The sequence below is a fragment of the Arachis hypogaea genome, chromosome 12 (assembly GCF_003086295.3).
Source record: "Arachis hypogaea cultivar Tifrunner chromosome 12, arahy.Tifrunner.gnm2.J5K5, whole genome shotgun sequence".
Lineage (NCBI taxonomy): Eukaryota > Viridiplantae > Streptophyta > Magnoliopsida > Fabales > Fabaceae > Arachis > Arachis hypogaea.
In genome coordinates this window covers 100,414,079-100,540,996 of record NC_092047.1, presented here as the reverse complement: position 1 = coordinate 100,540,996, position 126,918 = coordinate 100,414,079, and the positions used below count along the sequence as shown (strand labels likewise).

Here is a 126,918-nt window from a genome sequence, read left to right as displayed (position 1 = left end):
ATTATTTTACGCAATTGTATAAGTCCGAATTTGTACATTCTAAATTTTTTTAATTATTTAAACATAAACCAGAGAGTTCGATTTTTGTATAAAAAAATTAGACGATCCGATTTTTGTTCCTGACATCACAGTTGCATAAAATATCCATACATTTTATAATTGCGTCCTCAACATTTTTCTCTCCGTATCTATAAAAAAATGTGGACTCGAGTTACAATTATTTGATTTTCCTTATCATAAAAGAAATGTAAGATATTTTCTTTTGGAAAAAGAAGGGCCCAAGGGACAGAGAAGAGGGCTATTATAGACACTGTACCAATAATTATATATATATACACTTATATGCCTACATATATTTATATTTAATTTAATAATTTTCTATAATTTATGATGATAAATTTTGTTATTCTATATAGCATTTAAAATGCTTAAACTCAAAATTAAAGAAATTAAAAATTTGAAAGTTGATACTAATATTGACTTAATTTATTAATTCTATATATAATAAATTAAAAAATAATTATCCAAATTATATTTTAGTTTAAAAAAAAATTAGTACGCAAAAATATTTTTAAGATTTTACTCTAGCAGACAAATTAATTTTCAGTTTATTTTTTAGTCGAGTAATTGTCCAAATCAATCCCAAAGATTTTAAAAGCAGATATTTTAGTCCCAAAAAAATTAATATACAAATCAATCCCCAACATTTTTTTCCGTCAGACATAACAATTCCCTATCCATTTTTCCTCGTGACTCACTAAATTCTTTAAATATTTATTAGAAAAAGAATATTAGTAGATATTATAACCAAATTAACTTTTAAGTTTAAGTTAAACCTATTTGATTTTCAATATGGTGTTTTTTCAAAAAAAAAAAATTATTAAATCATTCTCACTACATACACAATTCTAAATCAAACAAAAAGAGATATGATAAATCTTATATTCTCTTAAATTAAAAGTATATTATTGTGGTTTGTTTAATTTTATATCTTGTTGTTTGTACATTTCACTTTGTTATGTTGAGTATTCTCTAACTCTAAACGAGATATACCTTTTATTAAGAAGTGGTCCAAACATTAATTATATACATGAGTATAGATTATAGGTAGATATACTCATACAATCATCATCATCGAACATGCTTTCAGTGATATTCATTAGTATCAATTACACCACATAATAAAATAATAATAATAATAATAATAATAATAATAATAATAATAATAATAATAATAATAATAATTATTATTATTATTATTATTATTATTATTATTATTATTATTATTATTATTATTATTATTATTATTATTATTCAATAAAGTTATTAGATTATTTTATAAGAAATTTAAGGTTGAAATCATTTGATCTTTTTGTATTTAATATAATTAAACTTGGTGTGATAGCTAGAAATTAAGTATCAAAGTTATTCTTCTATTTTCATTTAAATCTCAATTTAATCACCAAATTATCAATTAACTCAAAACGCTAATTGAATTTCTACTTCATAGTTAGACTAACTTAACATACACATCTATGTGATACATACATATTTTTTTATTTATTTATAATGTGTGCAAACACTGTTAGAAAAAAAAATGTGTCAAATTTGTAACTTAACTGCCACTTATGCGCGAGTTTGCGTGCCAACTCTACATTTTTTGTTAGTGAGTCACGCTAAAAAATAGATGAGAGACTATTATGTCTAACAAAAAAAATATTGGGATTGATATGTGATTTGGATAATTATCCTGTCGGATAATAAATTGCAATTGATTTGTCTCGAAGTAAAATTTTTAAGATATTTTTGTATATTAATTTTTTTTTAAGACTAAAATATCCACTTTTAAAATTTTTGAGAACTGATTTAGATAATTACTCTGAATTAAATATTTTTTTTCATCGCATGATACACACTAAAAATCTAATACCATGCAAATAAGAAATAGCAACAAGTCTTATCGAACTAAATGAAATCTAATAAACGGCTAAAAGGGATGTACAAATTATAAAAAGTATGAACAATAATGAGGAGAAAGGTATGCACAAATTCATTTAATTTTCTCGGTCTTATATTCACTCTTTCTCGGAATTAAATTGTAAGAGGGGATTACCTTTTAAGCTTGATGTGTTCTACCTAGTTCTAATAACACGTTTTAGATTTGGGAACAATTGCCCACTTCCACAAACAAGAAAGATGCACCTTATTTTTATATATGAAATCAAATCATACAGTACAAATTGAATAATGTATGTACAGATATGACTCAATAAAAAACTGATTTTCATCATATCCAAAACCATATATATTTGAGTTATTGAGTACAAGAAAGAATTACCGTACTGAAAAGATATAGAGCAGCATTATTATTACTTCAACTTCGTCTGAGATTAATCTTATGAACAAAAAGACAGTCGCATGCAAAAACTAACTAAACCTTAATTAATGTCATTCATTAATAATTAAGAACAATTTCAAGCGTGAGGACAATGCCATTGAGTTTCTTATCGATTACGTAATTCAAATAAATAATTGCACCCACTGATTGAGTCTACTTAACCAAATATATAAATATAAATATAAATATAATGTCAATCATATACCTAAAGTAATTAAAATCTGCTTGCATTTGCGTATGCTCGTCTTTTCAGCCTTCGTTATTTTTGGTATTTCCCTTTAACTTATCCAATCTTATATTGTTTATATTATCCCTATATATACTATAGTACCATTTAATTGACATAAATATAATATATACTATTAGCTAGGTCCTTAATATTTGTAATTATTGTACATACGTATTACATAAATGGAAAATTGGTTAGGCTATAATTCCTAGAACTTAAGTAAAAAAGAAGGATGCTTGCTAAGTAATAGGTATTTCATAAAAGAAGAAATCAACTCTACTATATATGAGGAATGAAAGAAATCTTTGTCTCCTTGTTATAATATATATGGCTGAAGAAATAATGAAAGTAAAACAAAAACATAAATAATAGTTCAGCTGAAATTGACTTTACACTGGACAATCTATTGTATTAGATAATCTATGTATATTAATAATCTGCACTAATGCTAATTTGAAAAGTTACATTAATAAAGTTCAATTTTATTTTTGAGTTTTTGCCCGATAGTCAACTTGATAATTTTAAACATATTCAATATTTGGTTTATAATTTTATAATCATGAATAGAACCAATTAATCTTTTTATCATAAACTATCCAGTTAATACATACTTATATGTCTAATTAATTTGTACGGATATCTAATAATATATAGGGATAAGTACTGTTTTACTCCCTAAAATTTAGGGTCAAAATCAAATTCATCCTCAACGTTATTTTGGATTTAAAATTGTCCCCAACGATTTTATTTGGTATTAAAATTGTTCTTTTAACTTTTTACGGACAAAAATACCCTTTACCACCACCACTTTTACCACCACCACCACTTCCTTTACTCTCACCAAATACCAATAATCAGATTCAAAAACACAATATTCAACACCAACAATAACACATTCAAATTCAAAAACCACAACTTCAAATCAACAATAAAATCAACACAGAAATACGATCAGAATCAAAAGCACAACAACAATGAAATCAGAAAAATAACAAATCAAAATCAGAAGTAGACGCAAAAGCAGAAGCAAAAACAAACGCAGAAGCAGAAGCAGAAGCAGAAGCAGAAGCAGAATCGAAAACGACGAGGTGCAGCGGCAAGGAGCAGTGGCGAGGATGCGAAGTAGCGGCGAGATCAGTAATAGCAGCGGCAGTGGCGGAGCGCGACGGCGACGAGGCACCCCTCTTCCTCTCCCTAGCCATGCGTTTTCTCTCTCTCTTCACGAGCTCCTCGACAGTGGCAAGGCGTGGCGACAAGGCGTGGCGACAAGGCTCGCGTCTCTTCTCTTCCCGGCTCGCGTCTCCTTTCTCCCTCGCAAGCTCTCTCTCTCTGGTTCTAATTCTCGACGGCGACGACGGCTCCAAGCTTCGTCGTCCTCCCTTCTCCCTCAACTTCCCTTCCCCCCTTCCTCCTCTTCTTTTTCCCTCTTCCTCCCTCCTGCGCGTTCTTTTCTTTTTTTTTAATTTTATAATTTTTTATTAGAGATAATTTAGTAATAAAAATAAAAATTTTATTAAAAATAATAATTTTAATACCAAATGAAATATTGAGGATGATTTTAACTCTAAAAAAATATTAGGACAAATTTAATTTTGATTCTAAACTTTAAAAACCAAAACACTACTTATCCCTAATATATATATATATATATAAAACTTGGTGGTTTAGCACCACTCTACTAATTGAGTGGGTAATTATCTCACTCTAATATTGAAGTCGTCAACCGAATTTTACTCAAAATAAGTAAATTAATCAAATTAGTTTACACAAGTCGAAAAAACATTACAATCACTAACTTAAAAATATGTATATAATTGACATTGATTATATCTTATGACCAATAACTTAAAGAAAACTTCTGAATATAAATCATATCGTTTTCACAAAGTCCTTTTCTTTGTCATCAAATGTTGACATAATTTACGAACTAATTTGACCACCATGACATGACATCATTGAAAAGGATTATTGGAAAGCGCACAGAATTGTTCAATATTTGGTCTTGCAATAGTTAGAAAGATACAGGACAACTAGTAGTGCAGTTAATTGTAATTAATTACAAAAAAAAAAAAATTAACTTTAAAATAAAAAAATTTAAATTTAAAACAGCATCTAAAAAAATTATTTTAATTTTATTTTTTCTTCCACTTAATCCTAATTTCACTTATATTCGCACTCATGACTCAGTTAAAAAAATGGTTTAATTATTCTATTGATCCTTATAATTTTGTAAAATTTGTAATTAGGTCTTTATACTTTTTTTCCTTTTAATTTGGTCTATGCACCAAAATTTTTTTTAATTAGGTCCCTTTTGACAGTAATTAATTTAATTGTATAGGGACTCAATTAAAAAAAATTGGTACAGGAACACAAATAAAAGGAAAAAAAGTATAACCCAATTAAAAAAAAAATTAGTACAAGAACTCAATTTAAAAAAAAAAAGTATAGGGACCTAATTAAAAATTTCACAAAACTATAGGACCAACGCAGTAATTAAAACAAAAAAAAATCTCACATACCTTTGTCACTCTCTTTCACTCCATAGCTGCGGTCGTCAAGCCACCGACCATCGAGACTCTCCTACCCGCCAAGCCGCAACGCGCACCGCAAAAGAAGGGAGCGAACACGCCACCCTAATGCTGCCGTTGCCCATCATGCACCCCGACGACACCGTTCTCTGTGCCGCCAACCGCCATAGATCACCCACGTGAAGACGCGACGTCGACGTTGCAATCAGTGGAAAGTGGAACAAAGTTGCGCACCACGCTATGGAGACGCCATCTTATACAAGCATCCAAAACTGCCACACGGTCGCCACAATAACGCTGTGTTGTTGCCCCACCGAGGGTCATGATAAAACGGTTAGCAGCAAAAAAGGACGCCATGTTTTGGCCGCGTTACTCTTCTTTTTCTTCCGGGTTTTGAATGTTAGGAAATTATAATTTCTTAATCTATTTATGGACAATACATATAATTGGTCTTAATCACATTAGCGGCTATTTCATATTATATGACTTATATAGGTGATCTCATTTATAATGCTAATGGAATAAGTTATTATTATTTTTTATTTAGAATTAAATGAGAATAAAATCAGAAATATTATTTTATTTGAGCTTTAAACACTTAAATATAAATAGTGAAGTCAGGATTTTGGTCCTCAACATGTCAAAGTTGCCTCCACAGTCCTTTCCCATCAGAGAAAGAAAAAAAAACTCTTCCTAATTATGATCATAAATTTAGGTACGCTTTTGTATTATTCAAGTATCTTTTTCTTAATGGTTTAATATGAATGGTCTTCATATTAAGAAATTCTAAAAAAATTTTAACAAATGATATCAGAACCATCTATAATTAAATCATTGAGAGATATTCGATTTATCTTAATTAATATTTGATGTTGTGAATTTTGGATTTACAAACCATTCATTCTCATTATCTTTCAGATAAAATTTATTAGTGTAAATTAATTATAATAATATATTGAGAATGACGGATAATTTCATGGGAATAAAAGATATATCAGATTATCAATAATATGTATATTTTTATATTATCTTGTGCAATATTGATAGATTTTGGCAGTATTATAAAGAATGACATTAATTTTTTTTAAACATCATGACCTAAAGGAGAATTAAAGGAGGTAGGAATGTGATTTTACTGAAAGAGGCAGACATATGAGAAGGTATTAACATTTGTTTTAATAGTCTTTATGGCAGACTCTTTACTTTCAAAATCTTCTCAGTTGGAATCATGGGGAATGCTTTAAAGGCTATATGGGGAAACTCGGAAGGATTTAACGTGAGTGACAAAGGAGATAATTCCTTCCAATTCTTTTTTAATAAAGAAGTGAATGTCTTGCGTGTTAAACGTGGTTCTTCATGGCTATTCAAAGATTATGTGCTCCATGTCAAGAGATGGAAGGAAGATCAGAACTATGATGAAGAGATTATTTCCAATTTTTCAGTTTGGGTTCAATTTTGGGGTTTGCCAGAATCGTTTAAAACCTTTGAAGTTGGACGTAAATTTGGGAGAAAAATTGGGCACAGTGTTGGAGGTAGGTAAATTTCAGATGCGAGGCAGAGAAACTAAGATTGTGAAGGTCAAAATCAATATTGATGCTGCCAGGAAAGTGAGAGATCAGTTAATAGTGGCAGGACCTAATAAAAAGGAGGTAGAAGTGGCACTGCGCTATGAGAGACTTTGAAAATTCTATACCTATTGCGCAAAATTGAGGCACGAGGTGAAAAACTGCCATGATCTGCTGAAGGACACAAAGAGTGATATGGTAAAAGAGGATGACATTGGCGAATGGGTTAAAACCAGCCAAGTGGGAACGCAAATCTACTCTGAAGGAGAAAGAACATTCAACAACTCAACCCAAAATCAGAATATGGCCACTCAACGTAAGAAAAACCGGTCTTAAACTGCTTATTGGAAGAATTTGCAACAAAGTTTGAAACCACAAGACACTGGTAACAGGGCAACACCTGAGTCACCTCAATCAGCCAATTTTTGAACAGAATGCATGGAGGTTATCATAGATGGTCAGTCCAATACCAAGGAGGATGAATGGCAGCTTATGCAATTCGCTATTGGGTAGTGTCTCACCACAGAGAAAGGTAGGAAGTGGAAAAGGTTAGCAAGACAAGGTGCTGCAGAGTCAGATACTAAAAGTGAACTCAAAAGAAGGTTGATGAGTGGTATAGCTGAAGGATCTATAAAGAAAGCAAGAACAGAGGATGAAAATGCAGCTGAACAGATGGTGGAGGGTGCCAACCTACAAATGGAACCCAAGGCGCCATGAGAACTATAGTTTGGAATTGTCGGAGTTTGGGGAGACCTCTGACAATTCACACCTTAAAAGGGATCTGTAAATCCCACTCCCTCGAGATTGTGTTTATAAGTGAAACAAAGAACCAATCTCGACAGGTGGAAGCAAAACTTCGGGTATGCGGCTATGAAAACTGGCATATTGTTAACCCGGCAGGAGTGATAGGAGGACTTGTGCTAGCTTGGAAGGATAACATCAGTGTTCAAATTATTAGCAGTGGAGAATTCTTTGTGGCAGCCGAATTAAGGAAGTCGGAAGCAATGAGGTATGTGCATTCATTGGTGTCCATTTGAGTTGTTCGGAACAAATTCGATCCTTACAGTTTGAGGAGCTTACAACAATGAGCCAACACCTGAAAGGAAAAGTGGTAATAGCAGGCGATTTTAATGCTATAACAAGCCAAGTGGAAAAGGAGGGTGGAGGCAAAAAATCAGCAACCACCATTGCAACATTCACTAATTTTATTGACAGTAACGAATTAGTGGATATTAGAATGGTGAGGACCCTTTCACGTGGACAAATCGAAGACAAGGAGAGGATTTGGTGAAGGAGAGGCTTGACCACTATTTAGTTGGGATGGAATGGAAGTTGAAGTTTCCGAATGCAGTGGTGCACAGGCTCACAGAGTCAGCCTCGGATCATGCTCCAATTTTGATGGAAACAGAACCTCAATTCTGGCATAGTAAAAGGCGATTTAAATACCAGGAACGTTGGTGTAAAGAAGAGGATGTCAAGGGAATTATCAGTGAAGTGTGAAGAATGAAAGTTGTAGGCTCGACTATGTTCTCCTTGACCCAAAAGTTGAAAGTTTGTAGACATAGACTAGTTCAATGGCAGAAAACTCACAAAGCAAACTCTCAGAAAGAAATTGAGGACCTTCAAGCTAAACTAGAGGAGTTGCGGATGGCTGGAATCAATGGGGGAGAGGAGGTTACCAGTTTGGAGGAGAAGTTGGAGCTGGTGTATTTGAAAGAAGAGAGCTATTGGCGAGAAAAATCTAGAGTCAAGTGGCTAAAAGAAGGAGATCAAAACACTAGATTCTTTCACCAGAAATTTTAATCAAGGATGCGAAGGAACAGAATTTGGAGATTAGTGGGGAGGGACAATGAGATTGTATCGAAACCGGAGGATATTGCAAAGGTAGCTGAAGACTACTTTTGCGATATTTTTACTTCTTCTTGTTCGGCTAATCCGAATCCATACTTAGAGGATTTGGAGCCTAAGGTTACAACATCCATGAACCGTAGGCTCTAAAGGCCAGTAACTATGGACGAGGTCAAAAGAGCTACATTTAGTGTTCATGCTCAGAGTGCTCCTGGTGATGACGGGTTTACAGCTAAGTTTTTTCACTTTTTCTGGGATATAGTTGGAAGTGACGTTTTTAAGGCAGTGAGAAGTTTTTTTCACAGTGGCAGAATTCTAAAAAGCTTCTATCATACTCAAATTTGTTTGATTCCAAAGGTGCCAGATGCCAGTGACATGACTCAGGTACGACCAATCAGTTTGTCTTCAGTTATGTATAAAATTATTTCTAAAGTTATGGTGCACCGATTACAAGGTATTCTGAATAAAATTATAAGCCCAAATCAGAGTGCATTTCTCAAAGGTAGACTCATTTCAGATAATATTCTAATTGCCCACGAATTTATGCACTATTTGAAAAATAAGAGAAGTGGGGCAGATCATGAGATGGCTATTAAACTAGACATGAGCAAGGCTTATGATAGGGTTGAATGGCATTTCTTATGGTATATTATGGATAAACTGGGCTTTGATGCTAAATGGATTAACTGGACTAAGGAATTTGTAACGACTGTTTCTTACTCTGTCGTTGTGAAAGGTCAACCTTTTAGCTATTTTAGGCCAAATAGGGGCATCCGACAGGGTGACTCCCTATCTCCATATCTCATTCTTTTTTGTGCAGAAGGGCTTTCCTTCTTGCTACACAAGGCAGAGTAAAAGAGATTAATTCAAGGAGTTCAAGTTAATCGGAGATGCCAAACAGTTAATCACGTTTTGTTTGCTGATGATTCAATCCTTTTTTGCAAGAGTGCACCTAATACAAGCCAAAGTATTCTAGAATTGTTAGAGATCTATAAGGGTTTCAGTGGGCAAAAAGTCAATTTGAATAAGTCGGCTATCTTTTTCAGTCACAACACACCTCAGAATACAAGACTAACAGTTGCTCAGACACTAAATATTGAACATATCGGAGCACAAGACAAATACCTAGGACTGCCCTCTATATAGTTCAAAAATCAAAGAAAGTAACCTTTGGAGCTATCAATGATAAAGTTCAGAAGAGGATTATGGGTTGGAAAAGAAGTCTATTACCATCAGGTGGAAGGCATACGCTATTGAAAGCGGTGGGGGAGGCGATTCCTATTTATACACTCTCTTATTTCAAGCTCCCGGACACGCTGTTGACTGAGATTCATAGCATGCTCTCGCAATTTTGGTGGGGTCAAAAAGGCACAGAACGAAGAATGGTTTGGATTAAATGGGACACAATGACAAGACCGAAGAAAGATGGAGGGATGAGGATCAAGGACCTAAGGGCGCAAAATTTGGCTTTATTGGGCAAGCAATGTTGGCGTCTAATGAAATACCCTAATTCTACTCTATCAAGAATGCTCAAAGCTAAATATTTCAGATATACAGATTTCCTACATGTAGAGATAGGAAGCGTACCGTCGTGGGACTGGAGAAGTGTTTTTGAAGGGCGCAAGGTGATCGAGAAAGGTTTGTTATGAAAATAGGCTCTGGTACTAATGTTCGCATCTTCCATGACCCCTGGCTCCCACCACCAGTGCCCCTTAATGTCCCGTTAGTGCGTTACTAAATCCTGATAGAAGTTGGACTAGAAATCTGATTGAGTCAATTTTTTCAGTTGATATATGCAATAAAATTTTTTCAATCAAACCAATAGAGGAGAAGGATGAAGTTAATTGGTGCTGGACAAAATCTGGTATATATGAAGTTGGGTTAGGATACAAAATTGCTTATGGATTCTTTCATTCTCTTACTTCATTGAGGCCCCAGAACATACATAACAACAGAGTCTGGAATAGCATTTGGGAATTGAAATTACCTCATAAAATTAAGGTTTTTCTATGAAAAAGTCTTCATGAAAAGTTTCTGGTGTTGCAACAAATTCACATCCGGTTCGCATCCACTCCTACCACTTGTCCAAGATGCATGTTGAAGGCTGAATCAATTTCTCATGCTTTGTTCCAATACCCCCTGTCTTCAATAATATGGAGTCTAAGCTTAATAACCCTGACTATGGATGAGAGAAGAAGAGACATTTTTCAATTGGTGGCAACGAGTCTTATCCTGGGCAGCGGCTCAATTCGACGGTAGACAAAAGACCCTCCTCATAGCGGCGTTGTGTTGGAGCAGTTGGAAAGCGAGGGATCGGTGTGTTTTTGAGAAGGTAATAAGCCCGGCACCAGAGATAGTGAAAGAAGCCATTAATTTAGTGCGTGAACTCGTGAGCTATACCTAATAGATGCTGCTAATTTTCTTTACTCTTACTTTACTCTTTTCTAAACTCTTAGTCTTTCAGTCACAGTTGGTGATAAAAGGGAATACCCAATTCTTTTGTACTTTCTTATGGAAACACTTTTATTTTATATTAATAAAATAACATTTATCTTTAAAAAATAAATAAATAAATATATTTACTATAGCCATAATAGCATAAATATTATTAGTTCATGATTATTTTTTTATTATATAAGAGAGTTGTTGTGATTTTTTTGTTATTTGAATATTTTTGTTGTGGATTCAATTTTTTATTTTAAGCACAAAAATTAACAATTGATTAATAATAAGGATTCATAATATTATGTGATGGTTATATATTGTGGCTTATTATTTTATTTTTTGTGCTGTGTAAATATTTTAGTTTTGTTACATAAAGAAATTAGTAACAATTTGAATCATATTATACTTATATATTTTATAAGGTTTAATTTTAAAATAAATTAATTGAAAAGTATGTAATCAAAATAGTCTCTTTTGTAAAATTGATTTATTTTAGAGCATTAGAAATATAATAATATATAATTTATGTGAATATTGGTCAGTCCAAAAAAAAAATTTTTATTTGACAGAATTACATATGTATATTAATGGTAAATAATATATACTTCGGTAACTAGTTAAGAATTAATCAGTACTTATTATTTAGGCTTATTGTTTGAAAGAATTTTGTTAAGAATATTTAGTAAATCGCACTAAATGAATTTATGTGTACGTAGTTTATGCGAGTACAGATCGGTCCAAAAAAATTTTTATACTTAGCCGAATACGTAAAAATATAATTTACTATCATAATAATACTCAATAAAATAAACTAAGAAAAAATAGATAATTTTTATATTTTATCGAATCCAAAATAAAAAAAAATTATGAAAACTAAGATAATTTTCTTTATATAACAAGCACTTATTTTTTTAATAAAAAATATTAATAATTATATATATTAATGAATATATAATATTATATTTAATTATATAATATTTTAATTTTCAACCCCTCCTCTACCAAATTCTTAGATCCGTCCTTAACTTTAGGATTTTGGTCCCCAACATATCAAAGTCACTTTCGCAGTCCTTTCCTCATCAAAGGAGTTATGATTCAGCCTTATTTGGGATACAAAAGGGTTTGGTTGAGAATGATCAAAGGGTTTGGTTGTGAATGATCAAAGAACTAACTTCTAATCATGCACATGAATTCAAATACACTTTTGCAATCAAATATTTTTTTCTTAATGAATTTACATGGATGATATTGGGGATAAAAAATTCTAAAAATTTTTAGCATTAGATAATTTTTTTACTAGTTTTAGACGCTTTTTCTCTTAAATTTTTGGATTTTTTTCTTATGTTTTAGATGTTTCTCCCTTAGTTTTTAGGTTGTTTTTTTTTTTTTTTTTTTTTTGGATACTTTGTTTGGTTAGGTTTAAGAATTTTTAAAATGATTTTGGATTTCTCAATTTTGTTAGATTTTGGATTTTTTTGTTACATTTTAGTTATTTCTTTTTATTTTAAATTTTTTTAAAATGATTTTATAAAATTTAAAATAATTTTGGATGCTTGTTATTATTAGGTGTTGAATATTTTTCATGATAATTTGAATTGACATTCTCTTCAAAAGGATTTTAAACCAATTTTGAATATCTCATTTTTAGTAGGTTTGGATATTTCTTTTTATTACGTTTTTGAATGTTTTTTTAGTAGAAAATTTTAAAATAATTTTAAAATTTTTAAAATAATTTTAGAATTTTCAAAATAAATTTTAAATAAATTTATTTAAAATAATTTTGGATGTTTGTTATTATTTGATTTTAAATATTTTAAAAATTTGAATATTTTTTTATTAAGTTTTTGAATAATTTTTATGATAATTTGAATTAATATTTTTTTAAAAATTAAAAAAATTACTAATTGACTACAGTTAATTGCACCGTACCGCTTGTTAGCGGGATTGCAATTATAAAGTTGGTTTCTTATGAAATTGATTATATATATAATGGTAATTTTTTGTCAAAAAAAAATTATTATTAGAGTAAAATAATCTAGAAAAAGTAAAAAAAAAAAAGTGTATTCTTCGTAAATTGGTTCTTATTCGATAATCAATTTTGAGTATGGTCAAGAAACTACACAAAATGCAAAATAATGCAAAGAGAATTGACCTTTTTGAAATTTTAAATTATTAATTATTATACATTTTACTTTATTCAATAATTAATATTTAAAGAGAATTGAGCAGGATTGTGCAAAGATGTTTTATTGTCTTTCTGGAAAATTGATTTCGCTCCTAATCCCAGTTTTTGAAGCGATAACTTATTGCTTCTTGATTGGGGACTCAACATTCAAGCTTCATATAACTTATATTACCATTTTGTCATTGAAACATTAATTTTTTCCCTCCCTTTTTTGTTTATACTATATTTTATATATGATCTTTTTGTAATTACACTTTTCAAAAGGATTTTAACTAGTATTATATAAAGATAGTTTCTATTCTATTATAATTATTTTTGTTATAACAAATTTCTATTATTATTCTTTTGGATAAATAATAATGATATAAATTCCTAATAATTATTCACCTAAATTCGACGCAGTCGTTTTAATATGTATTTTATATAAATAAAGGAATTAATGACTGATTTTTTATAAACATGAAGTATAATTGATTTTTTTTTTTTTTTTTTTTGTTTTTGGGCTTCTATTCTAATTAGAGGTGATATTTTAAGTATTTTTAAATTAAATATAAAATTGACTCACTTAAAAATTGTCCCTAAATGTGATAAAAAAAAAAAAAAAGAAATTCATCCTTTTCATTTGAATTATTCAAAAATCATGAAATATGTTAGATTACATTTTTTCTTTTATTCCATACATAATTTCTCTAATTTATTTTTTTATAAAATTATTAGGAAGTTACATTTAATAGATATCATGCATAATAAATTTAATAAAAGATATATTTCTTATTTCACAACAAATATTTAATATTTGGCATAAGTTTAATAAAAAAAATCAAATAAATTAATAATATATTTGAACAATCATGTAATATTATTACTACTATAGTCATATAGATACAAGTTAACTTAAAATTTTGATTGAAATTAATTTTATAAAATCAGGTCAATTGAAATCCCTTTTTACAAACATTAATCCAAACAAGCTAAGGACTAAGCATCTCAAAGTCTTTTTCTGGCTAACTTTGTAACTTTTCCCAAAATAAAAATAAAATAAAATAAAATAAACTTTACAACTTTTCCTCTTATTTAGTAGAAAGAAACGTTGTACACATCATCTTTCAATTCCCTCTAATTAACAGCCACTCATGCAGGATTACTTTGTTTATTTCCTTTCTTTCTTTCCAATGGGCTACTAAAAAGTGATTAGAAGACCCATATATGTATATGATATATCTCTAAAATTGAGAAAAAGAAAACGCCAACAAGAAAATGCACCCAATGAAAAAGAAAAGAAAAAGGAAGAAAATCCATCGCCTACAGGTTAACAACAATTAGACCCAATTATAGTTTATCTTTCAAGTCATCCCACAGTATGAAAGTAAATTTAATTAATTCGGTTTGACTATTAAGCCCCTTTAGTCCTTTACACACATTTATCAAACTTGTTAAGAAGAAATTAAAGTTGTAACGAAAATTATACGCTGTGAATCCATCCCTTCCAACCTTATTAAAATTGGACAAATATCGGCATGTTTTTTCTTTTCTTTTCTTTTTTCTTTTTTTTTTTGTCTTGTGGAATATATTTAATATGTATATGTATTTTGAAATTAAAACTATTTATGGTTATTTTTTATATACATTTTTTTTGTTATCTACAGTATCTTTCAGTCAGGTAGGTTAAAGACTAATTTGTTATGAATCGAAATTTTATTTAAAAGTTTAACCTATACTATACCAATAACCTCAGCTACAGAATCATTGACCGAGCACTGGGCACAACTGAATAGGCCTCCTCAGAATATTCAAGAGCCGAGATTCCCGCACCATTAAACAACGTAACCGAAGATATGGAAAACTAACCTAAGAATCCCGAACATTATCTTCTCAGACTGTTACAAAGCTCAGCCCTCTCAGGTCTATATAAACAACTACAACCTCAAACGAAAATAAGACAATTCTACTGAGACTGAGCTATAACAAAATCCACATACTGATTTTATTTTCAAAGCTCCTTATATTCTTAAGAAACTTACTGACTTGAGCGTTGGAGTCTCTTTTGCAGGTTCCACGCCGAGGTCGTCGGAGTTCCGAGGAACACCTCCTGAGTAAGAAGTAATCAGCCGAGAAGACGCACGTTCGAGCTATAACTCGGAGGAAGTATCCTTGAACGGAACATTTGGCGCCCACCGTGGGGCTTGGAGTTCAAAGCAACTAACCCCACTTTTCTCTACCCTACTCTTGTTCTGTTTTGCAGGGTTTCAAATTTTCGCTTAATGGCAAACAACAGGATACCACAACCCTCACAAGCAGAGCTACTAGCCATGATCACGGACCTTCAGACTGAAGTCCAAAAAGTAGCCGAGCAGTCGTCTAAAACCCCAGCTGGAAATACTTCTCATGCTCGGGAAGCCGAGCCTTTGGAGATCACCCCCCCCCCCGGAAGGAGAAACTCACACTTGACAACCCCTTCTCGGAGGAGGTCATGAGCGTTCAGATGCCAAAAATTTCGTACTTCCCACCGGGCTAAAACCTTATGAAGGATTCGGCGATCCACGGGTGCACATAAAAAAGTTTCAATCCATGATGTTCTTTAACGGTGCCTCTGATCCTGTACTTTGTCGTTCTTTCCCAACTTATTTAGACGGTGCTACTTTACTTTGGTTTTCAAAGATTCCTGCAGGTTCCATCTCTAGCTTCAAGGATTTGGTGAGGTCCTTTATTGACTATTCTGCAACTTCGAGGATATATGTCCACGGGTCAGATTACCTCAACACCATTAAACAAGGACAGCATGAAAGTTTAAAAGACTATATGACCAGATTTGCCAAGGCAACCGTGGAAATACCTGACCTCGACCCCAAGGTACACCTCCACGCACTGAAGAGCGGCCTGAGACCAGGCAAATTTCAGGAAACAATAGCTGTAACCAAACCGAAGACCTTGGAGGAGTTCTGCGAAAAAGCGGCGGGACAAATGGAAATTGAAGAGCTTAGGGAAGCTCGGCGAGCAGAAAAACAACAACCCGGCGAGAAGAGGAGAAACACCCCAAGACGCCAAATCATAAAGACAATAGGAAACCTTTCAAAATAACACCAAAATATGGCGCCTACACCCAATTCAACACCAGAAGAGAAGACATCATCAAGGAAATACTGAATGCCAAGATCATCAAGCCACCCAGCCGAGCAGGCTTGTATCAAGACCAAAGATACGTCGAAAAATCGAAACACTGCACCTTTCACCAAAAATTCAGCCACACAACCGATGAGTGCGTAATCGCCAAGGACCTCCTCAAGAGGTTAGCCAGACAAGGTCACCTGGACAAGTACATAGGCGGCTGAATAAAACAAACTCAAACAAACACCGATCCTCAACCAGAGCGGAATCAGCACACTACAGAAAAAAAGGCCACAACCACCACCAACAAGGGGAGTTATAAACTGCATTTCGGGAGGATTCACAGGAGGCGGAAATACAAACTCCGCAAGAAAATGAAGTTACAGAGCCATGTTAGTAGTCCAGAGGGCAGAAGAGACAACCACGAGGTCACCGGCCATACCCACAATAACATTCGGGCAAGATGATCACAAACTAACAACTACCAACCTTGACGATCCTGTAGTGATATCAATCCAAGCAGGAGATCTTGTAAGAAAAGTACTGCTCGATCCTGGCAGCAGCGCAGATGTCCTCTTTTACTCAATCTTCCAAAAGATGAAACTCATCGCAAATGTAATGCAGTCCTCTTCAGGAGAATTGGTCGGCTTCTCAGGAGAACGAGTTTCCATCCTGGGAAGCGTGTGGTTGAAAGTAACAATAGGAAACCACCCCCTATGCAGAACAAAAGATGTCCTGTTCCTAGTCATCGACTGCCCAAGCCCATATAATATAATCCTGGGCAGCCGTCTTTAAACTCCTTTTGCGCTATCGTATCCACTGTCCATCTTTGTGTTAAATTTCAGGCAAATGACGACCAAACAGCAACTGTGTACTCCGACCAAATCCAAGCTCGGCAATGCTACCACGAGAGTTTGAAAATCAAAACAGAAAGAAATCCAGAGACCGAGCTCCAGAGGGAAACCCTCCATGTGTCAAACATATCAGAAGCGGCTGACCTCGATCCTCGCAAGGACCTACACAATAGGCTATCTCCAACAGATGACCTCGAGAAGGTAATCCTAAACTCCAATGATAATCATGTCACTTACATAAGCAGTTCACTTCCTGCAAGTATCAAACGACATATAACGGACATATTGCAAATAAATGCTGACCTCTTCGCATGGACCCCGGCAGACATGTCAGGAATTGATCCAAACTTCATTTGCCACAAACTACAGATCGATCCAAAGATCCGACCTATAGCACAAAAGAAACGTATCATGGGCAACGAAAAAAGGTCAGCCTACCTAGAAGAAACCAAGAAACTCTTAGAGGCCGGCTTCATAAAAGAGCTACGCTTCACAACCTGGCTTTCCAACGTAGTAATGGTAAGAAAAGCTTCAAGTAAATGGCGCATGTGCGTAGACTTTACGAATCTAAAAAAAGCATGCCCCAAAGATGCATATTCCCTCCCCTGCATTGACAAACTAGTAGATAATGCATCAGGATATAATGTTTTAAGTTTCTTAGATGCATATTCAGGGTACAATCAAATCCTAATGCACCCCAAAGATCAGGATAAAATAGAATTTATCATTGAAATGGGGAACTATTGTTATAAGGTCATGCCTTTTGGACATAAAAATGCGGGTGCCACCTACCAATGACTCATGGACAAAGTCTTCACCAAACAAATAGGAAGAAATCTCGAAGTATATGTCGATGACATGGTGGTAAAAACAAAACAGCCTGAAAACTACGGACCCGATATTGAAGAATTTTCACACAACTGAGGAAACATAACATGAGACTTAATCCCGAGAAATGTGCATTTGGAGTAAAAGGAGGAAAATTCCTCGGCTTCATGTTGACATCCAGAGATCGAAGCAAACCCAGAAAAATTTGAAACAATAATAAAGATGAGAAGCCCTCAAACAGTGAAGGAAGTTTAACAACTAAATGGTAGACTGGCCGCTTTATCCTGATTTCTCCTAGCAATTTCTGCACACTCACAACACTTCTTCAATATACTAAGGAAGCAGCGAAAATTTGAATGGGACGCCGAATGTGAAGCAGCCTTCCGAAAACTCAAACTAATACTTTCATCCCTACCAATTCTGCAAAAACCAAGCCTAGGTAGGCCTTTACTAATTTATTTATCCATTTCTACTAACGCCATAAGCTCGGTCTTGGTTACAAAAACAGGAGGGCAACAACATCCAGTATACTTCGTTAGCAAGATGTTAGAACACGCCGAGCTACTATACCCACCACTGGAAAAGTTGGTGTACACACTGGTAGTCACAGCAAGACGTTTACGACTCTACTTTCAAAGTAACACAATCGTGGTTAAAACCAGCCAACTCCTACGCCAAATCCTAACAAGTCCTGAGGTCTCCGAAAGGCTGACAAAATGGTCGATCGAGCTATCAGAATTTGATATCACCTACGAACCAAGGACAGCAATAAAAGCAAAATTCTTGGCGGACTTTATAGCTAAATTGGACGAGCAGTCAGAACAACATTACACATGGAAACTATACGTTGATGGAGCCTCAAATGCAGAAGGATCAGGAGCAGGTGTTCTACTCACCAACAAATACGACTTACATACCGAGCAGTCAATTCCGTTTACTTTTCAAGAAAGCAACAATCAAGCCGAGTACGAAGAATTGCTCGCAGGGTTAAGACTGGCGCAGTCACTGAACATCACCCACCTTCAAGTATACTGTGACTCACAACTAGTGGTACAACAGGTAACATGACACTTTCGGGTAAAGGACCAGCTACTAGAAAAGTATCACTCAATGGTAAAAGATCTTATTTCTCAATTTCAATCAGTACAAGTCACACATAGCTCGGGAACAGAATACCCGAGTGGACGCACTATCAAAACTAGCAACAACTAGGAAAGCTACGCAAGAATCTATTATATCTCAACTAACAATCGCTGAGCCGAGCTTCAGTAGCAAATCTATTTTTTCCATATCACAGGAACACGACTAGAGAACACCATACAAACAATACTTGCAGACAGGGAACATTCTTGAAGGACTGACAGACTCAAAAACATTCAAAAAAATAGCAGCATCTTACACCTTATTAGGTCACAACCTATACAAGAGGGGTTTCTCTCAACCTCTGCTATGCCGTGTGGACAAGGAAGAAGCTAACATCATCATGGACGAGGTCCACGAAGGAGTGTGCGGCAACCACATAGGGGGAATGAGCTTAGCATCCAAAATAACCAGGGCCAGATACTACTGGCCAACAATGAAACAAGACTGCATCAGCAAAGTAAAGAGATGCAACAGTTGTCAAAAGCACTCCACAGTAATACACAATCCATCCGAGCTGTTACACACCTCGGAGGTAAGCTGGCCTTTTCACAAATGGGTGCTCGATATCCTCGGCCCATTCCCAAAAGCCCTCGGCTAGGTAAAATATTTACTCGTAGCAATAGATTATTTTTCAAAATGGATCGAAGCCTTACCTTTAGCAAAAATAAGCATTGATAAAGTCAGATTGTTCATATGGAAAAACATTATCTGCCGCTTTGGAATACCACATGAAATCATCACTGACAATGGTCGGCAATCCACCAACCAGAACTTGTCAAGATTTTTGCAGGGTTTCAAAATCAAACACCACTTTTCCTCGGTAGAGCACCCACAAACAAACAAACTCGCAGAGGCCGCAAAAAAAAGTCATCCTCCAGGCACTAAAGAAAAAGCTCGGCAACCCCAAGGGAGCATGGGCCGAGCTAATCCCTGAACTCCTATGGGGATACAACACAACAAAACAAACAACTACACAGAAAACCCCCTTTAGATTAGTCTACGGCTACGATGCCATAATACCAGTCAAAATTGCCGTAGTCTCAATAAGAACCAAGCATACAACGTCCGACAACAACAACATAAGGGAGACAGAGCTCGATACAATAGATGAAGTAAGAGAAAACGCGAGACTACGACAAAAAGCAATGCAAGAAATAATCAAAAGAAAATACAATAAAAAAGTGCAACCAAGAACGTTCCCCGAGCAAGACCTCGTCCTTCGATGAATAGAAGAAGCCAGGAAACCACCAACATATGGGAAGCTCGCCGCAACATGGGATAGACCATACCGAGTACACAAAGTGCTTGGGAAAGGAGCATATTCCCTACAAACACTGCAAGGGGACGACATCCCCGGTATCTGGAACGTTTCATCTCTAAGAAGTTACTTTGTCTAACGTGATGAGGACACGGAGAGACACTCTTTTTCCTACTAACGAGGTTTTCCCACCATGAATTTTTTCTCGGAGAGGTTTTAATGAGGTCCCCCACCCCGCATCACTTCATGTACCAAGTTTGTCGAAAGTCAAATAAAAGTGTATACTAAACCATTTTTCTTTCCTCATTACAAATTAACAAAAACAAACCCTAGCGGGAATAAACATTGTGCATGACAAGTCAGCACTCCAAATATATGTTTCGCAAAACAAACAACAGTCAAACCGAGCTGTTCACACAGCGAGCTATCAAAATACAAAATAAAGTCAAATCCTGCACAAAAGGAAACACTAATCAGCCTTTTCTACTGACACACTTTCATCCTGATTTTTGCCCAACGTTCCATCATCAACCAATTGACCATTACTGACAATCTTCGTAACATCCAGCTTGCTAACATCAACACCAGGCGCTACAACACCAATCTGGTTAACAGCTCGGTCAAAGCCCATGGTAAAAGCAGCCAGGATCTCCTCGTCAAGCTCGGAAATTCTCACATTCAACTTCTCATTCTCAGCAGCACTTAAAGTTAGATCCTCCTTCACCTTGTTAAGCTCAGTACCCGACTCTTTCAACTTCTCCTTCAAGTTCTTCAGCTAAGTTCTTAACTTAACCATCTTCTCATCTTTTTCTTGCAAAGAAACCTTCAACTTCTTCAAAGCAGCCAAATTATCAACCTCAAGGATAGCATCCAGCTCAGAAGTCCGATCAATGGACATCAATCGAGCCCCAATAACCTAAAACAAGAAAAATAAACTCAACAACCACACAGAGGGAACGTAACAAAAAATTTCACATATACTCACCTGAAGATACCGAGCCACCCCAGTCTCCCCAGCTTTGTGAATTATCTTCACATCAGACTCAACCTGCGCAAACTCATCGGAAACAGCCATGAGGGGATACCCAGCAGACCACAAAGAGCAGCTCCGGACCATCCTTGTAGCCATGAAGAACAACCTGGCTCTCATGCGCCGAGTTGATTTCTTCAATAGTAAATGTCCCAACATTCTCATTAACGCCAGTAAGATCAAGGACCTTGACGACCCATCACCCCTCTTCCTTTTCAGACTATCATCAGCAACTGAACGACCCACAACAATTTCGCTCTCCTTCACATTAGTTGAGGAACCCTCCTTTTCTTTTTTCTTAGCCTTCGACACAAATGCTTTCAAATTAGCAGTGGTAAGAGTAGAAGTCTTTTCACCTAGAACAAAAGAAAACACACCAGCACCAACAAAAACTCAATACAAAAGAAAAAAAACACCAGAAACCAGAATACCACACTAGATTACCTAGATACTCCTCAATAGCCTCTTTTCAAAATACTAGATATCGACAACAACTCAGACAAAGACATCGCAGAAATCAGAAAATCCAACACATAATCTTCACTCTTTACCCTATCCTCGCAATCCAGAATCTGCTTTGGTTCGGAAGACCAATATACAGGGAACCTTTCAACCATTAAAGAGTCTAAAAATAAAGGATAAAACTCCTCCTCAATCTGCACCTTAACGAACATCTCTTTAAAATCTTTGAAAGACTGCTTATACAAACTAAATATACTTTGACCAGGGTGACTGCTCAAATTCACCCAACCTCCCCTCCACACCCCCTTGGCCTGGAACAAGGAAAAAAAAATAAACCTAACGAAGGGTAACACTCAAGATACTCCAAGAAACACTCAAAAAATCCTGGACGAAAGCCCAGGAGTTTGGATGCAACTGTGTAGGAGCACAGTTCAATTGCGACAACACACCACACTCAAAATCAGAAAATGGAAACCTCACGCCTAGCTCGGTCAACATGCAAGTATAAACATAGAAGTACGACCAGTCAGACCTACGTTCACAAACCCTATCATCCTCACCACAAGGCAGAATCCTTATCCCTAATCGTTCTCCATTCCTGACCCACCTACAGTTGTTTAACTGAGAAACAGGTTCAACCATATTAAAAATCGACGCACGACTCTTCACATCACTGGCTACCCAACCGTATGGATCATCCTTATCCACCACAATCTTGTCCTTTCTAGCCATACCACGACAAGAAAAAAGTAAAGAGACAGTATAGCAGTGAAAGTGAAAGAACAATGTACTAACCTTTTTTACTCATCGTTATTACTTGAATAGAAGACAAACGGATAGGGTGAAAGGGAACAAAGAAGTTACTAAGACACTTTTTCAACTCCGAACACCCGCACGTTCTCCCACAACCAGCGGAAACGAGACAACAAAAATTGAAACCAAACGCCAGCCAATAACACAAGCCAAAAAAAAAAACAAGTTGAACTTAGGGCCCATGCAGATAATACGTCTTCATACGCAAAATTCTGCAGTCGAGAAAAAAGAAGCTCAACCTGTTTTTTACAGGATAAGCTTGGGGGCTGTGTACTATACCAATAACCTCGGCTACAGAATCATTGACTGAGCATTGGGCACAACCGAATAGAACTCCTCAGAATATTCAAGAGCCGAGATTTCCGCACCATTAAACAACATAACCGAAGATATGGAAAACTAACCTAAGAATCCCGAACATTATCTTCTCAGACCGTTACAAAGCTCAGCCCTCTCAGGTCTATATAAACAACTACAACCTCAAATGAAAATAAGACAATTCCACTGAGACTGAGCTATAGCAAAATCCACATACCGATTTTATTTTCAAAACTCCTTATATTCTTAAAAAACTTATTGACTTGAGCGTCAGAGTCTCTTTTGCAAATTCCACGTCAAGGTCGTCGGAGTTCCGAAGAACACCTCTTGAGTAAGAAGTAATCAGCCGAGAAGACGCACGTTCGAGCTATAACTCAGAGAAAGTATCCTTGAACGGAACATACCAATGAATTGTTGTTTATATAAGACAACATTTAAATTTGTTTCAATACTTACTTAAACAGACTAATAAAATAATTATTGTACTGATCTAAATTGGTTAGTTTATATATATATATATATATATATATATATAGTATTATAAAATAAAATATATAAATATAAATGGTCTTGAATAATTTATTATATATAGTTTAGAACCAAGAAAGTTTCTTCTATGATAGGGGAAACAGAATCGGGAGTCATATATATAATCTCGATCGATTTTCATACTATTTTAATTATTTATTCCAGCTTTCTTAAATCAATGGACGACAGAAATGACTTCTTTTTGTATGGAAATTAAATAAATGAAATCTAAATAGTAAATGAACATACATTTGAAAATAATTAGTTGATAATTATATTAGATTAAATATATACTAAAATCAACTATTAATATAAAATATATATTAAAATATATATAAACTACATACTAAAATTAAACTAAATTATATATAATTATATATACACAAATATACAATAATTAACTTAATTTTAATATTTAAATAACATTTTTGATTAAATAATCTTGACTGCGACATCATAATAAATTTATCATTATTTAAAAAATAATATATAATATCTCATATAATACAATATTAATTAACAATAATTATTTTTCACCAAATCATGAATAATGTAATTATAAAAAACTAGCAACTCAATAGGTACGATCAGTTATTTTCTTATTATTTTTTAAAAAATTAATTTTATTTTTTTGTTAATATTGTTTATCCTTTAAATTTGTTAGATAAATATTTTTTTCTATTATTTCAAATTTAACATAATCTTATTTATATGATATTTTATTAAAATTAAAATTATTATAAAAAATACTTAAAATGATAAATTATAAAAGTACACAATAAAGATATGTATATGTTATCGAAAAAAAGATATAGTTCATAAAATAACGACAAAAATATTATCTTAATTTAAAAAGAGTATATATAAATTAAAATGCATGTTAGTTATTTTTAAAAGATTAATTTTGCTTAAATATTATGGATATTTATGTTTGTCTTCATCTTTTTTAAATGATAGGCCAAAATATGAATCTAAATATGAAGAGACATTTATTTTCCTACAAATAATCAAAGGTCAAAAGAAATAAATTTTTTTTATTTTTTTGTTTTTAAATATCAAACTATAAGATAATTAATAAAAAAATAGAAAAATATAAAAATTGTGTATCTAAAAAAATCTTTCGTAATTCATCATACATCTCTTTATCAATAATTTTTTGCGTCTTGAAAAATTATCAGATTTTTTTAATCATAAAAATAACTATATAAACGCTTTAGGTTTATTTAATTAAATTGATTCTTTATTATAAAGAAGAATTCAATTAAAACTTGTACAATTAAGATATCTTATTTTGTATTGAATTTTTTAAAAGGACAAAAAAAAAATAACATTAATTCGTGAGTTGTTATTAACAAAATGCATATTAAGAAAAGAAAAGAAAAATAATTATGATTTCAAAACAATATTCGGATAGTGAATTAAAATTATATTGTTACCAATTAGAAGAAAAGAAAAATAATTATGATTTCAAAACAATATTAAGATGAAAATATTAAAAAATAATTTCAAAGAAGAAAATAAATACAGAAAATAGTTTTTTAAAAAAATCTCAGTTTAGTTTTATTGAGTGACAGATGATTTTTTTTTATAAAATAGAGATGAAATTTAAACGCTAGACTTTATTTGAAAAATGTTTCTTTTATATATATATATATATATATATATATATATATATATATATATATATATATATATATATATATATATATATATATATATAGAATAATTTTTTATTAATATTTTTAATATCAAAAATAAAAGAATGTACATAATGGCAATTATTGGAGTCAAAATGAAATGAATGAGATTATCCAAATAAGGGGAAGAATATAAGTAAATAGTAGAAAATAGAAATAAGGGAAGGAAAAGGAGGGCAAAAGAGTCAATTAAAGTGGATTGTCACATGAAGGCGAACATGGGGAAAATCAAAGCAAAGCATAAACACTATATATATGAAATGAAACCATGAGAATATAGAAAACGCAGAAATTTAGCACAACACAAATTCACATTCTCCCACTTCCCCCTCAGATTTCGGAAACCCTCTCTCTCTTTCTCTCTATCTTTCTTTCTTTCTCTCATTTCAACAAAAACGCTTTCTCCATCATTGTTTGCAAAAACCGCAAACCGGAAACAATAAACATACACATTTAGTTAACTTCTTATATTTATTTATTTTTTAAAAATTAATTATTATTTGTTTTTTTATTGTGTTTGCTTCGGCATCGGTCACCGAAACAAAAGCCACGATGTCGTCCGGCGGCGCCGCCGCGAGCTCATCAAGCACAAGCCCAAGGGTCGCACCGGGCCCCACCACCACTCGCCGTCGCGTCGCCGACTCCACCACCATCAACAACAACAACCTCGTCCTCGTCGACGGCGACCCCAACCCCCAAAACCAACCGCAACAGCAACAACACTCTTCAAGCTTCTCCGATTTCTCCGACAACCGCGACGACGACGACGACAATCCTTCATCGTCGTCGTCGTTTCCGCACCACCACCACCACCACCACGCGCTGCACCCAATCACGCGGTACCTGGTCCACCGCACGCGCCACCTGCCGGTGGAGTCGCTTCTGGTGCGGTTCGAACACGCGTTCCTGTGGATGCTGGTGACGATCCAATCCATGAGGAGCGGGAGGAAGATAGGGAGGAAGATCTTGGTGGCGATGATGGTGATGGTGGTGGTGTCGCTTTTCGTGAAGGTTTCGATGATCGGAGGGATGGTTGAGATGAACGGAAAGAGCATCGAGAACGGGCAGTTGATATTGCAGAGGTTCAAACACGATTGGATATCGGCGCAGAAGGTTGTTACGGAAACCGACACCACGGAGACTCAAACTTCAATGCCCAAAAGGGTTCTTGAGAGGATCGAAGTAAGTCTTTGTTTTATTCTATTCTAATTCTTCTTCAATCTTCACCCTCTTAGTCACGTTTCTGGAAAACTGTTTTATTCCAACACTTAATGTTTGTGTTAATACTTAATAGATAACTAACTAATTCAATTTAAAAAAAAAATAGAGGTTTTGTGTTGTAAAATGATTTTAAGGTGAATTTAAGATTAATTCTTTTCTCGTGTGCGTCTAAAAGGGAATATACTTTAAGCTTGTTTTCTCATTTTCCTTGTCTGGGTTGCTCAAACCCTTTTTGTTTTGTGTTTTTTTTTTTTCAATTTGGTGGGAAAAAAAGCTGAGGTAGAAAGATTATAATAGTGGTGATTTTGGCATTTTTTTTTTTCAAGCTTTGGTGATTCGGTGCATTTTATATTTTTAACAGAGTTACAAATGAATGTATCGTTAAAGCAGATAAGATTCATCTCTCTAGATTTTTTATTTATTACAATATTTCGTTGATATCGTTGGTTTTATTTTTAACATTTTTGCAATATCCTTGAGAGGTTAGCCGTTACTGATTTTTTGTCCCTTTCCCTCTCAATCACGTTTCTACCAATAAAGCTATTTGTCTTTTACCCTCTTTTGGGGAGTCACAGCTTTTTTTCCTTTCCCCCTATTTTATTACTTTTCTTTTATGGAGACAAAGTTTAGTGGTTAAATAAATAAAAAAGGTTAAAAATTAAAAAAAAAAAGTGCTAATTTGGTTGTTAACCATTATTCATCATATTGAGTCTCGGTTTAGTTTGGTGTCAAAAAGTAATTACTTAACTAGGAATGAATCTAACGATTGTGTGCTAAAAAGTCGTTTTTATTTTGGAGTTGTGATTTTCTTGGTGTTGAAGTTTTGATTTTGTGATTAAGTTGAATTGTCTCGTAGTAATATTTGGAAGTTTCTTAGGCCATTTTTTCTTTTCAAAATTTTGACTCGTTATTAGAACGTGTCAGTTTGTATAGTGGGCGCCTACTGGCAACACGGATACTGAAAATTGAATGGGTAGTGTTCTAAGTGTGGTGGCTCTGACCAATAAATTTAATTTATTTATTTTTATTTTTTTTTTTGGTTCAATTTTTTAATAGATTCCAGAAATATGGAGGAAACCAAATAGTGACAACTATTACAAATGCATTTCCAGACCCAAGAATCGACCCAGTATGTATATTATATATTTGTCTTTATATGTTTATCTATACTTATTGCGTTTGATTCACTTGTCTCACATGTAATTGCACATTTTAATAATTTCAGAATCAAAAAAGACCAATGGCTATCTTCTTGTTCATGCCAATGGTGGATTGAATCAAATGAGAACTGGGGTAAGATTTAAGAAGACTCTTAATTTTGCTTTAGTTATATGATTATATGTAAATGTAATATCACCTAAGCACACCACAGGAAAGGTTAATATAATTTATCCTGTAATTTGATACAAAAGTGAGTCATTTTTTCTTTTGCCAAAATGAATATTGATATTTATGTTAATATGCTAATCCTATGAAGCTTGATTAAAATGCAGATATGTGATATGGTTGCAGTGGCAAAAGTAATGAATGCCACACTTGTTCTTCCTTCCCTTGATCATGATTCATTCTGGACTGATCCAAGGTAAATTCCCAATTCCAGTTTTTTATGTATAAAGTGTGACATTGATGATTTTAAATCCTCATGTTATCAATTTTCCAAAAATATAACGTCCCTAATATATTTCAGTGACTTTAAAGATATTTTTGATTGGAGGCACTTCATGAAAGTTTTGAAAGACGACATTGACATAGTTGAGTATTTGCCGGTTAAGTATGCATCTGTCAAGCCACTTCTCAAGGCCCCAGTTTCTTGGTCAAAGGTGTGTTTGGGAAACAATTCTATTCTGCAATGATTCGGCTCTTCTAAAGTGAAAGCTATGTTTTAGGGAGTAAAGTGCAACAGACTCGTTAGAAAATAAATAAAAAGTTGTTGTTTTTAGATCATGCATATGGTTTGTATCTTATTAAGTTTCACATTGTTGATTTTTTCATCATCGATTCGGATGTTGTAGACTCTTAGATTCCAAATCGAGTTTATGAGTCGAGTTTTATGAACAAAGTTTAGCTAAGCTCAGCTTAGGTGGTCTCTTGAGTTTGATTACCTTGAAACAATTCTTGCTTTTCTTAGTGGGCGCAATGGTGGCTTAGATGCTTCTTCATTTTGCAGGCTAGTTACTACAGAGGAGAGATTCTACCACTGTTGAAGCGACACAAGGTCATACAGTTTACTCACACGGATTCTAGACTTGCCAACAATGGCATTGCTTCCTCAATTCAGAGGCTTCGATGCCGTGCCAATTACGAAGCTCTCAGGTACACAACAGAGATTGAAGAGCTAGGAAGGACACTGGTGAACAGGCTAAGAACCAATAATGAACGATATATTGCCCTTCATTTAAGGTGTTTTCTTGTTCTTCACTTAATTCTCTTTGCTTATTTTTGTTGTCTTGTTGGTCTCACCAAGTTCAGTAGATACACAAGATAGAAATAGGACAGTAAGATCGTGTCACTATCTTTGTTTCTATTTCACCAGTTTTTGGATCAACTAAAAAAATGGACAAATTTGTATCACAACAGAAACATTTTCTGCATTATATCAACTAAAAAAATGGACAAATTGTTACCGATCGAGGCATGAAAGTTTTCTTGACTCTAGTTATAGAGTGAAGCTCTGCTTTTTCTTTTTTGTTAATTTATTTACAAGACTTTAATCAACAATCAAACTAAGGCTTCCTACTTTGTTTTTGCTTACTTTGTAGATATGAGAAAGACATGCTAGCTTTCACTGGCTGCAGCCACAATCTAACAGCAGAGGAAGCAGAGGAACTAAGGGTTATGAGATATGAAGTGAAGCATTGGAAGGAAAAAGAGATTGATAGTGTGGAGAAAAGATTGCTTGGTGGATGCCCTATGTCACCAAGAGAGGCAGCCGTTTTCTTGAAGGCAATGGGGTACCCTTCATCGACGACAATCTACATTGTCGCCGGGCCTATATATGGTAGCAATAGCATGGCGGCATTTAGGGCAGAGTACCCTAATGTCTTCACTCACTCTACTCTTGCAACTGAGGAGGAGCTGGAGCCTTTCAAGCCATACCAGAACCGGCTCGCTGCCTTGGATTATATCGTGGCATTGGAGAGTGATGTGTTTGTTTATACTTATGATGGAAACATGGCAAAGGCTGTGCAGGGCCATAGGAGGTTTGAAGGATTCAGGAAAACTATCAATCCTGACAGGTCAGTTCACAAAGTTCTTTTAGAAATGGTACCTTAGAAATGTTGCAACAAATGGGACCTTAGAAATTTTTACATGGAAATGGTATTTGTCACTGACATATAATCTTTTTCATTTCTTTTTCAGATTGAATTTTGTGAGACTGATTGATCAATTGGATGAAGGTTCCATGGAATGGGAAGCATTTTCTTCTGAGGTGATGAACTTGCATTCTAATAGGCTAGGTGCTCCTTATCTTAGACAGGTAGGCGAGTCGCCAAGAATCGAGGAGAATTTCTTCGCGAATCCCTTCCCCGGTTGTGTATGTAACAAGTCTCAGGAGATGATCACAGCACTGAAACTTGATCATCGAATCGGCCTCGACTCGCAAAGATAGTACACTGGATTTTTTGATACGTAGTTAAAATTGGTTGGGGTTCTTCACAATGTGTATTATGTTAAAAATGGCACTGTATTTAAGAAAAGGTTAAAAAAAGGAAAAAGCTCATTCATGTTGTTATGGTGGGAATGTTGCTTCTTCCTTTGTTTCAAGCCAAGTTTGATGTGGCTGCTGAAGAATCTAAAGGGACATTTGTGTTAGGGTTCTTCTCATTTCACTAAAAGGTATGAGTTTCCGTTTTAGGGAAGGAACAGATAGAAGGTTTTTTGTGTATAATCAATACAAGGCATAGATTAAGATTATAGTGGGAGATTGGCATTTATGACGAAATTACCCTCGTGGAAGTGGAGGGGATTATAATGTATTCATTGATTTTTTTTGAGAAAAACAATCTCCAAATGGAGCATATAGTTACAATTCTTCAAGGATGTAACATTTGAAACATAGAAAATTTTTTTCCCATTGAAGTGTTTTGTGTATTATTTATATTGTTTTGCAACAATCTGCCTTTGGGTGCAGTAAAGAATGTACAAATACTTGTAATTACATTGATTTATTATTCTTTCTGATATTCATTGCAGCTATCCATAGCTTATACCTAACAACAAATCTTGGTAAGACAATTATATACATTAAAAATTAGTTATTAAATTAAACAACACTTATATCGACAAATTAAACAACTCTGTCAGTTTTTATAGTTTCGCAAAATTTTTAATTAGGTCTCCATATTTTTTTTTCTTTTAATTGAGTTCTTGCACCAAATTTTATTTTTAGTTACATCTCTATACTTTTTTTTTCTTTTTATTTGGGTCTCTATACCAATTTTTTTTCTTAATTGGGCCCCTATATAATTAAATCAATTACTGTTAAAAGGGACCTAATTGAAAAAATAATTTGGTGTAAGGACTCAATTAAAAAGAAAAAAAAAGTATAGGAACCTAATTGAAAATTTTACAAAACTATAAGGATCAACAAAGTAATTAAACATTTTTTATATATACCTTTAAAATAGTTATTTAAATATTCACACAAATTCAAATCAAATGTAAAAATTGTTTTATAAATACAAAAAATCTTTTAAATCTTCATCGTATCTATAATTTAAAATTATTTTTGTTAGCGATATATACTTTCAAATACCATTTTGGTATCTAATTATTATTATTATTATTCTTGTTTTCGCTTTACAACGTGTTTTCTTGTAGTTGGATTGAGGGAACAATTTGGATACTTACGTAAAGGGAAAATTGATAATTGAACCATACATCATATTATTCATTCTTTCTTTCATAACAGAAGCAATTCTTTTTGTGTGTAAGATTCGTTTAGTTGACTTAATTTGATGCCATTCGAAGCGTACGTAGTAGCCATAACGGAAGATACGGAATCGCAATGCAAATTTTAGAATTCTTAAATGGTTGTAAAATAAATCGGAAAGAGGTAATAAAATAAAATATAAATAAAAAAACATACTATTAGTATTTATTAATATTATTATACTACTATAATAATAATATATTAATATTATATTAGTAGTATATGAAGAGAAAAAATAAAGAAATGCTTTGTAGTGTAAGAAAGAGAGAGAAAGAGTATTTTTTAATTATTGCTGTATATCGTACGTTAGGCTATAAAGCCTTATTTATAGCTATACAAGATTAGCTTTTTCAAGTTTTGGAAAGGATGACATTGTCTACATTAAAGGTTTGTATTATCCAAGCATCTTTTAATTGGATAAAGGATTGGTGGTCATCCATACTGTAACACTCCCCCTTGGATGACCATTATGAATATGCCTCGTTAAAACCTTACTAAAGAAAACTCAATGGGAAAAATTTTAGTGAAGGAAAAAGAGTACAATATTCTTTGTGATGGAGACTGCCTCATTAAAAACATTGTCAAGAAAAACCCAATGGAAGAAAATCTGACCAAGGAAAAAAGAGTACAGTCTCCCCCTCTTGCCAACATCATTTAATATCTCGAAATCGGCGCATCCCAATCTCATGCACCAATCTTTCAAAGGAGGATTTTGGGAGTGACTTTGTGAATAAATCTGCCAGATTATCACTTGAGCGGATCTGTTGGATATCAATTGTCCCTTGATTTTGAAGATCATGAGTGAAGAAGAATTTGGGAGAAATATGCTTTGTCCTATTACCTTTGATGTATCCACCCTTAAGTTGAGCAATGCATGCTGTATTATCTTCAAACAGGACAGTTGGAGCTATCTTATGATCAATCAGTCCACATGACGACAGAATATATTGGATCAAACTCTTGAGCCAAAAACACTCGCGACTAGCTTCATGTATCGCGAGTATTTCAGCATGATTAGAGGAGGTTGCTGCTATCGTCTGTTTTGTAGACCTCCATGATATAGCTGTACCACCATATGTGAACAGATATCCTATTTGAGATCTCCATTTATGTGGATCAGACAAGTAGCCAGCATCTGCATAGCCAACTAGTTGTGTCTTGGATCCATAGGGATAAAACAATCCCATATCAACCGTTCCATGAAGATATCGAAAGATTTGCTTGATTCCGCTCCAATGTCTTCTGGTTGGAGAGGAACTATACCTTGCTAGTAAGTTTACAGCAAATGATATATCGGGTCGTGTATTATTGGCAAGATACATTAGCGCTCCAATGGCACTAAGATATGGTACTTCAAGACCAAGGATATCTTCATTTTCTTCCTTAGGACGGAATTGATCCTTCTCCACATCCAAAGATCTTACGATCATTGGGGTACTCAAGGGAAGTGACTTATCCATATAAAATCTCTTCAAGATCTTTTCTGTGTATGTTGTTTAATGAATAAAGATCCCTTTTTTATATGCTCGATCTGCAGGCCGAGACAAAATTTAGTCTTTCCAAGATCTTTCATCTCAAACTCTTCTTTTAGAGTTTTTATAATTGTTGGAATCTCTTCAAGAGTTCCAATGATATTTAAATCATCAACGTACACAGCAATAATAATGAATCCAGATGCAGTTTTCTTTATGAAAATAGAGGGGCAGATATCATCATTCATGAATCCGTTTTTGGCCAGATACTCAGTAAGACGATTATACCACATTCGTCCAGATTGCTTTAGACCATATAAAGATCTTTGCAATTTAACTGAGTATAACCCTTGCGAATATTCACTGGATGGTTTAGATATCTTTAGTCCTTCAGGGACTTTCATATAGATATTTCGATCTAATGAGCCGTATAAATAGGCTGTTACCACATCCATTAAATGCATATGCAATTTATGATATGCAGATAAACTGACCAAATAACGCAACGTTATCGCATCCACTACAGGGGAATACGTTTCTTCATAATCTATACTGGGTCTTTGTGAAAAACCTTGTGCCACAAGTCGGGCTTTGTAGCGCACAACTTCATTTTTCTCATTTTGTTTTCTCACAAATACCCGTCGGTATCCAACAGGTTTTACATCTTCAGGTGTATGGACTACAGGTCCAAAGACTTCACGTTTTGTAAGTGAGTCTAATTCAGCCTTCATGGCTGCTTTTCATTTTGGCCAATCATTCCTTTGTGGATATTCTTCGACTGATCTTGGCTCAAGATCCTTACTTTCATGCATGATATTTAATGCCACATTATATGCAAATATTTCATTGACAATTGTCTTATTTCGGTCCTATTTCTCTCCTGTAAAGACATAATTTATCGAGATCTCATCATTTTCACAATTTTCAGGTACCTGAACGTCTTCTAGCGTTAAAATTATATCAGAATTTTGGATAATTGCAGGTGTCTTTACTATGTCTTTTTCAACAGGAATAGTATTTACCTCTTTTCTCTTTTGAGAATTTTTATCTTTGGAACCGACAGGCCTGCCACGCTTCTGGCGTGTATTTGTTTAAGTGGCTATTTGTCCTACTGGGACATCAATTCGAATTGGGGCATTTTCCGCCCTGCCACGCTTCTGGCATGAATTTGCTTCAGTGGCTGCTTGTCCTACTGGGACATCAATTCGAATTGGGACATTTTTCGCTGGTATATAAGATTTGGTTATCCTCTTTGTATCGGAAAATGCATCAAGCAATTCATTTGCTATTCTTTGCAAATGTATAATCTTTTGAACTTCTAGTTCATATTGCCCTGATCGAGGATCTAAATGCATCAACGATGTTGCATTCCAATTAAGTTCCTTTTCAGGAAGCTTATTCTCTCCCCCTAATGTTGGAAATTTTGTTTCATCAAAATGACAATCCGCAAACCGGGCTTTAAATACATCTCCCGTTTGTATCTCAAGATACCTCACTATAGAGGGAGAATCATATCCAACATATATCCCCAATTTTATTTGGGGTCCCATTTTGGTACGATTAGGTGGTGTAATGGGAACATATATCGCACATCCAAATATTCTTAAATGAAAAACATTTGGCTGCTAGCCAAAAGCTAATTGCATAGGAGAGAACTGATGGTAATTCGTTGGCCTCAAACGAATAAGTGCTGCGACATGTAAAACAGCATGCCCCCAAACCGAGGTTGGGAGATTTGTTCTCATAAGCAAGGGTCTAACAATTAATTGGAGGCATTTAATAAGTGATTCTGCTAACCCATTTTGTGTGTGAACATAAGCTACTGGATGTTCAACACTTATTCCATTAGCCATACAATAAGCATCAAAAGCTTGGGAAGTAAATTCACCAGCATTATCAAGACAAATTGCTTTGATTGGATTTTCTGAAAATTGTACTTTTAATCGAATAATTTGAGCCAGTAATCTCGCAAACGCCAGGTTGCAAGAAGATAATAAGCACACATGTGACCATCTCGAAGATGCGTCTATTAGGACCATAAAATATCTAAAAGATCCATATGGTGGATGAATAGGTCCACATATATCACCTTGAATCCTTTCTAGGAATTCAGAGGACTCAAATCCAATCTTTACTGGTGATGGCCTTAAAATTGACTTCTCTTAAGAACATGCAGCACAACAAAATTCACTAGTTTTAAGAATCTTCTGGTTCTTTAGTGAATGTCCATGGGAGTTTTCAATAATTCTCCGCATCATGGTTGTTCCCGGATGACACAATCGGTCGTGCCAAGTTATGAATTCATTTTGGCTAGTAAACTTCTGGTTTACAATGGCATGTGATTCAATTGCACTAATCTTGGTATAATACAACCCATATGAAAGTGAGGACAACTTTTCTAATATAACTTTCTTATTTGAATAATGAGTTATGATACATAAGTACTCGTGATTTCCCTCATTCATAGTCTCAATATGATATCCATTTCGGCGAATATCTTTAAAACTTAACAAGTTCCTCAGAGACTTGGTAGACAATAGTGCATTATTTATTATGAATTTTGTTCCTCCAGGAAACAAAATTATAGCTCTTCCGGAGCCTTCTATCACATTGTCCGAGCCAATAATAGTATTAACATATTCTTCTTTTGGCACAAGATGGGTAAAATATATAGTACTTTTAAGAATAGTGTGCGAACTTGCACTATTCGCAAGGCAAATATCTTCAGAATATGTCCTTGCCATTTTTCTTCAAAAACAAATAATGATAATAATAAAATGAGTAAAAGTACATGCACAGTAAAAAATTATTCACATGAATACTTAACAAACACACATATTAAACTATTCCATTATTAATCAAATGGCCAATATTTCCTTCAAAATCCTCAAAGAAATTAGATACATCATGATGAGTGGTGGAATTTTCATAATTTGAAACAAAATTTGTTTCCTTTTCTTTGTCATCCTTTTTCAATGATGCTTGATAAAGATCAACTAGGTGCCTTGGGGTACGACAGGTACGTGACCAATGGCCCTTTCTACCACAACGGAAGCATATATCCTCAATTGATATACTTTGCCCATTGTTTCTTTCTTTATCCCACTTCTGGTGAGATCTTTTCTTGTGAACATAATTTCTTTTCCTTCCATAATTTTTCTTGTTATCAAAATCTTGCCATTTATCTCTTCTGGGGTTATAATTTGCCGCATTTGCTTCAGGAAATGGGGCGGCGCCAGCTGGACGCGCTTCATGATTTCTTAAGAGCAACTCTTTGTTGCGTTCAACAACAAGAAAGTAAGAAATTAGCTCAGAATATTTTTTAAATTCTTTTTTTTTATTGCTACTGCAGGAGCACATTCGAGACATGGAAGGTCGAGAAAGTTTTCTCTAACATATCGGGCTTAAGGAAGTATTTGATGATTGTACCTTTCTTCAAGGTCTTTCCACAGATTTGCAGGATCTTTTAATGTGGGATATTCATTTTTCAATCATACTTCAAGATGATGACGAAGGAAAATCATGGATTTGGCTTTATCCTTTTGGGATGTATTATTTTCAACCTTAATGGTATCTTCAAGATCCATTAAATCAAAATGGATTTTAGCATCTAGTATCCATGATAAATAATTATTTTCAGATATATCAAAAGCATTATATTCAAGATGAAAGAGTTTCAACATAATGAAAATTTGTTACCTTGAGTCTTCCTAAAATTTCGTTAGAGTTTCGTGCTAATAACGTATTGTAAAATAAATAGGAAAGGGGTAATAAAATAAAGTATAAATAAAAAAACACTACTATTAGTATTTACCAATATTATTATACTACTATAATAACAATATATTAATATTATATTAGTAGTATATGGCCAAGGCCACCGCCAAGGACTTACAGGTTTACAGGAATCGAAGCAATGCCTTTAGGTCTCTCCGAAATTGCCTGTGTTGGGAACCACCGGTAGGCAATAGTTTTAAAGTTAATTGTGATGCAAGCTTGCATATGGATTCAAATTTAGCAGGATTTGGGTGTATTATTAGAGATTCTAAGGGAGATTGGATCTCGGGCTGCTCTGGAAGTATTCCCCCTTGGTTTATAATCAGATGTGAATTATTTGCTGCTTGAAGGGGGCTGGTTTTAGCTTGGGATTGCGGTTTGAGAGATATTATATGTGAAACGGATTGCCTTGACATTCTGCCCATCATGCATGAGCTTACAAGTGGGTATTCATCTGAAGTAACAGATTTGGTTCACAAGATTCAGGAGCTTTTATCTCGTCCTTGGCTTGTTCACGTTGAATGGGTGTCCCGAGAAGCAAATAGAGCTGCGGATTGGATGGCTAAATATGGTGCCAAGAGTAACTCTAATCATGTTATTTGGTCTGAGCCTGGTGTTGATCTCCAACGAATCATCCGCTCGGATTTAGGATAGTTTTTGCTTTGTTTCTTTCCTTGTTTAGACACAAAAAAAAAATATTAGTAGTATATGAAGAGAGAAAGTAAAAAAATGTTTTGTAGTGTAAGAAAGAGAGAGACAGTATTTTCTTTATTATTGCTGTATATCATACGTTAGGCTATAAAACTTTATTTATAGCTATACAAGATTAGCTTTTTCAAGCTTTAGAAAAGATGACACCGTTTACATTAAAATTTTGTATTATCCAAACACCTTTTAATTGAATAAAGAATTAGTGGTCATTCATACTGTAACATAAATCAAATTTTCAACCCTTATTATTATTCATTTTATCACCAAAAATTAATTCTTGTCATTGTTTATTTGGCTACCCAAATTAATAATGCTGGTTCGTTAGAGTAAATTTTATATTGCATTTGTGCAGTATTTTTATCCTAATAGTTCACATTAAGAAAAGAAAACGAAGTTATATATACTTGAAATGAAAACCTTATCTCACAGTTTACCTTTTACTAATTATTACTTATTACTAATTTTTTTTATGTAAAGTATCGTTTTTATCTTTAACATTTGAGATAAGTTTTAAAATTATCTTTAACATTTAAATCGTCCTATTTAATTTCTCAACATTTCAATATTACTTTCATTCTAAATATATTTATTTTTTTATAATTTTATTCTTAAAGACTTTTACTTATCATGAAATATTTGTAGAATGACTAGTACATAAACTTACGCAAAAAGAAAAAAACGAGCATGATACATATACAATAAAGTATAAATTGTACCTTTTGTCTCTGATATATCAAAATTTTTTAATGTTTAATTTAGTTAAATTTTATTTTTAATTTTAAAATAAATTTTAATTTTATCCTTCAATAATATCAATTTTTACGATAGATAATTATTCAATTATTTTTTTAATTTTACTCTTAATCACATTAATTTTTTAAGTGAATTTATTTTTGATTAAGAATAAAATTTAAAAATAAATGAAGTAATTATTTGTCATAAAAAATAAAATTATTAAAGAAAAGATTAAAATTTATTAAAAAATTAAAAATAAAATTTAATTAAATTAAACATTAACCAAGTTTGCTATATTAGAGATAAAAAGATATAATTTATACTTTATTATATATATACATTTTTTTTTCAAGATAAAATTGATTTAATTGAATGAAATGGGTGGTCCAAAAACGGACAGCACAACAAAGGTAAATGTGGATGGTCCAACTTAAGTCATAATAGCCTAATTTAATAGCAAGAAAGAAAACCAAAAAGTAAAGTAACTAGTAGGTGAAGGGACTCTTCAGGAATAGATAGTCAAGGAAGGTGACGGTCTTCTTCCATGGCGTGGCGAGCAGCATCAACAATTTGAAGAGGATGGCGCCTTTGGTTTTCGAATAGAGTCTCGTTCTGGGCCTTCCAAATCTGCCATAGTACGTTTGCTGCAAGCTCCTTCTTCTTTGTCGAATTACTTCCAAACTTCAGATTTTTGTCAAGCTCACTCCACCAAATCCATGGTTATTCAATTAAAGTTGGAACAGGTAGATTAGTGATTTGCCAAGCCTCAGTAGCGTATGTGCACATCCAGAGGCAATGAGCAATAGTTTTAGGAGACCGGTTGCATCGCTGACATAATGGACTCACAGATGGAAGTTTTTCACTTAGCCGTTGTTGGACAGGTAGGCCTTTGTGCATAATTTTTTAGAGAAAATTTTTAATCTTGGGTTGGCATTTGATGCTCCAAATATCAGCCCATAGTTACTTATTTCGACACTGTTCTGGCAGGAACTCTACTGGGGAGTGGAAGACTTGGAATGCTAGCTAGTACCCAAACACTACTGGATAGCATCCATTTTCCTCCTTCAGTCAGGTAACCTCATCATCACTTTGTTGGATTTCAGTGTTTATGATAGCTTCTATAATTTCTGGTCTGAATAGTTCTTGTATTAGTATCTAATTCCATGTTTTGTTTGGTAAAATTAGGTCTGAAACCCATGTAGGATTAAGCTCTGAATTAGTCTTTGTATTAGGAGTAATAGACAGATAATCACGAACCCATGAATCTTCTCTTATTCTGATATCTGAATCGTTGCCCACCTTTCATAGGATACCTTTTTCTAGAATTTTTCTGCCCTCTACTACACTCTTCCATCCCCAAGATGGGTTGTTGCCAACTTCAGCGCTGAAAAAATTGGAGTCTTTGAAATATTTACTTTGATACACCCTAAAGATTAGAGAGTTTGTTCTTGTAAGCAGTCTCCAGCCTTGCTTGACTAGCATTGCAAGGTTGAAAGTTTTAAGATTTTTGAAATTAAGACCCCCTTGACTCTTGGGCCTACAAGTAATCTGCCACCCAATCCATTGCATTCTCCTTTCCGATCCTTTTTTACCCCACCAAAACTGCAAGATGGCTCTTTATATGTCTTCTATTAGTGTTTTCAGGAGTTTAAAACAACTGAGAGTGTAAATAGGCACTATTGTGGCAACTGCCTTGATAAGAACCTCCCTTCCACTCGATGATAGTAGAGTCTGTTTCCAATGTTGTAGTTTCTGTATCATTTTATCCTTGTTGTAATTAAAAGTGATTTTTTTTACCTCTGCATTATAGCCAGCAAGCCCAAGTATATATTCTGGTTACCCATGTGTGGAACATGTAGTAATTCAGATAACATATATTGGGTCTGGATGGGTGTGTTCCTGCTAAAAAAGATTGAAGACTTGTCCAAGTTAATTGTTTGTCCACTAATCTCTTCATAGTTACGTAAGACCCAGAGTAAACTCTGGCAGTCTTGAACCATAGCTTTACTGAACAAAATTGAGTTATCTGCAAAAAATAAGTGGCTAACTTTAGGACATTTGCGATTAAGTTTCAACTAAGAAAACTCTAGGCTCTGTTCTCCTCTGTGGAGCAGATGGGATAGACCCTCTGCACAGAATGAAAAGAGATAGCGGGAAAGAGGATCGCCTTGTCGCAATCCTCTACATGGTTTAAAGTAACCATGAGGTGCACCATCCACAGTAACAGAGTAGGAAACCGTAGTCACTAGTTCCTTAATCCAATCCACCCACTTTTTACAAAATCCCAGTTTCTCTATCATGGCCCAAAAAAAATTCCATTCAACCCGGTCATACGCTTTGCTCATATCAAGTTTCAAAGCAAATTCATAATCACCATATCTTTTGTTCTTCAGAGAGTGCATAAATTCATGGGCTATCAAAACATTGACACTAATAAGTCTTCTTTTTATAAAGGCACTTTGTGAGTCGCTAATAATCCTGTGCATAACTGGTTGCAATTTGTGTATAATTATCTTTGAAACATTTTTATAAACTACAGTGCTAAGGCTTATAGATTTAATCTGTGTCAAAGAATTAGTATCATGCACCTTAGGAATTAGGCATATATTGGTATGATTGAAAGCTTTTAGTACTTTACCTCCACCGAAAAAATTCTTAACTGCACAGACCACATCTTCTTTGATAGTTTCCAAAAGTATTAAAAGAATTTAGCCGTGAAGCCATCTTCCCCCGGAGCTGAAAAAGGGTTAATTGAAAACACAGCTGATTTGACTTCTTTTTCTGAAATAGGCCTCACTAGAGTGTGGTTTATTGCTGTTGTTATTTTTCTAGGCATTCCTTGTAACTCTTCAGTAGGATCTTTAGGAAAGCTGGTTGAGAAAAGTTTTTCAAAATACCTTTGAGCGATTTCAGCAATATCCATCGCATCCGATGTTGTCTCCCCGTTCTCATCTCTAAGCTCTTTAATTTTGTTCTTTCTATTCCTAGCTTGAAACTTGGAGTGGAAGAACTTCGTATTTTTATCCCCCCATTTCAACCATTGTACCCGGAATTTTTCTCTCCAGTATCTTTCTTTTTGCTCAAAAGCTTCTTTAAGCTCAGCTTCCAAAATACGAATTGTTGCTCCATTTGCAAACTGCGCCTTGTTTGGTTCATCTGATATCTTCTCTTTAAGGCTCATAATTTTTAATTTTGAATTGGAATTAGAGGTTCTTTGTCACTCTACCAACTTATGCCTGCAAAATTTTAACTTCTCAGCCAATTTAAACATTGTTGACCCCACTACCTTGTGCCTCCAAGCTTGCTTGATTAAATTGACAACCTCTTCATTCTCACACCATCGCTCTTGAAATTGAAATCTTCTTTTATATCTCCTTTTTTCCTTGTTTGAGCAGAATAGCAATGCCTTATGGTCCGAGCCTAAGTCATCTAGGTGTTTGCAAAGGCATCAGAAAATTCAGACCTCCATGCCATTGAAACAAGAGCTTTGTCTAGCCTTTTCTGTATAAAATTACCTCCAAACTGCCTATTATTCCAAGTAAATTCTTCTCCTTCAAACCCCATGTCCACCAATCCTCCCGCATTAATGAAATCATTGAACTTTTGGATGGAGGCATCTGATTTAGCTCTACCACCCTCTTTCTCGTGATACGCTCTGATAGCGTTGAAATCCCCAATTACTACCACTCGGTCTCTCCCATATGCCATAATCTGCAGTAGCTTTGTGTATTGCTCATCTCTTCCAGCCTCATTAGTATGTAAGTAAACACCAATAACTTCCCATTTCCTACCCTCCTGTTGGTTTTCCATGATAAAGTGAATGAAGAACGTATCATGATTCAAGATTTGTACCTTAACTCCCTCCTTCTATGTCACGACCAAACCTCCTGCCATTCCAGTAGGATTCACTGCAAAGCAAGACTGAAAACCTATCCTCCACAGCATTTCTTCCACAGTCGAGATATTATTTTTTGTTTTGGATAAAAATAATACAGGGGGGATGGGATTTATTAATTCCTCTAATGTTGTGAGCTATCAAGGGTTTTTCCAAACTTCAACAATTCCACATTACCATCTTCATACCTTCTTGGGTGCCAATTGTTGGGTGGCACCTACTTCATGTTCTGATTCAGCTATTTCCTCCAAGCATTGTTTCTTATAACTAGCTAAACCGCTGCTCCCTTCCGTCCTCCTTTTACTCCCTGAGATTGCACTGTACGAATTTTTTCTTCTAGCTATCTGTTTCATTTTCAGTTTCTTTGGATTCTCTTTCTCTCCCTTCGCCTCCACCACCCCAATGGAGAAAGTTATCCCCTCCATTTTGTTCTGATTTGTAATTATGCTTTTTTCTTCTCCCCCACCCCTTATAACCTCCACTCCTTTTACTATTTCAGTCTCTCTTCCTTCATTTTCCTTACTAGTTAGGACCCTGCAAGAGCTCTGAACCTCGTTCTTCTCTTTTTTTTTTGTGAACTTCTATCTTGAACAAAGAGGTTTGCAAATTCTAACATTAAATTAACAAGTATTGGCTTTTATTTTCCGCCTTTTCCAGGTCTGTTGTTGTTATTGCTGTTTGGATTCCAATTTTTTTTCATCTTCCACTCTTCTACCAAATTGGTTTGCTCGGAGCCATCCTCCTCATTTTTCCTCTACTTCCTTTCCTGTAGTCATATTTTTCAAGTGCTGTTGACAATTTCTGATTTCATGTCCAATACTCCCACAACAATAACAAAAATTACCAATGCGCTCGTATTTGAGTTGAAGTTCAGTAATTATGTTATTGCTGCCAGAGATTTTTAGCACTCTTCTCAATGGCTTTGTAATATCAAGCTTGACCTTAATTTTTAGCAGTCTTCCCTCCTTATTCCTTATAGAGAAAATACTAACATCTATCACTTCTCCTAAAGTCTCTCCTATCCTCTTTCCCAGACCTTTTGTTTTGCACTGTTCTGGAAGGCCCCAAATCTGAATCCAGATGGGTACAGTGATAAATTCTGCATCACAGATCGAAAAATTCTCCCTCCATTATTTTATATTAAGAATGTAATTCTTGAACAGCCACAGAGCTCCCTTTTCTATTCACAAAGCATCAATTTCTTTTTCAAAGAAGAATTGATAAAGGTTACCTCTATACTCTAGAACTTTGAACCCTCTGGTTGAAACCAAATGACATAGAGGGCTGCTTCGAATGTTCCTCCGCTGAATTGTCTGTCAGCGAGGAGTCTTCCAACTAAATTTTTAGAGCATTTTTCAATCCCTTTTTGGATATCTTCATCAGCGTACGAAATCACCTGATTCTCCTCTGCATCACTCACTCCCTCTTGTCTATTTAGAGGAGCAGCATTGGCTGCCATTATAAAACGTGAGGCACTTGACGGAAATTGACTAGCAATTTTAGTATTACTCTGAAACCCTAGCAAAGCACTAAAACCCTAACAGAGCACTGAAACTCAGATATCTTGTAGAGCGAAGGTTGCCTTGTATGTATTTTCTAACTGCCAAATTTTATTATATATATACATACTCTTTCTTTTTCTTTTCCAAAAGTTTATATACTAGTCATTCTATAAGTATGAGTAAAAATCTTAAATTAGTAATACAATTTGTTCTGTTAAAATTCTTTATCATTTTACTTGATTTTGTAATTTTTAAGAGTAATGTATTATTTTTATCTCTAATATTTTCATCATATTTTAAGTCTCTAACGTTTTAAAATTGTCTCAATTTTATCTAACCATCAATTCGTTAACAGAATAACAGATCACTAATGACAAGATAACATTGAGACGATTTTAAAATGTTAGGAACTTAAATAAGACGATCTAAATATTAAGAATAATTTTAAAATTTAGCCTAAACATTAAGAACAAAAACAATACTTTACTCCTCTTTAATTGAATTCCTTAAATCTATCCATTATGGAAGGCGGGGGAAAAGAAAAAAAGAAGACTAAAAAGCAGAAAAATATTTTTGTTTAGAATCGATTGGTTTTATTTTGAAGGATTTTTTGCGGTAGGGTAAGATTTGTTTAAATGTTAAGTATTGCGACTTCTATTAAATTAAATATAGTTGGTTCCTTAGCACTTATTAATTGTTTAGTGTAATTTTCTCATATTAAAGATGCTTGGTTGCTTAGCACTTGTGCAAAAAGGGAGCAAATTGGAAATATATAAACTTGACAAAGTTTATATAATAAAATTTCTTATAGTCTGCTCTGTTGCTTGGAAAACAGAAAAGTACACAAAGTCGTCGTCCACGCACTTTGCATGAAAATATAAATCGTGTAACATCCTTTGCTTTATGGAATTGGTCATGATCAAAGTTATTTAGTGTAACTTTAACTAATAATAATATAATTACATAATTGAGTATTTTTTTTAATGCTATATTTTATAAGAGTTTAATTTTATGTACATTTTTTTAATTTTATCTATTCTTTTGAATATTTATTTATATAATTAATATAAAAGATTAAAAAATAATCATTTTTATTAATATGATATTCATAACTGAATGTATGTATAGGGGTGGCAACGGGACGGGTAGGGACAGATTTTTGCTCTACCCGATCTCGTTTTGCGGTACAACAACCTACATAAAATCCGTCCCATTTCTACCTGCGAGTAGTAAAACGTTGAACTCTAACCCACCCCTGCGGGTATCCGTCCCGTCCTTACCCGCTCCTATAATTATTAAAATTCAATAAATAAAATTAAATTTCAAAATTTATATAATCATCATCACATACATAACATAAATTAAAGTAAAATTTAAATATGATACAATATTATTAATCATTTACTAATTATTTTACATATATTATATATATTATAAATATAGCAGGGTGGGTAGGGGCGGGTATTACCTAAACCCGACCCGTCCCGCTCCTCCCAAAAACCCGCCCCGCTAAAAACTTACCCCGGTGCAAAGTGGATAATTACCCGTTCCGAGCGAGTAGGGGTGGAGTGGATACCCGCGGATTCGAGTAATATTGCCATCCCTATGCATCTATAAACTTGTTTTTCTGTATGTATAATTAAATTTTGTATAAAAGCCTACATGTTAGAAACGTATTTTTATTGGTCTTGTTCTTTCCTAAAACATCCTTATTGAATTCCCCAAAGCTGATCCATTGAATTGTTGACTGCTAAGAAACTTGATTAGCTGAAGATGACTTTAAGTTATAAATAAAAAGTTTAAAGTTTTTTTTTTAAAAAAAAAAAAAGAGAAAAGAAAAAGTGGGTAATAATTGGGAGGAAGAAGTAAAGAATGGCAAGTTGACATGATACAAGTAGTCCAAGAAAGAATTTCTATAACGAAATCAGTGTTTTTCCACAAAATTTGATCAATTGTCTTGTTTGGCGGGTGATCAGTGATCACAAACGAATTAAATTAAAATGGTACTTGCGAGAAATGAAGTAGGTAACTAGCAATTCAACATATATGGAAGGTGTAAAGAAACAAAAAGAAATAATGGCATTCCTTGAGCAAGAATTTCATAGAGAAATTATTTATATTTACAATATTCTAATAAAAATTTAATTAAACCTTAGAGTATAGTGGGAAGTGCACTTACTAGTTACTATGTTCATTTCCTTTTCGAAGGTCACCTCCACTTTTTGCTTGGTCCTCAAGTTATACGAAATTTTTCTTAAGTAAATTTAAAAAATTATTGTTTCTAAAGACAAATTTAAATAACACTAAATATCAAAATCATTTTGTTGGAGCGAATAAAATTGGCAAGGCTTACCGAATTATCCTTAAAAAAATGGGTGGATCCCACCCGATTGTGATATATTGGAGCAAAAATAGATAATATTTTTTGAGAAAATGGATTTCAATGTCATAATTAACTATAGTCTATTATGCCAACAGAAAAATAATCAAAATATTGTGATATAGATGTTTATTTAATAATATATAACTTTTTTTTATAATATCAACGATCTTTGTATGTATATAAATAGAAGGAATAAGATCTAAGACAATACATACACAATATTATAAAAAAATACTTCTCTCTATGTACATTTATATAAAATAGTATATATATATCATTTTAATTATATTAAAATAATAATATTAATAAATATTAATATTAGATTTTTTATTTATATATTTTTATTTTATATTTATTTTTTTATTTATTTATTTTACAACAATATGCGCATTTTACGACTTGAATTTTTTTTATATAATTGAAAAGCTAAAAACTTATTTTGCAAACCCTTTAACTCTTTCTAAAAAATAAATTTATATGAGAAATGTTAAATAATTAATAATTTTTTTCATTTGAACTTACATTAACTAACTCTATTTTTTTTTTCTAGTAAAAATTTGAGCCCTTGATATTCTCTGTTTGAAAAACTTTGATTAACTCATTGAATTTATACAAACTTATCAAAATTAACATTTTCAGTAAAATAAATTATTTTTATCAGAAAAACTAAATAAATAAACCAAAACAGACACACCTAAATTCTTTTTTTTTTGTTTCCAAAAATTCTATATATATACAAAAAAATTAATTATTAAATTAATTATTATGTATTTGTATATAAAATATATATTTTTTATTATTTTCTATACAAATGACTTATTTAGTAATTGATTTTTTGTTTCCTATGGTATTTTAAGGGTAAACTACTAAAAATGTATTCGAATAATTTTATCGCTGACAAAAATGTACTCAAATTTTGTTATCGACAAAAGTGCCCTCAAATAATTTAAAAACGCGATAAAAATAACCAACATTAAATATGTATTCTCAAAAAATATTTTAGAGATTGAATTTTGATACGATTTTTTGTAAGTATAATTAAAAAAATGAGATATTTTTATCTTTAAAATTTGGTAATTTTTTGCTAAAGTATATATTTTTTTGTAATTTTTTTTGTCAACGACCAATAATATCTTTAAAAAAATAAAAATAAGAGATCAAATTTTTATCTTCTTTGTTGTGTGGATTTTTTAAGCAATTATCTAATATTTTTTATTTTTTATAAAATTTTAGATCAAATACATAAGCTGTTTATCAAATACAAAAGTTGTTTGCCGCTTACAAAAAAATAACATTCTTTTTAAATATTTTTATCACATTTTAAAATTATTTGAAGATGATGAGTTTGGAAAACTCTAAATTAATATGATGATGATCAAAACATTATTAATATTATTTAAAAATTATCAATTTGATTTCATCTTCAAATTAATTGATTAATAATTTCTATTTTTGTATGCAGAATTTTGGTCATTGCATTTAAGCAACAAAAAGTCCAATATAATAATAATATTCAGCTTTGTCCAAATTTGCTATATAATATGAGGCTGAATTATTTTATTAACATGAATTGGGCTAAGAAAGTTTGGTGCAGCCCAAAATCATTGTGATGAAAAGACCAACATTATGGTCCAAATTAAAAAAAAAAAAGAAAGAAAGCAAATGTTGCATGCTTCCCACGGACACCAATTCACTCCATAGTTGGAATTCAAATTTGATTAAATGGAGTTAATGCCTTGGTAAATGGAAAGAGAAAATCTAAAAATTGATGTGTACGCACTACAAGAAAAACACTCATTCAGGTACACTTGAAAAGTGTAGCCAAAAGTGAAAATAAATGATGCCTTAGGCTACGGCTACGCTTTTTGGGCTACGGCTACGCTTTTTGGGGTGATTCCTATTCGCCTGTTGCCTATTCTCAAAGGCTACGCTTTTCTGCACCAAGGGCTACGCTTTTGGCGTTTGGGAATAGGCTACGCTTTTCAAGTGATGCTGTCCAGGACCAAAGGCTACGCTTTTCAACGCTACTACATCACTTGTAAAGCGTAGCCACATTGTATACCATAGCTACTTTTTATAAGCGTAGCCCTAAGTCCCTCTTTTTTTTTTTAATTTTCTGTATAACCATAGCTACTCTATATAAGTGTAGCCTTAGGTCTCTCATTATTTTTTTTTATTTTTTTAATTTTCTATATATATATATATATATATATATATATATATATATATATAATATTCTAATAATTTTCCATACAACATAATATTTAATAATATTATTACATATATAATTTTACATTTTTAATTAAATGAATTAAATATTATAAAATAAAATTAAACACATAATTATACTAAATAATTTTTTTAAATAATAAAAATTATCCTTACACAATTCAAAGACATAATCTTAAGAAGCAATTAACAATCAAAATATAATTTAAGATAATTTAAGTCACATGAAACTTGTATCACATATCAATTAAAATGCAAAGTTTGCACTCTATATCCAAAAAGAATTTAACAAACAGAAAATCGTTAATCTTCTAATCTTGGCATAATGACTAAAAAATATTCTGAAGCACCTTCAAATTCTTCTCAAACACATCTTTTTCATGCTGATCTTCATCACCATCAAGAAAACTCTTGGCCTTAACAATTGTATCAGTGTTCATTCCCTTGTTCATTCTCTTGTTCATTCCCAGCAAGAACTAATTTCCAAGCAGTTACTGCCCTGCTTACAGCTACAAATTATCATAATTCAAAAAGAGAAGCATGTAAGGATTTTGCATACTGATTCACCACCATACGCAATCAATACAAGATTATGTTGAAGGAAATGACCAGGCTACTTACAAATATTCTTTTGACCAGTCTCGCGACACATGAAGAAAACAAAATCATAGAACCGAATGAATTCTGAAAAGTATCCCTGGCAAGAGCAACAAATGAAGCACATGTTCCAATTGCAAGTATCAGATTAAATATTAAAAATACAAGAAAACAAACTTGTTGCTTTTTTATTATTCTCATTAAAGCTGAATGCTAAATTCACAAAATCATGCCAATCAGTTTAATTTCTAGTGCAAAAGGGAAAAACGACGTTGTTTCAAAGAGTAAAGTGAGAATCATCAACCTAAATTGTAAAATTAAAAATGAATTGAGACAGATATATCAATTTTTTACCAATATCTCAAATGCAAAAGGAAAAACCATAAAATAAATAAAATTGTGCTCTTTCTACTGTTATTTAATTATGTCACTCAATCAAACACAACACAACAAAACAAAACAAAAAAAAATTTTTTGGGGGTACCAATAATGGTAGGAAAAACCATGGAAGCTGGAAAACAACAAAACTAAGGGTAAATCAAATAAACAAAGAAAGAAAAGAAAAGAACATTGCTCACAAAAGCTAAACAGAATTGAGGTTGTATTATTGAAAAGATATACGTATAGTTAACTAGTCTAGCCATTTAAAAAGTAAATAAAAAACAATCTTTTTAATGAAAGCTAAGAATCCCAATTCTAGAGTCCTAGATTGCATTGAAGCCATGTGAAAAATTGGTCAATTACCTTGATAAAGGACATCATCATCAACATCATCATCTGCTTGAAAGTTATCAGTTTTGCACTTGATATTGAACCACTTATTGACCAATGTCTTGGGCCATGAAAGCTTCACTAAATAAAGGAGAGTAAGCAATGGCTATGGCAAAATGCAATTGCAAATGAAGCTTGGAAGCACAAATGTCATTTATTTTAAATCGAGCATTGCTTTTCTTGGAAGCACAAATGCCATTTAACAAATCATGTTAGTCACATTGATCACTTCAATTTCATAATTCAACACATACAAATTAAGAATACGCACTATAACAAATAACAAGTATTGTAGTAGGAAGTAGTCAAATGCAACATATTTCAAGTCTTAATTTAGCACTAATTAAAAAGAATGCAATGTTGGATGAGAAATGAACCACGTATCTGTGTTGCTCGAACCTTTCACGGAGGTTAGCTGCCTGAAAAAGATGAATAAGAACAAGAAAAATGGTTAAATAATTAAAGTTAGGGACCCAAAGTAAAAAAAAAAATTAATCAGAAGGGTAAAAGACCCGGTGATATCAATGTATATCAATTTAGCTTAGCTTGTGAAGGTGGAAAGTGTGAGAACTCATCATCAAACAGAAAATTATTGAACAAAAAGGAAATGTCAAAAATAATGCATAAAATCATAATTAGTTTTCTATTTCAAAATTCAAAACAAAACTGAGTACAATGCTATAAGGGAATCACAGATACAGGGAGAATTTTACACATGTATCAGCACACTGGATTAGTGATGGCAACATCAGGAACAGAAGCTAGCACCAGGATGATAGGGTATCATGAAGGGTCTTGCGAGAAAGCAGAGGAGAAAAAATAAACAGATAAACGGGTAATAGACAAAGATAAACAGATGCACAAATCCAGGCACAAATTCAAAAGTGCAAAAAAACAGGAATTCTAGCAAAGAGAAGTGCACAAAACTAGAATTACAACAACCAGAATTGCACAAACAATTTTTAGCCATAACAACACAACTTCAAGTGTTAAAGTGTCAATAAAGCCAACAACATATGATTTTCAGCCATAGCAATTAACTTAACCATATGAAAATATAAGAGGCATAACATATTATACATATACCTAATATATTATACATATAAAAAAAAGGAGACAAAAGAAATCCTAATATATTATTATTTATTTTGAATAGGAATCCTAAAGTGTACTTTGGTTTTGGTTTTGCAACTGCGTTCTAAGAATTTAATTTTATATAATTTTTTAAAAACTGGCTACTGATTTAGTACACTTCAGAAAAATAGCAAGCAGTAACCAATTTAGAAAAATCATATAAAATCCATCTTTGGTTGGATTCTCCTAAAGTTTGGTGTGATTGAACCAGACTTACCCATCTTTCACCCAGTTCAAGTCCCAGAGCATTTTCACTTCTCTAGAAAAAGTTATGCCTCTCGAAATATGGTTTTGTTTTAAGGAAAGGGTGCTGTCGCAGCAGTGAACAGCCCTGCTTCCAGAAGACACAAATTTCTCTATAAAATTCAAATTGTCCTAAAATTTGGACATAAAATACTAGACATCCTAATATTTAATTCCTCTTTAGTTTCACCTCCAAAGAGTTTCAGAGTATTGAGATATGTGATTTTGAAATTGCTGTTTCAGAATTCGTACAGCATTGTTTCTGCAGAAAATGACCATTTTCTAAAAATCATATCTCCCAAACCACACATCAGAAAATTCTAAAATTTTAGGAAAATAATCTAAACATCTTAAGATTTAATAGAAAAATAATTTCACTCATTTTTAGTGGCTAGATTGCTCCTAGTTTTGTTCACAAATTGCTGCCCGAAACTGCATAATTCTGCAACATGTAACCTCGGGTTTTGAGAGGTCAAAAATTGATTCCTAGCTTTTCACTCACTCTAACCTTGCATTCTAACTTTCTTTTACCTATTGTAACTTGTTGGAAAGATTAAATCAGCTCCAAGTATTCAGGATTAATAAATCACCATTTTTTGTCACTTTTTACATTTAAGCGTACTCATATGAAATCAACAATTTCTGCATTACTCAACATAGCAATCCAGCCACAAATCACTCAAACAATTCACATATATTATCATCAATTTACTGCATCATATATAACAAATAGACCAGCATCATCTCAAATAATCATTAGCATGTATCATCAATTAATTCAATCATGAAACTTGGCTTCTAGCCTTTCAACAAATTCTGCATTCTAACAAACTTAGATTTTACATGTATAAGCCTATTGCGCATTTCATCAAATAGCTCAAGTGCAAAATCACCCGAAGGAGCACACAATCAATAAGCTCATAAATCAAACCAGCAACATTATTAACAAAACGCGCAGGCGTCCTATCTCTATCTCAGCATGCATATTTCTTACCATAACAAAACAGATCATCCAACATTCAAAAACAAAAACAAGTCTTTATATAGATAAACAAAAATTAATACATTCAAATAAAGCATCAATACCTTTATATAGATATTTTACCTCTCAAAAGTTATAAGCTGATATAGTTAGGTGAGTGCAGTAATTAACTACCACTTTTCAACAAAAAATCAGCAACTTCAGCTAATTACTTTCCACTAAGATTACTAGGAACGTAGAACTATATATAATAAGAAAACATCACATCAAATTAATTAAGATTAAGAAGAGAACTAGATGAAGTTAGTGTTGTTGGTTGGGTTAGTTGCAGCCTGATTTTTATATTGAAATTTAATCATGATGAATTGGAAAAAAACATACTTTAGCTGCTCTTGTTCTTGCCCTTGCCCACCTTGACACAGCAGATTCTTGTTTCTCCACATCAAAGAATGAAACTGAACTCCTTTTAAGAGCAGCAAAATCCAATGCCTTCCACCTTCATCATTCAAAAACATTTAATTATTTACATGTATAAGATAGAAATTTAATCAAACACCTAGGGCGCACCAACAAAAAAAGGCATGTTTTCATGAAAAACTAACCATAGTTCCTCCACCACCACAGCACAATCTGCCAAGTTTCTTCTGGTACAGTAACTCTTATAAACCTTCTGCAGCTTGGTGGCAGCTGCATCAAGCTCGCTTTGGAGAAAAAAAATTAACAAAAACACAAAAAATGCTTGACAATTAGTACTGTAGTAGTAATCGTAGGCAAGGAATCAAATTTTTGGATGCTTTGGTGGAATCAAATTAGTACTGTAGTAGTAATCGTAGGCAAAGAATTTATACAGCTGTTTTTATCCATATGTAATGTAATTGACTCAAAACTCGGCTAATAAAACTCTTATTTCCAGTGTGCTTCATCAAATAACAGTATTATACATTCTAGGACCAAGTTTTTCCCTTTTTCCCATTTGCTGTTATTTTTTTGACACATTTTAATTGGCTATTATCACTAAAATTCAAAGCATCTATGAAAAATAACCAAAAAAAGCATTTGAAAAGCATCAGAGAGGAATATAACTTGAAGCTAGAAATTGAAAGCAACCACTATGTTCAAGGAATGCGTATGAACCAAGACATAAATCAAAATATTTCAGTGTGAAACCTGTTCTTTTCACTAATTTTTCCTTAAGATGCTAAACTAATTGAAAACCTAAAATTCGAACCCAAAACCCCCAAAAATTCACAGAACCAATTGAAAATTGATACATACCTTCTCTATCTTAATTAGCCGTTGCAGTTCATCATCACTATCAAAAGCATACCCACTTTCGAACTGAAAAGTGAGAGCGAGTTAGAGAATGAGCGAGAAATGGAGGATACAGAACAGAGAATTTTACCTGGTGACAGAGGATATGACGTTGGTGATGAGTGGCGACGGTGAAGAAGAGATGAACGGCGACGGTGAAGAAGAGATGAGCGGCAACGCAACAGCTTGGCGACAAAGCACGACGGCGGCGAGACATCCCTTCGAGCTCCTCGGCGGCAGCACAGCAGCCCGACGGTGGCAGAACGGCGATGACAACAAGCCCTGGCAACGGCGATGGAGCTTCAGTGGCGACGGAGCACCCCCTTCTTCTCTCCTCCATCGCGTTTTCTCTTTTCCTCCAGCTCTCTCTCTCACTGGCGCTCGACAACGACGGCGGCGGAGCCTTAGCCGGCGTCGTCCTTTCCTTCCTTCCCTCACTTTTCTTCTTCTTCCCGTTCTCCCTTTCAGATTTCTTCCCTCTTTCGTGTGTGGGTAGAGTGAGGATGAGGGTGTATGTCGCGTGAGTGAGGGTGACTGGGTGAGGGCAAATTTTTGCTGGGTTTATTTGAGGGTGTGTTTGTGTGCGAAAGGGTTGGCGAAGGTGAGGGTTATGTGCGAAGGTGAGAATGGTGAAAGGGTGTGCTTCTGAAGGGAAGAGGGTTTGCTATGCGCAAAGTGTCTCGTGGGTGTGTGTTCTTCTGGAGGAAATTGAAAGGGGAACAAAAAATTTACTAAGTGTTAGGGATTTGCCATACATACATTAGGCATCACTTTTAAAACGCACCCAAAACATAATAAATAAGTTACTTTTTAAAAGCGTTCTCTTTGATACGAAAAGTGAACCCATAGATATCAACCTACGGCTACGCTTTATAAGTGATTTCTATAATACCTAAGGCTACACTTTTTAAATGATGCCGCATTTGTGTATCCTTTTCTCTTATAAAAAGGCAACACGGAGAAAAGCGTAGCCTATTCTATGAATAGGCTACGCTTTTCAAATGTAGCTTAAAAAAAGTGTGGTTGAATGGGTATTTTTCTTGTAATGGTGATGGCATTTATTGAGTTATGCACGTTACAAGGTAAAAGCATGGGAAGTGGAATTACTTGATTTTAATTGATTATAATTTATATCACACATTACTTCTATTGCTTTTTTTCTTTTTACTCTCTCTTCCATCTCTTTGCATTCGGTCACCTCACTGTCAGAGAAGAAGATGGTAGAAGCAAGTAATCTGAAGAAAGAAGCAGAGGCTAGGCATGGGTAATGTAAACCTAACCCATTTTTATTTTCTTCTTTAATTACATTGCAAATTTTTTTCTGTTCTCTCTTCTCTTTCTTTTGGTCTTGTCTAGCAGGAAAGGAGGGATTTTGCAAGCTATCAGAGTAATGAAGAAGAAGCTAGAAGCAAGTCAAAGACCATTGTAATGATGGTAAGAAAAAGAAAATAAAAAGTATGTTGTGGCTGAGATCTTCAACCAAGAAAGGTAAGATATGGTGAAATAAGCTCAGCCTCTCCATACCAAAAATGGAAGAAGAGGATTTCGGTTAGAGAAAGAAGATCCTTGGAGGGATGACTTGTCTCTAATTTTGCTCAACCACCACAGGAGGTAGCTACAGTGGCTACGTGATGGAGGAGGCAGAAGTTGGAGTAGATGAAGCTATCATCATCAGTAACTCATCAAGGGATAGGAATCCTTCTTGGAGAGCAAGGCAAGATGGAAGACTCGGATTGATGAAGATTGGTGACCAAGGAAGGACCAGAGATAATTGTATGTTGGGTTTTTACATTCAGTTTCCTCTCCTCTCTCTCTGGCCGAACCGGTTTGCATGAAGAAGAAGAAGATTAGCTTGGTTTATTTGGTTTCAACCGTGGAGGCTTCCCCCTATATATAAGGGTGAACAGCCAGGACTTGAAATAAGGAGTGAGAGTGCAAGGCATAGGGTTCTCATAACTACCTAAGCTAACAAAAGTTCTTCTCCTTCAATGTTTCATTTTGTATTTTTCTGTTTAATTTTGTCTGTCTTGAGTCTCATGAAAAAAGGCAAACAGTGAGGTTTGTAAGAAAAAGTCATAGAGCGGAAAAAGGTAGAGAGTGCAAAATTAAAAGAAAAAGTCATAGATGTCCTTAGAGGTCCTTTGTACCTGTGTTGTGTTTCATGATTTTGTGAAAATCCCCTTGCAAGTTGAGTTAGCACTTAGCAGTTGAAAGCTTGGCAGTAACCAAGTCAAGTTTAGGATTGGAGTTTAGATTCTGGATTTGTCCCGGATAGGAAGGGTAGTTCCTAGGGAGAATTGGTGTTTGTAATCAAGAATGATTATAGTGAAATTCCATCATCATTGTGATGGAGACTAGATGTAGGCTGCACTGCACTTAGCAGTTGAACCAAGATATATCTGGGTGTCATTTTCTCTCTTCTACTCCATTTCTGTTTCTGCTGTACAGGAGATAAAATTGAAAAATATCTCGTGTTGAGTCACGAGATAAAAAGAAAAAGTCTCGTGGTTGGGTATGAGACAAAAAAAAAGTGTCTCCAGAAGTTGTTTCAAAGACCAGTAAGTGTTATCAAGTGAAAAATGGGCTAAGATTCAACCCCCCTTCTCTTAGCCACTGAAAACCGCGGAATGGATAAGCGAAAGGGGGCCTTCTCTTTCTTTCTTCAATCGTTCCGATCAGGACAAGTGAGTTGGTTTCGTCCTTCTATCTACGGAATTCCCATTAGAAGATATTTTAATCGATAATAAATTTTAGGTGTATTTTTATCATCAATAAAATTATTCGTATATATTTTTAGTAGTTTATCCTATTTTTAATTATGACATATCAAAAACTAATTTATTATGAATTATAATTTTATTGTTGACAAATAAATTATTATATAAATAATTTTTATTAATTAAATAAATTAATAAATTAACTATTACGTAAACTCAAATTAGTTAATAATTAATTTTTTTATAAGAGTTTTAGATCTTCCAATAAATGGCCGTGGCTCACTTAGTATACGAAATGTTTTTCGCAATTGATAAACTTAAAACCAAATTGTAGACCAATTCATATCTATATCTTAGAAGAATTAAATTGGATAGTTTTATAAGTAATTTTTTTTCTTTTGTATTATTTTAACTTATAAAAAGTTATACCATTAATATTTAGTATAATTTTTAAAATTAAATTGTAATTTTTTAAAAAATTATAAAAAAATTAAAAAAAATTATTTTTTTATAATACAAAGTTTTTAATTATTTTTTTAAATAAGTATTTTTAAAATTAAAAAAAAATTAAATATAAGATAATTTATTATAAATATTTATTATTTAATTTTTTTTAAAAATACTTAATTAAATTGTTTACTTAAATTGAACCAAATAATAACTAATGATTAATCCAAATTTAATGTGAAATCAAGATTTATGGCATCTATAAACTATGTGAAAAAATAGTAAAGTTAATTTTAGAAAATATATAAATAAATAATAACTAAATAAAATAAAAGGTAATAAACAATCTTAGTTTATAACCTTAGAATTTTAATGGTTGAAAAAGAGAAGACTTATATACCTCTAATTGACGGATGATTTATATTGAAGAGACTCACCTATAAATTGAGTTTTTCTTTAATTCATTTCAATCAAGTCATCCAGATAGAATAATATAATATTTCTTTGAGTAGGTTTTTCCTATATATGTAGAGAGAAGTGTGTTCTCCTTTTGTCAAGAAAGAGTATTATTGTAGTCTCCTTGTGATAGAGAGAAGTTGTAATTCTCAAAGAAAGTTATTCAATTGTTTCTATATTTTATACAAATTTCTAATTTTTTATCTCTATATTTTGCTGTGTCATTTGTCTGGTACCTAACAGTGGTATCAGAGCCAAAGGTTGCTGATTAATATTTTTTTTTTGCTGTGAGTTACTGTCTAAAAAAAATGGCAGCAAAGTATGAAATTCTGAAATTCAGTGGGAGTAATTTTTTCATATGAAAATTGAAGATAAAAGCCATTATGTGAAAAGACAATTGCGTGATAGCAATTGAAGGTAGACCCACTGGAATTACAGATAAAAAATGGAAGGAGATGGACAACAATGTTGTTGCAAACTTACACTTGACACTAGCTGACTCAGTTTTATCAAGTGTAGCAGAGAAAAAGACAGCAAAGAAAATTTGGGATGCTCTCACCAAATTATATGAAGTCAAGTTACTTCACAACAAGATATTCTTGAAGAGAAGACTCTATACTCTTCGAATGAGTGAATCCACATCGGCAACGGATCACATCAACAATCTAAATACGCTATTTTTCTAACTCTCATCGTTAGAATATACCATAGCAGAAAATGAACGTGCAGAGCTCTTACTTCAAAGTCTACCAGATTCATATAATCAGCTTATCATTAACTTAACTAATAATGTTTTGACTGATTATCTTTCTTTTGATGACATGGCTGCTGCGGTTCTTGAAGAAGAATCTAGGCGCAAGAATACGGAAGATAGATTAGAGAGCTCAAAACAAGCAGAGGCTTTGTTGATGACAAGAGGGAGATCAATGGAGCGTGGTTCCAGTGGGAGTCAAAGTAGACCAAGGACACAAAGTAAGAAGCAGGTCAAATGCTACAATTGTGGTAAGAGAGGGCACTTCAAGAAAGATTGTTGGAATAAGAAGAGTATAGAGAAGGTTCCAGAAGGAACAAGTTCTCAAGGATGTGTTGCGAGCACCTCTGATGATGGAGAAATCCTGTATGGCGAAGCAACAATTAGTTCTAAAGGTAGCAAACTGCTCACTGATGTTTGGATTGTTGATTCAGGAGCAACATGGCACATGACTCCTCATCGTGATTGGTTTTGTACATATGAACCTGTCTCAGAAGGATCGGTGTTATGGGAAATGATCATGCCTTAGAAATTGTTAGAATAGGTACTGTCAAAATAAAAATGTTTGATGGTTCTATTCGTTCACTTCAAGGGGTAAGACACGTGAAAGGCTTCAAGAAGAATTTGTTGTCGATTGGGCAATTGGATGAACTTGGTTGCAAGACCCATATTGAAGGTGGGATCTTAAAAGTTGTTAAAGGAGCTATTGTGGTAATAAAAGCAGAAAAAATTGCAGCAAATCTATACATGCTTGTGGGAGATACTTTACAAGAGGCAGAGGCATCAGTTGCTTCATCAAGCCAAGAAGAAATGACGATGATATGGCATTGCAAACTGGGCCACATGTCAGAACGAGGCTTGAAGATTCTTGCAGAATGTAATCTCATTCCTGGGCTCAAATCGGTAAACTTATCGTTTTGTAAGCATTGCATTACAAGCAAACAACATAGATTGATGTTTGGTAGATCAACTGCTAGGAGCAAGCACATATTGGAGTTGATTCATTCTGATGTGTGGGAATCGCCGGAGATGTCCCTAGGAGGAGCAAAATATCTTGTATCATTTATTGATGATTACTCTCGGAGGCTATGGGTGTACCCGATCAAGAAGAAGTAAGACGTGTTTGCGATGTTCAAAGAGTTCAAAGTAAAGTTAGAACTTGAATCTGGAAAGAAGATCAAGTGTTTAAGGACAGATAATGGAGGAGAATATGTCGATGGTGATTTTCTAACATTTTGCAAGCAAGCAGGTATTCAACGACAATTCACAGTTGCATATACACCTCAGCAAAATGGTGTAGCAGAGCGAATGAATAGGACTCTCCTAGAAAGAGCACGAGCTATATTGCAAACTGCAGGTTTAGCCAAGTCTTTTTGGGCAGAAGCTGTTAAAACTGCCTGTTATGTGATAAATCGGTCACCATCAACTGCAATTGAGTTGAAGACACCAATGGAGATGTGGCAAGGTAAGCCACCTAATTATTCTTCTTTACATATATTTAGTTGTCCTGTGTACGTGATGTACAATTCCCAAGAAAAAACAAAGTTGGACCCAAAGTCTAGAAAATGTATATTCTTGGGTTATGCTGACGGAGTTAAGGGGTATCGCCTGTGGGATCCCACTGCCCGCAAGGTAGTTGTCAGTAGAGATGTGATATTTACAGAAGATGAATTGCAAAAAGAACAAGAAAATGACAGCATTGTTAAAGAGATAACCGCTGTTCAAATAGATGAAAAATACAGAGAAGGTGATCTTTCTGAAGCAGAACCACAGCACGAAGAACAAGAAGCAGAGGCCAATGACATAGAAGTTCGTCGATCCACTCGACAAAGAAGAACACCATCATGGCACTCAAATTATGTTTTGACAAACCATGATGCATATTGTCTTTTGACAGAAGATGGAGACCCAACAACTTTTATGGAGGCTATGCGCAATCCAGATGCTTCTATGTGGATGACAGCAATGCAAGAAGAAATTGAGGCATTACATAGGAATCATACCTGGAAACTTGTTGAACTTCCAGCAGGTCGGAAAGCCATTGGTAACAAATGGGTTTACAAGATCAAACGAGATAGTAATGATCAGGTGGAACAATATCGTGCAAGATTGGTTGTCAAGGGATATGCTCAGAAAGAAGGTGTTGACTTCAATGAAATATTTTCTCCAGTGGTGAGACTAACTACTATTAGAGTAGTTTTGGCTATGTGTGTTGCATTTGATTTACATCTAGAGAAATTAGATGTAAAGGCTGCTTTTCTTCATGGAGAACTTGAAGAAGAGATATATATGCTCCAACCAGAAGATTTTGAAGAACAAGAAAAAGAAAACTTGGTTTGCAGGTTAACTAAATCTCTGTACGGTCTAAAGCAGGTGCCACGGTGTTGGTACAAGAGATTTGATTCTTTCATTATTAGCCTTGGATACAACAGACTTAGTTCAGACTATTGTACCTATTACAAGAGGTCTGATGATAATGATTTCATCATTCTGCTGTTGTATGTGGATGACATGTTGGTGGTAGGTCCCAACAAAGATCAAATCCAAGAATTGAAGGCACAGTTGGTTAGGGAGTTTGATATGAAAGACTTAGGACCAGCAAACAAGATTTTAGGGATGCAAATTCACCGAGACAACAAGGATAGGAAGATTTGTCTATCGCAAAAGAACTATTTAAAGAAGATCTTGCAACGCTTCAACATGCAAGAATGTAAGCCAATTTCAACCCCACTTCCTATGAATTTTAAATTATCCTCAAGTATGTGCCCTAGTAGTGAAGCAGAGAGGATGGAAATGTCTCGAGTACCATATGCATCAGCAGTGGAAAGCCTTATGTATGCCATGATCTGTACAAGACCAGATATCGCTCAAGCAGTTGCGGTGGTAAGTCGATTTATGGCAGATCTGGGTAAAGAGCATTGGAATGTTGTTAAGAGGATCCTGAGATACATAAAAGGGACCTCGAATGTTGCATTATGTTTTGGATGATCAGAATTCATTGTCAATGGATATGTCGACTCAGACTTTGCAGGTGATCTTGATAAACAAAAATCTACTACAGGTTACGTGTTTACACTTGCAGGAGGAGCTGTGAGCTGGCTATCTAAATTACAGACTATTGTAGCTTTATCTACTACAGAAGCTGAATATATGGCAGCTACACAAGCATGCAAGGAAGCTATTTGGATCCAAAGGTTGATAGAAGAACTCGGGCACAAACAAAGCTATTTGGATCCAAAGGTTGATAGAAGAACTCGGGCACAAACAACATAAGATTTTTGTGTATTGTGACAGTCAGAGTGCTTTGCACATTGCAAGGAATCCTGCCTTTCATTCAAGAACAAAACACATTGGAGTACAATATCACTTTGTTCGGGAAGTAGTAGAAGAAGGAAGTGTTGATATGCAGAAGATTCACACTAAAGATAACCTAGCAGATGCCATGACAAAACCAATCAACACAGAAAAGTTTGAATGGTGTAGATCCTCATACGGCCTATGGAATACATGAGCAACATGAATTTTAAAAATTTATCAAAATTAGCTTTAAGTGGGAGATTGTGAAAAAATAGTAAAGCTAATTTTAGAAAATATATAAATAAATAATAACTAAATAAAATGAAAGGTAATAAACAATCTTAGTTTATAACCTTAGAATTTTAATGGTTGAAAAAGAGAAGAATTATATACCTCTAATTGACGGATGGTTCATATTGAAGAGACTCACCTATAAATTGAGTTTTTCTTTAATTCATTTCAATCAAGTCATCCAGATAGAATAATATAATATTTCTTTGAGTAGTTTTCTCCTATATATGTAGAGAGAAGTGTGTTCTCCTTTTGTCAAGAGAGAGTATTATTGTAGTCTCCTTGTGATAGAGAGAAGTTGTAATTCTTAAAGAAAATTATTCAATTGTTTCCATATTTTATACAAATTTCTAATTTTTCATCTCTATATTTTGCTGTGTCATTTGTCTGATACCTAACAAACTAAAGAGGCTTGTTAGATATCCACCTAACGAACATGACAAAACTTTCGTCCGGCTTGGTATCTTGAGGTGTATGCGATCCACCCTACAATTAAATTAGGTGAAAAAAATAATAATAATAAATTAGACAACTTCTCAAATAAAAAAAAAAATTAAAATGGTTAGATTTCATAATAATAATTAAAAAGTAAGTTTGATATTTAGATAATGTAAAAATGTAATAACTTGAGTATGTAATTAAAAAGTAAATTTGATATTCTAATCATAACCATAGAAAAATACTAGATAAATGCCACATTAGCATGATAATCATTATTGTTATATTAAAGACACGTGGCAACTCACTAGAGTGACACATAGTTTGCTAAAATTAACCACTCCAACAAACACTTGGCAACAAGAAGTGATAAGAGCTTGGCTGCCATGTGACACCATCTTAAAGATGTATTCACAAGAAGCTGGACCCATTAGATGTAGAAAAGATTGTCCAAATAAGTTAGTATTTAACGAGGATGTCATTACTCTAATACTATATTAGAATTCATAATAATAAGTTAATAATTCAAGAATAAACATTTTAAAATGCTTAGAATAAGAAATGTCTATTTATAGGACAAAAATACAATCTAATAATAATAAGCCTAGTATCAAACTAAATAACATAACTTCAATGTAAAATATATTTAGATACTATATTAATAATCTACATGAACCCTTATAAACTGTGACAGAAGAGTTTAATTTGTTCTTACTCTTATAGTTGCAAATGTCATTTGATTCGAGTAAGTCCTCGTGTATCTGCATGAAAGGCAAATTTTTCATAAAGATTTGGCGACATGTTTTTCTAGACGGCGTTTGTTTACAGGAATTAAGTCTGAAATTTAGTTTTGTGTTTAATGGTAAGAGAATAAAATTAAAATTTTAGTTTTAAAAACAAAATTTCAATTCTTTCTATACCTTCAAAAAATAAGAACACATGAATGGAAATATTTCAAGACAAAAATTAAAATTTTAATAATATTTTTTTAAAAATATTTTTATTTAACTTTTTAAATTTTAAATTTATCTCTTAGTCTTCATATTTATTTTAAATTAAACATAATATTAAGATATAACTTAGTCCAATATATTTTACACCAAACACAATACAAAAATTTTATTTAGTCGTTATCTATCTGTCTTTATCAATTTTTATCTCTTATTTCAGTCTCCATTCCAAACGCTGTCTTGTAACTAGTGTGCTTAGTAAAAATTATAAAATATTAAATAAAAAAAAAAGTAAACTATGATTGATAGATTCTTTTTGGTATTTGCTCTCCTAATATTATATCTATTGTTTTTCATGTTGCGAAAAAGTTTCATAGCATACCCTGCAACTTGGTCATTTAAATACCATGGCCTCCAATCATCTAGAATGGAGTAATTTAGAGACCTTATCCATCGTTGAGTCGACGAGAAAGGAACTAGTGCATCGTGATCCCCACTGTCAACATAACATCAATAGTGACACAAAATCAGCTATGAAAGAACAAAACAGTTTTCAGACAAATAGGAACCGATTTAGAACGCAGTAATCTTCACCTGTATATCAAGGAAGGATAGCCTTTGGCACTTAGGTTTGCATGAAATGGAACGCTGCTAGGGATTTCAAATACATAATCGTCACCATAGCACCAGTTCCATTTCCCTATAGTTCCCTGCAGAACATTGATATAATAATCCATTAAATACGATTTCAAGGTTAAGGATTAATGAACCAAGTATTGTAAAACACTAATCAATAAAAAGCGGCGATACAAACATTGAAACAGCAATAATAAAAAGGATTGCATTAGTGGAAGATAATTAATTAACTGTGAAAATTCGTGTGCAGTTTATCTCCATTTAAAGTTAATAATTAAAAATTATTAGATAATTAAAAAATTTTGACTAAATTATTATTTATCGATTTTTAACTATCTAATTAAAAATCTTAATTAATACTTTATTAGAATTTTAAACTATAAAATTATACAAACCTCGCGAATATGCAGTGCCTTACGGACAGCAGGGTCATTTATCCATTCCATAAGAAGGAAGCCACCATAAATCTACAACAGGTAAAAAAAACAAGGTTCAGATCATATTTTGAAAACAAAAAGATCTTCCCATGTTATACTATTCCATTCTCGACAATGAATCGATTTGATAGCTTAGCTTAGATATTATTATTCATTATATTCTACCCATATCAAAATTCCACTCATTTTAAATCCTTCTCTCTGGTGTCGATTATGTAAATATTTACTCGAAATCTCACTTATCAGATTTCATTGTGTCTTCTTTCTATCAACTATAATAGGTATATACTCAATTTCAATCACTAAATTATTCACTCGTATATAATAAATGTTAAAATATAAAAATAATTAAACTACATAACTATTTATATACAAATATAGAGGGACTCATTTTTAGTTTGTATATAAATTTTTTTTATGAAACTATACAAGATATGCAAAAGAAAGTTACTTGGCAGCGCATATCCGGCAGTGTGACCGGAGAACTCAAAGGTGCCTTTATCTTCTGAGCCAGAGATCTCCTGGGGTTCTGTCTTGTTCCTTTGATATTCTCATCAACACAATATATCTCCAAAAGGTTTAACAACTCAATATTTTCAAGTAGCTGGAAAAGATAAGAAACAGTGAAAGTTTTACCCATATTGTGAACAAATTCTGAACAAGAAAGACTAGAAAGAAGTAAATAAATAAAGATCCTATAGTAAAATAATTAAGGGTAGTCATCATCATCACTTGCCTCATAATAATACTGCATGTCATTTAGACACGGTTTGTTCGTAGAATCCACATTTATAATGTTGCCGTGACAAGTATTTTGCAAGGACTGTATCCGTAGATAAAAAACATGTTAGAATCACTAGCATTTCATTCTAGTAATAATAATCAATTTCATTGAATGCTTGAAGAAAAATAGTATTACCCAATAGAGTTCATCAGAGATAAGTCCCATTCCGTGAACATATGGGATCTGATCATTATGTTCTAATCCTGATGTTACTGGGTTTCCTAGTATATATCCCTGTAAAGTTTAAGAACAATTTAGGCTTCATTGTTCATAGTTCAAAGAGGAAGAATGCACTTCCTTAATTCTTGTTAGTAGTGAAAACATAGGCAGAGGACTGATTACAAACCTGGAGATTTATCCGGGGTTTGAGACCTCTTTCATTTCCTGTTACGTAAGGAAATTTAATAAAGAAAAGTATAGGTAAATAATGAAAATATTAAACAATGTGAACAATGGATATATCGGATGTTTAATTCACTAGGTGTGCAGATGGTTATTCTAATATTAAGATTTAGATGAGTAATTTAGAGTGTAGTGTGTTTTATTTGAATTGGGCCAATTTTAGAATCCGTTGTTTATGTTGTTCAAGAAAGTCATTGGTTACCTAACATAGCCCATTTAATAATCATGGTTAGTTATGTTTTATTATTGAATATTAATGCAGACAATAATAGTAAGTTTAAGAATAAATAGCTATTTTGGTACTCCAAAGTTTTTTATTTTGACAAAATGGATATCAATTTTTATTTTTGGCAAAACAGATTCCCAAATATCAGTTTTGTTTGACAAAATAGTATAAATATCCAGATTGATGGGTTAACGATTTGTCTATTTTATCAAAAAGATCTTATATTTGGGAGTTTATTTTATAACAAACAAAGACTGAAGTCTGTTTGTCAAAACCAGAATCTTTCATATGCCAAAATGATTATTTACTCTAAGTTTAACTATAATGATGTCTCAGTCAAACTTTTTATATGGTAACCATATATGCAGTAACTAAGTAATATGATTAAGAAACAATATCAGCCATATATGCACATTGATGATTAGAAATTCATTACCATCAGCGATCTCTTGAATAATAGGAGGAGCAGGAATGCCGGAGTATGAATCAGCTGCCATGTAGAACTTATTTGAAAGAAATTCCGGGTTCTCAGCAAGCCACTACAAAGATTAAGACACAAAAATATCATACCTTATTACTACATTGTCAAAGTTATATAGCACTGAATATGTGGGAAGTGACATGTTCTTAAGCATAGTGACTTTACCTTTCTAATAAATCGATGGGTTTGGTGAACAACCTTCCAGTCACTTCGATGGGGAATGACATTTTTGGCGTAAGAGAAGCCAGTTCCCATTGGCAAATCCACAAAAATAATGTTAGCCACCTGAAAAAACAAAAAAGAAAGAAAGAAAAACCATGAAGATAGCAGAAAAACAGTTTATTTGTTAAATAGTCTTATTACTACTAAACAAACCAAATAATTAATGAGGACAAATAGTTACCTTTGTCCATGACTGTGGCCTCGAGATAAGCTTAGGCAAGCTCCCATCATATTCCTCAACTTTTAATTTCATTGGGCCTGTAATTTTGCATTTTTATTAGGAAAACAAATTTCACAACCTTGGCTTCCATTTTCCTGCAGGGTTGAAAAGTGTATGCCAAAAATGGACTATATAACCTTTCTTTTTTTGTTAACATTCGAATATGAGACCTTGCTTAAGAGGAACAAGCATTGGTAAATGGACTACAATGTGATTTTACCAAGGTTGTAAAAATGGATCGCTGAACTAGTGAAGCTAAGCTTTAAAGACTCAACTGAAATTCAAAGGTCCTGGTTCAAACCCTGGCAATTGCAATCAAGGAGAAAATATGGTAATTGTGTGAGGAGTGTATAAATTCCACTAATCCAAAAAAATATTTTTAATTGGAATTTAATCGAATATAATAAAATAATATATTTATATACAAAATATATATTTTAAATCAGTTAATAAATAAAAAATTGATTCGGTTTAATTGATTTATATTTTTTTTTCACAATTTGATAATCAATTTTCGGTTAACCTAGTTGAACCAATCAATTTAATTCGGTTTCATAACCTTGGATTTTACTCGAAAGGCAACTTAGATTCAAAATGCAGTAACATTTATGCTAAAACGAGAAAAATGAAGTCTTATAAATGCTTTACTATACTATTATACTTTCAAACTTGTGCTTCAATTTCATACATTAGTTTGTTTTTATAAATAAAACTAGCATTTTAGAAGTGCCATTTGCCAAATTGTTTTAAAGAACCGGTTAATGTGGGTAAATTTAATCAAATGTTATGAAATAGAATTGAAGATCACCTATTTGATAAATAAAGCCGCAAAATGAAGAACAACCGGGACCACCAGAGAGCCATAGCAAAAGAGGGTCATTCTTACTATCATTCTCTGACTTAATAAAGTAGTAGAAAACTTGCATGTCATCTTCTGAATCCCCCAAACCCACATACCTGTCAAGAATTAAATAACATAGTTTTAATATTGGATTTAATTCCGACATACATTATTATTTGAAAAATTATTCGTTCTTTCAAATTAGTTTATGAGAGATTTTTTTAATTAAATTGATTATTTAAAAATTTTAAATTAGTCAGGTTACTTCTTTTGTTACGTTATTTATTTATGGCGTCAAAATTTGCTAATGTGACACTTTCAATGACATCTCAATACACACCTAAAAATCTGAAGGCGCGTTTATTTTTGTGGACATGATAGAATATGATACGAAAAAAGAGACAATAGAACAGAGACACTAAAAATTATTCTTTGTGTATTGTGTTTGAATACAATATACAAAACACATAATGTCCTATATTATGTTTGGATAGGCATAAATAAGACTAAAATATTATGCGAAATGACTAAAATACACATGTGATTCCAAATTTGTTGCCTCAAGTATAAACTAATTTAATAAATAATGAGAGTCTCTGGGAGTACATGAAATTACAAGAAAAATTATTCTATGAACTAACAAGGTAAAAATGGTATTGAAATAACAAAGTAACGTAAGTAGAAGAAGCTTCTATTGAATAAACTTGTAGCATGCCATAGAGAAGAGAATGAATAATAAAAAAGAAGCCAAATAAGAAATTCTACAAAAAAAAGAGAGTACCGGAAAAAAGAGAGAAAGAATAAGAACGAACGCGAGATAGAGAATTGAAAGGGGAGAGAGAGGAGAGAGTACCTTTTTGAGGAAGACAATGCATAAAAGAATTTCAAATTAGATAAAAATAAGAAAGAATAACAGTGAAATAACAAAAAAATATCTATAGATAAAAAGGAAAAAAATATTCATAAAAAAATTCGTGTCCACCCTTTCTAAATTTCGTATTCATTATTGTCCTTCATAAAAGAATGGACATAAAAATAAAGTAAACTATTCCGAAAATAATGTGTCTAGTGTCTATGTCTCTACTTCCAAACACTTTTTAAATATTCATTGTCTATATCTCTGTGTTTTGTCTCCAAAAATAAATACAGCCTAATTGACTATTAACAAGGATTAATTTATAAAATTAGATCAAATTAATTTTAAAATGAAGGATTCTAAGACCATTTCTAGTAGGAAACTCATCCCAGTCTCTATTTATGTCCCACTTGTCATAAAAAATAACTCCACATTAGCTTTTGCGTCATAAACAGTAAATAGGAACTCAAAACATCTCTCTCTTCTCTATTAGGAGGAACTAACTTTAGTTCCTATTACGGTCCCATTTAATTAATTAATTAAAATAATTAAAATTAATATAATTACTATTTCTTACAATAATATTTTTTAAATTTATAAATTCAAAAATAATTCACTGTTATAAAATATTAATATTAAAAAAATCATACAGAAAAATAATACATAATATATAATTCGAGATTATACTAATTTGTAAAATTATTTAATATAAAAAAACATAGTTAAGCTCTATAGCTAACGACAAATATTGTGAAATTGTCATATGTGTTCAATCAAGTTCTCTTTCAATTGTCTATATTGCTGCTTATTTCGAAGTTGGGCATTTCTTTGAAGAAATTGATGGTATGGTGCAAAATCTTTCTCTCCCAGTTGAGGTTGTGATAAGCCGTTTTTGACATTGTCATACTCTAAGTTTTGAGCAAAAATTCCTGCATAAGTGTCTCTTTCATCATCAACAATCATATTATGCAATATAATACAAGCTCGCATTATGTTTGCAAGTTTCTTCTTTTCTCAAAAGCGCGTTGGACTACGTATAATTGCAAAGCGTGCTTGCAACACTCCGAATGCTTGCTCTACATCTTTCCTTTGCCCTTTTTGGTATTGTGCAAATAACTTACTTTTCTCTCTTTGTAGTTTTGAGATTGATTTGACAAATGTGACCCATTCAAGATAAATACCATCTGCTAAATAGTATCCCATAATATAGTTATTACCATTAATAGTATAGTTTACCTCCGGAGTACGGTCATTTAGAATATCATCGAACACTGGTGAACGATCTAACACGTTGATATCATTATTTGAACCAGAAATCCCAAACAACGCATGCCATATTCAAAGGTCTGAAGATGCTACAACCTCAAGTACTATGGTTGTAACTCCACGATAACCACTCATGTACATACCTTTCCACGCCTTTGGACAATTCTTCCATTGCCAATGCATGCAGTCAATGCTACCCAACATGCCAGGAAAGCCACAACCTTCTACCATTTGTAGCAGGCATCGTACATCATTTGAATTTGATTTTCGCAAGTATTCATCCTCGAACACCGAAATGACACCTTCAACAAATTTTTCCAAGCATTCAATTGTAATGCTCTTGCCTATGCGCACATAATCATCTACGGCATCAGCAGCTACGCCATATGCTAACATTTGTATCGTAGCAGTGCATTTTTGGAGTGGTGACAAGCCCCTTCTCCCAGTTGCATCGACTCTCTGTTGGAAATACGGATAAGCATTTGAGAGAGCATCTACTATCTGAAGAAACACATGTCTTCTCATTCAAAATCTCCATCGAAAAATGTCAGCATTATACACCAGCTCATCTGCAAAGTAATCTTGGAAAAGGCGATCATGTCCTGCTTCTCAATCTCTGTTGATCCATCTACGAGGAGTTGGTAGAGCTTCTATCAGTATCTTCTTCTTCTGAATCATCAAGTAAACATTCATCGATCCAATTATCTATGAGCGTGTTAACTCACCGTCTTCCTTTACCATATAAATCCTCATTAAACATATCATCAAAATTTCTAGCCATAGCTTGAGGTATGTTTTAGTATTCCTTTGAGGTGAGAAACTAGATTTGGAATGGAGTTGCTGAATTATTGATAGTTGATATTTATAAGTGTGTCCGTAACAGGGAGCTACTTCTCAACGGCTAGTTTTGCAATGGCTAGTTAACGGCTAGTTTTTTCTTATCTAAGTTTAAAACGGATAGTTTTACAATGATCACTTTCATAAACAATAATGGCACAATAATATTGACTAATTTAAAATGTTACATCAGAAATGAATAAAACAAACTACATCACATACTAGTAATACACAATAAAAATAAAAACATACTACTTAACTCTACGAATACAAGGAACCATTAAGTAAACCACTTATTGATTATTTTCTCACATGCAATCTCATGAAGAGCTCGTCATTTTTCACTCATTGTAGACATGTCAGCATTAAGTATTTGCATATCCATTTCTCTTTCCCTTTCGTTAGCCATCCTTTCCATTTTCCTTTCCTTTGCATTTATCTCCATTTCTTTAATATCCCGTTGAGTTTGTAATTCTTGTTCTTTCATCGCAGCTTGAATCTGTAACTCCTTTTCTTTGATTGCCATAATCTTTTCTCTATGTTCCCTCTCCTCTTCTCTTTCTTTTTTCCTATCTATTGGTTCCTTTTCTCTAACATTTTTAATATCTTCCATGAGAGATAGTTTCTTAGCAACTGATGATTTCTTCTCTCTAAGATCTTCAGACATTTGTGCTTTTTTCTTACCCTTTCTTTAGCTCTTCTTTGATCATTGTGGGCGAACGGGAGAGTCCACACCGGTTTCGTCACACAACAGTATTTCTGGATTTGATGATGATGAGTATGCTCCAGTTGCACTAACTTTGGTTCTCTTTGAGCCTCCACTCTGTGTAGGTAGTTGGCTTCTCCATTTTTGTTTCAAACGAAGCATATTCCAATGCCTTTTGGAAGTGAATTTCTGACCATAATGTGTGGAATAAAGTTTATAGGCCAACTCTTTTATATCATCAGCATTCGAACCACTCCTTATGTTTCGACTAGCTTGATCGTAGCAACTAGCAAATTGTGCAACTGTTTTGTTGATCTTATACCATCGTTTCTTACAAGCAACTGCCCCTCTTTTTATGTCGGAGTTGAATTCCACACAATAACTGTGAATTTGACTCCAAAATATTTCGCCGTTTTGGTCGGTACCAACTATAGGTTCGGTTGAAATATTCAACCATGCACTGATCAACATCTCATCCTCTTTCCATTGCCAGTATTGAATACTATCTTGCCTACGATTTTCAAAGTCATCTTCATTGAGGTCGATAGCATCTAATGCACGGAGGTTGGCAAAATCTGAATATTATGAATTTGGACTACATTGTATCAGAGTCTAAGGGATGGGTTAGAAGAGCCACCAACACCAAATGAGCTATGTCTCGATGCACTGAATTGAGTTGAAAACGGCAAAGATTTTGGAGCAACATTTCTGATAGACGGATTAAATATGGATAAAAATGGAAAATGTGGTGTTTGTGAATTTTAATTTTGTGGTTGGAACATAGGAAATTGATTATTGTAAGGAGCTTGAAAATTGAAATTAGGAAGATTTTGTGGATTTGGATTTTGAAATGTATTTGGTAATGTGAAGTTTTGATTTGAAATTTAAGAGTTTGAGGTTTAAGATTGTTGGGTATTTGAAATTTGAGAAAAGTTTTGTAAATAATTAAAAAAAGAGTTGAGTTGGTTTGGATCCATTTTTCCGAACAAAAAATAGTAGCAGTAGAACTTTGATTTTGTAAGATTTGAAAAAAGATGAAGAAGAGTAGAAGAAAGTGTGAGAATAAAAGTATATGTAAGTAGTATATATAGAGTAACAAAATATTAATTTATTAATAATAACGACTAATTTTGCAACGGCTAGTTTTGCAACGGCTAATTTTATAATGTGGTTAGTATTTCAAATTTCATATATAAAAATAAACCACTCAACAAAAAATTATTTTCTAATATGTAAAAAATTAAAATTATTTTTTTATGTAAACAAATTTAATTATTTATATTAATTATGATTTAAATAATTAATATAAATTATTAATTTACTAAAATTATAAATAATTATATTAAATAAGTAAATCATATTTAATTTATAAATAATTATAACAATTAATTATATACATAGAGTAAAATATATATAGTTAACATATTATGTAACAGTCATCTTTTATATGTATATAAAATATTGTTAATTTTATTAATAAAATATTATTTAATTTTTTTAATTTAATTAACACATGTTTGTTTATCATTGGTTATAATTGAAAGAAGTAAAGTCTCTTTGAGCAGGATTTTGTTTGCCTCGAAAATTGTGATAAAATTCACTCACAATCAGAAAATGGATTCATACAGACAGATTTACAGACAGATTTAGTCTTTATTACATACAGATTTTTAGTTACCGACGGATTTTGTCCCTCTGTAAAAGCCTCGTCGGAAATTATTTACTGACGGATTTTTACCAGTTACCGACGGATTTTCCCTCTGTAAATTCTTCATCCATTTTCCTGAAATGGCAAACTTTCTGACGAATTTTTTGTCGGTAATCACAGACAGATTTTTCAATGATTTTTCTGTCTGTAATTACAAACGAATTTTTCGACAAATTTTTCATCGATAATTACAGACAGATTTTTCGACGGATTTTCCGTCAGTAATTGAAACTTTAGAAAACCATTCTATACTCTAAATACAGACAGAAAATCAATTATGTGCTTGATTATTTATTAAGTATGCAGAAAATAAGTTAATCAAAACAGGCCCAAGAAAGATGAACACAAGCTCAACATTAGTTCAGCTTGAACAAAGCATTCATACTGTCACTCTTAATCCAAAATTGAGTGGCTGAGCTATATGGAAGAAGAGCAAAAAAACTGGCCCAAGAACATAAATAAGTCCAAATTGGTGGTCCACATCCGAGTCCAATCATTCAACTTAGTTGCTAACTAAGTAATTCAATTTCATTTCATCTGAACCAAATCTCACCACTGAAACCAATTTCTCTCTTCTCTCTCTTCTCTTTGTCCATTACCCACGTGATTTTTCTGAAGTAAAGCAAGAAAAAGAGAAGCTCTAAGCTAGGAAAGAATTAAAGAACAAAAAGCAAATTTTTAAATCCAAACAAAGAAGAGAAAGTCAAAGAGGATAGGACAAAAACCAAGATCACATCTGAAGGGCAAATCACAAAAAGGAGTTTTTAGATTTGTGCTTCATTAAAACTCGATGAAAAAATCCTCTCTTTGCATGCACAGAAGTAGAAAGTTGAAAATATTGAAGATCATGGAGCTCTGCTATAAATCAACACTCAAGAATCTGACTTGGGGACAAAGCAAAAATGAAGGGTTTAGATTCAACAAGCAAGATGAAAAATATTGAAAGAAAAGATAGACTGTATGGATGCATGCATGGTTAAGTCACTACTTCTACTCTATCTATGCTCTGTCACGTCGCTACTGCTTCTATTTTTTTGGGAGAAGAAGTCAAACAAGTGCTAAAGCAAGTTTCAAGTTTTGGAAACTTTACTCCTCTATTAAAGGGGTGAACGACCAAGAATTGGAGTAAGGAGAGAGTGCACAAAGTTTAGGTTCCCATAGCTCGTTGAGTTATTCATTCTTCTCCTTCATAGTTCTCATTGAATATCTTATTTTCTTAGTCTAGTATTTCTTTGTTTTCAATAAAAAAAGTCAATACAGTGAGGATTGTATGAAAAAAAAATCATTAAGTGAAAAAAGGCAAGAGAATTAGACTTGGAGAAAAGCTTAAGTTTATTTCAAAAATTATTTGTAAGTTTTTCTGTTTTGTTGTCATGATCCTAAAGGGATTCCCTTGTAAGATGGGTTAACACTTTACTGTTGAAAGTTAGGGTGAGTTCCTAGTCAAGTCTGATCTGGGTTAGAAACTGGATTTGTCCCAGATAGGATTTGTTAGAATCCTATGAAGAATTGGTGAATGTAATCTTGTTGAAAGATAGTGAAATTCCGTCATAGTTGTGATGGAGATTGGATGTTGGATACATTGTACTGAGTAGTTGAATTAGGATATATGGCCGTGTCTCTTCTTATTTTCTTCTCTGCTTTTGGTTTTGCTCATTAGAAAACAAAACAGAAATATCTCCTGATTATTCTATCCAACTAAACTTCAATATATTACACCTTGCATGTAATTCTATTTTGACTCCTCTTCTGACAAGAGATAAAATAAAATAATCTCCTATCTTTCACCTAAAGCAACACTCCAAAATCCAGAAGTTTCATCCAACTCCAAGATTAATTATGCAAAGCAAAACGAAGATAAGATTTAACCTTCTTTTTCTTAACTATTGATATCTATCGTTATCGACTTACTGTTGATAGATACTTTAAAAAATGTGTATATAATATGCACCTTTAAATTGAAAAATATTATAAGTGACAACTCTATTGAGAGTTGTCGAAGGTTTTTCAAAATAGATAAAAAGAAAGTTTGATAATTATGCTAGTATATATGACTTTAAATTTGGTAGTAACACCTTTTGGAAGAATAATCATAAAATTGACAAATATTTACAAAGACATTACTAGTCAAATCATGTTATTTGAAATTAGAAATAAGTCTATTATTATTATTATTATTAGTTTCTCCTATACTCAAATTAACTAAAGATAAAAATTAGGGCAAATCACATAATTAAGCTAATGGGAGTAGAATATTACACAAATCAGCCAAACCAAAAACTGGTTCATGAATCAATCAAATCACGTCTCTATGTAGTTCGAATCAAGTAAATTCGAACTTAAAACACATGTAATTCGAATCAACTCGATTCGAATTACACACACACGCACACACTCACTAATTCGAATCAATCTGATTCGAATTACACATTGCTTAATTCGAATTAGGCTGATTCAAATTACCCACTCGCACGATTCCCCAGTGAAACCCTATAGGTACCCAGTGAGAACGAACTAGTAGGAGTCATCTCCGCGATGGTGAACTCTGAGTTATCTCTGTCGTACAAAGTCACCGTGAAGTACCTCGCCTTCTTTAGATTGGCCTCGATACACTTCACCAGGTGTTGACTGAATTGTTGTCCGGTACCCAGCTGGGCCTCAGCCTCTCGCCCCTTGCGGACGAATAGTTCGGTCAACCTTCCGTAAGTTACCTTGACCAGCGAGCACACAGGGAGATTCCTGACCCCCTTGAGTATTGATTTAACACAGTCGAAGATATTTTTCGTCATGTGCCCAAATCTCCGACCCTCATCACGATGCTGTGTCCACAATGAATACTCAATCCGGTTCGCCCACTCACACATGGCAGGGTCTTCAGACCGCAGAATATCAAAACAGTAATTGAACTCCACCTCGGTCTTAGCATACGCTGCATTCACAAGAAGCCTCCTTGCGTCCTTGCCCTTGAAGGTCAGGGCAAAATTTGCTGCCACATGTCGAATGCAGAATGCGCAGTAGGCAGCTGGAGGTAGCCATCCTCCGTTCGGAACCTCGAGCGCGGCCTTGATGCCGTTATGCCTGTCCGATATAACCAGTAGACCCGGCTGCGGGGTCACGTGCTGACGCAAGTGGGAGAGAAAGAAGGACCAGGACTCGGCATTCTCACCCTCAACCAGTGCGAATGCAATAGGAAAAATGATGGAGTTCCCATCCTGTGCAATCGTGACGAGCAACGTTCCACCATACTTGCCATACAGATGGGTGCCGTCAATACTGACTAACGGCTTGCAATGACGGAATGCCTCGATACATGGTGGAAACGTCCAGAACAGTCGGTGAAAATAAGCTTGCGACTCGTCCACCTGTCCCCCAACTCGAACAAGGCTTGTCCTAAGGACTGCAACAGTACCAGGCATCGTCATCTGAACTCCTAACACCCATCTAGGGAGCTCGTTATATGACTCATCCCAATCACCATAGATGTGGGCAACGGCCTTCTGCTTCGCCAGCCAGACCCTTCTGTACATCGGCGTAAACCCAAAGTGTGCGGCCGTGGCATTTAGGAGCACCTTGATGCTTACGGATGCATCAGCCTTAACCATTGGCATGATGAATGCCGAGATCACATGATAATCCAAACTCCTGTGGTCACTGGAGATGGAGGTCGCTAGACACGTATGTGGTCCGTTGTACCGTTTGACCTCCCAAATGCCCTTGCGCTGCCGGAGACTAAGCCGAATCAACCATGTGCACCATTCCCAAATTCAGAACACTTCCCAACATACTGGCGATAGTCAGACTCCACCACCTTGTACTGTATCCCGCGTCGGATGCTGTAAGTCTTCACACTTAACACAGCCTCATCTTTGTCCTGAAATTGCTGACCAACCTGAAACTCTGTCAGACCTGTAGACCCTTTCGCATCTCTAGCGCCAAATCCAGCAGGCTCCCTAGGAACCCCCTCCTGCCTCATGGCATCCAAGTCCAAAGATGAAAAATGTGGAGGGTACTGCTGTGTGCCAGAGCTAGAACCACCTCCCGCCCAAGCAGGCTCACTCGGTCCAATATCATCGCCACTGTCATCAGCAATGATATTCGGCTCCACATCATTGTCATCTGGATCATCCGATAATGCATCTCCAACACCAGCCGATGCAGCACACTGTAAAGGGGTCGGCACATAATCCCCTATTCCAACCTCGCCGCCTCCACTTCCGTTGAGATCCACAGCGAACGAAGGGGACGCAACAGGACCTGAGGTTCATACACAGGGATGGAGGAAGATGCACCCGCAGGTCTGGAGCTAGAACCGGCTACCGCGGCTACAGTGGGGGTATTCTGGTTCGAATCCCCCGAGCTGGATACTACGTCAACCAACTTCGCCAACAGTTCTGGTGTCCTCACTTCAGGAAACTGCCGGCGACAATGAAACATGACCTCCAAGTCCTCATCACTACCGATCGTGAAACAATCATACTTCACGATTTCTTGGAGCACCGAGATTGAAATGCGATAGAAAAACTTCTTAACCCGTTTTACGCCTTCCAGACCAAGTTTCTGCAGTACAGAATTAACAAGGTCATCATAGCTCGTCGTAGGCTTCATGAAAATACTGAGAGGATCCTTATCAGTGAACTTCGTACCGGATCTTGTTTTCCTCTTAATCGATCCTCTGTGGTGAACCAAGACTACAAAACTCTCCTCACTAGCCATTTTTTCCCTCTAATGAGATCAATTCATGTTCACACCATATATATACACCTCTAGTCCTTTATAATTCGAACCAGGCTAATTCGAACTATACATGGTGTAATTCGAATTAACCAACTTTGAATTACATGGGAATTCGTGTTCGGGAGTAATTCGAACCAGGTGAATTTGAATTATGTGTGGGTGAGTTTGTGTATAATTCGAATCAACATGATTCAAATTATATGCAAATGCAGTTCGAGCTTAGCTGATTCGAACTACATATAAATGTCTTTGGGTTGATACATGAACCAGATTTGGCTTTGGCTGATTTATGTAAATAATTACTCACCTTGGCTTATTTAAGTTTTTTGCCCTAAAATTAATAGATAAAATATATTTTTTGTCTTTAAAATTTGTCAAAAATTTTAAAAATATTCATAAATTTTATTTTGTTTTAATTTTGTTTAAAATTTTTTTAATTTCATCAAATGTAACTTAATAGTTATTGTTTAATTTCATAAGTCCTTACTCTTTCTACCAAAGACAAAAGAAATCAGCCTTCACTTCCATTCGCCATCTCATCCACAGAAACCCTTCTCCTCCTCCCAAAGAAGTTATCCAGTCTTCTCATCTCCAACAGTGTGGTTTAAAAGCCACTACTGCTGAACAATACATAACCTTAGAAATCCCACAAGAACTCATTCAAAACTACCAAAACCAAGGCTACACTCATATGCATCTGGGAGCAGTCAGGCTTATTCTTACCCTTCATGGAAGAAGGTCTCTTCCGGTGATAGCCAAAGTTGCACTTTTGGACACCACTTTCAAAGAATACCAACATGCCTTGATAGGAGCATTAGTAACTACACTTTCCAATGGAAGTGTCACTCTCACTATAGCCCCTAATTTCACTATGAGACTTTCAGATCCAACAATATGTCAAAGGCTAAAGATCTAAATACAGCTGGTTGGAGTAATCCAAGACTCCAATGCTGAACAAGCCACCTTGCACCACCAAGTCCTCTACAGAGTTCAAGACCATGCTCTCGATCTCAATCTCCCAAACACTACAGGGGAAGCATTATTCATGTTCACAGATAATGCAAGAGGACCAGCAATCGTAAACATTCCAAGAATGATCACTACTGATGAACTTTCTTCTATCATTCCATTGGAATGGATTACTGATTATGAGAAAGCCTTACCAAAGGAACAGGTTGATGTTCATACTACAACACCTCCAACTATTACTCATAATAGTGATGGAACGGTGACAACTGTTTTCCAAAGACCTGGAATGACCAAACAAACTTCACTGCGAGGACCATCCTTCAGAAGAATCAATATGATCTCTCCTGTTCAGGTGCAAATAACTCACGATCAAAATGATCCACTTGTGCACTTCTATGAGAACGGAAAACTTGTTTATGTCTCTCACATAAAAGGCCACTTCATTTAGGATGTTGATCCCTCTATGTGCGATTTTAACTGTGACTGTGCTGATCAATGGAGTAACACTGATGATGAAGATTACGCTAGGAGACAGAGGAACAAAAAAAAGAAGAAGAAGTTATTACAGGCCCCTTTCTCATTTAAAAGACCTGAGCCTCCTGATGAAGCTGAATCAGCTCCAATGATCAGAAAGAGGCCAATGCTTAGGAAGACGAAACTGTCCCGAAAAATCTCCATGGATTATCTTTATCAGCCAATCGATACAATCTCATGTATCGCCACTCTCAGACCTTATGAGGAAGAATTCCCACCTCTAGTGACCCAAACTGATGAAAAGAAAATTACTAGAAGACCTTTTGTAATCCCTCAAGGAATTACTCCACATGGACATCAAGCAACAACTCCTCAAGAGGAAGTACTCAATTGGCACACAGACAATGCAGTCAGCCAAAACAAAGTACTACTCCGAATAGATCACACTCTTGATGCTCTTGTAGAAAAAACTGAAGGTCTTTCTGCACAAATGAGTTCCATGGCAGAACAAGTTGCAGAACTCAGAAACCAGCTCTCTGCACAAGCTTTCCAACTTGATCAAAAACTCAAAGCCTATATTGATAATAGGTATTTTGGCCCAGAATTCCACAAGAAAAATAGAGAACTAGATCAAGTCAAGGCCCAACTTCGACAAATTGAGATGGACAAAGGCAAAGCAACTGTACCTCAAGCACTGGCTATAGACCCATTATCCATGTATCCTAAACCATATCCCTCATATTCACCTGTCTTATTTTCTTCAACATACTCACCTCCAGAAACCCCAGATTATGACTCCATCTTTAAATCCACCTACCATTTAGCCAGACAAGCAAACACTAGAAGATCCATCTCTCCCCAAGGACGGCATTACTCATCCCAGCCCCAGCCACAACAATCTCAACCATCTCTCCAACCCAGACCTCATTCTCCTTGGAAACCAGGGAATTTTTTCAGAGAAGAAACATCTTCTAAAGATAAGGGCATCAAAGAAGGGTCACCTGCTCCAGGACGATCAATTTATACCCTTACACTGGATAATCAATCACACAGTGAAGAAATCACTGAAGAATAAGAGGATGAGACTACTGGGACCAGTGAAGAAGTAGATGAAGGATCCGAAGAGAATTATGAAGCAGACCTTTCAGCAATACCCATGGTTAACCATGTAGAAGAAGAAGAGGAAGAGATAACCTCTGAGAGAGATGAACCAGAAACTTCAACTAGTCGCATTCATACTAGGTCAGCTGAAGTCAAAACTTCTAACAAATGGTTCACCTTTGATGATATTCCACCAGCAAGATACAGGAAAAGGTTAAATAAATTCAGTGCTTGGATTGAGACCACAATGGCTAACCCAAACCTCACAAGCAGACAAGTCCTTGCAGATTTTATAAATCGGATGACAGGCAATCTCCGAGAATGGGTGAATAACCTTTCTAAGTATGAAAGACTCCAGCTCATCAATGGTACCTCTTCACAGTTTCTAGGGATATTACATCAAGAATTTCTGGGAGACATTACAATCATCCAGAAAATAAATTCTCAAGAATACTTTGAAATGAAGTGCTGTTCACTCAACAGGAAGGACTTGGAGAGACATTACAAGAAGATGGCTGCCAAATATTATCCTCTTGGAGGAAATAATAATCCACCACTTAAACAAGTCTTCATGGCATCCTTGCCAGATGAACTCCAGCCAGAGTTACAACGAATGATGATGACTCTTTGCAAAGAAGTGGCTACCACAACCATTGGAGAAATATATCAGTTGACCCTAGCTGCCTTGGACAAATTGTGTGAACAACAACAGATGTTCAAACAGCTTAACAAAAACTCAGGCAAACTCAAAGGAGCATGCAGCAAATCCCATTTGAAGATCAAATGCAAAGAGTCAGGCATGTGTGAATGTAAGACAAAGAAGAAGATGCATTGGAAATCACCAGCTATGAGATTTCACCAGAATATACCCAGAAAGAGAAGAAAGATGCAGAAATATCGCTATTTCAAAAGAAGAAAACCTCATACTAAGTCAAATAAATGCTTCATTTGTGGAAAACAAGGACACTTTGCTAAGTCCTGTCCTCACAAGACAAAGAAGGAGATAAAAATGCTCCGGTCTTTAAATGGATGCTGCTTCCATTGCTGATGAGGAAGATCTAGAGTCAGTACTTGAAGAACAAAGAAGCAAAAATGATGAAACTGAATATGTTTTCTAAGACTCTGACTCAGAAGGGAATAGTTTAAAGGAAGACCTCCCACCAAAAAGGTCTATCTTTACCATATCATCCATTGCTTCCATCACCACAAGAATTCCTAAAGGATCGAGTATTCCAAAAGAAGAACTTGGATATCTTGGATCCTTGGGAGTAAAGCAGATTGATGGTACTCCTCGACCTCATTTCAATTTAAAAGTCAAGGCATCTATCTATGATAAACCGATAAAGATTGCTGCACTAATGGACGCTGGATCTTGTGCTACTGTCATAAAACCACATGTCTTACCAAAAGAAATGTGGGCACCTTTTTCCAAAAGGTTCGCAGCAGCTAACAGTGAAGTCTTCACCATCAATCTCATCTCCAAAAAACCAGTTGGATTGGAGATATTTGCAGGCCAGACCACTTGGATCAGAGTACTGGGAAGCTATCTCCTAGGCAAAGATGTTTTATTCGGATTTGATGCCTTCTTCCGAACTTATGGGCTACATATCAAACCCATTGGTCTAAGTTACAAAGGGCAGATTTTGCCTTTTACAGGGATACAAAGTATCCTTGAAATCCAAGAAGCTCCAGAAGAATATAAGAAGATCCAACAACTACTCCTTAGTGCCTGTTGCGACAGTCATGATCAATTCAACCATCCTGCTCCTTTGTGGAAAAATCCAGAATTTTATGTTCGACTCCCTTTCAAAAGAATGAAGACATCAAACCTACAAAGGCCACGCATTCAGGGATGAAACCTGAATATCTTAAGCTGGCAAGAGCTGAATGTGCAGCCATTCTTGTTCAAGGGCTCATTGAACCAACCAATTCTAACTGGGCGTGTCAAGCATTCTATGTTGAAAAAAGGGCTGAACAAAATAGAGGAAAGAATAGGCTTGTTATTGACTATAAGCCACTTAATGTCTTCTTACAAGATGACAAGTTTCCTCTACCATGAATCTCAGTCATTACACAAAGATTAAGTGGAGCAAAGATATTCAGCAAGTTTGACTTAAAGGCGGGTTTTTGGCAAATCGGGCTCCATCCTGAAGATAGGTACAAAACAGCATTCTGTATACCTGAAGCCCAATACCAGTGGACGATAATGCCCTTTGGACTCAAAGTAGCCCCATCTCTTTTCCAAAAGGCAATGACCAAAATCTTTGAGCCCATATTACACTCCACACTCATCTACATTGATGATATCTTACTGTTCTCAAAAGACAGTAAAGCCCACAAAGCACTCCTGACCCAATTCGCTCAAATCATCAAAGATCAAGGAATCATGCTATCTTCAAAAAAGAGCTCTATTGCTAAAACAAAAATTGAATTCCTTGGGATGATCTTCGAAGATGGATTTTTTCAACCAGGAGAGCATCTCGCCAAAGAGTTAATCCACTTTTCTAATGAAAACATGACGGTCAAACAAGTCCAACAATTCTCGAAAATTGTAAACTATATCAGAGACTTTATCCCAGATGTGACCAGACACACCAGCCAGCTGTCAAAACTCCTAAAAAAGAAGCCCCACCATGTGGACTTGAGAGCAAACCACAGCTGTCAAAACCCTGAAGAAGATAGCATAAGACCCCCCACCTTTAAAGATTCCCAGCACAGGAAAAAGAATATTGCAGATAGATGCTAGTGATGAGTTCTGGGGAGCTGTGCTACTTGAAGAAATTGATGGGGCAAGACACTATTGTGCGCATGCTAGTGAACAGTTCAAAGAATCTGAAAAACATTACCATGCCACTTACAAAGAGATTCTTGCTGTCAAGAGAGGAATAGAAAAATTCAATTTTCATCTCAGTGCTTATCATTTCATTGTGGAAATGGATAACACCTCTTTTCCATCAATGCTGGAAATCAAGAAAAAAATCCTGCCAGACTCTCAATTGCTAAGATGGAAAGACTGGTTCTCCCGCTATAAATTCGAGGTGAAACACATCAAAGGACACCAAAACACACTTGCTGATTTTCTCTCCAGACCTACCAAAGAACCAATCCCAAAAACAATCCATTACATCTGCACCATGAGTTCCTACAGTCCTTGATGTACCATTCCATTCCCTAACTGCCCACTTCGCCGGAACCCATACAGAAGAAAGATTGGTCCTTTTCCACTTAAAGCAACACCCCAGACAGAATTCCAAATAGACAGTCTAGCCAGACAAACCTTATTTTACTGGCTACATCAGCTCCTTATCATCACCCAAATCCATCCAAACCCAAGGTACTTCAACATAGATACCCCTTTTTGCACTGTACCAATAATCCAAGGACCTATTCTAGAGGAAATGATGTGGTATATCTGGGCTCTTTCTTCTATGTATACATGTGCCATCATATTGCCACTCTTTCCTGTATATCACATCCTCTGTAATAGCACTCAAGCCCATTCTCATCTAGTCCGATTATTCTCTATGTATGCACCACTTGACGCATGGAGAGGAATGTTATATAATAAGCTCGAGCAGCACCAATTATGGAATAAATCTTCTAGGGCAAAATGGAAATTCTGTTGTTTTGTCACCTTACAGAGGAGTTATTTCACTGGGAGAGATCCTCACACCATGAACAGAGTTGATATTGTTGGATACTCTACCATGTGGCCCACGGATGAGAAGATAGTCCTAAATGCCTTGGCCAAATACCTTTGTCAGAAATGGCAACCTGGATTATATGGAGACGGAGATGCAGTTGAAGGACTCCCGTTTCAAACAGATGTTCCCCCAATAACTCTCCAAGAGTTCCAGTCCAGATTCATAAGTTCAGGAATAATTAATCAATTTGGACAATACTCTTTTTATGCTCCAAGAGACCAGCCCAATACGTCTACACATATTCCAAACAGAAATATTGAAGAAGATCTGAATTCTGAAGATCCAGGTGGAAGAGTGTATGCCTTACCACCAAGCCCAACTAGAGTTGATGCAGGAATACCCAATGATGCTGAAGGCCCAAACTCAGACCCATATGACTCATATTTACAAGATGCCCAAGATCCAAATGAAGAGAACACTGAAGACCCGTTTGCCTATCTGCATGACCCAGATATGGATCTTAGAACTGTCAATTTGGCTTTTGAAGACACATCATCCTTCTCAGATGGTGATGGGACCCTTCTTGAAGATTATTTCAAACCGTCCCTTTATTAGGACAATAACTCCACTATGTATAATTATTAAGTGTGCTAGAATAAAGTGACCTCTGTCACATGTGTAAGAAAAATCAGAAAGAGATAAGGCTTATCCTTATCCTCCAGCTAGCATTGTATGATAGAATTGTCTAGATTTTGTAAGATATCACTTCTATTTAGAGACCTCTATAAAAGAAGGTACTCACCTCAGTTGTAATCAGATCTCAATAAACATTGTAATATATCCACTTTTCCTATCTCACAAAATGTTCCAAAATTTTCTTCTCTCTCTGAAAGCTTAGCTAGTATTATTTCCTTCTTCCTCACTCCAGAGCCATAAAGTATGCTCTGAGCTTGCCTCTGCAGAGGATCCTGCTCATCAGAAAATGGCATGGATGAGATCCACGGAAATTTCTCATAGTGGAAAAGGGACTCAATGTTATAATGCTAAGTTTCGCTCGGACCCTTTAATCTCACTCGTTTTAATAGTTAGAAAGAGTGTTTGGGATAAGAAAATAATGCATTGTTTGGTTGTCATCCCGAAGTACTGGAGATCCAAAGTTGCACTTTTGGACACCACTTTCAAAGAATACCAACATGCCTTGATATGAGCATTAGTAACTACACTTTCCAATGGAAGTGTCATTCTCACTATAGCCTCTAATTTCACTATGAGACTTTCAGATCCAACAATATGTCAAAGGCTAAAGATCCAAATACAGCTGGTTGGAGTAATCCAAGACTCCAATGCTGAACAAGCCACCTTGCACCACCAAGTCCGCTACAGAGTTCAAGACTATGCTCTCGATCTCAATCTCCCAAACACTACAGGGGAAGCATTATTCATGTTCACAGATAATGCAAGAGGACCAGCAATCGTAAACATTCCAAGAATGATCACTACAGATGAACTTTCTTCTATCATTCCATTGGAATGGATTACTGATTATGAGAAAGCCTTTCCAAAGGAACAGGTTGATATTTATACTACAACACCTCTAACTTTTACTCATAATAGTGATGAAATGGTGACAACTGTTTTCCAGAGACCTAGAATGACCAAACAAACTTCACTGCGAGGACCATCCTTCAGAAGAATCAATATGATCTCTCCTGTTCAGGTGCAAACAACTCACGATCAAAATGATCCACCTGTGTACTTCTATAAAAACAGAAAAGCTGTTTATGTCTCTCACATAAATGGTCACTTCATTTGGGATGTTGATCCCTCTATGTGTGATTCTGACTGTGACTGTGCTGATCAATGGAGTGACACTGATGACGAAGATTACGCTAGGAGACAGAGGAACAAGAAAAAGAAGAAGAAGTTATTATATGCCCCTTGCTCGTTTAAAAGACCTAAGCCTCCTGATGAAGTTGAATCAGCTCCAATGCTCAGAAAGAGGCCAATGCTTAGGAAGATGAAACTGTCCCGAAAAAGCTCCATGGATTATCTTTATCAGCCAGTCGATACAATCTCATGTATCGCCACTCTCAGACCTTATGAGGAAGAATTCCCACCTCTAGTGACCCAAACTGATGAAAAGAAAATCACTAGAAGACCTTATGTAATTCCTCAAGGAATTACTCCACATGGACATCAAGCAACAACTCGTCAAGAGGAAGTACTCAATTAGCACACAGACAATACACTAAGCCAAAACAAAGTACTACTCCGAATAGATCACACTCTTGATACTCTTTTAGAAAAAACTAAAGGTCTTTCTGCACAAATGAGTTCCATGGCAGAACAAGTTGCAGAACTCAAAAACTGGCTCTCTGCACAAGCTTTCCAACTTGATCAAGAACTCAAAGCCTATATGGATAATAGGTATTTTGGCCCAGAATTCCACAAGAAAAATAGAGAACTAGATCAAGTCAAGGCCCAACTTCGACAAATTGTTATGGACAAAGGCAAAGCAACTGTACCTCAAGCACTGGTTATAGACTCATTATCCATGTATCCTAAACCATATCCCTCATATTCACCTGTCTTATTTTCTTCAACATACTCACCTCCAAAAATCCCAGATTATGACTCCATCTTCAAATCCACCTACCATTTAGCCAGACAAGCAAACACTAGAAGACCCATCTCTCCCCAAGGACGGCTTTACTCGTCCCAGCCCCAGCCACAACAATCTCAACTATCTCTCCAACCCAGACCTCATCCTCCTTGGAAACCAGGAAATTTTTTCAGAGAAGAAACATATTCTAAAGATAAAGGCATCAAAGAAGGGTCACCTGCTCCAGGACGATCAATTTATACCCTTACACTGGATAATCAATCACACAGTGAAGAAATCACTGAAGAATCAGAGGATGAGACTACTGGGACCAGTGAAGAAGTAGATGAAGGATCCGAAGAGAATTATGAAGCAGACCTTTCAGCAATAGCCATGGTTAACCCTATAGAAGAAGAAGAGGAAGAGATAACCTCTGAGAGAGATGAACCAGAAACTTCAACTAGTCGCATTCATACTGGGTCGGCTGAAGTCAAAACTTCTAACAAATGGTTCACCTTTGATGATATTCCACCAGCAAGATACAGGGAAAGATTAAATGAATTCAGTGCTTGGATTGAGACCACCATGGCTAACCCAAACCTCACAAGCAGACAAGTCCTTGCAGATTTTATAAATCAGATGACTGGCAATCTCCGAGAATGGGTGAATAACCTTTCTGAGTATGAAAGACTCCAGCTCATCAATGGTACCTCTTCACAGTTTCTAGAGATAATACATCAAGAATTTCTGGGAGACATTACAATGATCCAGAAAAGAAATTCTCAAGAATACTTTGAAATGAAGTGCTGTTCACTCAACAGGAAGGACTTGGGGAAACATTACAAGAAGATGGCTGCTAAATATTATCCTCTTGGAGGAAATAATAATCCACCACTTAAACAAGTCTTCATGGCATCCTTGCCAGATGAACTCCAGCTAGAGTTACAACGAATGATGATGACTCTTCGCAAAGAAGTGGCTACCACAACTATTGGAGAAATATATCAGTTGACCCTAGCTGCCTTGGACAAATTGTGTGAACAACAACAGATGTTCAAACAGCTTAACAAAAACTCAGGCAAACTCAAAGGAGTATGTAGCAAATCCCATTTGAAGATCAAATGCAAAGAGTCAGGCACGTGTGAATGTAAGACAAAGAAGAAGACGCATTGGCAATCACCAGCTATGAGATTTCACCAGAATATACCAAGAAGGAGAAGAAAGAAGCAGAAATATTACTATTTCAAAAGAAGAAAACCTCATACTAAGTCAAATATATGCTTCATTTGTGGAAAACAATGACAATTTGATAAGTCCTGTCCTCACAAGACAAAGAAGGAGATAAAAATACTCCAGTCTTTAATGGATGCTGCTTCCATTACTGATGAGGAAGATCTAGAGTCAGTACTTGAAGAACAAAGAAGCAAAAATGATGAAACTGAATACGTTTTTCAAGACTCTGACTCAGAAGGGAATAGTTCAGAGGATGACCTCCCACCAAAAAGTTCTATCTTTACCATATCATCCATTGCTTCCATCACCACAAGAATTCCTAAAGGATCGAGTATTCCAGAAGAAGAACTTGGATATCTTGGATCCTTGGGAGTAAAGCAGATTGATGGTACTCCTCGACCTCATTTCGATTTAAAAGTCAAGACATTTGTCTATGATAAACCGATAAAGGCCGTTGCACTAATGGACACTAGATCTTGTGCTACTATCATAAAACCACATGTCTTACCAAAAGAAATGTGGGTACCTTTTTCCAAAAGGTTCGCAGCAGCTAACAGTGAAGTCTTCACCATCAATCTCATCTCCAAAAAGCAGTTAAATTGGAGATATATGCAGGCCAGACCACTTGGCTCAGAGTAATGGGAAGCTATCTCCTAGACAAAGATGTTTTGTTCGGATTTGATGCCTTCTTCCGAACTCATGGGCTACATATCAAACCCACTGGTCTAAGTTACAAAGGGCAGTTTTTGCCTTTTACAGGGATACAAAGTCTCCTTGAAATCCAAGAAGCTCCAGAAGAATATAAGGAGATCCAACAGCTACTCCCTAGTGCCTGTTGCGACAGTCATGATCAATTCAACCATCCTGCTCCTTTGTGGAAAAATCCAGAATTTTATGTTCGACTCCCTTTCAAAAAGAATGAAGATGTCAACCCTACAAAGGCCACGCATTCAGGGATGAACCCTGAAGATCTTAAGCTAGCAAGAGCTGAATGTGCAGCCCTTCTTGTTCAAGGACTCATTGAACCAACTAATTCTAACTGGGCATGTCAAGCATTCTATGTTAAAAAAAGGGCTGAACAAAATAGAGCAAAGAAAAGGCTTGTTCTTGACTATAAGCAACTTAATGTCTTCTTACAAGATGACAAGTTTTCTCTACCAAGAATCTTAGTCATTACACAAAGATTAAGTGGAGCAAAGATATTCAGCAAGTTTGACTTAAAGGCGGGTTTTTGGCAAATCGGGCTCCATCCTGAAGATAGGTACAAAACAACATTTTGTATACCTGAAGCCCAATACCAGTGGACGGTAATGCCATTTGGACTCAAAGTAGCCCCATCTCTTCTCCAAAAGGCAATGATCAAAATTTTTGAGCCCATATTACACTCCATACTCATCTACATTGATGATATCTTACTGTTCTCAAAAGACAGTGAAGCCCACAAAACACTCCTGACCCAATTCGCTCAAATCATCAAAGATCAAGGAATCATGCTATCTTAAAAAAAGAGCTCTATTGCTAAAACAAAAATTGAATTTCTTAGGATGATCTTTGAAGATGGATTTTTTCAACCAGGAGAGCATCTCGCCAAAGAGTTAATCCACTTTCCTGATGAAAACATGACGGTCAAACAAGTCCAACAATTCTCAAAAATTGTAAACTACATCAGAGACTTTATCCCAGATGTGACCAGACACACCAGCCAGCTGTCAAAACTCCTAAAAAAGAAGCCCCTACCACGGGAACTTGAGCAAACCACAGCTGTTAAAACCCTAAAGAAGATAGTACAAGACCCCCCTCCTTTAAAGATTCCCAGCACAGGAAAAAGAATATTGCAGACAGATGCTAGTGATGAGTTCTGGAGAATTGTGCTACTTGAAGAAATTAATGGGACAAGACACTATTGTGCGCATGCTAGTGGACAGTTCAAAGAATCTGAAAAACATTACCATGCCACTTACAAAGAGATTCTTGCTGTCAAGAGAGGAACAGAAAAATTCAATTTTCATCTCAGTGCTTATCATTTCACTGTGAAAATGGATAACACCTCTTTCCCATCAATGCTGGAAATCAAGAAAAAATTCATGCCAGATTCTCAATTGCTAAGATGAAAAGACTGGTTCTCCCGCTATAAATTCGAGGTGAAACACATCAAAGGACACCAAAACACACTTGCTGATTTTCTCTCCAAACTACCAAAGAACCAATCCCAAAACCAATCCATTACATCTGCACCATTCCATTCCCTGACTGCCCACTTCGCAGGAACCCATACAGAAGAAAGATTGGTCCTTTTCCACTTAAAGCAACACCCCAGACAGAGTTCCAAATAGACAGTCTAGCCAGACAAACCTTGTTTTACTAGCTACATCAGCTCCTTATCATCACCCAAATCTATCCAAACCCAAGGTACTTCAACATGGATACCCCTTTTTGCACTGTACCAATAATCCAAGGACCTATTCTACTGGAAATGATGTGGTATATCTGGGATCTTTCTTCTATGTATACATATGCCATCATATTGCCATTCTTTCCTGTATATCACATCCTCTGTAATAGCACTCAAGCCCATTCTCATCTAGTCCGATTATTCTCTATGTATGCACTACTTGATGCATAGAGAGGAATGTTATATAATAAGCTCGAGCAGCACCAATTATGGAATAAATCTTCTAGGACAAAACGGAAATTCTGTTGTTTTGTCACCTTACAGAGGAGTTATTTCACTGGGAGAGATCCTCATACCATGAACAGAGTTGATATTGTTGAATACTCTACCATGTGGCCCACAGATGAGAAGATAGTCCTAAATGCCTTGGCCAAATACCTTTGTCAGAAATGGCAACCTGGATTATATGGAGAGGGAGATGCAGTTGAAGGACTCCCGTTTCAAACAGATGTTCCCCCAATAACTCTCAAAGATTTCCAGTCCAGATTCATAACTTCAGGAATAATCAATCATTTTGGACAATACTCTTTTTACGCTCCAAGAGACCAGCCCAGCACGTATACACATATTCCAAACAGAAATACTGAAGAAGATCTGAATTCTGAAGATCCAGGTGGAAGAGTGTATGCCTTACCACCAAGCCCAACTAGAGTTGATGCAGGAATACCCAATGATGCTGAAGGCCCAAACTCAAACCCATATGACCCATATTTACAAGATGCCCAAGATCCAAATGAAGAGAACACTGAAGACCCGTTTGCCTATCTGCATGACCCAGATATGGATCTTAAAACTGTCAATTTGGCTTCTGAAGATACATCATCCTTCTCAGATGGTGATGGGACCCTTCCAGAAGACTATTTCAAACCGTCCCTTTATTCGGACAATAACTCCACTATGTATAATTATTAAGTGTGCTAGAATAAAGTGACCTCTGTCACATGTGTAAGAAAAGTCAGAAAGAGATAAGGCTTATCCTTATCCTCCAGCTGGCATTGTATGATAGAATTGTCTAGATTTCGTAAAATATCACTTTTATCTAGAGACCTCTATAAAAGAAGGTACTCACCTCAGTTGTAATCAGATCTCAGAAAATATTGTAATATACCCACTTTTCCTATCTCACAAAATGTTCTAAATTTTTTTTCTCTCTCTGAAAGCTTAGCTAGTATTATTTCCTTCTTCCTCAATCCAGTGCCATAAAGTATGCTCTGAGCTTGCCTCTGCAGAGGATCCTGCTCATCAGAAAATGGCATGGATGAGATCCACGGGAATTTGTCATAGTGGAAAAGGGACTCAATGTTATAATGCTAAGTTTCGCTCGGACCCTTTAATCTCACTCGTTTTAATAGTTAGAAAGAGTGTTTGGGATAAGCAAACGATGCATTATTTTGTTGTCATCCCGAAGTACTGGAGATCCACCCCTGTGGTATCAGAGCCTCAGGTCTATAAGGGGAAGAAGAAGGTATTACTAGTAAAAGCAAGTAAGAGAGAACCACTAAATATGAACCCCTCAGACTCCTCAAGATCTTCACACCCCATACATCACTCTACCTCCCTAAGCATAGATCGACAACCCTCCAGTTTAAAGAAAACCCTTGGCAATAAAATTGATAAGTTAGTAGAATTCACTCATGTCCCAGAAGACTCTCGAACTCCAGCCACTGAATACCCTCTCATAAGTCCTTACTCTTTCTACCAAAGAGAAAAGAAATCAGCCTTCACTTCTATTCGCCATCTCATCCACAGAAACCCTTCTCCTCCTCCCAAAGAAGTTATCCAGTCTTCTCATCTCCAACAGTGTGGTTTAAAATCCACTACTGCTGAACAATACATAACCTTAGAAATCCCACAAGAACTCATCCAAAACTACCAAAACCAAGGCTACACTCATATGCATCTGGGAGCAGTCAGGCTTTTCTTACCCTTCATGGAAGAAGGTCTCTTCCGATGAAAGCCAAAGTTGCACTTTTGGACACCACTTTCAAAGAATACCAACATGCCTTGATAGGAGCATTAGTAACTACACTTTCCAATGGAAGTGTCACTCTCACTATAGCCCCTAATTTCACTATGAGACTTTCAGATCCAACAATATGTCAAAGGCTAAAGATCCAAATACAGCTGGTTGGAATAATCCAAGACTCCAATGCTGAACAAGCCACCTTGCACCACCAAGTCCTCTACAGAGTTCAAGACTATGCTCTCGATCTCAATCTCCCAAACACTACAGGGGAAGCATTATTCATGTTCACAGATAATTCAAGAGGACCAGCAATCGTAAACATTCCAAGAATGATCACTACTGATGAATTTTCTTCTATCATTCTATTGGAATGGATTACTGATTATGAGAAAGCCTTCCCAAAGGAACAGGTTGATGTTCATACTACAACACCTCCAACTATTACTCATAATAGTGATGGAACGGTGACAACTATTTTTCAGAGACCTAGAATGACCAAACAAACTTCACTGCGAGGACCATCCTTCAGAAGAATCAATATGATCTCTCCTGTTCAGGTACAAATAACTCACGATCAAAATGATCCACCTGTGCACTTCTATGAGAACGGAAAACCTGTTTATGTCTCTCACATAAATGGCCACTTCATTTGGGATGTTGATCCCTCTATGTGTGATTCTGACTGTGACTGTGCTGATCAATAGAGTGATACTGATGATGAAGATTACGCTAGGAGACAGAGGAACAAGAAAAATAATAAGAAGTTATTATAGGCCCTTTGCTCGTTTAAAAGACCTGAGCCTCCTGATGAAGCTAAATCAGCTCCAATGCTCAGAAAGAGGCCAATGCTTAGGAAGACGAAACTGTCCCGAAAAAGCTCCATGGATTATCTTTATCAGCCAGTCGATACAATCTCATGTATCGCCACTCTCAGACCTTATGAGGAAGAATTCCCACCTCTAGTGACCCAAACTGATGAAAAGAAAATCACTAGAAGACCTTATGTAATCCCTCAAGGAATTACTCCACATGGACATCAAGCAACAACTCCTCAAGAGGAAGTACTCAATTAGCACACAGACAATGCAGTAAGCCAAAACAAAGTACTACTCTGAATAGATCACACTCTTGATGCTCTTGTAGAAAAAATTGAAGGTCTTTCTGCACAAATGAGTTCCATGGCAGAACAAGTTGCAGAACTCAAAAACCGGCTCTCTGCACAAGCTTTCCAACTTGATCAAAAACTCAAAGCCTATATGGATAATAGGTATTTTGGCCCAGAATTCCACAAGAAAAATAGAGAACTAGATCAAGTCAAGGCCCAACTTCGACAAATTGTGATGGACAAAGGCAAAGCAACTGTACCTCAAGCACTGGCTATAGACTCATTATCCATGTATCCTAAACCATATCCCTCATATTCACCTGTCTTATTTTCTTCAACATACTCACCTCCAAAAACCCCAGATTATGACTCCATCTTCAAATCCACCTACCATTTAGCCAGACAAGCAAACACTAGAAGATCCATCTCTCCCCAAGGACGGCGTTACTCATCCCAGCCCCAGCCACAACAATCTCAACTATCTCTCCAACCCAGACCTCATCCTCCTTGGAAACCAGGAAATTTTTTCAGAGAAGAAACATATTCTAAAGATAAAGGCATCAAAGAAGGGTCACCTGCTCCAGGACGATCAATTTATACCCTTACACTGGATAATCAATCACACAGTGAAGAAATCACTGAAGAATCAGAGGATGAGACTACTGGGACCAGTGAAAAAGTAGATGAAGGATCCGAAGAGAATTATGAAGCAGACCTTTCAGCAATAGCTATGGTTAACCCTATAGAAGAAGAAGAGGAAGAGATAACCTCTGAGAGAGATGAACCAAAAACTTCAACTAGTCGCATTCATACTGGGTCGGTTGAAGTAAAAACTTCTAAGAAATGGTTCACCTTTGATGATATTCCACCAGCAAGATACAGGGAAAGGTTAAATGAATTCAGTACTTGGATTAAGACCACCATGGCTAACCCAAATCTCACAAGCAGACAAGTCCTTGCAGATTTTATAAATCGGATGACTGACAATCTTCGAGAATGGGTGAATAACCTTTCTGAGAATGAAAGACTCCAGCTTATCAATGGTACCTCTTCACAGTTTCTAGGGATAATACATCAAGAATTTCTGGGAGACATTACAATCATCCAAAAAAGAAATTCTCAAGAATACTTTGAAATGAAGTGTTGTTCACTCAACAGGAAAGACTTGGAGAGACATTACAAGAAGATGGCTGCCAAATATTATCTTCTTGGAGGAAATAATAATCCACCACTTAAACAAGTCTTCATGGCATCCTTGCCAGATGAACTCCAGCCAGAGTTACAACGAATGATGATGACTCTTCGCAAAGAAGTGGCTACCACAACTATTGGAGGAATATATCAGTTGGCCCTAGCTGCCTTGGATAAATTGTGTGAACAACAACAGATGTTCAAACAGCTTAACAAAAACTCAGGCAAACTCAAAGGAGCATGCAACAAATTCTATTTGAAGATCAAATACAAAGAGTCAGGCACGTGTGAATGTAAGACAAAGAAGAAGATCTAGAGTCAGTACTTGAAGAACAAAGAAGAGAAAATGATGAAACTGAATATGTTTTCCAAGACTCTGACATAGAAGGGAATAGTTCAGAGGAAGACCACCCACCAAAAAGGTCTATCTTTACCATATCATCCATTGCTTCCATCACCACAAGAATTCCTAAAGGATCGAGTATTCCAGAAGAAGAACTTGGATATCTTGGATCCTTGGGAGTAAAGCAGATTGATGGTACTCCTCGACCTCATTTCGATTTAAAAGTCAAGACATCTGTCTATGATAAACCGATAAAGGTCATTGCACTAATGGACACAGGATCTTGTGCTACTATCATAAAACCACATGTCTTACTAAAAGAAATGTGGGCACCTTTTTCCAAAAGGTTCATAGCAGCTAACAGTGAAGTCTTCACCATCAATCTCATCTCCAAAAAACCAGTTGGATTGGAGATATTTGCAGGCCAGACCACTTGGCTCAGAGTACTGGGAAGCTATCTCCCAGACAAAGATATTTTTTTCGGATTTGATGCCTTCTTTTGAACTCATGGGCTACATATCAAACCCACTGGTCTAAGTTACAAAGGGCAGTTTTTGCCTTTTACAGGGATACAAAGTCTCCTTGAAATCCAAGAAGCTCAAGAAGAATATAAGGAGATCCAACATCTACTCCTTAGTGCCTGTTGTGACAGTCATGATCAATTCAACCATCCTGCTCCTTTGTGGAAAAATCCAGAATTTTATGTTTGACTCCCTTTCAAAAAGAATGAAGACATCAACCCTACAAAGGCCACGCCTTCAGGGATGAACCCTGAAGATCTTAAGCTGGCAAGAGCTGAATGTGCAGCCCTTCTTGTTCAAGAACTCATTGAACCAACCAATTCTAACTGGGCGTGTCAAGCATTCTATGTTGAAGAAAGGGCTGAACAAAATAGAGGAAAGAAGAGGCTTGTTATTGACTATAAGCCACTTAATGTCTTCTTACAAGATGACAAGTTTTCTCTACCAAGAATCTCAGTCATTACACAATGATTAAGTGGAGCAAAGATATTCAGCAAGTTTGACTTAAAGGCGGGTTTTTGGCAAATCGGGCTCCATCCTGAAGATAGGTACAAAACAGCATTCTGCATACCTGAAGCCCAATACCAGTGGACGGTAATGCCATTTGGACTCAAAGTAGCCCCATCTCTTTTCCAAAAGGCAATGACCAAAATCTTTGAGCCCATATTACACTCCACACTCATCTACATTGATGATATCTTACTGTTCTCAAAAGACAATGAAGCCCACAAAGCACTCCTGACCCAATTCGCTCAAATCATCAAAGATCAAGGAATCATGCTATCTTCAAAAAAGAGCTCTATTGCTAAAACAAAAATTGAATTCCTTGATGATCTTCGAAGATGGATTTTTTCAACCAGGAGAGCATCTCGCCAAAGAGTTAATCCACTTTTCTAATGAAAACATGACGGTCAAACAAGTCCAACAATTCTTAGGAATTGTAAACTACATTAGAGACTTTATCTCAGATGTGACCAGACACACCAGCCAGCTGTCAAAACTCCTAAAAAAGAAGCCCCCACCATGGGAACTTGAGCAAACCACAGCTATCAAAACCCTGAAGAAGATAGCACAAGACCCTCCACCTTTAAAGATTCCCAGCACATGAAAAAGAATATTGCAGACAGATGCTAGTGATGAGTTCTGGGGAGCTGAGCTACTTGAAGAAATTGATGGGACAAGACACTATTGTGCAGTTGATGAGCGGATAATTTATACGTTTTTTGGCATTATTCTTAGTATGTTTTTAGTATGTTTTAGTTAGTTTTTATTATGTTTTTATTAGTTTTTATTTAAAAATCATATTTCTGGACTTTACTATGAGTTTGTGTGTTTTTCTGTGACTTCAGGTATTTTTTGGTTGAAATTGAGGGACCTGAGCAAAAATCTGATTCAGATGCTGTTGGATTCTGACCTCCCTGCACTCGAAGTGGATTTTCTGGAGCTACAGAAGCCCAATTGGTGCGCTCTCAAGATATAATAGTCCATACTTTGCCCAAGATTTGATGGCCCAAAATGGCGTTCCAAGTCAGCTTAAGAATTCTGGCGTCAAAACGCCAGAACTGGCACAAAAGCTGGAGTTAAACGCCCAAACTGGCACAAAAGCTGGCGTTTAACTCCAAGAAAAGTCTCAACATGAGAAAGCTTCAATGCTCAGCCCAAGCACACACCAAGTGGGCCCGGAAGAAGATTTCTGTATTAATTACTTATTTCTGTAAACCCTAGGCTACTAGTTCTCTATAAATAGAACCTTTTACTATTGTATTTTAATCTTGGTTCTTCAGGTTCCCTCTTGGGGGCCGAAGCCAATGACCACCATTATCACTTTTGTATTTTCAACGGTGGAGTTTCTACACACCATAGATTAAGGTGTGAAGCTCTGCTGTTCTTCATGAATTAATGCAAAGTACTACTGTTTTTCTATTCAATTCACGCCTACTTCTTCTCTAAGATATTCATTCACACACAAGAACATGATGAATGTGATGATTATGTGACACTCATCACCATTCTCACCTATGAACGCGTGCCTGACAACCACTTCCGTTCTACATACAAACAAGCTTGAATGTGTATCTCTTGGGTTGCTAATCTAAGATTAGAACCTTCGTGGTATAGGCTAGAACTATTGGCGGCCATTCTTGAGATCCAAAACGTCTAAACCTTGTCTATGGTATTCTGAGTAGGATCTGGGAAGGGATGACTGTGACGAGCTTCAAACTCGCGAGTGTTGGGCGTGTGACAGACGCAAAAGGATCAATGGATCCTATTCCAACATGATCGAGAACCGACAGATGATTAGCCGTGCGGTGACAGCGTGCGTAGAACATTTTCACTGAGAGGATGGGAAGTATACAACGGTGATGCCCAACATAAAGCTTGCCATGGAAGGGAGTATGAATGATTGGAAGAAGGCAATGGGAAAGCAGAGGTTCAGGAGGAACAAAGCATCTTCATACGCTTATCTGAAATTCTCACCAATGAATTACATAAGTATCTCTATCTTTATTTTATGTTTTATTCATATTTTAATTATCAATCCTCCATAACCATTTGAATCCGCCTGAATGAGATTTACAAAATGACCATAGTTTGCTTTAAGCCGACAATCTCCGTGGGATCGACCCTTACTCGCGTAAGGTTTATTACTTGGACGACCCAGTGCACTTGCTGGTTAGTTGTGCGGAGTTGTGATAAAGAGTTGAGATTACAATTGTGCGTACCAAGTTGTTGGCGCCATTGATGATCACAATTTCGTGCACCAAGTTTTTGGCGCCGTTGCCGGGGATTGTTCGAGTTTGGACAACTGACGGTTCATCTTGTTGCTTAGATTAGGTATTTTTCTTTTTATTTTTCAGAATTTTTAAGAATGAATTCTAGAGTTTCAAGGTGATGTTCTTATCATCACAAAAGCTGATTGATTCTCATCAATTTAGCTACTGAATGTAATGTCCTGCTGAAGCTTGGCTAGCCATGTCTAATCTTTTTAGAGTGAAGCTTTAGACTAACATTGCATGATTCCTGGAATTCTTATTAAAAGTTTTGAATCTCTTTATTCTCTTTTCCATATAATTTTCAAAAAATCACAAAAAAATTTATAAAATCATAAAATAAAAAATATTTTTATGTCTCTTGTTTGAGTCTAGTGTCTAATTTTTAAGTTTGGTGTCAATTGCATGTTTCTATTCTTCTTGCATTTTTCAAATATATGCATTATGTTCTTCATTAATCTTCAAGTTATTCTTGATGATTTCCTAGCTCTGATCTTTAAATTCTCTTGTTTTATGTGTTTTGTTGTTTCTTACATGCATTTTCAAATTGTTATAGTCCTTAGTATACAAACTTCTAAGTTTGGTGCCTTGCATGCATTGTTTATTTGATCTTAGTTGCATTTTTTATTGTTTCTCATCATTAAAAATTCAAAAATATTTTCAAAATTGTGTCTTTTCAAGTCAATAATACAGAGAATTGAAGATTCAGAACATTCAGCAGAGGAATTAAACAAAAAAAGCTGGGCGTTCAAAACGCCTAGTGAAGAAGGAAAACTGGCATTTAAACGCCAGCCAGGGTACCTGGCTGGGCGTTTAACGCCCAAAAAGGTAGCATTTTGGGCGTTAAACACCAGAATGGATACCATTCTGGGCGTTTAACGCCAGGAGGACACTAGAGGGAAGATTTTGTTTTTAATTCAAATTTTTTTCAAATCTTCATAATTTTTCAAAATCAAATCTTTTTCAAATCATATCTTTTCAATCATATCTCTTCAAAATCAATTTCTTTCCATTTTTTATTTTTATTTATTATTATTTCCGAAAATCCTTGCTACAATTAATGATTTACTTTAAAATTTTCAAGTTGATTGTTACTTGCCTATTAAGAAAGGATCAAATTTTAAATTTTAGAATCATATCTTTTAATTTCTTGTTAGTCAAGTAATCAACTTTAATTTTAAAACTTTCTTTTTTAATTTGATTTTCAATCATATCTTCTCAATCATATCTTTTCAATCACATCTTTTCCAAAATTTATTTTCAATCATATCTTTTTAATTTCTAATTTCAAAATCTTTTTCAAAATCACTTAATTTCTTTCCCAATCTTAATTTTCGAAAATCTCAATCAAATTTTCAAATTTCTTTTTATTATTCTAAAAATCTTTTACTTTAATTTCAAAAATTCTTCTCCTCTTCTCACATCCTTCTATTTGAGGGACTAACACTCCTCCTTAAGGTGCAATTCGAACTCTATCCTTCTTGATAAGTTCGAATTCTCTTCTATCTACCTTCTCCTTCTATTCTTCTTTTCCTCTGACACCTCAAGGAATCTCTATACTGTAACATAGAGGATTTCATACTTTCTTGTTCTCTTCTCTTTCATATGAGCAAGAGCAAAGACAAAGGCATCCTTGTTAAAGCTGATCCTGAACCTGAAAGGACCTTGAAGAGAAAGCTAAGAGAAGCTAAAGCACAACTCTCTCTAGAGGGCCTAACAGAGCTCTTCAAGGAGGAAGAAGCCATGGCAGCCGAAAACAACAATGCCAACAATGCAAGGAAGGTGCTTGGTGACTTTACTGCACCTACTTCCGACTTCTATGGGAGAAGCATCTCAATCCCTGCTATTGGAGCAAACAACTTTGAGCTTAAGCCTCAATTAGTTTCTCTAATGCAACAGAATTGCAAGTTTCATGGACTTTTATTGGAAGATCCTCATCAGTTTTTAGCTGAATTCTTGCAAATCTGTGACACTGTCAAGACCAATGGGGTTGATCCTGAGGTCTACAGACTTATGCTCTTCCCTTTTGTTGTAAGAGACAGAGTTAGGACATGGTTGGACTCACAACCTAAAGAAAGCCTGAACTCTTGGGAAAAGCTAGTTAATGCCTTCTTGGCAAAGTTTTTTCCACCTCAAAAATTGAGTAAGCTTAGAGTGGAAGTCCAAAACTTTAGACAGAAGGAAGGTGAATCCCTCTATGAAGCATGGGAAAGATACAAGCAATTGATCAGAAGGTGTCCTTCTGACATGCTTTCAGAATGGAGCATCATAGGTATCTTCTATGATGGTCTGTCTGAACTGTCCAAAATGTCATTGGACAGCTCTGCTGGAGGATCTCTTCATCTGAAGAAGACGCCTACAGAAGCTCAGGAACTCATTGAAATGGTTGCAAATAACCAATTCATGTACACCTCTAAAAGGAATCCTGTGAATAATGGGACAAATCAGAAGAAAGGAGTTCTTGAGAGTGATACTCTGAATGCCATACTGTCTCAGAACAAAATATTGTCTCAACAAGTCAATATGATTTCTCAGAGTCTGTTTGGAATACAAGCAGCAACAGGCAGTACCAAAGAAGCTTCATTTGAAGAAGAAGCTTATGATCCTGAGAACCCAGCAATGGAAGAGGTGAATTACATGGGAGATTCCTATGGAAACACTTACAATCCTTCATGGAGAAATCATCCAAATATCTCATGGAAGGACCAACAGAGGCCTCAACAAGGCTTCAATAACAATAATGGTGGAAGAAACAGGTTTAGCAATAGCAAGCCTTTTCCATCATCTTCTCAGCAACAGACAGAGAATTCTAAGCAGAGCTACTCTGACTTAGCAACTGTAGTCTCTGATCTAATTAAAAGCACAAAAAGTTTCATGATTGAAACAAGGTCCTCCATTAGAAATTTGGAGGCACAAGTAGGTCAGCTGAGTAAGAAAGTTACTGAACTCCCTCCTAGTACTCTTCCAAGCAATACAGAAGAGAATCCAAAAGGAGAGTGCAAGGCCATCAACATGACCCACACGGCCGAAATTAGAGAGAAGGAAGAGGCAGTGATCTCCACTGAGGAAGACCTCACTGGACGTCCACTGGCCTCCAAGGAGTTCCCTCATGAGGAACCATGGAAATCTGAGGCTCACACTGAGACCATAGAAATTCCATTGAATTTACTTCTGCCATTCATGAGCTCTGATGAGTATTCTTCCTCTGAAGAGGATGAAGATGTTACTGAAGAGCAAGTTGCTAAGTACCTTGGAGCAATCATGAAACTAAATGTCAAGTTATTTGGTAATGAGACTTGGGAGGATGAACCCCCTTTACTCACCAAAGAACTGGATGACTTGACTAGGCAGAGATTATCTCAAAAGAGAAAAGATCCTGGAAAGTTCTCAATACCTTGTACCATAGGCACCATGACCTTTGAGAAGGCTCTGTGTGACCTAGGGTCAAGTATAAACCTCATTCCTCTCTCTATAATGGAGAAGCTAGGGATCATTGAGGTACAAGCTGCAAGAATCTCACTAGAGATGGCAGACAATTCAAAGAAATAGGCTTATGGACTTGTAGAGGATGTCTTGGTAAAGGTTAAAGGCCACTACATCCTTGCTGATTTCATAATCCTAGAGACTGGAAAGTGTATGGATGAATCCATCATCCTTGGCAGACCCTTCCTAGCCACAGCAAAAGCTGTAATTGATGTTGATAGAGGAGAATTGATCATTTAAGTGAATGAAGATTCCCTTGTGTTTAAAGCTTAAGGATATCCCTCTGTAACCATGGAGAGGAAGCATGAAGAGCTTCTCTCAATACATAGACAAACAGAGCCCCCACAGTCAAACTCTAAGTTTGGTGTTAGGAGGCCACAACCAAACTTTAAGTTTGGTGTTGAACCCCCACATTCAAACTCTAAGTTTGGTGTTGGGAGGTTTCAACATTGCTCTAAACATCTGTAAGGCTACATGAGAGCCCACTGTCAAGCTATTGACATTAAAGAAGCGCTTGTTGGGAGGCAACCCAATCTTTAATTATCTATGTTAAATTTCTATTTTCTTTTGTTATTTTATGTTTTCTGTAGGTTGATGATCATGTGAAGTCACAAAAAAAAACAATTGAAAAAGCAAAAACAGAAGGAAAAATAGTATTAAAAATAGAACACCTTGGAGGAGAAATTTACTGGCGTTTAAATGCCAGTAAGGGTAGCAGAATGGGCGTTAAACGCCCAGTCTGGCACTATTCTGGGCGTTTAACGCCAGAAATGGGCACCAGACTGGCGTTTAACGCCAGGAATGGGCAAGAAGCTGGCGTTAAACGCCAGAAATGGGCAGCAGCCTGGCGTTTAACGCTAGGATTGGCAGCAAGGGGCGTTTTGCACGCCACATGGTACAGGGATGAGAAATCCTTGACACCTCAGGATCTGTGGACCCTACAGAATCCCCACCTACCCCACCTCTCTCTCTCTCTTCTTCACCCATTCACCAATCACCTCAATACCTCTTCCCCAAAAACCTCTCACCTATCAAATCCCACCATTCTCTTCACCACTCACATCCATCCTTCATAAAACTCCACCTACCTCACCATTCAAATTCAAACCACTTCCCACCCAAACCCACCCATAATGGACGAACCATACCCCCCTCTCCACTCCTATATAAACCCATCTTCACTCCTTCATTTTCACACAACATACATACTACTTCTCCCCCTTGGCCGAAACACTAAGCCCCCTCCATCTCCTCTATTTCTTCTTCTTATACTCTCTTCTTTCTTCTTTTGCTCGAGGACGAGCAAACCTTCTAAGTTTGGTGTGGTAAAAGCGTTGCTTTTTATTTTTCCATAACCATTTATGGCACCTAAGGCCGGAGAAACCTCTAGAAAGAGGAAAGGAAAGGCAAAAGCTTCCACCTCCGAGTCATGGGAGATGGAGAGATTCATCTCAAGGGTGCACCAAGACCACTTCTATGAAGTTGTGGCCAAGAAGAATGTGATCCCCGAGGTCCCTTTCAAACTCAAAAAGGGTGAATATCCGGAGATCCGACATGAGATTCGAAGAAGAGGTTGGGAAGTTCTCACCAACCCCATTCAACAAGTCGGAATCTTAATGGTTCAAGAGTTCTATGCCAATGCATGGATCACCAAGAACCATGATCAAAGTGTGAACCCGGACCCAAAGAATTGGCTTACAATGGTTCGGGAGAAATGCTTAGATTTTAGTCCGGAGAATGTAAGGTTGGCATTCAACTTGCCCATGATGCAAGGAGATGCACACCTCTACACTAGAAGGATCAACTTGGATCAAAGGTTAGACCAAGTCCTCATAGATATCTGTGAAGAGGGCGCTCAATAGAAGAGAGATTCAAGAGGGAAGCCGGTTCAACTAAGAAGGCATGACCTCAAGCCCGTGGCTAGGGGATGGTTGGAGTTCATCCAACGCTCAATCATTCCCACTAGCAACCGGTCTGAAGTTACTATAGACCGGGCTATCATGATCCATAGCATCATGATTAGAGAGGAAGTAGAAGTTCATGAGGTTATATCCCAAGAACTCTACAAGGTGGCGACAAGTCCTCCACTTTGGCAAGGTTAGCCTTCCCTCATCTCATTTGTCACATTTGCAATTCGGCTGGAATTGACATAGAGGAAGACATCCTCATTAATGAGGATAAGCCCATCACTAAGAAAAGGATGGAGCAAACAAGAGATCCCACTCATGGACATGAGGAAATTCCTCATCATGAAATCCCTGAGATGCCTCAAGGGATGCATTTTTCTCCACAAAACTATTGGGAGCAAATCAACACCTCCCTAGGAGAATTAAGTTCCAATATGGGACAACTAAGGGTTGAGCACCAAGAGCATTCCATCCTCCTCCATGAAATTAGAGAAGACCAAAGAGTCATGAGAGAGGAGCAACAAAGGCAAGGAAGAGACATTGAGGAGCTCAAGCACTCCATTAGATCTTCAAGAGGAAGAACAAGCTGCCATCACTAAGGTGGACCCGTTCTTTAATCTCCTTGTTCTTTATTTTCTATTTTTTGAATTTTTATGCTTTATGTTTATTTATGCTTGTACCTTTATTACATGATCACTAGTGTCTAAGTGTCTATGTATTAAAGATATGAAAATGAATCCATCACCTTTCTTAAATGGAAAATGTTTTTAATTGAAAAAGAAAAAGAAGTGCATGAATTTCGAATTTTATAACAGATTAATTATTTTGATGTGGTGGCAATACTTTTGTCTTTCTGAATGAATGCTTGAACAGTGCATATTTTTTAATTTGATTGTTCATGAATGTTAAAATTGTTGGCTCTTGAAAGAATGATGGAAAAGGAGAAATGTTATTTGATAATATGAAAAATCATAAAATTGATTCTTGAAGCAAGAAAAAGCAGTGAAAAGCTTGCAGAAAAAATATATATATGCGAAAAAAAAGAGAGAAAGAAAGAAAAAAAGAAAAAGCAAGCGGAAAAAGCCAAAAGCCCTTTAAACCAAAAGGCAAGGGTAAAATAAAAAAGGGATCCAAGGCTTTGAGCATCAGTGGATAGGAGGGCCCACAGGAATAAAATCCTGGCCTAAGCGGCTAAACCAAGCTGTCCCTAACCATGTGCTTGTGGCGTGAAGGTGTCAAGTGAAAACTTGAGACTGAGCAGTTAAAGTCGTGGTCCAAAAGCAAAAAGAGTGTGCTTAAGAGCTCTTGACACCTCTAATTAGGGACTCTAGTAAAGCTGAGTCACAATCTGAAAAGGTTCACCTAGTTATGTGTCTGTGGCATTTATGTATCCGGTGGTAATACTGGAAAACAAAATGCTTTGGGTCACGGCCAAGACTCATAAAGTAGCTGTGTTCAAGAATCAACATACTTAACTAGGAGAATCAATAACACTATCTGGATTCTGAGTTCCTATAGAAGCCAATCATTCTGAACTTCAAAGGATAAAGTGAGATGCCAAAACTGTTCAGAAGCAAAAAGCTAAAAGACCTGCTCATCTAATTAATACTGATCTTCATAGATGTTTTTGGAATTCATTGTACATTCTCTTTTTTTTATCCTATTTGATTTTCAGTTGCTTGGGGACAAGCAACAATTTAAGTTTGGTGTTGTGATGAGCGGATAATTTATACGCTTTTTGGCATTGTTTTTAGTATGTTTTTAGTATGTTTTAGTTAGTTTTATTATGTTTTTATTAGTTTTTATTTAAAAATCACATTTCTGGACTTTACTATGAGTTTGTGTATTTTTCTGTGATTTCAGGTATTTTCTGGCTGAAACTGAGGGACCTGAGCAAAAATTTGATTTAGAGGCTGAAAAAAGACTGCAGATGCTGTTGGATTCTGACCTCCCTACACTCGAAGTGAATTTTCTGGAGCTTCAGAAGCCCAATTGGCGCGCTCTCAATTGCGTTGGAAAGTAGACATCCTGGGCTTTTCAGAAATATATAATAGTCCATATTTTGCCCAAGATTTGATGGCCCAAAATGGCGTTCTAAGTCAGCTTAAGAATTCTGGTGTCAAAACGCCAGAACTGGCACAAAAGCTGGAGTTAAACGCCCAAACTGGCACAAAAGCTGGCGTTTAACTCCAAGAAAAGTCTTTACATGTGAAAGCTTCAATGCTCAACCCAAGCACACACCAAGTGGGCCCGGAAGAAAATTTCTGCATTAATTACTTATTTCTGTAAACCCTAGGCTACTAGTTCTCTATAAATAGGACCTTTTACTATTGTATTTTAATCTTGGTCCTTCAGGTTCCCTCTCTGGGGCCGAAGCCAATGACCACCATTATCACTTTTGTATTTTCAACGGTGGAGTTTCTACACACCATAGATTAAGGTGTGGAGCTCTGCTGTTCTTCATGAATTAATGCAAAGTACTACTGTTTTTCTATTCAATTCACGCCTACTTCTTCTCTAAGATATTCATTCGCACACAAGAATATGATGAATGTGATGATTATGTGACACTCATCACCATTCTCACCTATGAACGCGTGCCTGATAACCACTTCCGTTCTACATGCAAACAAGCTTGAATGTGTATCTCTTGGGTTGCTAATCTAAGATTAGAACCTTCGTGGTATAGGCTAGAATTATTGGCGGCTATTCCTGAGATCTGGAATGTCTAAACCTTATCTGTGGTATTCTGAGTAGGATTTGGGAAGGGATGACTGTGACGAGCTTCAAACTCGCGAGTGTTGGGCGTGTGATAGATGCAAAAGGATCAATTGATCCTATTCCAACATGATCGAGAACCGACAGATGATTAGCCGTGCGGTGACAGCGTGCGTAGAACATTTTCACTGAGAGGATGGGAAGTAGCCATTGACAACGGTGATGCCCAACATAAAGCTTGCCATGGAAGGGAGTATGAATGATTGGAAGAAGGCAATGGAAAAGCAGAGGTTCAGGAGGAACAAAGCATCTTCATACGCTTATCTGAAATTCTCACCAATGAATTACATAAGTATCTCTATCTTTATTTTATGTTTTATTCATCTTTTAATTATCAATCCTCCATAACCATTTGAATCCGCCTGACTGAGATTTACAAGATGACCATTGCTTGCTTCAAGCCGACAATCTCCGTGGGATCGACCCTTACTCGCGTAAGGTTTATTAGTTGGACGACCCAGTGCACTTACTGGTTAGTTGTGCGGAGTTGTGATAAAGAGTTGAGATTACAATTGTGCGTACCAAGTTGTTGGTGCCATTGATGATCATAATTTCGTGCACCAACAGTTCAAAGAATCTGAAAAATATTACCATGCCACTTACAAAGAGATTCTTGCTGTCAAGAGAGGAATAGAAAAATTCAATCTTCATCTCAGTGCTTATCATTTCACTGTGGAAACGGATAACACGTCTTTCCCATCAATGCTGGAAATCAAGAAAAAAATCCTGCCAGACTCTCAATTGCTAAGATGGAAAGATTGGTTCTCCCGCTATAAATTCGAGGTGAAACACTTCAAAGGACACCAAAACACACTTGCTGATTTTCTCTCCAGACCTACCAAAGAACCAATCCCAAAACCAATCCATTACATCTGCACCATGAGTTCCTACAGTCCTTCATGCACCATTCCATTCCCTGACTGTCCACTTCGCAGGAACCCATATAGAAGAAAGATTGGTCCTTTTCCACTTAAGGCAACACCCCAGACAGAGTTCCAAATAGACAGTCTAGCCAGACAAACCTTATTTTACTGGCTACATCAGCTCCTTATCATCACCCAAATCCATCCAAACCCAAGGTACTTCAACATGGATACCCCTTTTTGCACTGTACCAATAATCTAAGGACCTATTCCAGAGGAAATGATGTGGTATATCTGGGTTCTTTCTTCTATGTATACATGTGCCATCATATTGCCATTCTTTCCTGTATATCACATCCTCTGTAATAGCACTCAAGCCCATTCTCATCTAGTCCGATTATTCTCTATGTATGCACCACTTGATGCATAGAGAGGAATGTTATATAATAAGCTCGAGCAGCACCAATTATGGAATAAATCTTCTAGGGCAAAACGAAAATTCTGTTGTTTTGTCACCTTACAGAGGAGTTATTTCACTGGGAGAGATCCTCACACAATGAACAGAGTTGATATTGTTGGATACTCTACCATGTGGCCCACAGATGAGAAGACATTCCTAAATGCCTTGGCCAAATACCTTTGTCAGAAATGGCAACCTGGATTATATGGAGAGGGAGATGCAGTTGAAGGACTCCCGTTTCAAACAGATGTTCCCCCAATAACTCTCAAAGATTTCCAGTCTAGATTCATAACTTCAGGAATAATCAATCAATTTGGACAATACTCTTTTTATGCTCCAAGAGACCAGCCCATCACGTCTACACATATTCCAAACAGAAATACTGAAGAAGATCTGAATTCTGAAGATCCAAGTGGAAGAGTGTATGCCTTACCACCAAGCCCAACTAGAGTTGATGCAGGAATACCCAATGATGCTGAAGGCCCAAACTCAAACCCATATGACCCATATTTACAAGATGCCCAAGATCCAAATGAAGAGAACACTGAAGACCCGTTTGCCTATCTGCATGACCCAGATATGGATCTTAGAACTGTCAATTTGGCTTCTGAAGACACATCATCCTTCTCAGATGGTGATGGGACCCTTCCAGAAGACTATTTCAAACCGTCCCTTTATTCGGACAATAACTCCACTATGTATAATTATTAAGTGTGCTAGAATAAAGTGACCTCTGTCACATGTGTAAGAAAAGTCAGAAAGAGATAAGGCTTATCCTTATCCTCCAGCTGGTATTGTATGATAGGATTGTCTAGATTTCGTAAGATATCACTTCTATCTAGAGACCTCTATAAAAGAAGGTACTCACCTCAGTTGTAATCAGATCTCAATAAACATTGTAATATATCCACTTTTTCTATCTCACAAAATATTCTAAATTTTTTTTCTCTCTCTGAAAGCTTAGCTAGTATTATTTCCTTCTTCCTCAATCTAGTGCCATAAAGTATACTCTGAGCTTGCCTCTGCAGAGGATCCTGCTCATCAGAAAATGGCATGGATGAGATCCACGGAAATTTCTCATAGTGGAAAAGGGACTCAATGTTATAATGCTAAGTTTCGCTCGAACCCTTTAATCTCACTCGTTTTAATAGTTAGAAAGAGTGTTTGGGATAAGCAAACGATGCATTGTTTTGTTGTCATCCTGAAGTACTGGAGATCTTGAAAATTTTAGCTGTTAAAAAATAATTGATGCAAATAAAAATTTTATGAACAAAATTAAAACAAAATATAAGTATGTTTTTAAAATATTTGATAAATTTTAGGGGTATAAATTATATTTTATTCCAAAAAATTAAAATATTTTTTAATATTTTGATAAATAACTTTTTAGAATTATTTTGAAAAACTAAAATACTATTTTAAGAAAAAAATTGTTAAAGTATATTAAGAATTAAAATTTGTATTGCATGTTAAAAAACGTATTTTAGTCAAATTCTAATGCATACAAAAAATCGAATTCTAAAAAAGACAAAAATTGGTCCAACCATTGTCTCATTAGTTTCACCCCAACTAGCCCAATATTTAATATTATTAACCTTTATCATTTATGTTTAAATATAAAATTATTAAACATCTAATCAACTATCCTAAACAAATTTTGTACAGCTGCAACTATTGTCTCCTGGCATGCAAGTAAAACTTTTTGCAAGTACATTTATTTTTTAAATATGTCAAGGTGTTGACAGTTCTTCTATAGATGTAAAAAATTTTTCTTTCTACATAGTAGTAGCATTCACCAAGGCATACTATTCAATTATTCCTCGCTACTGAACCAATCTTAGAGGTTAGAAAGCAAAGTATTTGAGGGAAGTCTAATGGAGAATTTCATTTGATGTTCTTAAAAATATTTCTAGATTTGTCCCGATTTATTTTTTTCTATTTACTAATGTGCAATAAAATTTCTGAAAATTAATTTTAAACTCTAATCCAAATTGAATCGTTTGATTGGAACTTTTTATGCAATCTGCCTCAAATTAATAAGAAAAAATGACATCACTACCATCACCGCTATCGTATAATGGTATTGATGGTAAAGTTTTAATAGGTTTAATGTTCAAAGTTCTAAATGTTCTCTTATTTTTCTGTCCTTTTTGCTTCTCGTCATTGCAATGCAAGCTCAAGGACGACGAATTTTTTTGGGTTTAGAACTTAAAATTCATTTCCAAAAGTATTGTTGCTTGTTAATAAATATAATATGAACATGGGCAAAAACAGTAAGAACTTTTTTTATTTAGTATTTATTAATTATTACAATAATTAATAAATATTAAATAAAGTAAATTTTAATTTTTTGTCTTTTTAATATTACTGTTTTATAAATATTAGATAAAATATATTTTTTGTTTTTGAAATTTGTTAAAAGTTTTAAAAATATTTATAAATTTTATTTTATTTTAATTTTGTCCCAAAAGTTTTTGATTTGCATCAAATACATTTCTGACGGTTAATTTTTTAAAAAATTTATGACCAATTCAACAACAATTTTATAAGAACAACCCACAACACAAACAAATTAAGCATAATTTTTATACATTATTGTTAGATTGGTCTTAAATATTTTAAAAATTTAGTGGTAGAAGGTATATTTGATGTAAATAAAAAATTTTTAAGATAAAATTGAAACAAAATAAAATTTAGGAATATTTTTGAAATTTTTATTAAATTCATCGTGAGCTGAGTGAAAGATCCATCAAATAAAAAAATAAAATAAGAATGACTATTTCTAAATCTCTTTCTCTCTATTTTATTTTGAAATAAAATAAAAATTTTAGATTAGCTAAGAACAATTTCTGTGTCTTATACTCCTCTACAACATCAAAATCAGCTTCAAAACATAAACTTTTAGTGACAGTTGATGGAGATGGAAAGTGGTAAATATATATAGAGCTTACCCAGTTTCAAGTTGAAAGGGGAGAGGACCATCAAAACCAGGAAGGTATTCAACTTTTGAACCACCTGCTTCAATTTGATTAGATGCTATCTGCAACAAAAGTGTGAGACAGAGAAGCACTAATTGAAAAAAGTAACACCATTTTTTGGAATTGGAAGCCATTTTCATTCACTGCTCTGTACTCCGCAGCCTCACGTGCAATTCTTAATCCCAATTTCTAGGCATTAGTATTTAATTAGCATTGCTTATTTATACAAAACGACTCTACTATTTGAAAATTTGTTAACCGATTTTAATTCTATAAACAGTGATTATTGATATGTCAAAATTTATTTAAATTAATTACTTAAATAATTAAAAATTAAATAAAAACTTTTTAAATTATAAAAAACTACTTTATTCTTCACATAAATGATAGGACCAAAGATTATCTTATTAGGATATAATAATTTTTAAAATTCTCTTAAAATTTATTTATTATTTAAATATTTTAAAATTATTTTTGTTAAGAATATAATTTTTAGATACTATCTTACTAAAAGCTAAATGACACGTAAAAATGCATAGAAGATTGTTAAACAATTTGAATAATATACTCTAAAGTATGATAATATTAATTAATTAGGCATTATGACTCATAATGTTTCGCCATCATGACAAAAAAAAGTTGTTGAATATAAACAAAATATAAAAAGTAGATATTTCAAAAAAAATTTTATAATTGTTATTATAAAAATATTATTTTTATTTAAAATGTAACAAAATAAATAAATTATACTTTTTAAAATCAAAATTATTATAAAAAATATTTTTAATATTTTTATTAAAATAATTATCAATATAAAAAACGTGTTATTATTCTTATTCAATGTCATAGTTAAATATTTATTTACTTCTTTTTTATTTTGGTAATCTCTTCCAAAGATTATCTTGTTAGATATAATAATAATAATAAATCTTTGAAAACGAGGACACATGTCAATTCAGTTTTTTAATTAAGAACTATTCTATCATACAATATCATCCACACAAAGGCACAAACATCAACTTCTAGTTAGATATTTGTAGCCATGTCGGGTATCATCATTGAATTATTGTTTTCTGTATTCAAAAGTCAAAACAGTACAAAGAATGGTTGAATCATAAATTGGAGTTAAACCCAAAATAGTCTTTGAGATTGGCGTCGTGCACTAAAATCGTTTTTGAGATCTCAATTGCACCGATTACATCTCTGAGATTGAAAAAAATGCACCATATTAGTTTCTGACCCATTTTTCCTTTACGACGTGATGACATGGCTAGATGACGTGGATGGTAAGTGACACGTGTCACTCCATGATTTGGCCACGTGTAATGAAATGATGATGTGATGACCAGTGACACGTGGCATGCTGACGTAGATAGTTGTGCCACGTGTCACAATGTTATTTGGCCACGTGTCCATTTGTGCCACGTGTCGCAACAGTATTCGTCCACGTGTCATCCATAGGTAATCGTTGTAGATGCACCAAATTAGTCTCTCACTTTGCATTAAGTGACTCATTTTAGTCCCTGAAATTGAATGTGGTGAGAGACTAATTTGGTGCATCTACAACGATGACATAATAGATGACACGTGGACGAATACTGTTGCGACACGTGGCACAAACAGACACGTGGCCAAATAACATTGTGACACGTGGCACATCTATCCACGTCAGCATTCCACGTGTCACTGGTCACCACATCATATCATTACACGTGGCCAAATCATGGAGTGACACGTGTCACTTACCATCCACGTCATCCAGCCATGTCATCACGTCGTGAAGGGAAAATGGGTCAGAGACTAATATGGTGCATTTTTCTCAATCTCAGAGACGTAATCGGTGACTAAATTCCCATAGTGGTCCCCCAGATTCAGCCCGTGCACCAATTTTGCCCCTGAGATTCCAATTGCACTATTTATGTCCCCCAGATTCCGATTCGAGCACCTTAATGGTCCTTCGAAGATTTTCCGGCGTGACTCAGCGACGGCGTTGCTTATGTGACACAGCCACTGCCACGTTGGACGCTGTAGTGTACATATGACATGGAATGTGTGATAAAATTCCCTAATGTAGTCCCTGTCTTCATTTTTAAACCCTAAAATTTCGTTGGCCTTCCCTCAATGTGGTTCTCTCCATCAACGTCTTCTTCTGCATCTCTTCTGTACACCGATAGCTGTCCCCCATGAGAGGAAGTGGGAGCCATGTTGCAGGAAGTTCCAACCGGTCATCGTCGACGGAGAACTGGAGAAGAAGCACGACGCGAAGCAGGCATGGACGGGTTCCGGACTGGTGCGGCTGTGGTTGTCGCCCGGTGCTAAGGTGGTCTGGGACGGAGTCGCATCCTAACAAGCCCTTCTTTGGTTGCCCCAACTATAATGTGAGTAAAGTTTAATAATTTGTAGCTGATTGAAAATTTTTTTTTGGTTGATTATTTTGGTTGGTTGCAGACAAGTGGAAAAACATGGTGTGGGTTATTCGTCTGGGCTGATTCTGTGCAAGAGGAGTTGTCTGAAGGAGCTGTTGCAGGAGATGATGATGGTGACAGGAAGATGAACTTTGCATGGCGGATGGGCAAGATGGAGGCAGACATTAGGAATCTGAAATTCATAACTCATGTTCTTGGATTTGGGTTCTTAGTAATTGTTGTTTTTGTAGGATTGGTGCTATTAAAGGGTTGAGAACATGTCAATGTAATGCAGTTTCCAAATTAATGAATGAAACTATTATGTGGTAACATAACAAGGTTTGTGTAAATCATCTTACTTTGATATAATATAATATCATGTTGGATGAAGTAAAAGAACTTGTAAATAAGTAACAGCAAGATTGATCCAAACCATGGACAGTATTAATTGATCAATACCAAAATATGGCAAACTATTCATAGTTTTAACACATTACAACCATAAGTAATTGAACAAGTAGCATGACATACTTGATTAGTAATCAACAAAATGAACCATTGTTTAGAGTGAGCGTAGTCACTGTATCTTTTAACAAAAAACAAACAGTTGACAAGCAAAATGTCCTAATGTCCTAATATGAAAGTTCACTTCTTTCGGGGGTGCTTAAATCCAGGAGTTGGCACAAACTTCAGAAAATTTGTGAATCGTGAAGCAGTGGCAGAACTCGCACCCTTCATTGGGTCCAGTGCTGTAGAAGGGGTTGTTGGAGGTGACCTTCTTCTAGTAGGCAGTTTGGCAGGTCTTGTGGCTGGTTCCCCGGTTACTTCAGTGAACTACACAAATTTCAAACCAGAAATAAATACCAAACATTATCACTCACTAAACCTTTTTCAGAGTTTTTACTCCATGAATTACAAAGGCTTATTATAGAATTAAAATTGTACCTTTTGAGAGTCTTCTGGTTCAGAACAAATTGGCTGTGACAGATCAATTTCTGATGCTTGACCAATAGGAGTAGAATTGATGGTAATATTAGCATTAGCCATAGCTGTAGCAGTAGTAGTTGCATTTGGAGTAGCAGTTGCAGTGGCACTGGCAGATGCAGAGGCAGTTGCAGTGTCAGTTGTGGTGGCCTGGGCAGTTGCAGTTGCTTGTGCACTAGCATTTTTAGGGTCTTTAGCAGCCTCTGCTGCCTTTGCAACAGCCGCAGCATCAGCTGCAGCTTGAGCAGCATCAGCTGCTCTTTTCTTTTCACATCCTCTCTTGGTGTGACCCTTTTGCAAGCAGTACTTACATGTGAAAGGCCGAAGCTGTCTTTTCAAGGCTATTACTGGCTTAGATTTCTTGCTAGAACTTGAGACTTCATCTGAGTCCTTCCTCCTCTTTGTTTGAAGATTCCCTGGCTTCCTCTTGATTGGTGGTGCCAATGGCTTGTTAAACTGACTTTGTTCCCAGAAGGCTTGGCCAGGTATAGGATTGATGTGGTACTTGTATGTTTCCTTGTAAGACTCCATGGTTATCAACTTATGGCAGAAATCATCTGGGTGCTTGTTGACTCTGGCCAGTGCTGCACAAGCATGAACGCATGGAATCCCTACAAGTCCAGTTTACTTCCAGCTTAGGTTAAATAAAAAATTATTTATAACACTAGTGTAAAATTAAATGAGCAAAGGTAAGTGGGTGGGAGAGAATAACCTGTTAACATCCAGAACTGGCAGGTACATAATCTTTTCCCCAGGTCTACCACATGATTTGTTGGACGCCCATGGACCTCAAACTTCTCATATCCAGTATCTCCAGACCATATAGCATGCCAATGTCTGGACTCTTTCCTCACCTTTTCTAACCTACTTTTGATTACGGGTGGTAACAGCCCCAGGTGATTGTCCAACTTAACCTTGTTCTTAGCCATAGTCCTCATGACAAACATTCTCACCTCTTCTAGAAGAGTAAGTATAGGCTTGCCCCTTGCTTCTTTGATCTTTGAATTGAAAACCTCACAGGCGTTGTTGCAAATCGAGTCCAATTTCGGGTTGTGCCTGAACTGTGACCTCGTCCATGCCTCCCTTGGCCACTTGTCAAGATACTTCCATGCGTCCTCGTTCAGCCGCTTTATCCTATCCATGTATTCCTGAAATTCAACAGCTAATAGTTGGGAAAGAAGTCCATGTAAGCTAACTCCAGTTTCAAAAAAAAGTGGCTTTATGTACCTTAAACTCTTGAAATGTTGTAGCTCTAGCACACTCCCATAGCAGTCCCCTAAGCTCCAGGTCCTTCCACTGCTTATTGAAATTTTGCCACAAGTGTCAGATACAGAATCGGTGTCCCACATTAGGCATCACGGCTTTCATAGCAGGCAGTAATCCCTAAAGATATCAAGCATTATGTTACCATAATAGTCCCTAACTTTGAAAATCGATCACCATAATAGTCCCTAACTTTGCATAACGATAACCATAATAGTCCCTAACTTTGCCAATCGTTCACCATAATAGTCCCTAACTTTGAAAATCGATCACCATAATAGTACCTAACAGCACACCATCATGGTATAGTACGTAATCAAACAATTAGATAAGAGCAGTATTCACAGTATACACCACAGTATATACCACAAAGGTATCATCACAATTGTATCAAACAATTGTATCTTAGGTATCATCACAATATGGCAGTATACTGCACTATATGCACTACATCAAGCTAACACAGTTTTACACATTTAAACTTATGTGAGAGTAAGGATTAAGGTTTCAGTAAGAAATTACCTTTTGCATATCAGAGATGAAGTTCCACCCATGGGTCTTGTAGTCTCCAAGATCCTCATGTAGCAACTCTAGAAACCACTTCCAATTCTCAAAGTTCTCCACTTCCACAACTGCCCAGGCAATGACATAGACATGATGATTAGCATCTTGTCCAACAGCCGATAGAATTTGCCCCCCGAAAACAGTTTTTAGAAAAGCCCCATCAAGTCCAATTAACGGACGACAGCCAGCCTTGAAACCTGACTTGCAGCCACTCAAGCAGACATACATCCTCTCAAATATGACCTCACCACTAGGCTGTGGCTTTGTGCATATCTGAACAGTTGATCCCGGGTTTGTTTTCAATAGTGTTTCACCATAGTCCCTAAGCATAGCATATTGCTTCTTGGCATCCCCATAGACTATATTTCTAGCATCACACAGTGCCTGTGATATAGAGTTCCTATTGAGCGACAAGTCATATTTCGTCTTGAAATATGTTGTAGCCTCACAGTTCCTGAAATTGGGATATTTCCTTAGTTTTTTTACCAACTTACCTGCAACCCAATTTCTATTTGCTACCCTGTTTTTATCCTCTCGTGGACAAGTGTGGTCATTGAAGAAAGTCTTAACTTGCCAGCAACTGTCTTCGTGGTCCCTTGATACGTACACAACCCACTTGCAATCTTTCACCTTACATACTGCCCTCACCCTTTTACCATCTTTCTTCCTAAACCTCATCCGTCTCCCTTCTTGTATAGTGAACTCCCTCACTGCCTCCTTGAACTCCCACTTAGTATTGAACTTCATCCCGACTTCTAAATGTAGTTCCCCGAATCTAGCACCCTGTCTAAACATCGGAAATACCTCATCTGAACTTTCTTCTCCAACCAGCTCATCCTCTGAATTAGGTGGTGTTTTCATCTCCAAAGAGTGCCACGAATTGCCACCATTCGATTCTGACCCCGGATCAAAAGCATCATGGTTATCCCCCTTTATACCTCCCCCCACAAATCCAATGTCCACATCTTCATCAGAAACGTCTTCCACAAATCCATCATCATCAACACAGACCTTGGCCTTCCCTTTTTCCTTTCCACTCTCAGCCTGGACCTTCTTCCTTGCATTGGGTTTCTTGACTTTCTTCTTCTGTGAAGGAATAGTATATCCAGTGCCCGATTCATCTGAGCTATCATCCGGCTCTTGTGGCTTATAGGCCTCGTCCTCAGCACTCTCGTAGCTGTCATGAGAGTCTGAGTCAGAGGATAAAAGAACATGATCACTAGCATTTTCCTTTGCTTTTGAAATACTTTTCCCTACAGACCTTAGACAATATCTCCTAGTCCTAGTTACATTGTTCTGTCTGGGCATGGGTTTGGGTTTGGGAACTGTCTTAGGCTTACACTTTGACTTAGGCTTAGGCTGGGACTCCATGTTAGAATTCACATTGCTCTTCTTCAGTAACGCCTCTTTAGCTTGGGGCTTGTATGTTACCATGCTTAAACTCCTAGGAGGGTCCTTCTCGGTGGTAGGTTTGACAGGGGGGTCTTTCACCATCCTGACATTTGACTTGGCTTGCTCTCCAAGATCCCTCACCTCGTCATCAACATGCATAACAACATCCTCTCCTTGTACTATTTCAGGTTCTGAAATGCCATGTTCAATGTAGACATCCACTACCCCATTGTTCTTTCCACCATGAGAACACAGCTCTCTCAACTCATTATCAGAGTCTAAACGCCTCAAACCTACTTCCAGGCTCATCCCAGGGACCTGCCACCAAACCTCCTTCATGGTCTCATAGCCTAGCTCTTTGAAGTAATTTCTCAGGTAGAATACATCCAACCTGTCCACATCCAGATCACCCAAACAATGCCTATTGTCAGGTGTGTATGTCCATCTCCCATCCTTCCCCCTCTCAAAATTTCCCCCATGATGAAACATTATGTCTAACAATTCGGCGTTCATCTGCAACATAACAGAGGAAATGCTTAAAATTTACCACGCATGCAACACAAAAACAACAAATAACTTAGATATTACACACCACCAGAGATTAACCCCTGTTCTTTTCACAAGAAATAGAGCATGCATTACTGGTTTGAAGAAGGAAAACACTAAAACCCTAACAGGCAGTGGATTCTAACACAAACTACATGCATCATGTTCAAGTAACTTTAACAATCGGCCATATCAGGAATGAAACATGATCCAAAAAATTCAAAAAATATAATAAAATTTGTACCTTGAAGCTAGCTTAAACGAGCAGCAGTGCCCTTGCCTGTCGCTACTGCTTATGGAGGAGGAGACCAAGCGTTGAGAGAGGTGAGAAAATATGGAGGAGAAGACGTAACGAATACCAAACCCTTTGCCCAAGTTACTACTACTCTCACTATGATCAAAACGGCGACGTGTGGGCTTTCAATCGTTTTGCCCCATGAAACGACGTCGTTCTGACTCTCCAACGTGGCAGTGGCTGTGCCACATAAGCAACGCCGTCGCTGAGTCACGCCGGAAAATCTCCGAAGGACCATTATGGTGCTCGAATCGGAATCTGGGGGACATAAACAGTGCAATTAGAATCTCAGGGGCAAAATTGGTGCACGGGCTGAATCTGGGGATCCACTATGGGGATTTAGTCCGTAATCAGTGCAATTGGGATCTCAGAAATGATTTTAGTGCACGACGCCAATCTCAAGGACCATTTTGGGGACTCTCATAAATAGCATGGGTCATGGTTGGTCCTTTATTTTGAAAAGTTGAATCCTTATCGTAGGGATGTCGATGGGGCGGGGCGGAGGCGGAAGATGTCTCCCTACTCCCCGTCTTTGCCCTCAAAATTAATTTCTGTCTCTGCCTCGTTCTTCGTTATAGGAGAATAATTGTCTCTATCTTCGTTCTTTGTATTTTGCATGGGTCCTATTCCTCATTTCCTTATATTTAACATTTATATGAAAATTATAATAAAAATATTAAAAAAATAAAAAAACAAACTACAAAATATTATTACAAACACACAAGCATATTTTATTCAAGATTATAAGTCCAGAAATATAACATAGCAAATCATAGTCTATAAAATAAATTCTTGAACAATAGGGTTAAGATTTTTAATGAGTAAATTTACTAAAAAATTCCTATATTAAAAATAAAGTAAGGGTTAGTAAGTAAGTTAAAAAATTTGAAAATTATCGGAAATGGGGCGGGAATCCCCGCTCGAGTCCCACGCCTGTCTCGAAAAAATTTTGCTCCCCATCTCTATTCCCACGAAAAAAATTCTCCACCATTAAAGCCCCATTCAGAATAGTCTTCGTAGAGATCCCCGCCTCCAAAAAATTTTTGACACCCCTACTCATCGTTCAAGCTAGGTAGTTAGACTGCACGGCCAATATAAACTCTTGGCAAGAGAATATTCTTATCAAATTTACAAAATTAGGTTTCAGCAAGTAATTAAATATCACAGTTAATAAAAGAGTGAAAAAAATAAAATAAAGAGATCAATATTACTTGATTTTTTTAAATCAATTTTCAAAACGTGAATTCTCTATTTTTAATAATATATAAATTACTAAAAGATTATATGTTTTACTCTATAATAATTTATGCTTTGAAGTGTTTTCAAAAAATACATATAAATTATATTAGGATACTGAATTTTTAAAATAATATAAATAGTTTCAAAGTGTAATAATTTATATATTTTATACCTAAAATATATTAAAGAAATACGATTTATGTGAAAAACTAATCTTTACTAATATAAAATGATTTATGTACAATTTTTAAATACACAATAAAGTGTGATTTAAGTTGATAATAATAAAGCTTTTGCAACTTTTTTTTTCATCTTTTTAAGCGATCATTCTCCTAGTCTCTATTTACATTTTGACTAGAGTCTCTTGCATACTCTCCATTAATGATAATAAAAATTATATATCATATATTATATATGAAGTTACTACGAAATGTAGAGAGTTTTATTAAGTATTCAACCGTTTTTGTTTTAACAAGCAAGTAACCAACACTAATAAATAAAGTTCAAAAGATAAATAATGTTTAAAAATAATAAAAAAAACCAGTCTAAATAATTTAAAATTATTTTATTTAGTAAAATAATTATAATTATAAATATTAAATTAAATAAAATAATTTTAATTATCATTATTATAACATTATCCAAATTATAATGATTTATGTGTATATCTTTTCTGTCAATTTATATGTGTGTCTTATTTTTATTATTAGTAAGTTCCAACATGTTTTTGCTTTAAACAACTACATACACATAAATTGCAGTAGCCAAGAAATATTTAATATTTTCCATAACATATAATAAATCGCAATAATGAAAACAAAAAATTTTAAAGAAATATAAAGATGCGTTTTTATTTTTGTTTTTATTTTAATGTCTTCTATTTTTAAAATTTTATAAAAAAGATTGAAAGGTAAAAATAAAAAATAAAATTTTATTGTTTTACTTTTTTTTATAAAATCTAAAAAATAAAAAAATAGTAAAAATAAAAATAAAATATAAAAACAAAAACTAAATACACCCTAAATTTTTTAGAGCTGCTGCGATTTAAGGATTTTGGCTTGTTTTGATGCATTAGAGTATTGGAAAATTATTGTTTATTTTTGGGAAAATGATAAATAGGTCTTTAATCTTTTAATTTGTGGACATTTAAATCTTCGAGAATTTGAAAATACATTTAAGTTCTTAATCTTTTTAAAATTTGGACATATCGATCCCTCATGTTTGCTTGGGTCTGACAGACCCAACGGAAAAATCAAACGTGACTCCCATTGTACTGACCTGGTTGATACAGATGCATACGTAAGAGAGTTTTAAAATGGGACAAATTAGACCCAGGGATCGATGTGTCCAGATTTTAAAGAGATAAGAGACTTAAATGTATTTTTAAATCCTCAAATACTTAAATGTCCGTAGACTAAAAAGTCAGGGATCGATTTGTCCTTTTCTCTTTATTTTTTAAGCCTCCATAAAAAGATATTCATGATTTTTTTTGAAACAAAAAGCTCAACACAATAAGGTGGAGCATCTAGAAAGTACAGAATCACTAGTCACCAAATAAGAATAAATCCGTAATCATTTTCGGTATTGCCATCAACAACTAAAAGGATTAAAATCAGTCCACACTGTGTAGTTCCTAATTGACTTGTTGATAATCTCCGCAACACCTGCTTCTTGATTCTTGAATATCCTGTCATTCCTTTCCAACTAAGTATTCCAGATGATAGCACAAAAACCAATCAACCACCTATTATATTCTTCATTTCTTGTAGAAGCCTCTGTCCAACTCTCAAAGTGTTGCTTAATTGTTCCTGGAGTAGACCATAGTTTATTATAGGCGATCAACCAAGCACACTACACCTGTCAAGTAAACTCACAACCAATAAATAAATGATAATCATTATCAGGACCCTTTTTACATAACACACAAATATTATCATTTTGATCAGTAATGCCAAATCTACTTAATCTCTCCTTAGTATTGACCCTACTAACTAGCACAAACTAGGTAAACAACTCAACTCTTGATGGAACAAACCCCCTCCAAATGGGACAAGTGAAACTATAACTTGCAATGTCCTCCGAGAGTGTTTCATCCTACAAAATCTGCACACATGAGATAATAGAATAAATGTCAATTTTATCAAATTCCTATACTATCCTGTCCTCTCTCAGATGCTAAGTTGACAGATTGTAACACCCTATAAAGCTGATTCACTAAATCCAACTCCCATTGAAATATCTCTCTTTTCCATTGAAAATTCCATATCCACTCTAACCCATTCCAGAACCCACAATCCCTAATTATAGATCCACTCTGGTTTGAAACCAAAAAAAGCCGTGGAAAGATTTCTTTCAGCACACCACAGGCTAGCCAATCATCCTCCCATAATCGAATTCTTTTTCCATCCCCTACCTCCAAAGACAATCTTTTGACCATCTTATCTCTCACCTATTGTTCTTTTATCTGTAGCTGACATACATCCCTCCATGGACCTCCTCTTTTAGGTATAGGCTGACAAGAGAGTAGGACATTCAGATTCAGGTCATTGCAAGAGTACACAATTTTCTTCCATAACAGGCAGTCTTCCTTCAAAAATTGCCACCACCACTTGAGTAATAGTGTTGTATTACGAATGACTGCATCACCCACTCCCAAACCTCCTAATCGTTTTAGAGCCTGCACGATTTCTCACTTCACCAAAGGTACCCTATGCTTGCCATCCTCTCTACTCCACAAGAACTTCCTCTACAAAGATACCAACTTCTCTGCTACTGCTCAGGACATCACATATAAGCTAAGGTAGTAATCTGGTAGGCTATTCAACATAGATTTGATCAAGATTAACTTACCAACCTTATTGAGCATTTTGATTTTCCACAAATTGAGCTTCTCTTTCACTTTATCAATTACCGGCTTCCATGTCTTGACTAATCTTGGATTTTCTCCCAAAGAAATACCAAGGTATTTGACTGGCAGTGAAGCTTCTTTGCACCTCAGCACTCTACACATCCTTTGTGTCTACTCTTGGTGGCAATTAATAGGAATCAAGATAGATTTATCAAAATTAATACTCAACCTAGACATTAACTCAAAACACTGTAGAAGTCTTTTGTAGTTCCTTGCAGTCTCCTCTTCTTGTTGGCAGAACAGAATGGTGTCATCCGCGAATTGTAGGTGAGACAATTCAATATGATTCTTACCAACCAACTAGAGGAGAAATCCTTTCATGTCTTACTACTTCTCCTACCATTCTATGAAGAACGTCAATAACAAGAACAAATAAGAAAGGAGAAAGAGGATCATCTTGTCTTAAGCCCATTTCCATCTTAAAAGATTTAGAAGGCAAACCATTTATCAGAACCGATATTGACGTCGGGCATACACACTCTTTGATCCACCCTCTCCATCTTTGTCCAAAACCCATCTTCTGAATTACAATATCCACAAAGTTCCACTTTACTCTATCATATGCTTTTTGGAAATCCAGCTTGATTATCGCCGACCTCTTCTTACTCGTCTTCAGCCACTGTACTGTTTCACACGCAATCAAAGCCCCATCATTTATATTTCCCCCTTCATGAAAGTACTCTGAGTCTCTCCTACTAATCCTGGCATTACCTTCCACATTCTTCGAATGAGCACCTTCGATATGACCTTGTACACACATTCTACCATGGTAATTGGCGAAAGATCTTTAATCTCCCTAGTTCCAACAAACTTTGGAGCCAGCGCCACCCAAGTAACATTAGAATCTCTTGGTAACTCAGCTGACTGAAAAAAAATCCATGACAGCTTTAGTGAAATCAGACCCAATTTCTCCTCAATACTTCTTGACGAAGTTCATATTGTAACCATCATAACCAAGCGCCTTCGACGGCTCATAATCCCAAACTACATCTTTTATTTCTTCAACCGAAGGCATCCCCTCTAACTCTGCAGACTCATCTTCCTGTATCTGATTAACTAGTCCATCATGAAAACCTATCAAAGGTGACGCTTCCTAATGATACAAGTTCCTATAAAAATCTCTAATGACAAGCTTGATCCTGGCTTAATTCCTCTTCATAAGGCATCAATTCGATTGCTCTGTCTTCTTGCCGAGGCTAAGTCATGGAAATATCTTGTGTTCTGATATAAAAATTGAAGAACAAATTTTTATAGAACTACCGGCAAGTGCACCGGGTCATATCAAGTAATAAAACTCACGAGAGTGAGGTCGATCCCACGAGGATTAACGGATTAAGCAAGCAATAGTTGATTGATTTCTCTAGTTAGATGGTTTAATTTTGAATGATGAATAAACAAGAAATGTAAATGACTTGAAATTAAATGAAAACAATAAAGAACAAGAAAGTAAATGATGGAAATGTAAAGTGGTGGATGCTAAAGTGTAATAAAGTAAATGATTGGAAATGTAAAGTACTAGGAATTAAAGTGCAGGAATGTAAATGACCATAAAGTAAACAACAATAACTAATAATTAAAATTGAATTTTGGGATCAAGAGATATTGCATTCTCAGGATCAACAATTCTCATTTCGACTTTAATTATGCAATCATTGATCTCTTGGCAAATCATAAGTAACCAAACCCCAATCTCTTGGTGATTTGATTTCTTTTAACTTGATCAATTGCCAATCTCTTGATATAATTGCTCATGAAAAGAGATGAAGTTCAATTTATTCAAAAGCCACACAATCCTCAAAATCTTAATTCATAGTGATTACATCTCACATATCAAGCTATGAATTATCAATCAAGAGAAGTGTGAGAGAAGAGCCTCAAACTGAATGTTATGAATCCTTTCTCAAGCTCATCATAGCAGTCTAATAGATCTAATCCCTTTCTCGATAGAACTAGATCTTTGAAGCACAAAGACTCTCTCTAAAGAAGCAATGAAAGAATAATTGACGATAAAAAATGAAAATCAATCAATCCATTAAATTATAATAGAGCTCTCTTTCCTAATTAAAAGACTTAGAGACTCATAACTAAATATTTACAAAAGTGGGTATGAAAGAAAACGGAAGAGAAGAAGAGAATGAGGGTGAGAAGAGTGGGTCCGAAGACTCCCCACCCCCCAGGATCATCTCCAAAATGATAAGCTCAAGCCTATTTATAAGCTAACTAAAATTACAAATTCAAAATAAATTACAATCAGATAAAAATGAACTAATTCTACATGATTCTTGTGGCCTTGATTGATTGTTGATTGTGGACTTGCTTGCTTGAATTTGGAGTGGAATTTGAGTGAGATAAGTGGTCCAAATTGAAGGCTTCACGGGTGGTTCAAGGTGTTGGCGTTTGGGGCGCCACTTAAAGGCATTGGAAACGCCAAGCTTGACTTCAAAAATTGCTTCCTGGAAGGTGAGAGAGAGTGGCGTTTGAGGCACCAATGAGGGGTGTTGGAAATGCCAAGTTGGAAGCTCAAACTTGCTTCCTGGAAGATGTGATGAAGGCGGGCATTTGGGGCGTGGTTTTGGGTGTTCAAAATGCCAAATCTAGCATACAATTTATGCTCCTGAATGATCTTGGCATTTTAAATGCCCTTAATGGGCGTTTGAGTGGGCATTTTAGACGCCCTTAATGGGCGTTTCACACGCCGGTTTGGCATGTTCGTATTTGGGCGTCACTTTATTTCTCCTTGTTCATGTCCCAAACGGCATGGAACCATGGACTATCATATATTGTTAGAAAGTTCTGGATGTATATTTTTCAATACCACTAAAATTACACCATTTGGATCTCTATAGCTCAATTTATTCTCGTTTAAAGGTGAAGAGGTCAGCTGGCACCTCTGCAGGGACATGCTTTGCTCACTTGGCATTTTAAGCGCCACTATTGGCGTTGGAAATGCCACTTTAAGTGCTTAAACTGTGGCTGGCTCTGGAGAATAGGGATAGGGCATTTTATACGCCCTTAATGGGCGTTTGCAATGCCAATGAGCTTCTTGGGCATTTTAGACGTCGGTGCTATGCTCACCTTGTTTTTTGGGGTGAATTGCAATCTCATATCCACTGTCCACTATAAAGTGTTATATATGGTTGAAAATATCTTGAAGTCTACTTTCCAATGACATTAGAATTACCTTATTTGAAGTTTTGTAACTCAAGTTATTCATGTTGGAATATGGAGAGGTCAGGTTGCCAATTCATCTTTGAACTTCTTATGCTCATTGAGGCTCGAAGGTGTTTGGTTATGTAAACGCTTCTTATCCTTGGCGTTTGAAGCGCTGAAGTATGCTTTATCATAGGCTACGCTTCTTCAAGGGCCACGCTTTCTAAAGCATGGCTTAAGGTTCCAAAGCGTGTCCTAGGCTTCAAAATGTGCCAAAATTTTCTATTTTCTTCTTTTGAGCTTGTTTTGTGCTTTTTGCTTCTTTTTCATTCATTTCCTACAAAATTAATTAAATCAAAGAGATCAAAGCAGTATACAACTTAAGCACCAAAACACTTCCATAATTAAGCATTAAGTATTAATTTCTTGTATGAAAAAGCATAGAAAACACAACATAATGCGCATGCATCATGTTCTTATCCATGTTCTTAGCAGGTCAAGACCTTGACATCTGCTTCCAATGTATCTTTTTCCTAACATACCATTTCTTACAAAAGCTGACAAGGGCCTTCCTCCTTGCCTCCATAGTTCCATCATACAATCCATCACTAGCCATATCATCTACCTTTCTAATTTCATCCTCCAGTTTGGTTATCCTGAACTCAATATTACCAAAATTTTTCTTATGTCATCTACTCAAAGATATCATCAAAGCCTTCAGCTTTTCAGTAAATTGAAACTCTTTTAGCCCCTTCCATTCCTCCTTCACCATTCTGAGAAATCCATCTTGTGTGAACCAGGAATCTAAACTTCGAAACAGCCTCGACCCACCTTGCACTCTACTATCCTCCACTATTAATGGACAATGATCAAATAAACCCCTTTGCTTACCTTTAAGCCGTGTCTCAAGAATCTCTTCAATCCATTCCACACTGACCAAGACCCGATCAATGCGACTACATGATTAGCCCCTGAATCACATAAACTTACAGTAATTCAGCTCTAAATCCACCAACTCCATATCCTGCATCCAGTTTTTGAAATCTTTCGCAGATGCTGTTAACGTAATGGCTCCTTTCCTTTCCTCCACTTGCACAACCTCATTAAAGTCACCCATGTAACAAATAAGAACTTGAAATAATCCAGAGATAAAACTCAACTCTTCCCACATAGTCAGTTTGTCGTCTCTGGCATGCGCACCGTACACCAAGCAAAACACACAATTGAAATTATTGTTCGTCAAAACCCCTTGCACACACAATCATCTCTCCCCTTTATAATAATTACTCAAGTTGAACATCATGTCATCCTACATTAACAATAAACCTCTAGAAGTACCTTTTGATCCCACAAAATCCTAACCTACCGCATCATTTCCCTAGATTTGCACTACATCAAACTCAGTAACCACCTTTTTCTTCATTTCTATCAATCCTAACATATTTACATTATTTTTTCTCTTAAAATTTTTCACCATACCCAATTTTTCAACACCCCCTAAGCCCTTCACGTTCCAAAAACTATAAATCATTTAAGCACTGTATTACACACCTTATTTTGATTTTTAGGATGACTATTTTTTGCTTTCTCCTTTTGTTTTGCTTGCCTTCTTTTCTGTGCAATTTCTTCATTCTGAGTCTGAAGAATAGCCATAATGTCTTGTTTCGCATCATAAAGAACATCTCCTAATTCCACTACCAAATCCCAAGTCACTCTATTTTCAACCAAGTCTTCATCCCAGCTTCTTTGTAAGAACCAAAATTTAGTAGCCATTTAATCGGAATAAAATAATTTAATTGTCCAAAATAGGTTAAAAAATTTAGGAATAATAATTTAAAATTTTAAAGGTGAGATTTGGATTTTGTGGATTTTTTCGAGTGAAAAAATATAAGTTTCTGTGAAAAATGTGTAAAAATGCGTACCGGTAATTTAGTCTGCAGTACCGGCTTAAATCTGTCTGGTACTGTTTATAAGAAAATAGAAACTGCAGAAATACTTAGAAAAGTATTTAAAATTGAAAACCGATCACTTATTCTAAAGGTTTTGGCCCGAAGTTGAGTATTTGCCGGTTAAGTATGCATCTGTCAAGCCACTTCTCAAGGCCCCGGTTTTTTGGTCAAAGGTGTGTTTGGGAAAAAATTCTATTTCGCAATGATTCGGCTCTTCTAAATTGAAAGCTATGTTTTAGGGAGTAAAGTGCAACGTTAGAAAATAAATAAAAAGTTGTTGTTTTTAGATCATGCATATGGTTTGTATCTTATTAAGTTTCACATTGTTGATTTTTTCATCATCTATTCGGATGTTGTAGACTCTTAGATTCCAAATCCAGTTTATGAGTCGAGTTTTATGAACAAAGTTTAGCTAAGCTCAGTTTAGGTGGTCTCTTTAGTTTGATTACCTTGAAACAATTCTTGCTTTTCTTAGTGGGCGCAATGGTGGCTTAGATGCTTCTTCATCTTGCAGGCTAGTTACTATAGAGGAGTACCACTGTTGAAGCG

At 35.4% G+C, this 126,918-nt stretch overlaps 5 protein-coding genes and 1 non-coding gene across 7 annotated transcripts in view; 3 read left to right on the top strand and 3 right to left on the bottom strand.

Moving 5' to 3' along the window:
- Positions 1-16,693: 16,693 nt before the first annotated feature.
- On the top strand, positions 16,694-17,955 carry LOC140176814 (uncharacterized). The gene is made up of 2 exons (XM_072208367.1): positions 16,694-16,996; positions 17,149-17,955. Exons 1-2 carry the CDS (start codon positions 16,694-16,696, stop codon positions 17,953-17,955), a joined length of 1,110 nt encoding a protein of 369 aa, XP_072064468.1.
- A 7,439-nt stretch (positions 17,956-25,394) lies between these two features.
- Positions 25,395-30,637, top strand: LOC112727888 (O-fucosyltransferase 19). Its single transcript, XM_025777812.3, has 8 exons — positions 25,395-26,416; positions 27,512-27,584; positions 27,681-27,748; positions 27,949-28,037; positions 28,143-28,275; positions 28,623-28,855; positions 29,215-29,691; positions 29,816-30,637. The coding sequence occupies exons 1-8, from the start codon at positions 25,787-25,789 to the stop codon at positions 30,063-30,065; spliced, it is 1,953 nt and encodes a 650-aa protein (XP_025633597.1). The 5' UTR covers positions 25,395-25,786; the 3' UTR covers positions 30,066-30,637.
- A 17,669-nt stretch (positions 30,638-48,306) lies between these two features.
- On the bottom strand, positions 48,307-53,875 carry LOC112727885 (uncharacterized). Of its 2 annotated transcripts, none has more exons than XM_025777811.3 (8): positions 53,222-53,875; positions 53,095-53,157; positions 52,422-52,520; positions 52,201-52,315; positions 49,860-49,879; positions 49,434-49,541; positions 48,714-48,789; positions 48,307-48,601 (listed from the first exon to the last, which is right to left on the bottom strand). In XM_025777811.3, exons 3-7 carry the CDS (start codon positions 52,510-52,512, stop codon positions 48,758-48,760), a joined length of 366 nt encoding a protein of 121 aa, XP_025633596.2. In that variant the 5' UTR covers positions 52,513-52,520; positions 53,095-53,157; positions 53,222-53,875; the 3' UTR covers positions 48,307-48,601; positions 48,714-48,757. The 2 variants fall into 2 exon arrangements, with proteins under 2 accessions (XP_025633596.2, XP_072065665.1); XM_072209564.1 differs by having other exon boundaries at positions 49,434-49,536; positions 49,838-49,879; positions 53,222-53,874.
- Positions 53,876-61,277: 7,402 nt separating this feature from the next.
- Positions 61,278-109,869, bottom strand: LOC112727884 (serine carboxypeptidase-like 11). Its single transcript, XM_072209563.1, has 14 exons — positions 109,648-109,869; positions 66,694-66,842; positions 65,847-65,923; positions 65,609-65,728; positions 65,399-65,501; positions 64,681-64,718; positions 64,470-64,568; positions 64,287-64,373; positions 64,002-64,154; positions 63,509-63,580; positions 63,072-63,187; positions 62,860-62,973; positions 62,243-62,288; positions 61,278-61,575 (listed from the first exon to the last, which is right to left on the bottom strand). The coding sequence occupies exons 1-14, from the start codon at positions 109,812-109,814 to the stop codon at positions 61,492-61,494; spliced, it is 1,425 nt and encodes a 474-aa protein (XP_072065664.1). The 5' UTR covers positions 109,815-109,869; the 3' UTR covers positions 61,278-61,491.
- On the bottom strand, positions 99,351-99,458 carry LOC112731906 (small nucleolar RNA R71). The gene has a single exon (XR_003167656.1). It is a non-coding gene; the product is annotated as a small nucleolar RNA R71 (small nucleolar RNA).
- Positions 109,870-126,324: 16,455 nt separating the features above from the next.
- LOC112730354 (O-fucosyltransferase 19-like) overlaps positions 126,325-126,918 on the top strand; it is a 2,574-nt gene continuing 1,980 nt past the window's right edge. Inside the window, exons 1-3 of the mRNA XM_072208366.1 lie at positions 126,325-126,344; positions 126,461-126,542; positions 126,845-126,918. The exon at positions 126,845-126,918 is cut by the window's right edge and continues 192 nt beyond it. Of these exons, the coding sequence (XP_072064467.1) occupies positions 126,325-126,344; positions 126,461-126,542; positions 126,845-126,918 (176 nt within the window). The remainder of the gene's footprint in view (positions 126,345-126,460; positions 126,543-126,844) is intronic.

Coding starts and splice junctions, on each gene's coding strand:
- LOC140176814 (XM_072208367.1), top strand. CDS start 16,694: ATGTTAGTAGTCCAGAGGGCAGAAGAGACAACCACGAGGTCACCGGCC. Junction 16,997..17,148: donor TGGGAAGCGTGTGGTTGAAA/GTAACAATAGGA, acceptor GTTAAATTTCAG/GCAAATGACGACCAAACAGC.
- LOC112727884 (XM_072209563.1), bottom strand. CDS start 109,814: ATGAAAATGGCTTCCAATTCCAAAAAATGGTGTTACTTTTTTCAATTA. Junction 65,729..65,846: donor GGCCACAGTCATGGACAAAG/GTAACTATTTGT, acceptor TTGTTTTTTCAG/GTGGCTAACATTATTTTTGT. Junction 64,155..64,286: donor ACATGCAGTATTATTATGAG/GCAAGTGATGAT, acceptor TATCTTTTCCAG/CTACTTGAAAATATTGAGTT.
- LOC112727885 (XM_072209564.1), bottom strand. CDS start 52,512: ATGCAGCTGCCACCAAGCTGCAGAAGGTTTATAAGAGTTACTGTACCA. Junction 49,880..52,200: donor CAAGAACAAGAGCAGCTAAA/GTATGTTTTTTT, acceptor CATCTTTTTCAG/GCAGCTAACCTCCGTGAAAG. Junction 49,537..49,837: donor TCGAGCAACACAGATACGTG/GTTCATTTCTCA, acceptor TATTTAGTGAAG/CTTTCATGGCCCAAGACATT.
- LOC112727888 (XM_025777812.3), top strand. CDS start 25,787: ATGTCGTCCGGCGGCGCCGCCGCGAGCTCATCAAGCACAAGCCCAAGG. Junction 26,417..27,511: donor GGGTTCTTGAGAGGATCGAA/GTAAGTCTTTGT, acceptor ATTTTTTAATAG/ATTCCAGAAATATGGAGGAA. Junction 28,856..29,214: donor TATATTGCCCTTCATTTAAG/GTGTTTTCTTGT, acceptor CTTACTTTGTAG/ATATGAGAAAGACATGCTAG.